The sequence below is a fragment of the Mobula birostris genome, chromosome 13 (genome assembly GCF_030028105.1).
Source record: "Mobula birostris isolate sMobBir1 chromosome 13, sMobBir1.hap1, whole genome shotgun sequence".
Classification (NCBI taxonomy): Eukaryota; Metazoa; Chordata; class Chondrichthyes; order Myliobatiformes; family Myliobatidae; genus Mobula; species Mobula birostris.
Window position 1 is genome coordinate 108,228,995 of NC_092382.1, and position 143,082 is coordinate 108,372,076.

Sequence of the window (143,082 nt, forward strand, 5' to 3'; positions counted from 1 at the left end):
AGGTGGAGATGACGGAGATGAGAAGTGCGTAGAAGAGGGAGTGCGTCACGGACACGGGGTAGCTTGTAAGGGAACGGGGTGACGGAGACGGGAGTGGTGAAGTGGAGAGAGAAGGCGGATTGCAGGAGAGTGACGGGTTGGCGGAAACGGGGACGTGTTTTAGAGTGGGGGTAAGTTATGGAGACAAGGAGGAGCGTGTCCGTATTAAAGAGCAAGGCGTGTCGTTATGTCGGTATCGTTGAGGTGCGAGTCCGTGTTACTGTGCAGGCCGTACCGGTATGTTGTTATTGTTGAGCTGTGTGGTTTTGTTACAGTGCAGCTCCTGTCGGTGTACAGACGCCACGATGAACACGGCGTCTTGTCACGGCGGACGATGTGTCGGGGTCACGGTGAGATGCCTGTCGGTGTCACGGTACTTGGTTGATCAGTGTCCGTTCGACAGTTACGTCGTGTAATGGTGAGGGTTGTATCAGTGTCATGGTGACAATGCGTCGGTGTCATGGTGAGGGGTGTGTCGTTGTCACGGTGAGGGTTGTGTCGGTGTCACGGTGAGGGGTGTGTCGTTGTCACGGTGAGAGTTGTGTCGGTGTCATGGTGAGTGGTGTGTCGGTGTCACGGTGAGGGGTGTGTCGTTGTCACGGTGAGGGGTGTGTCGTTTTCACGGTGAGGGTTGTGTCGGTGTCATGGTGAGTGGTGTGTCGGTGTCACGGTGAGTGGTGTGTCGGTGTCACGGTGAGGGCTGTGTGGATCGCTCACTGCCTGTGCAGTCTGCAGTGTCGTTCCCTGTGCTTCACAAAACGTCGTTACATTCCTTCATCTACTCAATCCCTACTCTTCCCACCTGATGAGTTGAAATCTGTTTTTGAACCTACTGCAGAGTAGTGAACGTAAATCACCAAATCGAACAGACCCTTCGGTCCACAATGTTGTGATATACCAATTGAGCTAAATCGCTTCTGACTGTGCAGCAATCATCTCCCTGTATTCCGTGCACATTAACATCTCTGGCAAAGAGCCACTTGCATCTCTCTCTCCATGAGTCTGTCAATGAATCGAAAGTGACTAACAGAGCCGCTTCTCAACTTTGAATTCTTCCCGCTGCATCACGACGAATAAACCCAAAACCGGGAATGTTGAGCTGACGGTCATGCTCGCCCTGTGCCGACGTCTCACTGATATCTACAATATCATAATTCCAGCCTTGATCCCTGCTCTGAGCTCATCTGTCTTTCGTACAATACTTCCTGCATTGAAATGTAGGCATCTCAGAACACAAGTCCCAGCAGGCTCAAACTTTTGCTTCCTGACTTTGTCTCTGGTCTTCCCAACATCTGTCCCAACAACCGCTCCACTATCTGTTTGGCATTCTGTTTTTCATCCCCCTCCATCTCTAGTTCAAACCCCACCCCTCCTCCTTTTTTTAATGCCAAAACCACCCGCTGGGATGTTAGTTCCAGTCCAGTTCAGGTGGAAACTCTGAGATTTGCTCGGTGACGGAGTAAATGAAAGGGCGGCGCAATGTGGGTCGGTGTGGCGCGGCCTCCAGGCCTCCTCCCAATATGTCCTCTCTATCACCCCTCAGTTTACCGAATGATCCAATTCCAGCTCCAACTCCCGAACGCCCGGTGTTAGACGCTACAGCCGGATGACATACTTACAGGTGAAGTTGTCAGACACCCTGGAGGACTCCCTCCCGTCCAAGTCCTGCAAGAGGAGCACTCAACTCTCCTGCCAGGCATGTCTACTGCTCTAACTATCAGAAGCCCTCAATCCTACCTCGAACACTTAACCACCTCTTAATGGGTGCTGCCTATCTATTTCTGGCCACACCAGCACGTGTCACACTTTGCCTGCTGACACTCCCACTTAAGATTGCTGAGGACCCGATCCGAGTGGTAGCGTCCCTGACACCCGGGAGGCAAACTACCGTCCTGGAATCTCTCGCTCACAGAACCTCTTTTCTGTTCCCCGAATAAATAATCGTCTGTCATCACAGCTCGCCTCAGCTGGCCCTCCGCTCCCCTTCTGAAACCACAGAGCAGAAATCATGCCAGAGACCTGACCTGGGAGACTTTCCTCCACTTGGTCATTAGACCCCTCCCCCACCTCAAGGGGGATCGTACATCGACTCGCTGGCCTACATCAGTCAGGACACTGAGCACGGGAGCCGGCAGGTCACGTTGCAGTTGTACGAGACGTCGGTGCGGCCACACTTTGGAGTACGGTGTTCAGTTTTGGTCGCCCTGCTGTGTGAAAGAGGCCACTGAGCTGGAAAGAGTGCAGAGGGAGATTTACGAGGATGTTGCCGGGTCTCCGGGGACTGAGGTATAAAGAGAGGGAAGGAAGTTTGGGACTGAACCCCCTGTGATGGAATGAAGGGATAAGTAAATAGGGGGAAAAACAGAGGACAACTATTAACTTATAATCGATCAACTTGTAAGCGTCTTAGCTTACTGCTTTGGACAAGTTTGGACAAGTCAGAAAGAAGCTTCACTCTGCAACGGGTGACGTACCAGTCATTATTGTCAAAAGCTCGGCAAGGGCTCAAATAAGGAACTATCCTCTCTTCAGAAGCAGCTCACGGTGTAGCTAAATATGGGAAGTATACTGTAAGGGCTGGAATGTTCTGGAGAAAAGGGGAAGGGTCCGAATGAGGAACTGATGAGCTAGCTTTGGCTTAGAATAATTATAACTAACTGACCAATGATTATTTTACATCTAGTTGTATCTTAGCATGTGATTGAAATGATTCTAATATTGTCTAATCTTGCAATCGTAAGATTTTCTTCTACCTGATCAGTGTTATAAATTGTGGGGAATTGTGTAATTCGGGGGATTGTCTGGACTGGTTCTTTTGGGAGATCAGTCTGTAACTTGCCCTATGGCATGTTATAAGTAGAGAATGAAGGTTTGAAAAGAATTAGGTGTGTCAGTGTATTTGTGGTACAATTGCTATTGCATCGCTCCGATCGAGAACGACACCTGGAGCATATCTGTAACCTCACAGATTTGCGTAAAGATAGGGAATTCAGGGAGACGGAGGGGTGAGGGAAAACGGAGAGCGGAGTAAGAGAGTGGGGTAGAGAGTGGGGAGAAAGGGGGAGAGAGGGGAAAGGCTAGACAGAGGGAACGGAGAAAGACAGCGGGATTAAATAGGGCGAGGAAACAGTGGGAGAGGTGTGGAGAGAGAGGTAGAGGGAGAGGAGAGGAGCGGGACCGGGGCGGTGGAATGACGAGAAAGAATGGGATAGCTGGGGAGAGCTCTGCAGGTGTGTAGTGGGGAGTATTGGGGTGAACAGGAGGAGAGGTATGGAGTAGGGGGAGGGTCAGAGTGGGTGAGGATGGAATTTGAGAGGATGGAGGAGTGAGAGTGGACGAAGGGAGAATGGGGAGAAAGAGGGGTGGTCTCTTGTTTCAAATCGGCCCCACTGTCTGCTGACAGAGACCCTGGATCTTTCCAGGAACATTCGTGAACAAAGATACCGACTTCTCGCAGATGAAACCGTGATATCGATTGCAAATGTCATTCTCTGCGTGCGAGCCGCAGTCACTGCAGGCGTACATTCGATCATACACCACGTCCGGGAGACCAGAGGCCACTTTCCTGTCAAAGAGCGTTAACTAATTTCAACAGAGACAAAACAGCTCTAGCAGTCAAACCGCAAAAATAATCCCATTAAACAGCACTCTCCCCACAGCCTGTGTCATCAGTAAAATAATCCCTGGGCACTGATCCTGCCAGTCCGCAAGATATCCAGTATGCAGGGATATGCGTGACATGAGCGTGGTAAACAAAATTCTGTGAAATTAAATTCCTTTGTTAAATGCCTAAAATGGAAAACAATCTACGGAGCCTCTCTTGGACTATTACAACAGGAATGTGTGAAGGCAGAGTGCGGAGAGAGCTTCACTCTCTGTCTGTCTACCAAATTCTGTGATAGGACGGTCTGGAGAGGACTTCATTCTGTGTCTGACCGCGGGACTGTGTGTTGAGACGGGGTGGAGGAAGCTTCACTCTGTGTCTGACTCCGGTCGTGTTTGATGGGAAGGTGCGGAGGCCGCTTCACTCGATGTCTGACCCCGGGAGTGTGTGCTAGGACGTTGTGGGCGGAGATTCACTCTGTGTCTGACCCTGGGATTGTGTGATGGGACGCTGTGGAGGGAGGTTGACACTGTTTCTCACCCCGGGACTGTGTGGCCAATCCGTGTTGTGGAAAATTCGCTCTGTCTCTGACTCCGGGAGTGTGTGATGGGACGGTGTGGAGGAGCTTCACTCTGTGTCTGACCACAGGAATGTGTGGTGGATCGGTGTTGTTCCGAACTCGCAGGTTTCGTTTACTGTGGACTGTCGCTTTAAGAGCGCCAGAGGGAGGCGGGGCAATGATGTCAGTCACTGGCTGCCGTGGTTTGTGAAGATTAAACACAGTGAGAGAGAGAGAGAGAGAGAGAGAGAGAGAGAGAGAGAGAGAGAGAGAGAGACGGAAACACTGGAAGCCGATAGCTCAGCTTGTCGCAGCTAAGACTTCGAACTTTCCTCTGCCCACAAGAGGGGGTTAAACATCGGAACACGGTGCACAACGAATGTGTGACCGTCACTTTGTCGGATCCATAGGAGTGGATTTTAGGTTGCCTGGGTATGCTGTGTGGTAACCTCTGGAAGACGATATTCCCGTGACAGGTCACTTTCGGTGATAATTCGTATGTGCATTTGGAACGTCATGTCAGACAAGACCTACGGCGACTGTCATCTCGTTTTACCAGCGTGAAGCCTGTGGAATATTTTGTACTCTCTCCCATAATTTATTTCGTAGATTACTGAACATTCCTACTTTAACACCTCAAGACATTAAGACTTCCCACGCCCCACGCTCCTTCCAAGCTGAATAGTTATATTTACACACACACCTACACATAACATCGTTAACTTTTGTTCATTCTGTTAAAGTTACTATATTATAGGTAGCCACTAATAAAGATAGTGGTTTTAACATCAAAACCGGACTCGCACATTTCTAGGGATGTACGGTGTCAGCATTTTGTCTTGTCGCATGGTCGCCTGGTGTGGAGGCTGCAACGCAGAGGGTCGCCATGGACCATAGAAGGTTCTAGACTCAGCCACCTCCATCACGGACGCAACCCTCTCCTCCATCGTGGACATGTTGAAGAAGGAATGACTTGGGAAGACCGCATCCATCAGCCAGGACCATCTCCCGCCGGGAAATGCCCTGTGCTGATCGGTACCACCGGGGAGGGGTACAGGAGCCGGGAAACTCAACAATTTACAAGCAGTTGCTTCCCCTCCGACATCAGATTGCGAACGCTCCCTGAACACTTAAACACTCCCTCGGTATTCACCTTTTTTGCAGTATTTATTAATTTTCCCAATTGTCGTGAATTTTATATCTTTGCACCGCGCTGAAGCCACGTTGTGGTTGTACAAAAGGTCGGTGAGGCCGCGCTGGGAGTTTGGTGTTCAGTTCTGGTCGCGCTGCTGTAGGAAAGATGTCACTGAGCTGGAAAGAGTGCAGAGGGAGATTTACGAGGATGGTGCCGGGACTCGAGGGTCTGAGTTATGGAGAGAGAGCAAGAAGGATGGGACGTCGTTCCTTGAAGCGTAGGTATGAAGCCAGGAGAGGCACATACAGGGTGAATGTGCACAGTCTTTTTCCCCCGGGTTGGTGAACTGAGGGCCAGTGCGCACAGAATTGAGGCGAGAGCGGGTGGAGGGAACCGAGAGAGGAGAGGCGGAGAATGGGGTCCGAGGAGGAGAGGAAGAGGGAGAAAGGGAATGAGTTAGAGAGAAGAAGGGGAAGAAGAGAAGAGGAGTAGAAAGGGGGTGTAACTGGGCGGGAGCGGGGGAGAGCGGCACAGGGAGGGGAGAAGTGTGGAGTAGATGGGGAGAGTGTGAGTAGTGGGGGAGAATGGCGATGCGAGTTGAGGAGGAGAATAGGATAGGAGGGAAGGCAGAGAGGGAGGGGATGGATGAAATTATGGGGGAGTGAGAATGGGGTAGATTGAATGCGGAGACGTGGAGTGTCGTCACATGATTGAGGTCGGCCAGTCAGGTTCTGGACAGAGACGTTGGATCTCTTCAGGAATATCAGGGTATAAAAGTGCAGACTTCTCGCAGATGAATCTGTGTTTCCTTTCGAAAATGATACTCTGTTGGTCCGAGTGGGACTTACTGCAGTTGGGCGATCCATGGGACATCTCGTAGAGAAGATAAGAGGTCACATTCCTATCAAAGAGAGTTAGACAGTTTCAACAGAGACAAAACAGATCTAGCAGACAACCGGAGACCGTCGCCAAACTAATCCCACTAATTTGCGCTACCCCACTGCCCCATGTCAGTCTCTAAACTAATTCCATAACACCGCGCTCTCCCCACAGCCCCGACTACATCGCCGTGCGAATCCCACTGCATCACTCTCTCCGACAGCACCGAGTCAGTTTCCAAACTAATCCAACTCTACCATCCTCTCCCGCCCACCTTGCATCAGTCAACAGACTAATCCCACTGTCGCACTCTCCCTAAAACCCTGCATCAGTCTCCAAACTTCTCTCACTGACCCACTCTCTCCCCACAGATCTGTGTCAGTACTCAAACTAATATCAGTGCCCGACTCTCTCCCCACGGACCTGTGTCAGTCTCGAAACTTATCCCACTGACCCACTCTCTCCCCACGGCCTCGTGTCAGTCTGAAAACTAACCCCACCGTCCGACTCTTTCCCTACGGCCTCGAGTCACTCCCACAGTAACGACCCGTAACAGTCCAAACCTCACCCGTCTGCGCATTTTCCAATCCAGTAGGTTCCGTGTTCATCGTCGATAAAATTGGAAACAAAATCCTGTGAAATAAAATCCCTTCGATTACTGTGCATGTAACGCCCTGGGAAATGTTACTGCTGATGTAATGGTTTCTCTGCAGCAGCAGTGTGTGAAGGTTTTTATTGTTGTTTAGTGCGATCGTGAACAATAGCCAGATCAGAAATGCTGCTCAAGTCAACTAGTTCCCAGAGAGAACTCGGAAAGGCCAAACAGGTGGTTCACTGCTGCTCAGCGATAAAACATAAAAATATCATATATACTCTTGAGAAGCATTAAGAAGTAGTAGAAATACTGGAGCCATGATGATTATGATGGCCTCCGCTGGACAGAGGGAATTATGTTGTTCTCCTGTTAAGGATCCGGCCTGGACACTGGGTTGAAGGGCCTCTGCTGGTAGCTCTGGATCACGCCAGTCTTTAACTTCTGTTATCTTTCACCTGGCCATGTGGGTTCTGGCCCAGCCCCTTTCCTTTTTGGAATTTCTCCAATTACCTGCTCGTCTCCTCATTTGCGCCCACCTGTTTCTAATTTTCACTCATTACCCCGCCCATTTCAACCCCGCCTTGACTAGCATTCTCTGCCAGTTCGTCCCAGTTCTGACCTGTGTCGTTCCAGCCCGTCATCACGGCCTCTGCCAACCGATTTTGCCTGATTCTGAGTCTTGGATTTTGCCCGTTCTTGGACCTGATTTTTGCCTGTGCGCTCTGGATTTGTCTGCTCTCGCCTGACTACCTTTTCTGGTTAAGACCTCTGCCTGCCATTTCGGATTCGTGTCTGCATTCTGTTTTTGAAAGACTGTTGCCTTTGTGGTCGCTAATAAATCCTGGTGAAAAAGTATTCATTGGTCTACACTTGAGTCCCACCGAAACCCGACACGTCCATAATTCAAAGAAATTGAAGGATAAGTTTTTAGGGCGACAAAACGTGACGGGAGCACTTGGAACTAACAACTAATCCCTATCGGGAGAAAACAGCACCTGTTTTTTTGTTTTTTTTTCCCCGCACTTTTTTCCGGCAGTTTAAGGATTAAGTCCAGCCGGAACATAACTCACAAGCGCTCTTGAAAGTCAGGTATTAACCCTACCTGCGAAAAACCAAGCATTGCCATCCGGGTCCCCTTCATGATCGCTTATGAAGAAGCATGTGACTTCCCTCCCAGAGAGGATAGGAGTTTGTGCACCCGGCTCTTGAAGGCTTGGACCATCGTCGCAGTTGTTTCCAACCACAGCATCTGGAAGGCTGTTCCACATTCAGATCGCACAGTGAAGGAAGCTTCTATCCAGTGTCTCGCATCAGGCACAGAAAGAGCATGAACATGCACAGATAAACTAGATCGTGCGGTGCGCCGTCTCTCAGAAGCTGAAGACAGCATGACGCGAGGTTCTGCAGGGCTGTGGCTGGTCTGCATTTCGTATAACACAGCAGCTGCAGCAGGCTGTCGTCTGTGCTGGAAGCTGCTGACAGATAGATTCTCTCGAGCTGTTCTGACTAGAGATAATCGGCCCTTAGGACTGTGTGGCCTCCCACGATGGGGATGGTTTAATTTCTTGTGTGTCCGGGAGCCTGGGTTCGATGGCTTTTGTTCGAGAAAAGATGCCGAGAGACGATGCCAGAACGGGGAAGGCGGAAACTGCAGGCTTGAGCGGACTTGGAATGGCGTCGAGAGGTGACGACGCCCGTGGGAAATCGATGGAGAACGAACAGACGGGAAAAGAGTGAGCTACAGCGAGCGCTTTAGACTGTTTCGTTAAAATGTGCGCTTTTTCTCTTTGTTTTCGATGTTAACCCTACAGTTAAATTAAGAACCCTGAAGCTCTATCGTTTAATTGCATACGGTGCACTGCTCGCTATTTCGTGGGATTGATTTGTAACCGGGCAACACACGTCAAAATACCCTCGTCAAAATCAGAGCAAAACCCTCTCCCTCCCCGGCTCTCCGCTTCCACCAATCCTCAGCATGATTTTTGTCTCAATATTTTGTGTGCGTGGACTGGATGTGATGACTCAGCACACACATGCTGTCAGTCCTAATCACCAACTCCAAATCCTGGGATATCACATCTTTCAACACATTTCTAGCTATTTATTATTTTTAGTAAAGCACCTTAATTTTACATATTTGCGCCATACTGATGCTGTAAAAGAACGCATTTCAGGCCATATAAATCAAAGCTAATAAAGCGGATCGTGATTCCGGTAGAAAACATGCGACAAGGGGGATCGTACATCGACTCGCTGGCCTACATCAGGAGGACACTGAGCACGGGAGTCGGGAGGTCACGTTGCAGTTGTACGAGACGTCGGTGCGGCCACACTTTGGAGTACGGTGTTCAGTTTTGGTCGCCCTGCTGTGTGAAAGAGGCCACTGAGCTGGAAAGAGTGCAGAGGGAGATTTACGAGGATGTTGCCGGGACTCCGGGGACTGAGGTATAAAGAGAGAGAAGGAAGTTTGGGACTGAACCCCCTGTGATGGAATGAAGGGATAAGTAAATAGGGGGGAAAAACAGAGGACAACGATTAACTTATAATCGATCAACTTGTAAGCGTCTTAGCTTACTGCTTTGGACAAGTTTGGACAAGTCAGAACGATGTTTCACTCTGCAACGGGTGACGTACCAGTCATTATTGTCTAAAGCTCGGCAAGGGCTCAAATAAGGAACTATCCTCTCTTCAGAAGCAGCTCACGGTGTAGCTAAATATGGGAAGTATACTGTAAGGGCTGGAATGTTCTGGAGAACAGGGGAAGGGTCCGAATGAAGAACTGATGAGCTAGCTTTGGCTTAGAATAATTATAACTAACTGACCAATGATTATTTTACATATAGTTGTATCTTAGCATATGATTGAAATGATTCTAATATTGTCTAATCTTGCAATCGTAAGATTTTCTTCTACCTGATCAGTGTTATAAATTGTGGGGAATTGTGTAATTCGGGGGCAGTGTCTGGACTGGTTCTTTTGGGAGATCAGTCTGTAACTTCCCCTATGACATGTTATGAGTAGAGAATGAAGGTTTGAAAAGAATTACGTGTGTCAGTGTATTTGTGGTAAAATTGCTATTGCATCGCTCCGATCAAGAACGACACCTGGAGCGTATCTGTAACCTCACAGATTTGCGTAAAGATAGGGAATTCAGGGAGACGGAGGGGTGAGGGAAAACGGAGAGCGGAGTAAGAGAGTGGGGTAGAGAGTGGGGAGAAAGGGGGAGAGAGGGGAAAGGGCTAGACAGAGGGAACGGAGAAAGACAGCTGGATTAAAAAGGGCGAGGAAACAGTGGGAGAGGTGTGGAGAGAGAGGTAGAGGGAGAGGAGAGGAGCGGGACCGGGGCGGTGGAATGACGAGAAAGAATGGGATAGCTGGGGAGAGCTCTGTAGGTGTGTAGTGGGGAGAATTGGGGTGAAGAGGAGGAGAGGTATGGAGTAGGAGGAGGGTCAGAGAGGGTGAGGATGGAATTTGAGAGGATGGAGGAGTGAGAGTGGACGAAGGGAGAATGGGGAGAAAGAGGGGTGGTCTCCTGTTTCAAATCGGCCCCACTGTCTGTTGACAGAGACCCTGGATCTTTCCAGGAACATTCGGGAACAAAGATACCGACTTTTCGCAGATGAAACCGTGATATCGATTGCAAATGTCATTCTCTACGTGCGAGCCGCAGTCACTGCAGGCGTACATTCGATCATACACCACGTCCGGGAGACCAGAGGTCACTTTCCTGTCAAAGAGCGTTAACTAATTTCAACAGAGACAAAACAGCTCTAGCAGTCAATCCGCAAAAATAATCCCATTAAACAGCTCTCTCCCCACAGCCTGTGTCATCAGTAAAATAATCCCTGGGCACTGATCCTGCCAGTCCGCAAGATATCCAGTATGCAGAGATATGCGTGACATGAGCGTGGGAAACAAAATTCGGTGAAATTAAATTCCTTTGTTAAATGCCTAAAATGGAAAACAATCTACGGAGCCTCCCTTGGACTATTACAACAGGAATGTGTGAAGGCAGAGTGCGGAGAGAGCTGCACTCTGTCTGACCACCAAATTCTGTGATAGGACGGTCTGGAGAGGGCTTCATTCTGTGTCTAACCGCGGGACTGTGTGTTCAGACGGGGTGGAGGAAGCTTCACTCTGTGTCTGACTCCGGTAGTGTTTGATGGGAAGGTGCGGAGGCAGCTTCACTCGATATCTGACCCCGGGAGTGTGTGCTGGGACGTTGTGGGCGGAGATTCACTCTGTGTCTGACCCTGGGATTGTGTGATGGGACGCTGTGGAGGGAGGTTGACACTGTTTCTCACCCCGGGACTGTGTAGCCAATCTGTGTTGTGGAAAATTCGCTCTGTGTCTGACTCCGGGAGTGTGTGATGGGACGGTGTGGAGGGAGCTTCACTCTGTGTCTGACCACGGGAGTGTGTGGTGGGTCGGTGTTGTTCCGAACACGCAGGTTTCGTTTACTGTGGATTGTCGCTTTAAGAGCGCCAGAGGGAGGCGGGGCAATGATGTCAGTCACTGGCTGCCGTGGTTTGTGAAGATTAAACACAGTGAGAGAGAGAGGGAGAGAGAGAGCGAGAGAGAGAGAGAGAGAGAGACGGAAACACTGGAAGCCGATACCTCAGCTTGTCGCAGCTAAGACTTCCAAATTTCCTCTGCCCACAGAGGGGGTTAAACATCGGAACACGGTGCACAACGAATGTGTGACCGTCACTTTGTCGGATCCATAGGAGTGGATTTTAGGTTGCCTGGGTATGCCGTGTGGTAACCTCTGGAAGACGATATTCCCGTGACAGGTCACTTTCGGTGATAATTCGTATGTGCATTTGGAACGTCATGTCAGACAAGACCTACGGCGACTGTCATCTCGTTTTACCAGCGTGAACCCTGTGGAATATTTTGTACTTAACTTTTCTATACGTTTTACCTTGGATTACAAATGTCTCTCTCCCATAATTTATTTCGTAGATTACTGAACATTCCTATTTTACCACCTGAAGACATTAAGACTTCCCACGCCCCACGCCCCTTCCAGGCTCAATAGTTATATTTACACACACACCTACACATAATACCGTTAACTTTTGTTCATGTTGTTAAAGTTACTATATTACAGGTAGCTGCTAATAAAGATAGTGATTTTAATATCAAAACCGGACTCGCACATTTCTAGGGATGTACTGTGTCGAGCATTTTGTCTTGTCGCATGGCCGCCTGGTGTGGAGGCTGCAACGCAGAGGGTCGCCATGGACCATAGAAGGTTCTAGACTCAGCCAGCTCCATCATGGACGCAACCCTCTCCTCCATCGTGGACATGTTGAAGAAGGAATGACTTGGGAAGACCGCATCCATCAGCGAGGACCATCTTCCGCCGGGAAATGCCCTGTGCTGATCGGTACCACCGGGGAGGGGTAAAGGAGCCGGGAAACTCAACAATTTACAAGCAGTTGCTTCCTCTCCGACATCAGATTGCGAACGCTCCCTGAACACTTAAACACTCCCTCGGTATTCACCTTTTTGCAGTATTTATTAATTTTCCCAATTGTCGTGAATTTTATATCTTTGTACCGCGCTGAAGCCACGTTGTGGTTGTACAAAACGTCGGTGAGGCCGCGCTGGGAGTTTGGTGTTCAGTTCTGGTCGCGCTGCTGTAGGAAAGATGTCACTGAGCTGGAAAGAGTGCAGAGGGAGATTTACGAGGATGGTGCCGGGACTCGAGGGTCTGAGTTATGGAGAGAGAGCAAGAAGGATGGGACTTCGTTCCTTGAAGCGTAGGTATGAAGCCAGGAGAGGCACAGACAGTGTGAATGTGCACAGTCTTTTTCCTTTGTGTTGGTGAACTGAGGGCCAGTGCACACAGAATTGAGGCGAGAGCGGGTGGAGGGAACCGAGAGAGGAGAGGCGGAGAATGGGTCCGAGGAGGAGAGGAAGAGGGAGAAAGGGAATGAGTTAGAGAGAAGAAGGGGAAGAAGAGAAGAGGAGTAGAAAGGGGGTGTAACTGGGCGGGAGCGGGGGAGAGCGGCACAGGGAGGGTAGAAGTGTGGAGTAGTGGGGGAGAATGGCGATGCGAGTAGAGGAGGAAAATAGGATAGGAGGGAGGGTAGAGAGGGAGGGAATGGATGAAATTATGGGGGAGTGAGAATGGGGTAGATTGAATGCGGAGACGTGGAGTGTCGTCACATGATTGAAGTCGGCCAGTCAGGTTCTGGACAGAGACGTTGGATCTCTTCAGGAATATCCGGGTATAAAAGTGCAGACTTCTCGCAGATGAATCTGTGTTTCCTTTCGAAAATGATATTCTGTTGGTACGAGTGGGACTTACTGCAGTTGGGCGATCCATGGGACATCTCGTAGAGAAGATAAGAGGTCACATTCCTATCAAAGAGGGTTAGACAGTTTCAACAGAGACAAAACAGATCTAGCAGACGACCGGAGACCGTTGCCAAACTAATCCCATTAATTTGCGCTATCCCCACTGCCCCATGTCAGTCTCTAACTAATCCCATAACACCGCGCTCTCCCCACAGCCCCGACTACATCGCCGTGCGAATCCCACTGCATCACTCTCTCCGACAGCACCGAGTCAGTTTCCAAACTAATCCAACTCTACCATCCTCTCCCGCCCACCTTGCATCAGTCAACAGACTAATCCCACTGTCGCACTCTCCCTAAAACCCTGCATCAGTCTCCAAACTTCTCTCACTGACCCACTCTCTCCCCACAGATCTGTGTCAGTACTCAAACTAATATCAGTGCCCGACTCTCTCCCCACGGACCTGTGTCAGTCTCGAAACTTATCCCACTGACCCACTCTCTCCCCACGGCCTCGTGTCAGTCTGAAAACTAACCCCACCGTCCGACTCTTTCCCTACGGCCTCGAGTCACTCCCACACTAACGACCCGTAACAGTCCAAACCTCACCCGTCTGCGCATTTTCCAATCCAGTAGGTTCCGTGTTCATCGTCGATAAAATTGGAAACAAAATCCTGTGAAATAAAATCCCTTCGATTACTGTGCATGTAACGCCCTGGGAAATGTTACTGCTGATGTAATGGTTTCTCTGCAGCAGCAGTGTGTGAAGGTTTTTATTGTTGTTTAGTGCGATCGTGAACAATAGCCAGATCAGAAATGCTGCTCAAGTCAACTAGTTCCCAGAGAGAACTCGGAAAGGCCAAACAGGTGGTTCACTGCTGCTCAGCGATAAAACATAAAAATATCATATATACTCTTGAGAAGCATTAAGAAGTAGTAGAAATACTGGAGCCATGATGATTATGATGGCCTCCGCTGGACAGAGGGAATTATGTTGTTCTCCTGTTAAGGATCCGGCCTGGACACTGGGTTGAAGGGCCTCTGCTGGTAGCTCTGGATCACGCCAGTCTTTAACTTCTGTTATCTTTCACCTGGCCATGTGGGTTCTGGCCCAGCCCCTTTCCTTTTTGGAATTTCTCCAATTACCTGCTCGTCTCCTCATTTGCGCCCACCTGTTTCTAATTTTCACTCATTACCCCGCCCATTTCAACCCCGCCTTGACTAGCATTCTCTGCCAGTTCGTCCCAGTTCTGACCTGTGTCGTTCCAGCCCGTCATCACGGCCTCTGCCAACCGATTTTGCCTGATTCTGAGTCTTGGATTTTGCCCGTTCTTGGACCTGATTTTTGCCTGTGCGCTCTGGATTTGTCTGCTCTCGCCTGACTACCTTTTCTGGTTAAGACCTCTGCCTGCCATTTCGGATTCGTGTCTGCATTCTGTTTTTGAAAGACTGTTGCCTTTGTGGTCGCTAATAAATCCTGGTGAAAAAGTATTCATTGGTCTACACTTGAGTCCCACCGAAACCCGACACGTCCATAATTCAAAGAAATTGAAGGATAAGTTTTTAGGGCGACAAAACGTGACGGGAGCACTTGGAACTAACAACTAATCCCTATCGGGAGAAAACAGCACCTGTTTTTTTGTTTTTTTTTCCCCGCACTTTTTTCCGGCAGTTTAAGGATTAAGTCCAGCCGGAACATAACTCACAAGCGCTCTTGAAAGTCAGGTATTAACCCTACCTGCGAAAAACCAAGCATTGCCATCCGGGTCTCCTTCATGATCGCTTATGAAGAAGCATGTGACTTCCCTCCCAGAGAGGATAGGAGTTTGTGCACCCGGCTCTTGAAGGCTTGGACCATCGTCGCAGTTGTTTCCAACCACAGCATCTGGAAGGCTGTTCCACATTCAGATCGCACAGTGAAGGAAGCTTCTATCCAGTGTCTCGCATCAGGCACAGAAAGAGCATGAACATGCACAGATAAACTAGATCGTGCGGTGCGCCGTCTCTCAGAAGCTGAAGACAGCATGACGCGAGGTTCTGCAGGGCTGTGGCTGGTCTGCATTTCGTATAACACAGCAGCTGCAGCAGGCTGTCGTCTGTGCTGGAAGCTGCTGACAGATAGATTCTCTCGAGCTGTTCTGACTAGAGATAATCGGCCCTTAGGACTGTGTGGCCTCCCACGATGGGGATGGTTTAATTTCTTGTGTGTCCGGGAGCCTGGGTTCGATGGCTTTTGTTCGAGAAAAGATGCCGAGAGACGATGCCAGAACGGGGAAGGCGGAAACTGCAGGCTTGAGCGGACTTGGAATGGCGTCGAGAGGTGACGACGCCCGTGGGAAATCGATGGAGAACGAACAGAGGGGAAAAGAGTGAGCTACAGCGAGCGCTTTAGACTGTTTCGTTAAAATGTGCGCTTTTTCTCTTTGTTTTCGATGTTAACCCTACAGTTAAATTAAGAACCCTGAAGCTCTATCGTTTAATTGCATACGGTGCACTGCTCGCTATTTCGTGGGATTGATTTGTAACCGGGCAACACACGTCAAAATACCCTCGTCAAAATCAGAGCAAAACCCTCTCCCTCCCCGGCTCTCCGCTTCCACCAATCCTCAGCATGATTTTTGTCTCAATATTTTGTGTGCGTGGACTGGATGTGATGACTCAGCACACACATGCTGTCAGTCCTAATCACCAACTCCAAATCCTGGGATATCACATCTTTCAACACATTTCTAGCTATTTATTATTTTTAGTAAAGCACCTTAATTTTACATATTTGCGCCATACTGATGCTGTAAAAGAACGCATTTCAGGCCATATAAATCAAAGCTAATAAAGCGGATCGTGATTCCGGTAGAAAACATGCGACAAGGGGGATCGTACATCGACTCGCTGGCCTACATCAGGAGGACACTGAGCACGGGAGCCGGGAGGTCACGTTGCAGTTGTACGAGACGTCGGTGCGGCCACACTTTGGAGTACGTTCAGTTTTGGTCGCCCTGCTGTGTGAAAGAGGCCACTGAGCTGGAAAGAGTGCAGAGGGAGATTTACGAGGATGTTGCCGGGACTCCGGGGACTGAGGTATAAAGAGAGGGAAGGAAGTTTGGGACTGAACCCCCTGTGATGGAATGAAGGGATAAGTAAATAGGGGGGAAAAACAGAGGACAACGATTAACTTATAATCGATCAACTTGTAAGCGTCTTAGCTTACTGCTTTGGACAAGTTTGGACAAGTCAGAAAGAAGCTTCACTCTGCAACGGGTGACGTACCAGTCATTATTGTCTAAAGCTCGGCAAGGGCTCAAATAAGGAACTATCCTCTCTTCAGAAGCAGCTCACGGTGTAGCTAAATATGGGAAGTATACTGTAAGGGCTGGAATGTTCTGGAGAAAAGGGGAAGGGTCCGAATGAGGAACTGATGAGCTAGCTTTGGCTTAGAATAATTATAACTAACTGACCAATGATTATTTTACATATAGTTGTATCTTAGCATATGATTGAAATGATTCTAATATTGTCTAATCTTGCAATCGTAAGATTTTCTTCTACCTGATCAGTGTTATAAATTGTGGGGAATTGTGTAATTCGGGGGCAGTGTCTGGACTGGTTCTTTTGGGAGATCAGTCTGTAACTTCCCCTATGACATGTTATGAGTAGAGAATGAAGGTTTGAAAAGAATTACGTGTGTCAGTGTATTTGTGGTAAAATTGCTATTGCATCGCTCCGATCAAGAACGACACCTGGAGCGTATCTGTAACCTCACAGATTTGCGTAAAGATAGGGAATTCAGGGAGACGGAGGGGTGAGGGAAAACGGAGAGCGGAGTAAGAGAGTGGGGTAGAGAGTGGGGAGAAAGGGGGAGAGAGGGGAAAGGGCTAGACAGAGGGAACGGAGAAAGACAGCTGGATTAAAAAGGGCGAGGAAACAGTGGGAGAGGTGTGGAGAGAGAGGTAGAGGGAGAGGAGAGGAGCGGGACCGGGGCGGTGGAATGACGAGAAAGAATGGGATAGCTGGGGAGAGCTCTGTAGGTGTGTAGTGGGGAGAATTGGGGTGAAGAGGAGGAGAGGTATGGAGTAGGAGGAGGGTCAGAGAGGGTGAGGATGGAATTTGAGAGGATGGAGGAGTGAGAGTGGACGAAGGGAGAATGGGGAGAAAGAGGGGTGGTCTCCTGTTTCAAATCGGCCCCACTGTCTGTTGACAGAGACCCTGGATCTTTCCAGGAACATTCGGGAACAAAGATACCGACTTTTCGCAGATGAAACCGTGATATCGATTGCAAATGTCATTCTCTACGTGCGAGCCGCAGTCACTGCAGGCGTACATTCGATCATACACCACGTCCGGGAGACCAGAGGTCACTTTCCTGTCAAAGAGCGTTAACTAATTTCAACAGAGACAAAACAGCTCTAGCAGTCAATCCGCAAAAATAATCCCATTAAACAGCTCTCTCCCCACAGCCTTTGTCATCAGTAAAATAATCCCTGGGCACTGATCCTGCCAGTCCGCAAGATATCCAGTATGCAGAGATATGCGTGACATGAGCGTGGGAAACAAAATTCGGTGAAATTAAATTCCTTTGTTAAATGCCTAAAATGGAAAACAATCTACGGAGCCTCCCTTGGACTATTACAACAGGAATGTGTGAAGGCAGAGTGCGGAGAGAGCTGCACTCTGTCTGACCACCAAATTCTGTGATAGGACGGTCTGGAGAGGGCTTCATTCTGTGTCTAACCGCGGGACTGTGTGTTCAGACGGGGTGGAGGAAGCTTCACTCTGTGTCTGACTCCGGTAGTGTTTGATGGGAAGGTGCGGAGGCAGCTTCACTCGATATCTGACCCCGGGAGTGTGTGCTGGGACGTTGTGGGCGGAGATTCACTCTGTGTCTGACCCTGGGATTGTGTGATGGGACGCTGTGGAGGGAGGTTGACACTGTTTCTCACCCCGGGACTGTGTAGCCAATCTGTGTTGTGGAAAATTCGCTCTGTGTCTGACTCCGGGAGTGTGTGATGGGACGGTGTGGAGGGAGCTTCACTCTGTGTCTGACCACGGGAGTGTGTGGTGGGTCGGTGTTGTTCCGAACACGCAGGTTTCGTTTACTGTGGATTGTCGCTTTAAGAGCGCCAGAGGGAGGCGGGGCAATGATGTCAGTCACTGGCTGCCGTGGTTTGTGAAGATTAAACACAGTGAGAGAGAGAGGGAGAGAGAGAGCGAGAGAGAGAGAGAGAGAGAGACGGAAACACTGGAAGCCGATACCTCAGCTTGTCGCAGCTAAGACTTCCAAATTTCCTCTGCCCACAGAGGGGGTTAAACATCGGAACACGGTGCACAACGAATGTGTGACCGTCACTTTGTCGGATCCATAGGAGTGGATTTTAGGTTGCCTGGGTATGCCGTGTGGTAACCTCTGGAAGACGATATTCCCGTGACAGGTCACTTTCGGTGATAATTCGTATGTGCATTTGGAACGTCATGTCAGACAAGACCTACGGCGACTGTCATCTCGTTTTACCAGCGTGAACCCTGTGGAATATTTTGTACTTAACTTTTCTATACGTTTTACCTTGGATTACAAATGTCTCTCTCCCATAATTTATTTCGTAGATTACTGAACATTCCTATTTTACCACCTGAAGACATTAAGACTTCCCACGCCCCACGCCCCTTCCAGGCTCAATAGTTATATTTACACACACACCTACACATAATACCGTTAACTTTTGTTCATGTTGTTAAAGTTACTATATTACAGGTAGCTGCTAATAAAGATAGTGATTTTAATATCAAAACCGGACTCGCACATTTCTAGGGATGTACTGTGTCGAGCATTTTGTCTTGTCGCATGGCCGCCTGGTGTGGAGGCTGCAACGCAGAGGGTCGCCATGGACCATAGAAGGTTCTAGACTCAGCCAGCTCCATCATGGACGCAACCCTCTCCTCCATCGTGGACATGTTGAAGAAGGAATGACTTGGGAAGACCGCATCCATCAGCGAGGACCATCTTCCGCCGGGAAATGCCCTGTGCTGATCGGTACCACCGGGGAGGGGTAAAGGAGCCGGGAAACTCAACAATTTACAAGCAGTTGCTTCCTCTCCGACATCAGATTGCGAACGCTCCCTGAACACTTAAACACTCCCTCGGTATTCACCTTTTTGCAGTATTTATTAATTTTCCCAATTGTCGTGAATTTTATATCTTTGTACCGCGCTGAAGCCACGTTGTGGTTGTACAAAACGTCGGTGAGGCCGCGCTGGGAGTTTGGTGTTCAGTTCTGGTCGCGCTGCTGTAGGAAAGATGTCACTGAGCTGGAAAGAGTGCAGAGGGAGATTTACGAGGATGGTGCCGGGACTCGAGGGTCTGAGTTATGGAGAGAGAGCAAGAAGGATGGGACTTCGTTCCTTGAAGCGTAGGTATGAAGCCAGGAGAGGCACAGACAGTGTGAATGTGCACAGTCTTTTTCCTTTGTGTTGGTGAACTGAGGGCCAGTGCACACAGAATTGAGGCGAGAGCGGGTGGAGGGAACCGAGAGAGGAGAGGCGGAGAATGGGGTCCGAGGAGGAGAGGAAGAGGGAGAAAGGGAATGAGTTAGAGAGAAGAAGGGGAAGAAGAGAAGAGGAGTAGAAAGGGGGTGTAACTGGGCGGGAGCGGGGGAGAGCGGCACAGGGAGGGGAGAAGTGTGGAGTAGTGGGGGAGAATGGCGATGCGAGTAGAGGAGGAAAATAGGATAGGAGGGAGGGTAGAGAGGGAGGGAATGGATGAAATTATGGGGGAGTGAGAATGGGGTAGATTGAATGCGGAGACGTGGAGTGTCGTCACATGATTGAAGTCGGCCAGTCAGGTTCTGGACAGAGACGTTGGATCTCTTCAGGAATATCCGGGTATAAAAGTGCAGACTTCTCGCAGATGAATCTGTGTTTCCTTTCGAAAATGATATTCTGTTGGTACGAGTGGGACTTACTGCAGTTGGGCGATCCATGGGACATCTCGTAGAGAAGATAAGAGGTCACATTCCTATCAAAGAGGGTTAGACAGTTTCAACAGAGACAAAACAGATCTAGCAGACGACCGGAGACCGTTGCCAAACTAATCCCATTAATTTGCGCTATCCCCACTGCCCCATGTCAGTCTCTAACTAATCCCATAACACCGCGCTCTCCCCACAGCCCCGACTACATCGCCGTGCGAATCCCACTGGATCACTCTCTCCGACAGTACCGAGTCAGTTTCCAAACTAATCCCACTCTACCACCCTCTCCCGCCAACCTTGCATCAGTCAACAGACTAATCCCACTGTCGCACTCTCCCTAAAACCCTGTATGAGTGTCCAACCTTCTCCCACTGACCCACTCTCTCCCCACAGATCTGTGTCAGTACTCAAACTAATATCAGTGCCCGCCTCTCTCCCCACGGACCTGTGTCAGTACTCAAACTAATATCAGTGCCCGACTCTCTCCCCACGGACCTGTGTCAGTCTCGAAATTTATCCCACTGACCCACTCTCTCCCCACGGCCTCGTGTCAGTCTGAAAACTAACCCCACCGTCCGACTCTTTCCCTACGGCCTCGAGTCACTCCCACACCAACAGTCCAAACCTCACCCGTCTGCGCATTTTCCAATCCAGTAGGAGCCGTGTTCATCGTCGATAAAATTGGAAACAAAATCCTGTGAAATAAAATCCCTTCAATTACTGTGCATGTAACGCCCTGGGAAATGTTACTGCTGATGTAATGGTTTCTCTGCAGCAGCAGTGTTTTGGGGTTTTATTGTTGTTTAGTGCGATCGTGAACAATAGCCAGATCAGAAATGCTGCTCAAGTCAACTAGTTCCCAGAGAGAACTCGGAAAGGCCAAACAGGTGGCTCACTGCTCAGCGATAAAACATAAAAATATCATATATACTCTTAAGAAGCATTAAAAAGTAGTAGAAATACTGGAGCCATGATGATTATGATCGCCTCCGCTGGACAGAGGGAATTATGTTGTTCTCCTGTTAAGGATCCGGCCTGGACACTGGGTTGAAGGGCCTCTGCTGGTAGCTCTGGATCACGACAGTCTTTAACTTCTGTTATCTTTCACCTGGCCATGTGGGTTCTGGCCCAGCCCCTTTCCTTTTTTTGGAATTCCTCCAATTACCTGCTCGTCTCCTCATTTGCGCCCACCTGTTTCTAATTTTCACTCATTACCCCGCCCATTTCAACCCCGCCTTGACTAGCATTCTCTGCCAGTTTGTCCCAGTTCTGACCTGTGTCTTTCCCCATGTCATTGCGATTTCTGCCAACTGATTTCGCCTGATTCAGTGTTTTGGGTGTTGCCCGTTCCTGTACCTGATTTTTCCCTGTGCGCTCTGGATTTGTCTGCTGTCGTCTGACTGCCTTTTCTGGTTAAGACCTCTGCCTGCGTTTCGGATTCGTGCCTGCCTTCTGTTTTTGAAAGACTTTTGCCTTTTTGCTCCCTAATAAATCCTGGTGAAAAAGTATTCCTTGTTCTGCACTTGAGTCCCACCGAAATCCGACACCTCCATAATACAAAGAAATTGAAGGATAAGTTTTTAGGGCGACAAAACGTGACGGGAGCACTTGGAACTTACAACTAATCCCCATCGGGAGAAAATAGCACCTGCTTTTTTTCCCGCACTTTTCTCCAGCAGTTCAAGGATTAAGTCCAGCCGGAACATAACTCAGAAGCTCTCTTGAAAGTCAGGTATTAACCCTACCTGCGAAAAACCAAGCATTGCCATCCGGGTCCCCTTCATGATCGCTTATGAAGAAGCATGTGACTTCCCTCCCAGAGAGGATAGGAGTTTGTGCACCCGGCTCTTGAAGGCTTGGAACCCATCGTCGCAGTTGTTTCCAACCACAGCATCTGGAAGGCTGTTCCACATTCTGATCGCACAGTGAAGGAAGCTTCTATCCAGTGTCTCGCATCAGGCATAGAAAGAGCATGAGCATGCACAGATAAACTAGATCCTGCGGTGCGCCGTCTCTCAGAAGCTGAAGGCAGCAGGGCGCGAGATTCTGCAGGGCTGTGGCTGGTCTGCATTTCGTATAACAGAGTAGCTGCAGCAGGCTGTCGTCTGTGCTGGAAGCTGCTGACAGATAGATTCTCTCGAGCTGTTCTGACTAGTGATAACGGGCCCTTGGGACTGTGTGGCCTCCCACGATGGGGATGGTTTAATTTCTTGTGTGTCCGGGAGCCTGGGTTCGATGGCTTTTGTTCGAGAAAAGATGCCGAGAGACGATGCCAGAACGGGGAAGGCGGAGACTGCAGGCTTGAGCGGACTTGGAATGGCGTCGAGAGGTGACGACGCCTGTGGCAAATCGATGGAGAACGAACGGACGGGAAAAGAGTGAGCTACAGCGAGCGCTTTAGACTGTTTCTTTAAAATGGGCCCTTTTTCTCTTTGTTTTCGATGCTAACCCTACAGCTAAATTAAGAACCCTGAAGCTCTATCGTTTAATTGCATACGGTGCACTGCTCGCTATTTCGTGGGATTGATTTGTAACCGAGCAACACATCACGGTATATCCACACAAACGAGATTTCTCAGTTTGACCGGGCCGGAGGCAGTGTTCCCCCCGACCCCCAGACAAACGCATGCTGGTCGAACCTGAGGGTAACAATTACCCTCTCTCCATGCCTGACGGCAGGAAAAAGTGAAGAGATGGGACAGAGATGGAATGACCCAGCGTCTGATCCTTGGACTGCGTGATGGGACTTTGTGGAGGGAGCTTCACTCTGTGTCTGATCTCGGTACTGTGTGATGGGGCGGTGTGGAGGGACTTAATTCTGTCAGACTCAAAAAGCTCTATATTTGTACCGTGGAGAGCATTCTGACAGGCTGTATCACTGTCTGGTATGGAGGGGCTACTGCACAGGACCAAGAGGAGCTACAGAAGTCCATAATTCTAGTCAGATCCATCTTGGGAATTAACCTGCAAAGTACCCAGGACATCTTCAGGGAGCACTGTCTCAGAAAGGCAGCGTCCATTATTAAGGACGTCTACCACCCTGGGCATGGCATTTTCTCACTGTTACCATCAGGTAGGAGGTACAAAGGCCTGAAGGCACACACTCAATAATTCAGGAGCAACTTCTTCCCCTCCACGATCCGATTCCTGAATGGACTTTGAGGATTTGGACATTACTTCACTTTTTACAACATTTTTTCTACACAGTTTAAATAATTAATATACGTGATTGATTTGTTGTTGTTTTTTTCATTATGTTTTATATTTCTATTATTCTCTCTCTCTCTCTCTCTCTGCTGGATTATGTATTGCATTGAACTGCTGCTGCTAAGTTAAGTTTCACGTCACATGCCGGTGACAATAAACCTGATTCTGATTCTGATTCTGGAGGGAGTTCCACTCCGTGTCTATCCCCGGGATGTGTGAGTGACGGTGTGCAATGATTGAATCTTTGTTAAACCCCGGGAGTGTATGATTGTTCTCCATATCGCTTCTCACGGTGTGACACATACCTTTTCCTTGTTTGAATTGATTTCGAGGAGACTTGCATCAACGTTTGAACAATGATTCCTCGCTGCATCATAAGATTTCTCCAAGGCGGATATGAAATAACACCGATCTGCGTTTTCGGTCCAGTTCCCAGGACACCTTTCCTCTGCAAATCAGGAAAGAAGAACAGTGAATCTCCCTCCATTGCTCCCATCGCACACTCCCGGAGTCAGAGGTGGAGTGAAGCACCTTCCACAGCATCATTTCACAGCCCACAGAGGTTAGACGCAGATTGACACTCCCTCCGTACAGTCCCATCACACTCCCAGGTGTTGAATACAGTGTGAGCATCGCATTGCACTGTCCCATCAGACACTCCCGGTATAATGCAGAATGACTTCCCTCCGCACTCTCCCAAGACAAATTACTGGGGTCAGAAACAGAGTGATGCTCCCTACATAGCATCCCATCGTAAACTCACTATATCATTCACAGAGTAAAGTTCACTCCACACTGTCCCGTCTTGCATACCCAAGTTTAGACACAGAGTGAAGCTCCATCCACACAGTCCCATCACACACTCCCGGAGTCAGAGGTGGAGTGAAGCTTCCTCCACACCGTCCATTACAGACTCCCAGGATCACACACAGATTGAGGCTCCCTGTGAACTGCCCCAGTACACGTCCCCGGGGTCTGATACAAACTCCCCCCACAGCCTCCCATCACGCATTCCCGTGGTCGGACTGAAATTGAAGCTCATGCGCAATGTCCCATTACACTCTCCTGGTGTCAGACTCAAATTAAATCTCCCTACACGACACCCAATTGCACACTCTCGGAACCCGTCACAGGGTGTCGGTCCCTCAACTGCGTCCCATCACAAACTTCAGGAGTCAGTTACGTGCTCCTTCCCGCCATGCTGTCACAGATTTCCTGAGGGATAGACACAAATCGAATTTGAATCCACAGCGTCCGGTCACACACTCCCGGAGTGAGAGCAGACTTTAGCTCCCTCCGCAACTTCCAATCATGCAACTCGTTGCCAGACACCGAAGGAGTCTCCTTCAGCACTGTCCCATCACAGAATCCAGTGGACAAACACAGAGTAGAACTCCCTTACACTGTTACATCATACCCAACTAGGGTCAGGCGCAGACTGAAGCTCCCTCCACTCCGTCCCATCACTCACCACCGTGGTCAGACATAGATTAAGATCCCTCCACACCTTTCCATCACACACTTACGGGATCAGACATGGAGAGAAGCTCCCTCCACACCGTCCCATCACACACTCCCGGTGTCAGGCACAGAATGAATCTCCCTCCACACCGTCCCATCACATAATCCCGGGGTCAGACACAGAGTGAAGCTTCATTCAGTCCATCGCATCACGCACTCCCGGGAGTGAATCTCCATCCACACCGTCCTGTCACACAGTCAAGTGTCGACACGGAGTGAATCTCCCTCCACACTGTCCCATCATAAATCCAGGTAACAAACTCAGAGTGAAACTCTCTTACACTGTTACATTATACCACACCGCCCCCCCCCCCCACTCGGGGTCAGACACAGAATAAATCTCCCCCCATACCGTCACATCACACACTCCTGGAGTCAGACACAGAGTGAAGCTCCTTCCACACCGTCCCATCACACACTCCCGGGGTCAGACACAGAGTGAAGCACCCGTTCGCATTGTCCCATCACACACTCCCGGGGTCTGACACAGAGTGATGTTCCCTCTGCACCGTCCCATCACACACTCCCGTGCTCAGACACAGAGTGAATCTCCCTCTGCACCGTCCCATCACACACTCCTGGGGTCAGACACAGAGTGAAGCCCCCTCTGCACCGTCCCGTCGCACACTCCCGGATTCAGAGTAAAACACTCTCTCCACGGTGTCACAACACCATTCATTGATCAGACATGGGGTGAAGCTCTCTGGATCCTGTCATATCATACAACCCGCCTGTCAGAAACAGAGTGAAGCTGGATCCATACCGTCACATCAGTGATTCCCGGAGTCAGACATAGCGTGAAGCAGTAATGTTACGTCTCACAATCCCGTGGGGAGACACAGAGTGACACCACCTCCACAAAGTCCAAGCACACTCTCCTGGGTTCAGTAATAAAGTGAAGCTTCCTCCACGCAACACCATCACACACTCACCGGTCAAACACAGAGTGAATCCCCTTCCATTACATCTCTTCACACACTCCCGATGTCAAGCACAGAGTGACGCTTCCTCTCTCTATGCCTGGTCTGTGGTGAAGAGCGGGTTAATGAGGGGGATGACGCCTCACCTCTTCTGCTGATCAAGAATTCACAGATTTGAGCCATGCTGTTCTTGACGGATCTGAGCTTCGTTTTTATCTCAGTGATCTGGTGCCGGAGATCGTTGTGCATTCGTACAAGAACGGACAGATTGGTTTTGAGCGCAGTAAGATTCTTGAGACAGGTTTTCTCGGAGTGATTCAGGTGGGATATCTCAGAGACCTTGGTTTGAAGGGTTGAGTTTAACTCATGGCAGTTTTGGTCGAAGGTGGTCTGAGACTGACGAATCTGTGATACTGAGAGAGATGGTGAAGGATGTTTATCGTTTACAGTGACACGTGAGTCAGCATCATGCTACCGAGCGGGTCACAGAGAGTGTTATGCCAGTGTCACGGTGAATGGTGTCACACTGAGAGGCGTCGGCGTGTCGTGTCACGCTGAGGGGTTTATCAATGTCCCAGTGAAGGTTTTGTTGTTATATTGGGTGTCTGCGGCAGTATCGTGAGGTGCATATTCGAGTTGCAGTGAGGGACGTGTCGGTGTCACTGTGATAGGTGTTTCTGAGCCCCGGCGAGAGTTGTGCCGGGTCACAATGAAGTGAATCCCGATGGCACGGCGAGGGAAATGTCAGAGTGAGGGACCTTGTGACGTCACGGTGAGTGCAGTATCTGTGTCATGGTGTGGGGTGTGCTAGTCTCACAGAGAGGGGTGTGTCTGTGTCACGGTGAGAGGCATGTCATGGCCACGGTGCGTGTGACCGTGTCAGAATGAGGTGTGGGAACTGTGTCCAGTTCTGGTCGCCTCACTATAGGAAGGATGTGGAAACATTGGAAAGGGTACAGAGGACATTTACCAGGATGCTGCCTGGTTTAGAAAGTATGCATTATGATAAGAGATTAAGGGAGCTAGTGCTTTACTCTCTGGAGAGGAGGAGGATGAGAGGAGACATGATAGAGGTGTACAAGATAATAAGAGGAATTGATAGAGTGGATAGCCAGCGCCTCTTCCCCAGGGCACCACTGCTCAATACAAGAGGACATGGCTTTAAGGTAAGGGGTGGGAAGTTCAAGGGGGATATTAGAGGAAGGTTTTTTACTCAGAGAGTGGTTGGTGCGTGGAATGCACTGCCTGAGTCAGTGGTGGAAGCAGATACACTAGTAAAGTTTAAGAGACTACTAGACAGGTATCTGGAGGAAATTTAAAGTGGGGGCTTATATGGGAGGCAGGGTTTGAGGTTCGGCACAACATTGTGGGCCGAAGAGCCTGTACTGTGCTGTACTAGTTTGTGTTCTATGTTCTATGTTCTGTGTAATTGCCTCTGTGAGCGGTGCATCGGTGTTATGTTGAGCGGTGATACTGTCTCGGTAAGGGGCGTTACAGTGACGTGTGGGCCTTTGTCATGAGGCGGTGCTGAGAGGATCACGTTGAGGAATGTGAAGGTGTCACGGTGTACATTACCTCAGTGTCAGAGTGAAGAACGTTTCGGTGTCATTGTGAGGTGTGTTTCGGTGTCGCCTTGAGGAGTTTATCAGTGATACGGTCAGGGGCATGTCGATGTTACAGTGAGTGTTACGTTGCGGTCAGTGTGACTGCCACGTGTTGTCACGGCGATGTTCCGCATCCGTGCTGCGGTCAGCAGTGTATCTGTGTCTCGTGGATGGTCGTGACAGTGCTACGGTGACAACATTGTTCATGTTATGGTGAATGGCGTGTCGGTGTCAGGATGTTTCTTCATTGTGTTCAGGTGAAGACCGTGTCTTTATCACGGTTAGGGATGTGTCCGTGATATGGTGGTCGGTTTTAATCGGTGTTACAGTAAGGGACGTGTCGGTGTCGCTGTGGTGTTTTACAATAACAATTTATTCCACTCTCTTTATTTATGGTCTGACTCCACACGGAGACCGTTCCACTCACCATGGATCGAGAGTCCGATCACTATCACGATGAGGGCGGACGTGACTAGGCAGAGTAGGCAGATCAGACGGAACGGTCTATTTCCGATCTTCAGTTTCGACTCCTGTTCATGCGCACCTGTGGAGAGACCATACGGCCATAGGACATATGATATGGGAGCAGACGTAGGACATTCGGACCTTCGAGACTTCTCGGTTGTTGAATCATGGGCTGATCTAATTCTACCAGTCTTTCCCAAACGCCTGCCTCCTCCGCTTACCCTTTGAAACGTTAGCTAATCAAGAACGTATCTATCTCTACCTTAAATGCACCCAATGACTTGGTTTCCACAGCTGCTTGTGGTAAAGAAAATCCACAGATTTACCACCCTCTGACGAAACGAATTTCACCGCATCTAAGTTCTAAAAGGATGCCCTTCAATCCTGAAGTCGAGCCCTCTTGTCCTAGACCCCGCTACCATGGGAAATAACATTTCCATATCAAATTTGTTCAGGCCTTTCAACATTCTAAAAGTTTCAATGAGGTCCCCCCTCATTCTACTGAGCTTCAGGGAAGGTAGCCCAAGAGCTGCCAGATGTTCCTCATCGAGCAAGCCTTACACTTCAGGAATCATTCTCGTGAATCTTCTCTGAACCAGGTCTTATATCAATGTATATCAGGAGCCCAAAACTCAACACAATACTTTAATTATAGTCTCGGGGGTGCTTTTTGATGCCTGAACATCACATTGCAGTTCTTACATTCTGGACCTTTAGAAATGAATGTCAACATTTCTTTCGCTTTTTTCACCACCCAGTGAACCTGGAGATTACCCTTTAGGGTACCTTGCACCAGTACTTCCAAGTCCCTTTGCATTTCGGCATTTTGAATTCTCTTATCATTCAAATAGTAATCTGCGTGCTTATTTCATCCACAATAGTGCATGATCATACAGTTTCCGGCATTGCATTTCATTTGGCACGTCTTTTTTCCATTCCCCTAAACTGTCTAAGTCTCTCTGTTTCCTCAACACCACCTGCCCATCCACATATCTTTTTATCATCGGAAATTTATACAAGAAATCCATGAATCCTATCGTCCAAATCATTGACAAACATCGTAAAGATCAGCCGTCCCAACACCGACCCCTGTGGAACTCCTGATGCCTCGGCAATCTCTCCGCCCAATTCCTTCAGAGCCCGAGGGTGTATTCCATCAGGTCCAGGAGACCACAAGATTATGATACATGCGATCTACGGACTATTGGCCGTCTGGATTCAGAGATTATTATTTGTTCACAGTTTTATTACTGTTTGCCCGCTTTGTTCTTTTTTTCACACTTTGGATACATGACGGACTTAACTCTGTCATTTCTCCAACCGTATCTGTGACTGATTTATGTCCCATTGAATATTTTTGCCAGTTTTCAACACGATCCACAATGACACCCATAGAACATAGAATAATACAGCACAGTACAGGCCCTTCGGCCCACAATGTTGTGCGACTCTCAAACCCTGCCTTCCACATAACGCTAAACATTAAATTCCGCCATATACATGTCCACTAGTCTCTTAAATTTCACTAGTGTCTGCCTCCACCATTGACTCAGGCAGTGTATTCCACGCACCAACCACTCTCTGAGTAAAAATACTTCCTCTAATATCCCCCTTGAACTTCCCACCCCTTACATTAAATCCATGTCCTCTACAATTGAGCAGTGAGGCCCTGGGGAAGAGGCACTCCATCTATTCTTCTTGATATCTTGTATACGTCTTTCATATCTCCTCTAATATTCCTTCTCTCCAAAGAGTAAAGCCTTAGCTCCCTTCATATCTGATCATAATCCATACTCTCTGAACCAGGCAGCATCCTGGTAAATCTTGCCCGTACCCTTTCCAATGCTTCCACATCCTTGCAATAGTGAGACGACCAGAACTGGATACAGTACTCCAAGTGTGGCCTAGCCAAAGTTTTATAGAACGGCATGGTTACCTCACGACTCTTAAAACTCTATTCCTCGACTGATGAAAGCTAACACCTCATAAGCTTTCTTAACTACCCTATCTACCTGTGAGGCAACTTTCAGGGATGTGTGGACATGCACCCCCAGATCCCTCTGCTCCTCCACACTATCAAGTTTCCTGCCATTTACGTTGCACTCTGCCTTGCTGTTTGTCCTTTCAAAGTGTATCACCTCACACTTCTCCGGGCTGAACTCCATCTGCCTCTTCTCAGCCGATTTCTGCATCCCATCAATGTCTCTCTGCAAACTTCGACAATCATCTACACTATCTACAGCACCTCCAACCTTTGTCTCGTTTGCAAACTTGCCAACACACCCTTCTACCCCAACATCCATATCGTTATCACGAAAAGTAGAGATCCCAGAACCGATCCTTGTGGGACACCACTAGTCACAACCCTCCAATCCGAATGTATTCCTTCCATTATGACACTGTGCCTTCTGCAGGCAAACCAATTCTGAATCCACCTGGTAAAACGTCCTTGGATCCCATGCCTTCTGACTTTCTCAATAAGCCTACCGTGTGGATCCTTGTTAAGTGCCTTACTAAAATCCATATAGATCACGTCCACTGCACTACCCTCATCTATATGCCTGGTCACCTCTTCAAAGGACTCTATCAGGATTGTTAGACACGATCTGTCCTTCACAAAGCCATGCTGACTGTTCCATGATTCTCTAAATGCCCATAGATCCTTTCTCTAAGATTCCTTTCCAATAGTTTTCCCACCACCAACGTAAGGCTCACTGGTCTACAATTACACGGACTATCCATACAACCTTTTTTTGTTCAAGGGGACAAACCTCATTGCCTCCAATCCTCCGGTGCCATTCCCTTAGACAACGAGGACATAATGTTCCTCGCTAAAGGCTCAGCAATCCCTTCCCTCGCCTCGTTAAGCAGCCTGGGGAATATTCTATCAGGCCCCAGGGACTTATCCGTCCTAATGGATTTTAACAACTCCAACACCTCCTCTGCCTTGATATCAACATACTCCAGAGCATCAACCTCCCTCATGTTGTCCGCACCGTCATCAAGTTCCCTCTCATTGGCGAATGCCGTCGAGAAACATTCATTGAGGACCTCGCTCACTTCCACAGACTCCAGGAACATCTTCCCAACTTTATCTCTAATCGGTCCTGTCATCCTGTTGTTCTTTATATCACTGAATCTTCGCATCGTGCAACATATGAAACTCAGCAACGCACCCATCTACAAATTCATCCCGATGATTTATAAACAGCACAGTCTGGAGGTGCAATGAGCTCCCAGGAAAGTGGTGGAGGCAGATGAATTATTCCAGTCAAAGGGAAAAGAATAGAACAGAATAGAATAGAAAACCTACAGCACAATACAGGCCCTTCGGCCTACAAGTTGTGACGTACATGTCCTCCCTTAGAAATTTCTGGGCTTACCTATACCCCTCTATGTTACTGAGCTCCATGTCGCAATCCAAAGGTCTCTTAAAAGACTCTATCTTATCCGCCTCCACCACTGTTGCCGGCAGCCCATTCCACGCACTCACCACTCTCTGAGTGAATAACATAGCCCTGACATCTCCCCCGTACTTACTCCCCAGCACCTTAAAACTGTGTCCTCTTGTGGCGACCATTTCAGCCCTGGGGGAAAAGCCACTGGCTCTCCACACCATCAATGCCTCTCGTCATCTTATATACAAGATAATAAAGGGAAAGCTTACAAAAGGTTCAGAGAGCTCGGTAATGTTAGAGCTCGAGAAGATTATAAGTCTGATAGGAAGAATCTTAAGAAGGAAATTAGGAGACCCAGAAGGGGGCATGAGAAGGCGCTGGCGGGCAGGATCAAGGAAACGCCAAAGGCTTTGTCCAAGCATGTGAAGAGCAAGGGGTAAGACGCGAAAGAAAAGGACCTATAAAACGTGACAGTGGGAAAGTGAATATGGAACCGGAGGAAATAGCAAAGGAAGTTACTGAAAACTTTATTTCAATATTCACTACGGAAAATGACCTCGGTGATTGTAGTGATGACTTGCAACAGGCTGAAAGGCTTGAGAATGTAGGCATTAAGAAAGAGGATGTGTTGGAGCTTTTGGAAAACACTAAGTTGGATAAATCGCCGGGACCAGATGAGATGTATCCCAGGCTACTGTGAGGCGGGGGAGAAGATTGCTGAGCCTCTGCCGATGATCTTTGCATCATCAATGGTGAGGGAGAGATTCCAGAGGACTGGAGCGTTGCGTATATTGCTCATTTATTCAAGAAATTGAGTTGAGATAGCTCAAAAAATTATAGACCACAGAGTTTGACCTCAGTAGTTGGTAAGTTGATGGATAAGATCTTGAGAGTCAGGAATTATGAACATTTGGAAACGTACAACATGATTAGGTGTAGTCAGCATGGATTTGTCATAGGCAGTTCATACCTTACGAGCCTGATTGAAATTTTTGAGGATGAGACTAAACACATTGATGAAGGAACAGCAGTAGGTGCAGTGGAAATGGATTTCAGCAAGGCCTTTGATAAGGTACCGCATGCAAGGGTTATTGAGATAGTATGGAGGCATTGTATCCAAGGGGGCATTGTTTTGTGGATCCAGAACTGGCTTGCCCACAGAAGGAGAAGTCAGGTTGTAGACGGGTCACATTTTGCATGCAGGTCGGTCACCAGCGGTGTGCCTCAGGGATCTGTGTTGGGTCCCCTGCTATTGGTGAATTATATAAATGACCTGGATCAGGAAATGGAGGGAAGGGTTAGAAAGTTTGCTGATGTCACAAAGGTTGGAGGTGTTGTGGATAGTGTGGACGGCTGTCAGAAGTTACTGCGAAGCATTGATATGCTGCAAAACTGGGCTTAGAAGTGGCAGATTGAGTTCAACCCAGGTAAGTGTGATGTGGTTCATTGTGGTAGGTCAAATATGATGGCAGAATATGATATTAATGTTATGACGCTTGGCAGTGTGGAGGATCGGAGGGATTTTGGGGTCCGGGTCCATAACAAACTCCAATGAGCTGCGCGGGTTGACCCTGTCGTTAAGAAGGCGTATGGTGGATCGGCCTTCATCAATAGTGAAATTTAATTTAGTAGCTGCGAGGAGTTGTTGAAGCATGTATTGGACCCCGGTCAAACTTGGAGTACTGTGCTCAGTTCTGGTCGCCTCAATACAGGAAGGATGTGGAAGCCCTAGAAAGGGTGCAGAGGAAATTTACAAGGATGTGGCCGGGATTGGGAAGCATGCCGTATGAGAATAGGTTGAGTGAACACGACCTTTTCTCCTTGGAGTGACGGAGGATGAGCGGTGATCTGAGAGAGGTGTATAGGATGATGAGAGGCATTGATCGTGTGGATAGTCAGAGGCTTTTTCCCAGGGCTGAAATCGTTGCCACAAGAGGACACATGTTCAAGGTGTTGGGGAGTAGGTACAGAGGAGATGCCAGGGGTAACTTCTTTACTCAGAGAGTGGTGAGTGCGTGGATTGGGCTGCCGGCAACGGTGATGGAGGAGTATACGACAGGGTATTTTTAGAGACTTTTGGATAGGTACATGGAGTTTAGTCAATTAGAGGGGTATAGGTAAGCGTAGTAATTTCTAAGGTAGAGACATGTTCGGCACAACTCTGTAGGCCGAAGGCTCTGCATTGCGCTGTAGGTGTTCTATGTATCTATGTTTCTAATTAGAAATTTGAATATCTTGAGCGAATGACATCACTACTGTGAACTCTGACCTGTTTGTGCAGTGGTTGGCATCCCTCCGGATCCCGAGGCAATGGGAGGATCCTCGCGCTCATCGATGTCTTTCCCAATGTTCAACTCTGGGCTGGTGGCGGTCAGGCCGTCTGGGAGAGAAAGTCAGACAGGCAGATTAGGGAGAGATTGAGAAAGGGGTAGAAAATGGGGGAGAGAGTCGCGGAGAGAGAGAAGAGACAGCAGAAGAGAGAGGGGGTAAGCGAGGAGGATGGGGGCTGAAAGAGAGGGTGATTGAGAAGGGAGAGTGTGCGGAGAACTGTGGGAGAAGGATGGAGAAGAGAGAGAAGATAGTATTAGAGAGGGGAAAGAGCGAGAGGAGAAACCATCGGGGAGAGGGAGACAGAGCTGGATAGGGAGGAGCGGAAAGCGTGGAGGGGAGATGAGCGGAATACAGGCACACAGAGAAGTGGGAAGAACGAGTGTGGTTCAGGAAGGGATGACAGTGAGCGGAGAGGGTGAAGATAAGGGAACAGTGTGAGACAGTAGGGGAAAGAGTTTGAGAGAGGGACGGGGTGATAAAGGAGGGGGGAAAGGGAGAGAGGGAGAGAGGGTAGGGAGAGAGAGGTAAAGAGTGAGAGAAAGGGACAGTGGCAAGTGAAGGAGAGAAAGAGAATGAGGTTAGAAAAGGGAGAGAGTGTTTTAATTTATACTGTGCTCCCTCCTCACCGTTTCTCCCACTGTCCTCACTCCTCACCACCCCGGCATATACATCACAGACAGAAGAGGTCCCAGCGGAATGCCACAGATATAGATCCCTTCATTGGAGTAGAACAGGGTAAAAGAGTAACAGAATGCAGAGTAAAGTGTCACAGTTACAGAGGAAGTTCAGTTCATGCAGTCAATAAGGTGCAAGGGCGACGGCGAGGTAAACTTTGAAGTCAAGAATACAACTTATCAGAATAGTGGTCTATTAAATTGTCTGATGAAGCAGGTTAGAAACTGTCTGAGGCTGGTGAAACGTGCTTTACTATCTTCCACCGATAGGTGGTGATATAGGGTAATACAATTATCCAGGGTGGATGGGAATCTTTATTCGGCTGTCTGCTGTAGCGACGCAGCGGGAAGTGCCGAGAGAGTCCGTGGAGCTGAAACTGGTGCCCCTGATCTGCTGAGCTGTTTCCTGGACTCTCTGCAGTTTCGTTGCGGTCACGGACGGAGTAGTTTCCCTCAAGTCGAGCTGCATTGTGATTGGATGCTTTCGGTGGTGCCTCGAGAAAGATGGGCGAGGTCCTACAGGAACATACCAAGCTGACTGAGGAGCCAAGAAGGCTGACGAGGGCAGGGCAGTGGAGATAAAGTATAGGGACTCTAGTAAGTCTAACTAATTCCTCCTCTTGATAGGCTATTCTGTATAATGGTGTGGAGCCCAGGGAGATTTGACTGACTAATTTGTTTTCATATTCCAGGAAGACAAACAAAGGTAAAGGTTCACACTGAACTGGAGGGTCCCTGGAGAGAGTTGAGGAGCAAAGAGACACGGGTCTGCAGGTACATGGATCTCTGAAAGTGGAGTCACAGGTACACAGGGCGGTGAATAGGGCGTCTGACACGCCGATCTTCATCAGTAAGGACACCGAGTAGAGGAATGGGGAGGCCCCGTTGCAGATGAACATGGTGTCGGCGAGGCTGCACTTCGAGGACGGGGTCCAGTTTTGCTCGCCCTGCTGTCGGAAGGATATTATTTGCTGGCCAGAAAGAAATGCAGTTGAAGAATGGTGATATCAAAATGAATCAGGGACAATAGATGCAGATGGCTTTGCTCCTGCCGCGATGGAGGAGAGGGAGGCTGCCATTTCAAGAAGAGATTGTGTTCTCCATTTTGTGTGTTAGTCGCTTGGTTGATGCGAAATTTAAAGTAGACACAGTGATGTCACAGGCAATCTCCTGAACTAAGGGATCATTTCCAAATAAGACGTCATTTGTGAGGCGTTATTTGATTGGGTAGAACACGCGGAATTGTGAATGTTGTTCTGCGAGCCATAAATTACAGATTGTGACTTGCTGCTAAATGGAGATTAAATGGAGTAGGGCCAATGGAAATGTGTTAAAGTCAGACACGTGACCACTAGCCAATGACACTGGAATGCAATTCATGATTTCGGAAAAAAAAGACGTTTCAAGTCTGCTGCCAGAGGTCACTGAGAAACAGAACAACTAAATCTTGGACATGTGGAAAGTCAAAACGCCTACGAAGAACATGTGGCCAGCAGCAAAAACTCCTTTGTACCTAGTAATAACTTTTCTGTACTTTGACCGAGCATGAAAGGTCAGGATAACTTCGCTGGTACGGCGGCCGGCTAGTGACGCAATAGCATCAGCGCCGGATCCGGAGCGAAAGTTCCCGAGTTCGAAGCCAAGACGGGCCACATCCACCAACACCCCACCCCCCGGACACGCTTTCCATCCGTGCCGGGTTGAGGGTGAAAAAAAAAGGCTCGAGGCCTGGTTAATCTGAAAGGAGACCAATCCTGACACCACGCCAAACAAGAATGGCTGACTGCCAAACAAGAATGGCTGGCTGAAAAATAAGCTGGTGCGGAGGCAATATTTCGTACTTTATCTATTTGTCAGATTAGACAATACGGGTACTTGACGGCAAATACAGATCGCCCTGTGCCTCCCTGATCATTATTAGCTGAGTCTTGCAACACTTTGAGCTGGAAAGAGTTGCAGATATTGACTGGACGCCAGGGACTGAATTACTGAGAGAAGTCGGGCAGGTTGGGTCTTTATGTTGAGCTCAAGGATGACCTTACTGAGGTGTACAAAGCACGAGGGGCACAGATCGAGTAAATGAGCACAATCACATTCTCCAGGCCTGGAGAATCGAGGACCACAGCGTCCAGGGCGAAGATGAGAGGGGAAACAGATTTACTTGGGCAGCCGAGTGACAACCTTTTGTTACCCAGATGGTGGTCCGTCTATGGAACGAGTGCTCTGTTCAGAAGCATTAGGTATTGGAGACTTGGGTGCATGACTCGTGAAACGCTCCAGAATGACGACATTACTGCGACCTCTGACCTGTCTGTGCAGTGATTGACAGTTCGCCGGGCCCCGGGGCGGTGGGAGGATCCTCGAAACCGGGGAATTATAGACCGGTTCGCCTAACATTGATGGTGGGGAAAATGCTAGAGTCAGTTATCAAGGATGTGATAACAACACAGTTGGAAAGCGGTGAAATCATCGGACAAAGTCAGCATTGATTTGTGAAAGGAAAATCGTGTCTGACGAATTTATAGAATTTTTTTGAGGATGTAACTAGTAGAGTGGATAGAGCAGAAGCAGTGGATGTGGTATATTTGGATTTTCAAAAGGCTTTTGACAAGGTCCCACACAGGAGGTTAGTGTGCAAACTTAAAACACACGGTATTGGGGGTAGGGTATTGATGTGGATAGAGAATTGTTTGGCAGACATGAAGCGAAGAGTGGGAACAAAAGGGACCTTTTCAGAATGGCAGGCAGCGACTAGTGGGGTACCGCAAGGCTCAGTGCTGGGATCCCAGTTGTTTACAATATATATTAATTTCTCAGATGAGGGAATTAAATGCAGCATCTCCAAGTTTGCGGATGACACGAAGCTCGGCGGCAGTGTTAGCTGTGAGGAGGATGCTAAGTGGATGCAGAGTGACTTGGATAGGTTGGGTGAGTGGGCAAATTTATGGCAGATGCAATTTAATGTGGATAAATGTGAGGTTATCCACTTTGGTGGCAAAAACAGGAAAACAGTTTATTATTTGAATGGTGGCCGATTAGGAAAAGGGGAGGTGCAACGAGACCAGGGTGTCATTATACACCAGTCATTGAAAGTGGGCATGCAGGTACAGCAGGCGGTGAAAAAGGCGTATGGTATGCTGGCATTTATAGCAAGAGGATTCGAGTACAGGAGCAGGGAGGTACTACTGCAGTTGTACAAGGCCTTGGTGAGACCACACTTGGAGTATTGTGTGCAGATTTGGTCCCCTAATCTGAGGAAAGACATCCTTGCCATAGAGGGAGGACAAAGAAGGTTCAGCAGATTGATTCCTGGGATGTTAGGACTTTCATATGATGAAAGACCGGATCGACTAGGCTTATATTCGTTGGAATATAGAAGATTGAGGAGGGATCTTATCGAAACGTATAAAATCCAAGAGGGATTGGATAGGCTAGATGCAAGAAGATTGTTCCCGCTGTTGGAAGTGTCCAGATCGAGGGGTCACAGTTTGAGGATAAAGGGGAAGCCTTTTAGGGCTGAGATGAGGAAAAAACTTCTTCACACAGAGAGTGGTGAATCTGTGGAATTCTCTGCCACAGGAAACAGTTGAGGCCAGTTCATTGGCTATATTTAAGAGGGAGTTAGATATGGCCCTTGTGGCTAAAGGGATCAGGGGGTATGGAGGGAAGGCTGGTACATGGTTCTGAGTTGGATGATCAGCCATGATCATACTGAATGCCGATGAGGCTCGAAGGGCCGAGTGACCTACTTCTGCACCTATTCTCTATGTTTCTGTGTTTCTATGAATACAGAATGGATCTATCCCCCCCGCCTCCGTTTTGCTGCCCCACTCACCGTTTGAAGGAGACTGCGGGCCCATTTCGGCGAGCTCCACATTCACGTCCATCTTGTTCAGGACTCTCTGTGTCTCTGAGCTCACGAAGGGGAAGGAGCCGTTATTAGAGGAAGTCCGTGTCGATAAGGCGGTCCGACTCCAGCAAACACCAGATGGACAGCTGACACAGAGATGAAGGCAGAGCAGGGAGAGGAAGTGCGGGGAGCACAGAGAAAGAGGATGTTGGAGAGGGAGGCCGAGCGATATTAGACTGGAGGGGAGTGGGGAGTGTTGAAAGTGTGGAGTAAGGGGAGGGAAGGGAGGAGACCGATTGGGAATCTGCAGAGACAGAGAGAAGTGGGCGGCAGTGTACAGATGCTACAGGAGCTGAGAGGAGGGAGACTGTGGAGTGAGAGATGGGAAAGAAGGGAAAGTAAGTGTGTAGAAGATGGTAAACGGGAGGAGGACGGAGTGAGGTAGAGAAATAGAGAGTGAGGAGATTTGGAGAGATTGTGAGAGAGAGAGAGAAAAGATGGCGGTGAACTGGAGAACAAGAGGGAGAGAGAGAAACGGAATGAGAGGGAGCGGGGAGGAGCAGAGGGAGGGGCAAATGGAGCACTACAGAGAGGGCAGAGAGATGCGTGGGGAGGGTTGAAGGAGAGAAATGTAGACGAAGGACGTTGAGAGGAAAAAAAATGGGGAGGGAAGGAGAAAAGAAATGGAAAGGAGGGATAAGATAATAAGGGCAGTAGGAAATGAAGGAGAGACTTGTGTCACTCATATCGAACCTGTATTTTCGGGGAGATATGCATCCACCGTTGGTTCCTGGTTTACGCGTCCGACGCAGCCACTGCTCCTGCTAATCGCCGGACCTTCAGATCTGCAGTCTGCGAGAAAGCAAGGCCCCAGGACAAACCCCCACCGTGGTGAATAAGCCCTCCTCCCCCGAGTGGGATAACATCTCCTCTCGAAATTAATTCCCTCCACAGACTTTCTCCGCCTCCTTGTCCAATGGCGCACTCTCTCTTTCCTACTTTATACCATGGCCTTCTCTCTCTCCCCTCTATCTCTCTCTCTCTCTCTCTCTCTCTCTCTCTCTCTCTCACTCTCTCTCACTCCCTCTCTCTCTCTCTCTTCTTTTTCTGTCCTCTCTCTCCTTCTCCTGTATCTCACTCTTGTTCTTCTCCAACATCTCCTCACTCTCCGCTTTCCTTCCCAGCATTCCTCCCTCTCTCTTTCCCTCCTACCTCTCTCCCCTCCTCAAACATTCTCCCTCCCTCAGTACGCACTCTCTACATTTATTTTCCTTCAAACTTCTCCTCCTCCCCATTGTATTATTTCACTCACTCTCCATCAGACCTACTTTCTTCCTCCGTCCCACCACCAACAGCCCTGGCGCCCTGAGCAGGAGATATCCTCACCCACCCACACTTGCAACCAGACCACGGAGTTCCCTGCATTCTCCCTGCACATTAAACCTGTCGAGGGTTGGGTTTCTGGATGAGGTGCCATTTGGCCTGGGATGTCCAGCCGTCTCTCACTTTTCCTCTCTCCTTCCCCTTCCTCACATCCATTGCCCCTTTACGCCAGCCCCAACTACTTCGGCCCATCTCCCTCCGTCCCTTCACCTCTTCCTCCCATCCACACTCCGTCACTTCCCGTTTTCTCCCACCACACATTCCTTCTTTCCATCGCTTCTCTTCCACTTCCTTTTATCTCCTTATTTACTAAGGTAGTCTCCACTGCTTCACTGGGCAGAGAATTCCGTAGGTTCACCACACTCTGGGGAAATCAGTGCCTCCTCATCTCCGTCCTAAATCAACTAGCCCGAAACTGGAGGCAACGAACCTCAGGTCTAGTTTCACCTCCCAGTGGAAACATTTTTCCTGCCTCTATCTTATATATTCATTTCATTTTTTTTTAATGTTTCTCTAAGATCTCCTCTAATTCTTCTGAATTCCAGTGAATACAGTCCCAGGTGACTCAGTCTCCCCTTATTGTCTTATCCCCTCATCTCTGGAATTAACCTGGTGAGCTTCATCTGCACCGCCTCCATATCCGCTACATTGTTCCCCAAGTACGGCGACTGGTACTGCACGCATACTACAGGTGTGTCCTCAGTAGTACCGTGAACAGTTGCGGCATAACGTCCCTGCTCTTAAATTCAGCCCCTCTCGCTATGAATGCCAGCATTCCATATAACCATATAACTATATATGGTTATCTGCCTTCCTGACAGCCTGCTGCACCTGCAAACCAGCCCTTTGTGATTCATGCACAGGAGCTTGTGAGTCCCTCTGCACAGTAGCAAGCTGCAATTTTTACCATTTAAATAATAAACTGCTCTCCCATTTTTCCTTCCAAAGTGGGTGACATCCCTTTTACCAACGTTGTACTCCATCTGCCAGACCCTCACTCACGCAGCTTAGCGATTAATGGGTCCCTTTCGGAATGGCAGGCGGTTACCAGCGGGGTACTGCAGGGTTCAGTGCTGGGCATGCAGCTGTTTACAATATATATTAATGATTTAGATGAAGGGATTAAAAGTAACATTAGCAAAATTGCTGATGACACAAGCTGGGTGGCAGTGTGAAATATGAGGAGGATGTTCTGAGAATGCAGGGTAGTTGGACAGGCTGGGTGAGTGGGCAGGTGCGTGGCAGATGCAATTTAATGTGGATAAATGTGTAGTTATCCACTTTGGTGGTAAGAACAAGAAGGCAGATTATTATCTAAATTGAGTCAAGTTAGGAAAAGGGGAAGTACAACGAGATGTACGTGTTCTTGTACATCAGTCACTGAAAGCAAGCATGTAAGTACAGCAGGCAGTGAAGAAAGCTAATGGCATGCTGGCCTTCATAGCAAGGGGAATTGAGTACAAGAGCAAAGAGGTCCTTCTGCAGCTGTACAGGGCCCTGGTGAGACCACACTTGGAGTACTGTGTGCAGTTTTGGTCTCCAAATTTGAGGAAGGACATTCTTGCTATTGAGGGAGTGCAGCGTAGGTTCACAATGTTAATTCCCGGCATGGCGGGACTGTCATATGCCGAAAGATTGGAGCTACTGGGCTTGTATACTCTGGAATTCAGAAGGCTGAGAGGGGATCTTATTGAAACATATAAGCTCATTAAGGGATGGGACACGCTGGAGGCAGGAAGCATGTTCCCGCTGATGGGTGAGTCCAGAACCAGAGGCCACAGTTTAAGAATTAGGGATAGGCCATTTAGAACGGAGTTGAGGAAAAAACTTTTTCACCCAGAGAGTGGTGGATGTATGGAATGCTCTGCCCCAGAAGGCTGTGGAGGCCAAGTCTCTGGATGCTTTTAAGAAAGAGATGGATAGAGCTCTTAAAGATAGCGGAGGCGAAGTATATGGGGATAGGGCAGGAACTGGATACTGATTGTGATTGATCAGCCATGATCACAGTGAATGGCGGTGTTGGCTCGAAGGGCCGAATGGCCTACTCCTGCACCTATTGTCTATTGTCTATTGTCAACCTATCTATATCTCTCTGCAGACTCTCAGTATCTTCTACACACGTTGCTTTTCCAATCAATTTAGTATCATCAGAAAACCCAGATTCACGACACTGGATCCCCTCTTCCAGACTATTGATGTATATCGTGAACAGTCGCGTACCCAGCACCGACCCTCGCGCACACTGCTCATCACTGATTGCGAAACAGAGTGACGCCCATGTATCCCATTCTCTGTTTTCTATTGGTTAAGCAATCCGATACCCATGGGAATCGCTCCTGCAGCTATCATTCAGTAATGCATGCAACATCATATTTCCCAGTCTGCAACTGCGCTAAATTCATCTTCTTATTCCGTGTACCGTGTGCATTCAAATATAACACCTTCAGTCCTGAAATCATCCGCGATTGTGTCCACCTTCTACATTGCAACTCATCTTATTGACTGCAAATTTGCCGTCAATAGCCTCTCCTCACGACACAAAGCCTCTGTTTGTAAACAGTTGCCTCATCTTCAAACCAATTATCCGCCTCTCCTGCCGCCTTCATTTATTGAAATATATGCAGCTCGGCACACTATTGAGAACATGTTTAACCGTTCTATTGCTAACTGTGTATTAGTTCTGACCACCATGATTCTGTAAGCCTCTCTAATAAAGTCTCTTACATTTCCCGGGTGATAGCATCTCTGAGGATTTATACTGGGCAACACATTGACCCGCTGCGCTCTGTCTCTCTCCACAATAGGACTACAGAGACTGCAAACTCACTCGCTCTCCACCAGGCCTTGGACCAACTGGGAAATAGCAATACCTACGTCACGCTGCGGTTTATTGACAGCAGCTCAGCGCTCAGCACAGTCACGACCTCAGTTCTATCCAACAGGCTGCAAAGTCTGGGACAGGCTATCTCCCTCTGCAACAGAACGTTTGACTTCCTCATCGGGAAACCGCAGTCAGTGCAGGTCGCTCGTAGCATTTCCAATCTGCAGGTGGTGTTGAAGACAGATTAGGGAACTGAGCAAAGCAGTAGCAGATGGAGTGCAGTGTGGGGAAGTATATTGTCACGTACCTTCTTAGAAAAGAAAAAAAAAATATATAAACGTTTTTTTCTAAACGGAGAGAAAAAAAATAGCTGAGGCGCAAAGGAACTTGTGGATCCTGTTGCACGATTCTCTGTTGGTTCACTTACAGGAGTCGGTGGTGAGAAAAGCAAATCAAATGCTCGCATTCCTTTCCAGAGGGCGAGATTGTAAATGCAAAGGTTTGATTGTAAGGTTTTAAAAGACACTGGTGAGGCCTAAGTTGGGGTATATTGTGAGTCAATTTGTGCTCCTTTGACGAAAAGGATGTGCTAACTTTCGACGCTGTTCCATAGAGGTGAACGAAAATGATTGGAAACGTAGAAACATTGAAAACCTACAGCACAATACAGTCCCTTCGCCCACAGTGTTGTGACGAACATATCCCTGCCTCAGAAATTACTAGGCTTACCAATAGCCCTCTATATTTCTATGCTCCATGTATCGATCCAAAAGTCTCTTAAAATACTCTATCCTATCGGCCTCCACCACTGTTGCCGGCAGCCGATTCCACGCACTCACCACTCTGAGTGAAAAACTTACTACTGACATCTCCTCTTTACCTGCTCCCTAGCACCTTAAACCCCTGTCCCCTTGTGTCCCTTTGTCCGCTTTCAGCCCTGGGAAAAAGCCTCTGACTATCCACGTGATCAATGCCTCTCATCATCTTATACACCTCTATCAGGTCACTTCTCATCTCCGTCGCTCCAAGGAGAAAAGTCCGAATACACTCAACCTATTCTCATTATGGATGCTCTCCAATCCAGGCAACATCCTTGTAAATCCCTTCTGCACCCTTTTGTTCCGGCATTGAAACACTTTTCACAGGAGGAGCATTTGATCTGGATCTGTACTCAATGGAATTCTGGAAAATGAGTGGAGACCTCACTGAAACCTATCAAATGTTCAAGATCTCCGATAGATTAGCTGTGGAGATAAGGCTTCCTACGTTGTGAGCGGAGGCGATAATAAAACTAGTCAACACGGCCTCAGGATGGAGGAATGTCCGTTTAAAAAGGAGATTGGCTCTCTTGGTCTAGTCCGTGAAGTCCAGATTCCGCTTCACAGTCCGGTTCATCGTTCCTTATTCCAGGTTTTCTGGTTTTCCCTTTTTCTGTTTGCTGCTCTGATTGAAGAAGCTTATTCTAATTTTGGACTGGCTACATGAATAGCTCCTGGGTTCAGCTTCATTTAGACATAGACATAGAAGAGTACAGCAGAGTACAGGCCCTTCGGCCCACTATGTTGTGCCGACCATCAAACGCTGCCTCCCGTATAAACCCCGACTTAAATTTCATCATGCACCTGTCTAGCAGTCTCTTAAAGTTCAGGTGCGTATCTGCCTCCACCACTGACAGTGGCAGCGCATTCCACGGACGAACCAATCTCTGAGTATAAAATAAAAACTTCCTCTAATATCCCCCTTGAACTTCCCACCCCTTACCTTAAAGCCATGTCCTCTGGATTGAGCAGTTGTGCCCTGGGTGAAAGGCGTTGGCTATCCACTCTATAAATTCCTATTATTATCTTGTACACGTCGATCATGTCACATCTCATTCTCCCTCTCTCCAAAGAGTAAAGCCCTAGCTCCCTTAATCTCTGATCATAATGGATACTCTCTAAACCAGGTAGTATTTTGGTAAATTACATCTGTACCCTTTCCCATGCTTCCCCATCCTTCCAACAGTGAGGCGACCAGAACTGGACACAGTACTCCAAATGTGGCCTAACCAGAGTTTTATAGAGCTACATCATTACATCGCGAATCTGAAACTCTATCCCTCGACTTATGAAACATAACACTTCTTAAGCTTTCTTAACTGCCCTATCTACCTGTGAGGCAACTTTCAGTGATCTGCTGTCATGTAGCTCCAGATCCCTCTATTCCTCCACACTACCAAGAATCCTGGCATTTTCTTTGTACTCTGCCTTGGAGTTTGTCCTTCCAAAGTACACCACCTCACACTTCTCCTGGTTGAACTCCGTTTGCCACTTATCAGCCGATTTCTGCATCCTATCAATGTATCTCTGCAATCTTCGACAACCCTCTACACTATCTATAGCACCACCGACATTTGGGTCGTATGAAAACTTGCCAACCCACCCCTCTACCCCCACATACAGGTCGTTAATAAAATGACGAAAAGTACAGGTCCCAGAACAGATCCTTGTGGGGCACCACTAGTCACAATCCTCCAATCTGAATCTACTCCCTGTACCACGACCCTCTTTCTTCTGCAGACAAGCCAATTCTGATTCCATCTGGCCAAACTTCCCCGGATCCCATGCCTTCTAACTTTCTGAATAAGCCTACCGTGTGGAACCTTGTCACATGCCTTACTAAAATCCATATAGATCACATCCACTACACTACCCTCATCTATATACCTCGCCACCTCCTCAGAGAACTCTATACGGCTTGCTAGACACGATCAGTCCTTAACAAAGCCATGCTGCCTATCCCTGATCAGACCATGTTTCTCTAAACGCTCACAGAAACTATCTCTAAGAATCTTTTCGAACCGCTTTCCCACCGCAGTCGTAAGGCTCACTCTTCTATAATTACCCAGACTATCGCTACTACTTTTTTTGAACAAGGGGACAATATTCGCCTTCCTCCAATCCTCCGGCACAATTTCCGTGGACAACAACGACATAAAGGTCCTAGTCAGAGACTCAGCAATCTCGTCCGTCACCTCATGGAGTAGCCTGGGGAATATTCCGTCAGGCCCTGGGGACTTATCCGTCCTAATATATTTTAACAACTCCAACACCTCCTCCCCCTTAATATTAACATGCTCCAGAACATCAACCTCACTCATATTGTCCTTACCATCATCAAGTTCCCTCTCATTGGTGAATACCGGATAGAAGTATTCATTGAGGACCTCGCTCACTTCCACAGCCTCCAGGCACATCTTCCTACCTTTATCTCTAATCGGTCCTACCTTCACTCCTGTCATCCTTTTTTTCTTCACGTAATTGAAAAATGTTTTGGGGTTTTCCTTTACCCTACTCGCCAAGGCCTTCTCATGCCCCCTTCTTGCTCTTCTCAGTCCCTTCTTAAGCTCCTTTCATGCTTCCCTATATTCCTCAATAGACCCATCTGATCCTTTCTTCCTGAACATCATGTATGCTTCCTTCTCCCACCTGACTAGATTTCCACCTCACTTGTCACCCATGGCTCCTTCACCCTACCATTCTTTATCTTCCTCACCGGGACAAATTTATCCCTAACATCCTGCAAGAGATCTCTAGACATCGACCACATGTCCATAGTACATTCCCCTGCACAAACATCATCCCAATTCATACTCACAAGTTCTAGCGTTATAACCTCATAACTTGCCTTTCCCCAATTAAACTTTTCCCTGTCCTATCTGATTCTATTCTTTTCCATGATTATGCTAAAAGCTAAGGTGCGGTGGTCCCTGTCCCCCCGATGCTCACCCACTGAGAGATCTGTGACCTGACCCGGTTCATTACCTAATACTAGAACTAGTATGGCATTCCCCCTAGTCGGCCTGTCCACATACTATGACAGGAATCCGTCCTGGACACACTTAACAATCTCTGCCCCCATCCAAATCCCTGGAACTAATCAGGTGCCAATCAATATAAGGGAAGTTAAAGCCACCCATGGTAACAACCCTGTTATCTTTGAACTTTTCCAAAATCTGTCTCCCAATCTGCTCCTCTGACTCTCTGCTGCTTCCAGGGGGCGTAGTGAATACCTCGAATAGAGTAACTGCTCCATTCCTGTTCCTGACTTCCACCCAGACTGACGCAGAAGAGGATGAGGTTACATTACGCACTCTTTCTGTAGCTGTAATAGTATCCCTGAATAGTAATGTCACCCCTCCTCCCCTTTTCCCACATCTCTATCCCTTTTAAAGAACTGAAATCCAGGAATATTGCGAATCCACTGCTGCCCTGGTGCCAGCCAAGTCTCTGTAATAGCCACTACATCATAATCTCATGTATGTATCCAAGCAGTCAGCTCATCACCTTTGTTCCTGATGCTTCTTGCATCGAGGTACACACATTTCAGCCCTTCTGCCTCACTACCTTTACACCGTTTATTCTGCTTCTCTTTCCTCAACGCCTCTCTGTATGTTAGATCTGGCTTTACTCCATGCACTTCTTTCACTGCTCTACCGCTGCGGGTCTCATCCCCCTCGCTAATTAGTTTGAACCATCCGAAGCCATGCTGGCAAACCTACCTGCAAGGATATTGCTCCGCCTCGGGTTCATGTGCAACTCATCCCATCTGCACAGGACCCACCTTCCCCAGAAGAGATCCCAATGATCCAAAATCTAAAACCCTGCTCCCTCCACCAACTTCTCAGGCATGCATTCAACTGCCATCTCCTCCAATTCTTACCATCACTGTCACGTAGCACTGGCAGCAATCCTGAGAACGCCACCCTTGAGGTCCTGTTCTTCAGCCTTCTGTCTAATTCCCGAAACTCACACTTCAGGACCTCATCCCTCTTCCTGACTATGTCGTTGGTCCCAACATGTATCACGACTTCTGGTTGCTTTCCCTCTCGTACCAGGATGCCTAGCACCCGGTCAGAGACATCCCGGGCCCTGGCACCCGGGAGGCAACAAACCATTCGGGTATCCTTCTCACGTCCACAAATTCTCCTGTCTTCTCCCCTGACTATAGAGTCTCCAATGACGACAGCTCTCCTCTTCTCCGTCCCACCGTTCTGCACCACAGGGTCAGACTCAGTGCCGGAGGCCCTGCCACCGTGGCTCACACCTGGTCGGTCGTTCCCGCCAACAGTATCCAGGACGGTAAACTTATTATTCAGGGGAATGTCTACAGGGGTGCTCTGCACTACCTGTCTGCTCACCTTTGCTTTAACCCTCTGACTGGCACCCAACTACGTGCTTCCGACAGCCTAGGTGTGACTACCTCCCTGTAGCTCTCATCTATGACTGCCTCATTCTCCCTTATGAGTAGAAGGTCAACCAGTTGCTGCTCCAGATTCCTTACACGGTCTTCCAGATCGCCCAGCCGTATGCACTTGTGGCAGATGTGACTCTGCGGGAGGGGAGCTTTCCCCCAAGACTGCCACATCTCACATGAGAGGCACATCACCGTCTCAGGAGACATTGTAAAAACTAACTGCGAGCAAGCTTGTCCTCCGCCTCTTCTCGTCGAAGCCTCTCGAGTCAAAACGTTACAGCTCCACTCCTTCACTGGCCCACTCACTTACTGGCCGCATCGCATGAGCTGTCCCTCTATTTATCTTTTGAGCTTTTCAAAATGTTTGTTCCGTGACCTCGACTGCCCAATCAGCTGCTTTCTGCTGAGCCTGAGCTATCCAAATCTCGATTGTCTAATCAAAGGCTTTCTGCTGATCTATTCAAATCTTGATTGACTTGATTGCACAGACCAACTGCCAAAACTGCCAGAATCTCTCGACTCAAAGCCTCAAAGCTCCACTTCTTCACTGGCCCACTCACGCACTGGCTACAAAGAGGAGAGGGTGATGATTTGGAGAAAGGGGGGAGGTAAAACGAGAGGACGGGGAGAGGGAGATGCAGAGCAGCTGGAAGGTGGGTAGAGAACTGGAGAAGAAGGACGAAAGGGCTCCATTCTTGTCCTCACCTTTCCCTGCGCTGGGATATTCTTGTCCCGGCTTTTAGAGTCTTCACGGAGAGGCAGAAACACACAGGCAGAGACGGCAAGAGAAGGGTAGGGAATGAGCGTCAGGCAACATTTCCCCAATCCTGAACCACCTCGTCACCCCCCCCCCAATTCCTGTGACCCCCTCCTCACCACTCTACCTTGTCTATCCGTCTTTTTCTCGGAACATCCTCCTCCTTCACAGAGAGGGGAGACATTCACTCTGAGGGTGAGGGAAAGACTTTCTAGCCTGTGTTGTATAGCCCCCACCCCGCCCTCTACCCCACTCCTCATTTTCAACAGAGGTTCCACCCCCCCGCCCGGGATAACCCCATAACTTTCCCGTCCATACCCGTTAAAACTTGCCTTCCCCCTCTCCAACACATCCTGCACCACATTATATTCACAATTTTCTACTCCCTCCCAAATCCTTCCTCTCCTGCACGCCCTGTTCTCATATCCACAACCTCCACGCCTCCCTCACTTTACCCTCCAACATTCTTCTATGACTATACCGCCCTGACCCTACCCCTTTTCATTTCTGTCCTCTCCCCTCCCTCCTACCCCCGAACCTGTCTCCTATCACAGGCGCCGGAGGGTCTCTCAGTCAGTCTGTGCAGCGCCGGTGGGAGCTCAACACACCGAACGGGGCGCGGGAGATTGGGCACCTCAACCTCCTCCGCCTCCGCATCCTCCCCTAACGCCCTCGACCGCCACCTTTGGGAAGATGATGGGGAAGGAGAGCCGTTGACCTCACTCAGAGGTAGGGGACTCACTCACATCGGTGGGTTCTGGGTGTTCGACCCGGGGCCGTGGTTTCTCATGGACAGAGCGCTGAAGACCCGGCGATAAGGCGGAGCAAAGGGAGCGTCCGACTCGCAAACCGGGAACCAACCGGGACGGTGCAAAACTCCAGGACAATGGAGGCTGTGTGCTAGCGACACAAATCCCTCCGACATTTCCGCCCTCCGTACGCCTGCCATCCTTCCCTACTCATCTGTCCACTCCTTTCCTCTATCTCCCTCAATCGATTACTCTCTCCCTCCATCGTCCACCTTTCTAATCCCTCATTCCTTCCTTCCCGGTGCCCCTTCCACCATTTTCTTCCGCTTTCTCTCACAAGCGCTCACCGTCTCCTCACACTCTATGTCTCCACCTCTTCCTCCCACTCATAATTCCCCATGTCCATCTGTCTTACTTCACCAGCTCTCTCCTCGCCCTACCTCTTCCCTCACCCCTCTCTTGCCACTCCTCCCTCGCTATCGGCTTCTCTCTCTCCGCCAACCCCGTTCTTGCCTTTTTTAACTCCCCACTCTCACCATTCTTTGTCCCGCCATCTCGTCTCACTGGATCACTCTCTCCAACACCCTCCATCTCTCTCCACCCCCCGGTTCCTTTATCAGCTGTTCATCCGGTGTTTGTGGCGGTCACACCCCCTTGTCAACACGGGCTTCCTCTGACAACGGATCCTTCCCCTCGCTGAGCTCAGAGACGCAGAGAATCCTCGACAGGAGGACAGAGCGAGATTTACGTGAATGCGACGTTCGCCAAAATGGACTCACGCTCTCCTTCCAGAGGTAAGCGGGGCGGAAAGACGGAGGGGGAGAGCTCCATGGTGAGTCTGATCCCGCGTGTCTGTGATCGGAAGGTGTGGAGGGAGATTCACTCGGTGCCTGACCCCGGGAATATGTGATGGGACGGTGTGGAGGGAGATTCACTCTGTGTCTGACCCCAGGGGTGAGTGACGGGACGGTGCGGAGGGAGATTCACTCTGTGTCTGACCCCGGGAGTGTGTGATGGGACGGTGCGGAGGGAGATTCACTCGGTGCCTGACCCCGGGAATATGTGATGGGACGGTGTGGAGGGAGATTCACTCTGTGTCTGACCCCAGGGGTGAGTGACGGGACGGTGCGGAGGGAGATTCACTCTGTGTCTGACCCCGGGAGTGTGTGATGGGACGGTGTGGAGGGAGATTCACTCGGTGCCTGACCCCGGGAATATGTGATGGGACGGTGTGGAGGGAGATTCACTCTGTGTCTGACCCCAGGGGTGAGTGACGGGACGGTGCGGAGGGAGATTCACTCTGTGTCTGACCCCGGGAGTCTGTGATGGGACGGTGCGGAGGGAGATTCACTCGGTGCCTGACCCCGGGAATATGTGATGGGACGGTGTGGAGGGAGATTCACTCTGTGTCTGACCCCAGGGGTGAGTGACGGGACGGTGCGGAGGGAGATTCACTCTGTGTCTGACCCCGGGAGTCTGTGATGGGATGGTGTGCAGGGAGATTCACTCTGTGTCTGACCCCGGGAGTGTGTGATGGGACGGTGCGGAGGGAGATTCACTCTGTGCCTGACCCCGGGTGTGTGTGATAGGACGTTGCGGACGGAACTTCACTCTGTGTCTGACTCCAGGAGTGTGTGATCGGACAGTGTGGAGGGACCCCGGGAATATGTGATGGGACGGTGTGGAGGGAGATTCACTCTGTGTCTGACCCCAGGGGTGAGTGACGGGACGGTGCGGAGGGAGATTCACTCTGTCTCTGACCCCGGGAGTATGTGATGAGACGGTGTGGAGGGAGATTCACTCTGTGTCTGACCCCAGGGGTGAGTGACGGGATGGTGCGGAGGGAGATTCACTCTGTGTCTGACCCCGGGTGTGTGTGATAGGACGTTGCGGGCGGAACTTCACTCTGTGTCTGACTCCAGGAGTGTGTGATCGGACGGTGTGGAGGGAGATTCACTCGGTGCCTGACCCCGGGAATATGTGATGGGACGGTGTGGAGGGAGATTCACTCTGTGTCTGACCCCAGGGGTGAGTGACGGGACGGTGCGGAGGGAGATTCACTCTGTCTCTGACTCCAGGAGTGTGTGATGGGACGGTGTGGACGGAGATTTGCTCTGCTTCAGACCCTCAATGCTCTGTCCCCAGCTGAAACTGGTGTATCGTATGTGGGCCCGCTCTAAGCCTCGGATCTGGACAGATAGGCCCAGTTTTATCCTTATTGCTCTGACTGTATTTAGGAGACGTTTCTAATGCTGTTCAGGGCAAGTGTCGGGTTGACTCTAGTGATTCCCTGATTGAGAGGGAATTCATGGGAGCGGCGTCGTGGAGGGAGCATTGTGAACGGTTGGGGACATGTGTGAGCTTTGGTAAGGGCCGGGTGTCGGAAGCGCTGTCGAAGGGACTCTATGGAGGGAACGTGATGAAACTTGTGAGGAGGGAGTGGCGTGGGAGAAGAACATTCTTTGTGAAGGGCGCCGTAGTGTGAATGTCGTGGGAGAGGCGGTGCGGAGGAAGGGGCATTGAGGAGTGTGCGCTGGGTGATGGCATGGCATTTTGGAGGGCCGTTGAAGGACTGTTGTGTAGCGACGGGACTGGGAAAGGCGGGGAAGTGACAGAGAGGTCATTAAAATTTTAAAATCCACTCTCTCTCGTTTCTAACCGAACTATCTTTGCCTTTCTGCTTCCTGACTACCCATTCTCACTTTATCTCTCCCCTCATCTTCTCTGATCCTTTCTTTCTGACCTACTCTTTCCATTATCACACCCCCCACTTCCCTTCCCACCCCTCCCCATTTTCCACTCTGTCATCCCCTTCTCCTCTTTCTCCCCCTCCTTCTCCCTTTAGTCCCTCGACTGTACCCTCCCTCTCCCTTTTTCCCTCATTCTCCCCTCTCCACCTCTTTCAAACAATATCGTCCCTCCTCGTCCTCTCCATCCTCTCTTCCTGTCTCTCAGCCTCTGCCACTCTTAACCCCATCTGTCTCCCTGTCTCTCTCCCTTCTGTCTCACTCTCTCCCACTCGTTTCCCTCTCTTCTCCAGCTTCCTCACCACCCCATCTACCCGTGATTTCACTTTCAGGGAATCGTGTCCCTACATCCCTGGATCCGTCTGTTCTGCAACACTCCTCAGGGTCCCTGTCTACCCGTGACTGCACCTTCAGTGAGCCATGTTCCTCTGTCTTGGCTCCCTCTGTTCTACAACACTATCCAGTAATTCTCCCCACCCCACCGATGTGAAGGACACAGCCTGGGTTGTCATACTGAAATACGAGAACCGTCTCTTCACTGATCTAGATCGTATTTGCCCACTAAACCACTGCACCAGCCAATCGAGGTCCCACTATGGAGATAACTGGATTTACTGTTTACCACGCCGCCAACGTTAGGGCCGTCTCCAAGCTTCCCAACCGCAAGTTGTAAAATCTGCTACAAATGGTGAATATAGTTGCCAAAGATCTTTGGACCCACCTGCGACTCCCTGGTGAACACCATCAGTGAAGGATTTCTAGCCTCACCCCACTCGAACACATCCTCCACCACATTCTCTCCACCATTTTCTACTCGCTCCCAAATCCTCCTTCTCCTGCACTCCCTCTTCTCACATCCTCACCCTGCACGCCTTCCTCACTTTACCTTCCACATCCCTCCCATGACTATACTGCCCCTGACCCTACCCGTTTTCACTTCTGTCCCCTCCACTCACTCCTACCCCCCAACCTGTCCCCTATCGCAGGGGCCGGAGTCTCTCTCAGCCGGTCTGTGCAGCGCCAGAGGGAGCCCGACACAACGAACGGGGCGCGAGAGAGTTTTCACCACAACCGCCTCCGCCTCCTCATCCACCACTAACTCCCTCGACCGCCACCTTGGAGAAGATGATGGGTAAGGAGAGCCGTTCACCTCAGTCTGAGGGAGTGCACTCACTCACTTCGGTGGGTCTGGGTGTTTTAACCGGGGCCGTGGTTTCTCATGGACACAGGGTCTGAAGCCCCGGCGATGAGCCGGAGCTGAGGGAGCGTCCGACGCGCAAACCAGGAAACAACTGGGACGGTGCAAATCTCGAGGAAAATGGAGGCTTTTTATTAGTGACACGAATCCCTCCGACATTTCCTTCCTTCTGAGGCGGCCATCATTCTCTACTCCTCTGTCCATAGCTTTCCTCAATCGTCTCCTTCGATTCTTCTCTCCCCCATCGTCTACCTTCTTAATCGCTCATCCCTCCCTCCCGGTTCCTCTCTTCCCTCTTTCTTCCGCTGTCTCTCCCAATCCCTCTCCGACTCCTCACACTCTATGGCTCCACCTCTCTCTCCCCCACCCCCTGTTTCGCCATGTCCACTTGTCTTACTTTCCCAGCTTTTTCCTCACACTACCCCATCTCTCACCCCTCTCTACCCACTCTGCCCCCGCTATATGCTTCTCTCTCTCCGCCAACCCCGATCTTGCCTTTTCTCTCCCTCCGCCTAACTCCCCACTCTCACCATTCTTTGCCCCGCCACTCTCGTCTCACTGGATCACGTTCTCCAACACCCTCAGTCTCTCTCCTCCCCCTGGTCCCTTTATCAGCTGTTTATCCGGTGTTTGTTTGTGACTGCCACATCCCCTTGTCAACATGGGCTTCCTCTGACAACCGTTCCTTCCCCTCGCTGAGCTCAGAGACTCAGAGAATCTTCCACAGGAGGACAGTGCGAGACTTACATGAATGCGAAGATCGTCAAAATGGACTCACGGTCTCCTTCCAGAGGTTAGTGGGGCAGAAAGACGGAGGGAGAGAGCCCCATTATGTGTCTGATCACGGGAGTGTGTGATGGGCCGTTGTGGAGGGAGATTCTCTGTGTCTGACCAGGGGAGTGTGTGATATTACGCTGCAGAGAGAGCTTCACTCTGTTTCTGACCACGGGAGTGTATGATAGGACGGGGTGAAGGGAGCTTCACTCTTTTTATTACCGAGGGATTGTGTGATGTGACGGTGCGGAGGAAGCTTCACTTTGTGCCTTCCCACGGGAGTGTGTTATGGGACGGTGCGGAGGGAGCTGCACTCTGTTTCTGACCGGCACTGCTCTGTCCCCAGCTGAAACAGATGTTTCGTACTGGGCCCTATCTGAGCTGCGTGTCCCGACACATGGGCATCACATTAATCCTCATTGCTCTGACTGTGTTTAGGAGACGTTTCTAATGCTGTTCAGAGCAAGTGTCGTGTTGACTCCGGTGATTCCCTGATTGAGAGGGAATTCATTGGAGCGGCGTCGTAGAGGAGGCATTGTTAACTGATGGGGGCGTGTGAGAGGACAGTGATTTTTGGGAAGGGCCGGGTGTAGGGTGCGCCGTGGCAGGGTCTCTATGGAGGGAGCGTTATGAAAGAGGTGAGAAGAGAGTGGCGTGGGAGAAGAACATTCTGTGGGAAGGGCGCCGTGGTGTGAATGTCGTGGGAGAGGCGGTGCGGAGAAAGAAGCGAGCGCTGGGTGATGGCATGGGATTTCGGAGGGTCGTTGAAGGTCTGTTGAGTAGCGACGGGAATGGTAGAGCCGGTGATGAAGGCGAGAGGTCGATAACATTTTAAAATCCACTCTCTCTCCTTTCTAACCCCACTATCTCACCCCTCTCTCCCCTTCTGCTTCCAGCCTCCACACTCTCCCTGTATCTCTTTCCCTCTCCTCAACCTCTTCTGAGGTTGAACAGGTTGGGTCTTTATTATTTAAAAGGTAGACTGTTGAGGGGGGACTTGATAGAGGTATTTAAAATGATGAGAGCGATATATAGAGTTGGCACGGATAGGCTTATTTTTTTCCACTGAGAGTGGGGGACATTCAAACAAGGGGACACGAGTTGAGATTTAAAGGGCAAAAGTTTAGGGGTAACATGAAGGGGAACTTCTTTACTCAGAGAGTGGTAGCTGTGTGGAACGAGAAGTGGTTGAGGCAGGTTCGATGTTGTCGTTTAAAGTCAAACTGGACAGCTATATGGACAGGAAAGAAATGAAGGTTATCGGCTGTGTGCAGGTCGGTGGGACTAGGTGAGAGTAAGCGTTCGGCACGGACTAGAAGGGCCGAGATGGCCTGTCTCCGTACTGTAATTGTTATATGGTTGTGTGGTTATATGGTTTTCCTTTCCTTTCTTTCTCACTCACTCTCTGCATTCTCTTCTCCCTCTCCTCCCTTCCCACCCCTCCCACTTTCCCCCCGCTGTCATCCCCTCTCTCTTCTCTCACCCCTCTCTCTCCCCTTCTCCCCGCTATCATCCACTCCCCCTCTCCCCTTTCCCCCTTTCACCCCTCCCCTTCTTTCAAACTCTCTCTGCCTCTCCGTCCTCTCCTTCCTCTCTTCCTGTCTCTCATCCTCTGTCACTCTTCACCCCATCTGTCTCCCCCTCACTCACCCCTCTCTCTCTCTCACCCTCTCCTACTCTTTCCCTTCTGTTCCCTCCCGACATCACCGCCACATCTACCTGTGAGTTCCTTTTCAGGAAATCGTGTCCCTGCACCCCTGGGTGCCTCCGTTCTACAACAATCCCCAGGGTCCCTGTCTACCTGTGACTCCACTTTCAAGGAACCGTGTACATGTACCCCCTGGGTCCCTCTGTTGTACATCACACCCCAGAGTCGCTGTCTACCTGGACTCCGCTTTCTGGGAACCGTGTCCCTGCAGCCCTGTGTCCCTCTGTTCTGCAACACTCCCCAGGGACCCTGTCTACCTGTGGCTCCACTTTCAGGGAACGTGTCCCTGTACACCTGGGTCCCTTTGTTCTATAACAGTCCCCGGTGTCCCTGTCTACCTGTGACTCCACTTTCGGGGAACCATGTTTCTGTACCCCTGGATCCCTCTGTTCTGCAACGCTTACCAGGAACACCTACACCGCCCCCCGCCCCCCCAGTGTGAAGTCTTACCCTGGGTTGCCATACTGAAATAGGATAGCTTGCATTTCTCTGATCTAAATTGCATTTGCCCACTCGGCCACTTCCCCAGCAAATCGAGATCCCACTACAGAGATAACTGTATTCACTGTTTACCTCCCCACTATAGGAAGGATGTGGAAGCATTGGAAAGGGTACAGAGGAGATTTACCAGGATGCTGCCTGGTTTAGAGAGTATGCATTATGATCGGAGATTAAGGGAGGTAGGGCTTTACTCTTTGAAGAGAAGGAGGATGAGAGGAGACATGATAGAGGTGTAGAAGATATTAAGAGGAATAGATAGAGTGGATAGCCAGCGCCTCTTCCCCAGGGCACCTCTGCTCAATACAAGAGGACATGGCTTTCAGGTAAGGGGGTGGGAAGTTCATGGGGAATATTCGAGGAAGGTTTTTTACTCGGAGTGTGGTTGGTGCGTGGAATGCACTGCCTGAGTCAGTGACGGAGGCAAATTCACTCGTGAAATTTAAGAGACTACTAGGCAGGTATATGGAGCAATTTAAGATGGGGGGTTCTGTGGGAGGCAGGGTATGAGGGTCGGCACAACAATGTGGGCCGAAGGGCCTGTACTATGCAGTACCATTCTATGATCTTTGTTAAGAAGGCGATAAGTATGGTTGCCTTTATTAGTCGGGCATTATGTTAACAAGTTAGGACGCTGTGTTGCAACATTATAATGCTCAAATTAGGCTGTATCAGGCGGATTGTACAACGTTCCGGTCACCACATTACAGGAAGGATGTCAAGGCTTTGGAGTGTCTCCAAGGAGTTTGAACAGGACGCTGCCTAGATTAGATGACATGTGTAACAACGAGAGGTTGGACACTTGGTTTATTTTCTCTGGAACGGCGGAAGTTGAGACAGAGGATTCTTTTTTTAGAATATGAGAAGCACAGAGAGATTAGACTGTTAGTATCTTTTCACCAAAGTTGAAATGTCTAATACCAAAGGGAATGTACTCAGAATAACACTGTGAGTCTGTTATGTGGTGAAAAGCTTGGTCTGCCTTCTCTGTGTGACAATAATAAACCAATTTACGAAATCTACAAGGCGGGATGTCCTAAACATACAATGGCTAGATTATTATCCATGTTCTCATCTGAGCTTTTGCCACAGACGGCAGATTTCCCATTGCGGATCAGTAGTTAACACCACTAGTCACTGACGACCAACCAACGGCCTCCGGCCTCTGTGTTCTGTAGACAAGCCAATTCGGATTCCAAATGGCCAATTCACTGTAGATCCAATGCATCACAAAATTATGAATGACTCTTCCATGACAGAGACGTTGCCAAAGGCCAGTCTAAAGTTAACTCTTTAACACCCTACTGCCCTGCACGATAATCCCAAGATTCCTCTGTATGTCGCCATTTAAGTTCTGCCGTTAACTGTTTCCTGTCCCTTCACATTTACTTGGTAAAGCGCAAAGCCTCACATTGACCCGGGTTAAACTTCATCTGCCTTTTCTCCACCCACATTAACAACTGATCGATATTCCACTGAATCCATGGACGATTTTCTACACTGGCCACAATGCCACCAAACTTTGGCTCGTTTGCAAATTTACCAACCCACACAACTCCACTTTCATCGATGTCAGTCCGATCCATCAACAATACCAGAGGTCCCCGCGCTGGTCACTGCGGAACGCCACTAATCACAGACCACAAGCGAGAATAAGTCCCATGCGTCAGCACTCTGTGCCCTGTGTAAGCAGGCCAACTCAAAGTTAAAATCTCAGTATTCAAAATACATTTATTATCAAATCTTCTTTCTTTATTTCTTTATATTTAACCCTGAACCACCCCGCCATTCAGGACAAAGCAATTCTTCAATGTAATCCTAAACTAATTTCCGAACAATTTACAACTTTGAAAAATAACAAACTCCGAATGCTAACGGACAATTCCCCATGATCTGTTGGATAAGGCTCTCCTGAGGGACTGACTCAAACGCCCAACTCAGGTCCATGTGGACAACATCCAGGACTCTAACTTCATCGATCACACTGAAGACAGTAAAACACCCCTCGAATCAGTGAGACAACAGTCAGAGTTTTCCAGAGTCATGGAATTTGAACTCTCAGCGATGCCGACTGGAAAGTTGATGAGATTGAGGGGGGGGGGGGGGGGCGGGGGCGGGGGGTGATCGTGGTAGACGGAGAGAGCGCCGATGTTGGGTGGGAGCGAAACCCTGTGGGTGTCACGGCTGAATTCACACATACTGAATGGTCTCTCTACAGGTGCGCATAAACAAGAGCCGAAAGAGAACATCGGAAATAGATCCTGCCTGAAGATCTGCCTGCTCTGCTTAGTTACGTCCGTCCTCGTCGCGATAGTGGCCGGGCTCTTGATCTATGGTGAGTCCAACGGGAACCGGATGGTGTCCGACCATTAGGAAGCGGAAAGGATTGAAGTGCCCGCGTAAAACCTCACAGTGACGCCGACACGGTTCTCAATGTCATAACGACATGACCCTCTTCGTAACACTAAGAGGACCGTTACCGTGACGCGGTCACGCCGTAACCGGCCCGCCCCTCAGCGTGACAACATCGCTACCCGTACAGCGACACGGGCAGGAACCCGCACCTCCTCGTGACACGCTTATTTGGAAACTGCCCTGACCGTGACACACCCGTCTCCGTGACCTGGAAATGCCCGGTTCCGAATAAGGGACCCGCTCTGAAAGTCATACCGGCACATTTCTCACAGTAACACCGACACAGTTTCGCCATGAGTATAGGACCATAAGACATTCAGACACAGGAGCAGGCTTAGGCCGCTTGGCTCTTCCAGTCTGCTCCGCCATTTCATCATGGAAGATCAATTTCCCTCTGAACCCCAATCTGCTGCCTCCTCCCCGTATCCCTTCATACACTGACTAATCAAGAATCTATTAACCTCTGCACTAAATAAACCCAATATCGCCCTCTACAGTCCCTTTGCAATTCTCCCTACGTTTAGAAAATAATCTACGCTTTTACTTCTTGCTTAAAAGTGCCTGAACAGACATTGTATTCCACCTGACACTTCTTGGCCAATTCTCCTCACCTATGTAGGTTTTCTATGTCCTCTCCTCTTCCTCTGCAACACCAGCCGCTCTACTTATCTTTGCACTTTCCGCAAACATGGCCAAAACCCTATTATTTCCTTCATCTACATTGCTGATATTTTATGTAAAAGGTAGCGGTCTCATCTCAGACCTTCTGGAACACCACCAGTCGTCGGTAGCCAACCAGAGGTTTCTCCCGTCATTTCATTCCCACTCTTTGTGTCCTGCAAATCAGTCACTGCTCTATCAATTTTTTTTCCTGTAACAACATAGGGTTTTAACCTGTTATTCAGCCTCATGTGTGGTACATTGTCAATGGACTTCTGAAAATCCAAGTACACAAAATGCACCGATTCCCCTTTGTTTAACCTGAGCCATGTTCCTACAAAGAATTTCAAGGACTGATCATGCAAGATTTTGATAAACCTGAATCTGTGTAGAAGATGATGAGAGGCATTGAACGTTTGGATAATCGGAGGCTTTTCCCGGGGCTGAAATGACTAACACGAGAGGGCACAGCTTTGTGGTGCCGGAAAGTAGGTACAGAGGAGATGTCAGGGTTTTTTTTTTTTCACCCAGACAGTGGTGGGTGTGTATAATAGGCTTCCGGCGAGGTTGGTGGAAGCAGATACGATAGGGTATTTTAAAAGACTACTGGACAGGTACATTGAGCTTAGAAAAGTAGAGGGCTATGTGTTACCCGAGATAATTTCTAAAGTAATTTCATTTTCGGCACAACATTGTGGGCCGAGGGCCATATTGTGCTGCAGACTTTCTCTGTTTCTAAGATTTTCCTTGATCGAAACTATGCTGACTTCGGCCTATTTTATCATGGGCCTCCAAGTACGCCGAAAGCACACACTTAATAATCGACTGCAATATCTTGCCAACTACAGGGGTCGGAGTGACAGGCCAGTGATTTCCTTCCTTCTGCCTATCTCCCTTGTTGAAGAGTGGAGTGTCATCTGCAATTTCCGAGTCTCCGGAACCATGGCAGAATCCAATGATCATTGAAGAAGCAATTGTAATGCTCCACAATCTCTTCAGCCACCTCCTTCAGAACCCTGGGTTGTAGACCATCTATTCAAAATGTCTTGTCTACCTCATACTTCTCAGTTTCACAAGCACCCTCTCTGTACCAGTGCCACCTTCAGTCACTTCAGCCCCCCGACAATCTCAAATCTCACGCATAATGCTAGTGTTTTTCACATAAATCCTGTTGCGTAATCCTTCTTCAATGCCTTCACCATTTCCCTTTCCCCGTTACTATGTCCCCAGTATCCTTTTCCAGTGATCCAATATCTACTCTCGGCTCTGCTTTACACTCTATATACCTGAAGAAACGTTTGATATCCTTGGCTTTTTACCTTTGCAGTTTTGTAACTCGAGCCACAATGATTCTACAACTTACGATCCTATGCCACATCTTTCCAATCATTTTATTCCAGTTTTTACCAACAGAGTCACGCCGCTCCCTGTGCACACCTGCCTGTCTTTTCAATACAATGTCTGTCCTTGGGCGTTAAGCTCCCAGCTGTAATCTTCCTTCTGCCACGACTGAACGATATCCACGACGTCATATATGCAGTTTTATCTCACCGCTGAGTTTATTTAACCCCTCCCGAACAGCTCCAGAAAATCTGTTACTAAGGATTTTGTTTCACCTCGGGTTCAGTTACAGACAGTCCCATTTGTACAGTTCGTAGATCCTCCAGATGGGATCTCAATGATCCGGAATTAGAAATCCTTGCCCCCGACAGCAATTAGTCAGGCACCGACATAACACTCACCCTGACACCTTCACGCATCTCACCATGACACCGACACGCCCATCACCATAACTCAGAAATGCACCTCACAGTGACACCGACTCACCTCTCACCGTGACAACCGACACGCTCTTCACAGGAACACATAAACAGCCTTTACCGTAACACTGATACGCGCCTCTCCACAACACGGAAACGGTTCTCGCCTTGACGCCGTCACAAATCCCACCGCGACAGTGACAGGCTTTTGACCGGAACATGGACACACTCATCGTCGTGATGTCGACACATCCCTCAATACAACACCGACACGCCACTCACCGTGACACCAACACACCATTCACCTTCTCTCTCTCTCAGTGTTACAGATCCGTCAGTCTCTGATCGCCTCCGATCAAAAGTACCAGAGACTTTGGGAACAACATCAGGAGATGAACAGGACCCAGTGCCAATGTCCACTGCAAATTCACCAGCCGAACTCAACCCTTGAACCAATGACATCAGAGGATTCCCGCGAGGACATCCCCCAGGATAAATGTCTCAATAATGTTTCCGTCCCCAGCAACAACGTCTCCATCCTCGAACACAAATTGTTTAACCTCCAAAGCAACTACTCCATCCTAGTAAACAAATCGTTCGTCCTGGAAAGCAACCTCTCCGTCCTGAGCACCGATCTCTCTGTTCAGCATCAAAAGCAAACCGATCTCCGCCGAATTTTCAATTACCTCGAAATGCAGTGTAGAGCTCTGAACGAAACCAAGGCTCAAATCTGCCATCTGCTGACGAGGAGGAAAGGTGAGATAACAGCCGCCATTCACCAGTTCCTAATCACGGGATAGAAAGAGGAATCTATACCTTGTGGCTGGTCTCGGGAATGTTCATTATGAGGATGCGATTGGACCGACACCCGTAGGGTTACACCGAGTGTGTGTTATGGGACGGTGGGGTGGAGCGCCACCTAGTGTCCTACATGGAGAATGTGTGATGGGGAGGTGTGGAGGGAGAGACACCTAGTGTCTGTACCCGGGAGTGCGTGATGCGGTGCTCCGGAGACAGATTAGCTCAGGGTCTGACGCCGGCAGTGCGTCATTCCGCGGTTAAACCCGTGTGTTTCTGATAGACCGTGCGGGGGAGCTTCTCACTGTCTGACCCTGGGTATGTGTGATATGACAGTGTGGATGGATATTCAGCCTGTCACTGATGCCGAGTGTCTGTGATGGGACGGCGCGGAGTGAGCTTCACTCCGTGTCTGACACCGGGTGTGTGTGTTGGAAGGGTCAGGGGGAGTTTCATTCTGTGTTTGAACGCCGGAATGGGTCATGGGACCGGTGTGGAGGGAGTTTCATTCTGTATTTGACACTGCGTGAGTGTGATGGGACGGTGTGAAGGGATTTTTTCCCCCAGCGGAAGTAATGAAGGAGGATTCACTGTTCCGTGTTCATGATTTCCAGATCAAGCGTGTTCCCGGAATTGGATCAGAAATGAAGACCTTTGTTACTTCATATCCACATTTGAAATATCTTACGACGGAGCGAAACAGAATTGTTCAAACTCTGACTCAAAGCTTCTTGAAATAAATTCAAATGAGGAAGAGGTATGTGTCAGAAGACATATCCACATCAGAGTGGAGCTTCTTCCACACCGTCCCATCACATATTCCGGGGTCAGACACAGAGTGAAGCTCCCTCCACATTATCCCATCACATACTCCCGGGGTCAGACACAGAGCGTCTCTTCCTCCACACTGTCCTTTCGCACACTCCCGGGGGCAAACGCAGAGTGAAGCTCCCTCCACACCGTCCCATCGTATATTCCCGGGGCCGACACAGAGTAAATCTCCCTCCACACCGTCCCATAGCACACTCCTGGGGCAGACACTCATTGAAGATCCCTCCATACCGTCCCATCGCACACTCCTGGGGCAGACACTGAGTGAAGATCCCTCCACTCCGTCTCATCACACTCGCCGGCGGTCAGAAAGTGAGTGACGCTCCTTAAATTGTGCTCATTTTGAATCATTAATGACAGCCATTTAATTTCACAGAATTTTATTAACAAAGCTGTCGGCGACCAAAATAATTCATACTGGATTGGAAAATGCAAAGCCGGGTGAGATTTGGGTTCATGTAGGTTTTTGAAGAGAGAATGGGTCGTGAGTTTTATTTGGGGACTGATACGGGCTGTGAGAAGGGAGTGAACGTTGGGATTATATTGGGTAATGTCATGGGGCTGTGGGGTGAGAAAGGGGAGTGCGAGTATTTCGGGGAAAAAGACGCGGCCTTCAGATAGAAAGTGGATCAGGGGAAGTATTTTGGGGAATCAGACCGGCCTGTGGGGAGAGTGGAGCTGTGGGATTAGTTTGCAGATTGACACGGTTCCGTGGGAAGACGTTCAGAGTGTGGGAGTATCCTAGGGACTAACACGGGACCGTGGGGAGAGGCGGGCTTTGAGAGTAATGGGGAAGTAACAGGACTGTAGGGGGAAAATGGATCGTGGGGTTATTTTGAGGACTCCCGGAGCTCTGTGGGGAGAGAGTTGAGCAAGGGATCAATCTGGGGCTGACACAGGGCTGCAGAGAATGAGTCAGTGAGTGTTTTGGGAACTCGTACAGGTATGTGGGGAGAGAGGAGGTTAGTGAGAGTGTTTTGAGAATTGGTAGAGTTATGTGGGGAAAGATTGAGTCAGTGGGAGTATTGTGTGGACTGACACCGCTCGGTGAGGAAAGATTGAGTCAGTGGGAGTAGTTTCGGAACTGACACCGGTCGGTGAGGACAGATTGAGTCAGTGGGAGTAGTTTGGGGACTGACACAGGACTGTCTGCTGGAATTGTGTTGCTCCTTTTGAAATTGTTTACCCCTCCTTGACAGGAAAGTGGCCTCTAATGTCGTGTACAAGGTGAACTCTGGAAAGTTCGAATGCAGTGAGTGTAAATCCAGTTGGCTTCACAATTGCAAAAATGATCAGCACCGTTTCATCTGTGAGAAGACGGCACCCGTGTGCCTGGATATTCCTGAAAAGATCCGGAGACTTTGTCAAAAGCCTGTCGGCCCTACTTGAATCAAATGACTACACTTTCTTTCTCCCCCCGACTGTCACAAACCCCATCCTCTGCCCTTCGCTCCTACCCTATTCTGCTCCCTCTCTGCATCACAATCTTACTCGCCATCTCGCCTTCTCTTTACCCTCGTCCCTCTAAACTCCTTCTCTCCCTCATATCTCCTCCCCTCCCATTTCCCCATTTCATCCGAATTTCTTTCCACTCACGTTCTTGTCTCACTCTCCCCGTCCTCTTACCTCCCAATCCTTCGATTCTCTACTCCGTCTCTCTCCCACTCCCTCTCTCCTTTTTTACAAAATCCAATCGCTCTCCCTCTTCTCTCTTCAGCTACTCTCACCTCAATCATGTGTCCTAATGTTCTCTCTACCCCAGCCCTGAGGAGAAAGAGAACACGCATTCGCCCTATCCGTACCCCTTTCAGAATAAAGCTTCAACGTTTCCGACCTCTCTGCATAATTCTGTCCCTCGACCCCAGGCAAAATCCCCGTAAATGTCCCCCTGCATTCTTTCCAGATCAGTGGCATCTTTCCCACAACAGGGCGTCCAAAACTCAACATCGTACTCCAAGTGCGTCCTCACAGATATCTTGTCGAACTGGAACGTGTCCTTCCGACTCCTGTACTCATGCCCTGACTGATGAAGGCCAGCGTGCCCACTCTCCCAGCATAGAGAGAATGTATCGCATGTTTCCCAGGTGATTTATTATCAGTGACCTATACCACCTGAGATTTAATCTTTTGCTGGATAGTAAGGCGCAAAAATGTGAAATTAATGTTAAGTACAAAGCGACAATCAATACCGCAAAAAAATGTGGAGTTGGTGCTCATGTGTTCAAAATAAAGTGGACGAGGGAAAGAAGCAGTTCCTGAATGGCTGAGATCTCAGGTCCCTGTGCCTCTTCCCCGATGGTAGTAAAGAGCAGGGAGATTGTCCCGGGTGGTGAGGAGCTTCAGTAATGAACGCCGCCTTTTCAAAGCATCGCATCGTGAGGATGTCCTCGATGCCGCAGAGCGTTGTGCCCCTGATGGAGCTGGTTCAGTCTACATCCCGACACAAAATAATCTGCAGATGCTGGGATCAAAGCAACACTCACAACACGCTGAAGGAACTCAGCAGGTCGGGCAGCATCCGTGGAAAAGATCGGTCGACGTTTCGGGTTGGAGCCGTTCGTCAGGACTGTAAGGGAAGTGGCAGAGGCCCTATAAAGAACCTGGGGCGAGGGTGGTAGGAAGAAGTCTGGTAGGTTCAAGGTGAAAAGCCAATAAGGGGAAAGATAAAGCGTGGGTGAGGGGAGGCAGGGAGCTGATATCAGGAAAGGTGAAGAAAGAGTAGGGGAAAACACAGTGGGTAGTAGAAGGAGGCGGGACCATGAGGGAGGTGATAGGGAGGTGGGGGAGGGGCAGAGTGACATGGGGATAGAGGAAGGGAGGGGGAGGGAATTACCGGAAGTTGGAGAATTCTATGTTCATACCAAGGGGCTGGAGACTACCTGGACGGTATATCAGGTGTTGCTCCTCCAACCTGAGTTTAGCCTCATCATGACAGGATGAATGGGAGTGGGAAGCAGAGTTCAAGTGGGTGTCTACTGTGAGATCCAGCAGAGTTGAGGTGTTCCCAACCTTCTCCTTCCCACCTTCCCCCCACCTTCTTTATAGGGCCCCTTCCCTCTACAGTCCGACCAGATGTTGCCCGACCTGCTGAGTTCCTCCAGCGTGTTGGGAGTGTCAGTCTACATCTCTCCGCAGCCTCTTGCGACCATGTGCGTTGCAGCCTCCACATCAGGCGGCGATGCGACATGTCAGACGGTCATCTGTAGAATGTTGCGAGTCTTCAGTGAAAGACGTGGCAAACTCTTCTGCAAGGAGAGAGCTTCGGGTGGTGGTGAAAACAAGTGCACAGTGTGGTCTGGAAAACACTCCGACACAGACTCGAAATACTAATGATATCCAAAACCGAAACCACAAGCAGTCGTACCAGCAACGCGTCTCCCACGGTTAACAAGTGGCCTTTAACGACAGACTTTCCATGAAGATATGCTGACGGACAATAATTGGCAGCCTGAGTCTTAAAGGGTCAGCTCACCACATTTGGAGAATGGGCGTCCCGACATTGTTCAGGCGGGAACATGACACCTTCTTCGTGTTTGCATGAATGTGTTTGGCCCAGAATAGATCCACTGAGATGGTGACATCCAGCAACACAGCAACTTCAAAAAAAAGAAAGTCGATAAGATATGGGAGCAGTGTTATGCCATTTGGCCCATCCAGTCTGCTCGGCATTCCATCATGTCTCATCCATTTCCCTCACAGCCCCAATTTCCTGCATTTTAACCGTATTCCTTCATGCCCTGACAAATCAAGAAACTGGCAAACTCTCACTTCAATATACCCAATGTCAGACTTCACAGCCGCCCGTATAACACATTCCACAGATTTACCAAGCTATGGCGAAATAAATTCCTCCCTAATCCGTTCGTAAAGGTCAGAACTCCATTCCGTTGTGTCTCCACTGATCTTAGACTTTCACACCACGGGGAACTTTGTCTCCACATATTCATTGTTGAGGCCTTTAAACATGAGATTGGTTTCAGCGTCACCTCATTAGTCTGAGTTCCAGCCATTAAACGCTTCTGATTTGATAAGCATTTCAATTCCGGAGTTATTCCCGTGAACCTCCTTTCAACCCTTCCCAATGCAAGCGCATCTGGCCGAATTTGGAAACGGACCCAGAACTGCTCACAATACACGGTGAGGCCTCACCAATGCTTTATAGAGCCTCAATGTCACATCCTTGTGTAATCCTCAGCCTCGGCTCGCACGGGATCTTCAAGGGGAAAACAACTTCCGGCGCCGCCTGACTGAGAAATCTCCTTCGTGTGGATGCTGCGTGATCTGTTGCCCGGTTACAAATCCGCACCGCAAAATATCAAACACTACACAATATGCGATTAAACGATTGATCTTTATAATTCTTAGTTTGAACTACATGGTTAGTAAAACAAAAAAACAATAAAAAAGAAGAGGGCCCACTCTCATGAAGCAGTCCATTGCCCATCGTTGGTGCTCACTTTCTTTAATTTGGTCCCGTCAGCTTCCAAGTGTAGCCGGCCCTTGGACCGTCGCTCCTCAGTCCACTCCGCCCCGTGGTCTTCTGACCCTCTCCATTCGTGTCCTCTCTCTCCATCGCTCTCCGACGAACGAACGCGAACAACCCGGCTCCCAGACACACAGGAAAGAACAACATTTCCCCCATTGAATATCCCCTGCATTCCAAAGTCCTGTTATCTCCAGTCATCACCCAAACGTTGCTCTGCAGAGAAACCATTACCCTAACAGTGCAACTTTTTCGACCAGCCATTACATCAGCTTTAGTAGTGAAACCTTGCTGCGTCTTTCACTTGTTTTTATATTTAAACCTCTTGACATGACCCCAGTGCGAACATGATATTTTGTTTCCTGTCCACCAAATCGACTGTAAAGTAACCTTTCGGGAATCCTGCACGAGGTCTCCCAATTCCCGTTGCACTGCAGATTTTTGGATTTTCTCTCCATTTAGAAAATTGCTTACGGCTTCATTTCTTGTACCAAAGTGCATGACCATACACATCCCGACACTTCATCCATCTGCCTCTTCCTTGCCCATTCGTCCAATCTCGCTGAAACTTTCTGTAGCCTCTCTGCTTCCTCAGCGCTATCTGCAGATCGGTGATGTCACTGCCGATCTGCACTGACTGAGGTTTCCCGGTGGGGATGTCCCGCATCCAGTTACTGAGGGAGGTACACGGGCCCAGTATTCGGAGAACGGAGAACGTGACCGATCTCGACTGCGATGATAAAAATGGTGACGGGGATGTCTGGTCATTTCACGACCTGTCCAGCGGGTGGCGCCTTTCCTGGGAACAGAACAGCCGGCCGGCTAGTTATCAGACAACCATCAGGTGTGAGTTCAGTGCGGGTGGAGAGACTGGGAAGAAAGAAAGGGTGAGCTTTCGGGTGGTGGAGCAAGGGAGAGGGAAGAGAGAAACAGAGAGCTGATGCAGAGGGACAATGAGATAGAGAGGCATAGGGAGAGAGGTAATAGAGATCGGGTGGGAGCTGAAGAGAGGAGCAGGTTAGGGTCATTCATGAAGGATAGTGAGGGGGAGGCACTGAGCAATACCGAAAGAAAAAAAAACAGTGTAAACCGAGGGAAAAGGACTCGGATTGAGAAGGAAGGCAGAGAGATAGAAAGAGAGAGGGACAGAGTTGGAGAAGGAGAGAGGGGAAAGGAAGGGCAGAGAAAGAGGAGGAGGGTGGAGAGTGGGAGAGTGAGGGGCAGTTCAAGAGGGTGAGAAAGGTAGGATAAAGAAGATAAAGAGAGTAGAGAGTAGGGGAGAGAAGGGAAGGTGGGGAGAGAAAAGATTGAGGGTGGTCGAAGTGAGAGAAAGGAGTTGGTACAGAATGATGGCGACAGAAGAAGAATGGATGGAGTGAGGTAAGAGAAATTTGGAGATGGTTGAAGAGAGAGAAAGAGGGAGAGGGAGAGGTACAGGTGTCACAGTGGGGGTGGGTTGACGGAGAGAGAAGATATGGAAATAGAGGAAGGGAAATTGACAGAGATGGCGTGGCTGGTGGGCAGCGAACCTGAGTAAGACACAGGGAGGAAGGAGCATGAGGATGGAGGGGGAGTAAGAGGGAGGTTGAAGGGATCGGGGAGGGAGAGGGAGGCTGAGTGAGAAGAGAGCCTGATGAGTTAAAGCGAGAGGAAAAGGCGACAAGGAGGGTGCAGAAAGAGCTAGAAGAAACGGGGTGGTGTAGTGAAAATGAGAGGGACGTGGAGGGGAATCCACGCTGGCTCTCACCTCGCCGTGCGCCGTCCCTTCCTGGGATATTCCTGACCGGATTTTTCAAACCTTCACAGAGAGGCAGAGACTGCAAGAGTGTAGGATAGGGTGACCTGGCAGAATTACCCCAATTCAAAGCCCCCTTAACACCCTTCCAATCTCCTCTGTCCTCTTCCTCACCTCTCTACCCCGTCTACCTCTCCCTCTTTTTCAGATCCCCATTCTCCTTCTGATCGAGGCACCATCAGGGCTGGGGAAAAGATGACCTCGCCTGTGTTATCAAGCCTCAAATCCACCCTCTACTCCACAGCTAATCTTGAACCAAAGCTCCACAACGCCCCCGGGATAACTCCACAATCATCTCTCATCCAACCTCCGTGATCTTATCTCCTTCTGTCCTGATGCCCTTTGTCTCCCTCTCGAAACGTTCACTCCCTCCGACCCATCTCCACCCTCCGCTTCCCTCCCATTGACCTACCGCCCTCTCATACAACTTGCGTGTCCCTCCCTCCCACTTTCCATTCCCATAACCTGACCCTCTACCACCCTCACTCCTCCCTCCCATGCAAAACCCTCCTCTCTTTCCCTTCCTCTCCTCGCCTCTCCACAAAGCCCATCAGAGAATAATATGAAACCCATCCTTCCACCAATTTACAAAGGATGGAAGGGGCGCGGGGGAGTTGTGGGGAGGGTGGAGAGTGGACACAGAGTTTTCTGTCGCAGAAGGAGGGAGGGATGCAGCGGGCGGGATGTATCGGTAGGGAGAGAAGGGAGGGTGAGGGAAGAAGTCGATGGCGGGCTAAAGAGTGAGGGATAGATGAGGGTAGGGAGCGGGCAAGAGGAATGAAAAGAGAAGGCGAAGGGTTGCGATATGGACAGTGGGAAGTAGAGGAAGGGAGATGTGGGAAAGAGGTGAAAAAAAGTAGGGAAGGAGAAAGGTGGGAGGGTGAGGGAGCGAGAGAGGATGATGGAGAAAGAGAAGAGGGATGGAGGATGATGGAGAAATAGAAGAGGGATGGAGGATGGTGGTGAGTGGAGAGGCCCATAATGAGAAGGAGCAGAGGAGGTACGTTCCCAATATTGGGAGGGTGGAGAGGCGGAAAGTGGAGCGAAGCGGAGAAGCAGGGGGAGTAGGATATGGGAGGAACGGACGGGAGTGATGGAGGAGAAAACAAGGCGACAGAGAGAGGCAGAGAGATCAGGAAAGGGATTGTCAAGTAGAGGGATGGGAGGTGGGGGGCGCTGAAGTTGGGAGGTGAAAAGGAGACGGAGCACAAAGGTGGGAGGAAACTCCTCCTCGGAATCCCGGCTCCTGAGACAGAGGAATGAGTGGTCTGGAGGGAGGTAAGAAGAATGAGAAGGGAGGATGAGGGAGTTGAATGAAGAAAGAGGAGGGAAGAGATGAATGAAGGGGATACTGGTATGGGGAGGGGAATATAGGTCTGGGAGAGGGAGTTGGGGTGAGCGCATTGGACGGGTTGGGAGGTGGTGGGGACGGAAAGAAGGGAAGCAGGGCAGAAGGAGCAGTTGCAGGCTGGGAGCTGCGGGGAGAGAAGGACGGTGAGTGGGAGACGAAAGCAGGAGCGAGCGGGCAAGCGGGAAACAGGAATGAAGTGCTGCAAGAGAAAGAGGAAGGTTGAGTGGAGGAGTGAGGAAGGGTGGGGGGGATATGGAGCAAAGGAGGGGCGGGTAATGGGGAGGAAAAAAGGAATCTGAGACATGGCTGGTTGAATCGGTGAAAATAGTATCAAGTTCCCAAACTCAACCACCACACGCCCGCCTCCACTAGAAAGGCGGAAGAGTCGGGGAATGGTTGGGCAGGGCGATATCTCTGAATCGGGGTGACAAGTGAGTTGGTGGTGCAGGGGAGAAAGAGAGAGGGGCAGGCAGATGTGGGAGAGGGGTAAGGTAATGGGGAAGAGGTGAGATTGGGGGAAGGTGGGAGAGAAGAGGAGAGATGAATGGTGGAGGCAAAGTGGTGAGAGAGAAGGGACAGAGAGAGAGAAAGACATGGGATAAGGAGGGAAGATAGACTGCGTCACTGGAAGTGGAAGACGAGGAATAGCTGTGGAGGGAATGTTTGGTGGGGAGCTGTTGACTCTACTCGGAGTGAGAGGGGTCACTCACCTCCGTGGGGTTTGGGTGTTTGCCCTGGGGCCGTGGTTTCTCGGAGACACGTGGTCTGAATTCCCGGCGATGGGCAGGAGCAGTGGGCCGTCGAAGGCGGAAAAGGGAATCCAACCAGGGGATGCAAATCTCTGGGAAAATATAGGCTCTGTGTGAGTGACACAAATCCCTCTGACATTCCGTATACTCTTACATTCCATTATTGTCACTCCCCTTCCACTACTCTCCCTCAATCGTCCGTATTCCTTCTCGTTCATCCGTCCCTTCCTTCGCTCTTCTCTCTCATCTGTACCACCCTCTCTCTCCTCCATATCCTCCTCTTCGTTCCTTCTCACTCCATCTCTCTCCCTCTCTCTGCTCCCTACCCTCCTCTCCACTCTCTCTTATTCCATCTCTCCCTCTCTCCCGTCCTTATCCACGCACCCACTACCACTCTATTTCTCTATCCATCTCCCTCGTCCCCTCCCGTTTCTCCATCTCCATCACCCCCTTCACACCCACCGTCCAATCTCACAACACTCCCTCTTCTCTCATGCCCTCTATCTACTCAGTCCACCGTTACCCACTTAAATCGCCCTGTCGACCCCCAATCACCCCCTCTCTCTCTCTTCCCCTCTTTCACCCCACTCTCACTACTGCTCCCCCCGCCACTCTGATCTTTCTCGACAACCCTCTCGCACGAACTCCACCCACACTTCCCGCAACAACCTGCTCTCGGTTCCTCTTTCCATCGGCGATTCATCTGCTGTTTGCAGGTTTCGGTCTGACTCCCTTATCATCACGGGTTTCTTCAGACCAAGGTTGCTTCCCCTTTCTGAGTTCAGAGACACAGAGAATCGCCGACAGGAAGGACGACAGCAGAATTACCTGCATATGAAGTTCACAAAACGGACTCACTGTCTCCTTCCCGAGGTGAGTGGGACAGAAGGATGGAGGGAGAGAGTTTCAAACTTTGTCTGACCCCAAGGGCTTGTTAATGAGACAGTGTGGACGCAGCGTCACTTTTCGTCTGACCCTAGGGCTTGTGATTTTTCAGTGCGGAGGGAGCTTGACTTTGGCTCTCACTCCGGCATTCTGTGAAGAGACGGTCTTCAGGGAGTTGCAATCAATTCTGAACCCGAGGGTGTGTGATGTGACAGTGTGGAAGGAGCCTCAACACATGTCTGACCCCGGGAGTGTGTAATGGGACGGTGTAGAGGGTGCTTCACTCTCTGTCTAACCCCGGGAGTGTGTGGAGGGAGATTCAATGTGTGTCTGAACCCGGAGTGTGTGATGGGACGGTGTGAAGGGAGATTCACTCTGTGTCTGACCCGAGAGTGTGTGATGGGACGGTGTGGGGAGAGATTCACTCTGTGTCTGACCCCGGGAGTGTGTGATGGGACGGTGTAGACGGTGCTTCATTCTCTGTCTAACCCCGGGAGTGTGTGGAGGGAGATTCACTCTGTGTCTGACCCGGGAGTGTGTGATGGGACGGTGTGGGGGGAGCTTCTCTCTGTGTCTGACCCCGGGATTGTGTGATGCGGCGGTGTGGAGGGACCTTCACTCTGTGTCTAACACGGGAGTGTGTGATGGGACGGTGTGGAGGGAGCTTCATTCTGTGTCTGACTACGGGAGTATCTAATGCGACAGTGTGGGTTGAATTCACTCTGTGTCTGACCCCGGAAGTGTGTGATGAGATGATGAGACGGTTTGAAGGGAGCTTCACTCTGTGTCTCACCCGGGAGTTTGTGGCCTCCACTCTCCTCCACTCCCTCCCTTTTCCCACAGCACACAATTCCTTCTCTATGATTCTTAACTCAGGTAGTGAGTTGCCAGTGGTCCTGACCCATATAGGTACCAATAACATCGGTGTGTATAGGGAAGTGTTCAGACAAAGTGACGTCAGTGATTCAGTTTTTAAATTAAAGGATAGGACCACTGCAACAGTGAGATCAGACATAGGAAGACCTTACAGTTTAGCGCGTGGTCAAGAAAAAAGTGTAGGTGGGAGGGTTTCAAAATTTTGGATCACTGTGACCTTTCCAAGGAAGGTGGGATCTTTATGGAAGAGATGGAGAAGGTTTACACCTAAGCTGGAGAGGAACGAATATCCCAGCGAGAAGTTTTGCCAGAACTGTGCATGAGGGTTTTGGGGACAGTTGTTAAACTCGAGTTGCAGGGACGTGGGCCTCAGATTGCAGCATGTTTGTTACTGGTGTCCTAATCTGCGTAACTTTCAATGCTGGACGATTTAAGTAAAGGCGGATGTGCTCAGGGCATGAATCAACACATTGAATTATAATACTGTTGCCATTATTGAGACTTGGTTGCAGGCGGAGCAAGCCGGACAGCACGAGATTTCGGGTTCCCCTATTTTTAGTGGTCAAAAAGCGGAAGGAATCAATGGAGGAGGGGTGACATTACCAGGCTGAGAAAATGTCTCCGGAGAGCCCTGTCAGCACAGGCAAGAGAACTCGTCTAAGTGAGGCATTATGGGTGAGAATGAGGAATAAGAAATATATGACCATTTCATGGTGCTGCATTATGGACCAGACAACAGTCCGCTCGATTAAGGGAAACAAATTTGTCGAGAGATCGTAGACTGTTGTGAACCATAGAAACCGTAGAAAAATTACAGCGCAGAAACAGGCCTTCTGGCCCTTCTTGGGTGTGCCGAACCATTTTCTGCCTAGTCCCACTGACCTGCACACAGACCATATCACCCCATACACCTCCCATCCATGTATCTGTCCAATTTAATCTCAATTGTTAAAAAAGAACCCGCATTTACCACCTCGTCTGGCAGCTCATTCCATACTCCCACCACTCTCTGTGTGAAGAAGCCCTCCCCTTAACACATGTCCTTTTTTTTATCTCCCCTTGCCTCAGTGGAAAAATCCTTTTTGCATTCATTCTATCTATACCCACCGTAATTTTATATAACTCTATCAAATAGAAACATAGAAACACAGAAAATAGGTGCAGGAGTAGGCCATTCGGCCCTTCGAGCCTGCACCGCCATTCTGTATGATCATGGCTGATCATCCAACTCAGAACCCTGTACCAGCCTTTTCTCCATACCCCCTGATCCCTTTAGCCACAATGGCCACATCTAACTCCCCCTTAAATATAGCCAATGAACTGGCCTCAACTGTTTCCTGTGGTAGAGAATTCCACAGATTTAACAGTCTCTGTGTGAAGTTCTTCCTAATCTCCGTCCTAAAAGGCTTCCACTCTATCCTCAAACTGTGACCCCTCGTTCTGAACTTCCCCAACATCGGGAACAATCTCCTTGCATCCAGCCTGTCCAGCCCTTTAGCATTTTGTACTTTTCAATATGATCCCCCACGCTCAATCTTCTAAATTCCAACGAGTATGAGCCTAGTTGATCCAATCTTCCATCATATGAAAGCCCTGCCATCCCAGGAATCAATCTGGTGAACATTCTTTGGACACCCTCGGTGGCAAGAATATCTTTCCTCAGGCTAGGGGACCAAAACTGCACGCAATACTCCAAGTGTGCTCTCACCAAGGCCTTGTATAACTGCAGTAGTACCTCCCTGCTCCTGTACTCGAATCCTCTCGCTATAAATGCCAGCATACCATTCGCCTTTTTTCACCGCCTGCTGTACCTGCATGCCCACTTTCAATGACTGGTGTATAATGACACCCAGATCTCGTTGCACCTCCCCTTTTCCTAATCGGCCATCATTCAGATAATAATCTGTTTTCCTGTTCTTTCCACCAAAGTGGATAACCTCACATTTATCCACATTAAATTGCATCTGCCATGAATTTGCCCACTCAACTAATCCATCCAAGTCTCCCTGCCTGCTCTTAGCATCCTCCTCACAGCTAAAACTGCCGCCTAGCTTCGCGTCATCCGCAAACTTGGAGATGCTGCATTTAATTCCCTCATCTAAGTCATTAATATATATTATCAACAACTGGGGTCCCAGCACTGAGCCTTGCTGTACCTCACTAGTCACTGCCTGCCATTCTGAAAAGGTCCCGTTTATTCCCAGTCTTTGCTTCCTGTCTGCCAACCAATTCTCTATCCACATCACTACCTTACCCCCAATACTGTGTGCTTTAAGCTTGCAGAATAATCCCCTGTGTGGGACCTTGTCAAAAGCCTTTTGAAAATCGAAATATACCACATCCACTGGTTCTCTCCTATCCACTCTACTAGTTACATCCTAAAAATTTCTTTCAGATTTGTCAGACATGATTTTACTTTCACAAATCCATGCTGACTTTGTCCGATGATTTCACCGCTTTCCAAATGTGCTGTTATCACATCGTTGATAACTGACTCTAACATTTATCCCAGCACCGATGTTAGGCTAACCGGTCTATAATTCACCGGTTTTTTCTCGCTCCCTTTTTTTAAGAGGCGGGGTTACATAAGCCACCCTCCAATCCTCAGGAACTAGTCCAGAATCTAAAGAGTTTTGAAAAATTATCACTAATGCATCCACTATTTCTTGAGCTACTTCCTTAAGCACTCTGGGATTCAGACTATCTGGCCCGTGGGATTTATCTGCCTTTAATCCCTTCAATTTACCTAACGCCACCTCCCTACTAACATTTATTTCCCTCAGTTCCTCCATCTCACTAGACCCTCAGTCCCGTACTATTTCCGAAAGATTATTTATGTCCTCCTTAGTGAAGACGGGCCCAAAGTAGTTATTTGATTGGTCTGCCATGTCCTTGCTCCCCATAATCAATTCACCTGTTTCTGTCTGTAGGGGACCTACATTTGTCTTTACCAGTCTTTTTATTTTTTCCTTTTTACATATCTATAAAAGCTTTTACAGTGAGTTTTTATGTTCCCTGCCAGTTTTCTCTCACAATCTTGTTTTCCCTTCCTAATTAAGCTCGTTGTCCTCCTCTGCTGGACTCTGAATTTCTCCCAGTCCTCAGGTGAGCCGCTTTTTCTGGCTAATTTGTATGCTTCTTCTTTGGAATTGATACTATCCCTAATTTCCCTTGTCAGCCACGGGTGGACTACCTTACCTGATTTATTCTTTTGACAAACTGGGATGAACAATTGTTGTTCCTCATTCTTCTACGATCCAGGGAATAAAGTCCTAACCTATTCAACCTTTCTCTGTAACTGAGCTTGTTAAGTTCCGGCAACATCATTGTAAACCTTCTCTGTACTCTTTCAAACTTATTAATACCCTTCCTGTAATTTGGTGATCATAATTGAACACAATAGTCGAGATCTGGCCTCGCCAATACCTTATACAACCTCATGATAACACTCCAGCTCTTATACTCAATACTTTGATTAATAAATACCAATGTACCAAAAGCTCGCTTTACGACCCTACCTACCTGTGACTCCACTTTAAGGAATTTTGTCTCTGCATTCCCAGATCCCTCTGTTCTACTGCACTCCTCACAGCCTTACCATTAACCCTGTATGTTCTACCTTGGTTTGTCTTTCCAAAGTGCAATACCTCACACTTCTATGCATTAAACTCCATCTGCCGTTTTTCAGATATTTTTCCAGCTGGCCCAAGTCCCTCTGCCAACTTTGAAAACCTTCCTCACTGTCCACTACTCCTCCAATCTTTGTATCATCGGCAAATTGGACAACATCGGTGTCGTGGAGAGGAGAGACTTGCAGCATGGGCAACTGCCGGTCTTCCATTCAACCATGCCCAGGCCTGCGCCCTGGATAGTGAAGACTTTCCAGGCACAGATCCATGGTCTCGAAAGACTAACAGATGCCTTAATAATATAGCTGGTAATTTGAAGCCCAAGCGCTATTTAACCACAGTGCCCTAGGGGAAGTCCTAGACCGGCACTAGTGGTAAATCTTGAAGGAGAGGGTGACTTCTGTGTACACGGATGGGTTTCACACACTGAGAATGCAGAGGAGAACAAAGGAAACGAGCGACAGGGCAGATAGGAATTGGGAAAGAATTTGACATTTCTGAATTCACTAATTGATTTCTGGTTGCCCGGTTACGGGAAGAGTGTGGGGGTGCCTGGAATAGAGAGTATAATCTATAAGCAGATGGCCCAGACAGACTGTGTGTTTACCTGGTTCGGTGGAGTCTGTAGGGTGAACTGATACAGTTCTGTATCATTACGATATACACTGGTACACCGTATATCCGGTGTATTTCTCTGCAGCAGCGGAGTCTGGGGGTGTGGGGGGTCGGGGAGGAGACGCAGGTTTATATCATTATGAGAGGTACAGGGAGTTCTGACAGCCGGTGTATTTCGTTCGAGCGGTGACAAGGACTGGAGGGAGATGGACATTGCGTCGGCAGAAAGGATTCATGGCATAGCACAAAATTGTGGCCGAAGGCCCTGTACATTTATGTGATTTACGTGCACTGCTCTTCAGGAGGGGAGAGACGGATTTGAACTCAGAGAGTGGGAAGTGCAGGGTTGGATTAGATCAGGGAAGGTGACGAATAACAATGTCGAGGAACGATTTTTCGACAGACGACATGGGCAGTGAACGATCCACATGGAGAGACCGATCAGACTCAAGCATATGGCTAATCGGCGTTTTAACAGCGACTCTCATTATCACGGGTATCTGCTGGAGGATTCATGGTGAGTTCAACACCGTTCGTACCGACCAAACCACAGAGAATAAAAATGACCACTCTAACAGCGACACTCCCCTACATTACCCCGAAACACCCGGAACAGTGATAACAACACACCCCTCACTGCGGTACTGACGGGCCCCGTACCATGACCACCACACACCAATCACTGTGACCCCGACACGACCGCCATCAACACATCCCTCAACATGATGCGACAAAACCCTCAAACTGATACCGACACACTCCATACTGTAATAAAGACTCACAGTAACACCGACACGCCCTTCACCGTGGTGCCGACACGTCCCGCACTGTGACGTGGACACATCCTTCACTGTGACATAGTCACGTTCCTCATTTTGAATCGGACTCCTCCCTTATCGTGGCACCAACACTCACCCCACTGCATCGCTGACATAATGGTCGCCGTAAAAACAACACATCCCCCACCGTGACACCGACAAACCCCTCACAGCTCGCCTATTCACCCCCCATTGTGATAACAGCACATCACTCACTTTGACACGAGCCCAGCACTGTGACGACACGTTCTTCGCTGTGACAGAGACACGCCCCTCACCATCAGACCGACACAAACTCACCGTGACACTTACACGCTCCGCATCTTATTGAACATATGAAGATGTTACCAGGAAAGATGACGAGGGTAAAGCGGTGGGTGTTGTCTATATGGACATCAGTAAGGTCTTTGACAAGGTTCCACGCAGAAGGTTAGTTAGGAAGGTTCAATTGTTAGGCATTACTATCGAAGTAGTAAAATGGATTCAGCAGTGGCTGGATGGGAGACGCCAGAGAGTGGTGGTGGATAACTGTGTGTCAGATTTGAGGACAGTGTCTAGTGGTGTGCCTCAGGGAACTGTACTGGATCCAAAGTTGTTTCTGTTATATATTCATGATATGCATCATGGGGTGGTAAATTGGATTAGTAAGTATGCAGATGATACTAAGATAGGTGGAGATGTGGATAATGAAGTAGGTTTTCAAAGTTTGCAGAGAGATTTGGACCATTTAGAAGAGTGGGCTGATAGATGGCAGATGGAGTTTAATGCCGATAAATGTGAGGTGCTACATTTTGGTAGGACTAATAAATAGGACATACATGGTAAATGGTAGGGCAGTGAAGAATACAGTAGAACAGAGGGATCTAGGAATAATGGTGCAATGTTCCCTGACCGAGGATCTCATGTGGAGAGGCTGGTGAAGAAAGCTTTTGGTATGCTGGTCCTTATAAATCAGAACATTGAGGATAGAAGATGGGTTGTAATGTTGAAATTATATAAGGCATTGGTAAGGACAAATTTGCAGTATTGAGTAAAGTTCTTTTCACCGAATAATAGGAAAGATGTCAATAAAATTGAGAGAGTAGAGAGGAAACTTACTCGGATGTTGCCTGGGTTTCATCTCCTAAGTTACAGAGAAAGGTTGAACAAGTTGGGTCTTTATTCTTTGGAGCGTAGAAGGTTGAAGGGGGACTAGATAGAGGTATTTAAAATTATAAGTGGGATAGATAGAGATGATGTGGATAGGCTTTTTCCATTGAGAGTGGGGGAGATTCAAACAAGAGCACATGAGTTGAGAGTTAAAGGGCAAAAGTTTAGGGGTAACATGAGCGGGAATTTCTTTACTCAGAGAGTGGCAGCTGCGTGTAACAAGCATCCTGCAGAAGTGGTTGAAGCATGTTTGATGTTGTCATTTAAAGTTAAATTAGATCGATATATGGGCAGGAAAATAATGGAGGGTTATGGGCTAAGTGCAAGTCGGTGGGAGTAAGAGTTGGGCACGGACTAGAAGGACAGAGAAGGCCTGTTTCCGTGCTGTAATTGTTTTATAGTTATCTCATTAAAAACTCGTGCGTACGAATTCGCCAAGAGGAGTGTGTTTGGGGAAATATTTAAAAAAAAACAAAGCTGCTATTGAGTGAGCAATAAAGGAAGTGAAGCTAGATTATGAAAATGAACCAGCATAAAATATAAAAAACGAATAGTCGAAGGTTTGATAACTTTATAAAGAGGAAAGGTTGGCAAAAGTGAATGAAGGTCCCGTGGAAGACGAGAAGGGGCATTGATATTTGATAGTGCGTAAATGCCAGATGCTCTGAATGACTATTTTGTGTCGGTCCTCACAATGGAGGCCACGACTAATATGCCAAAGTGCGATGTTATGGATGGGATGGGAGGTGAGGACTTCGATACAATAGCTATCACTAAGGAGGTAGCGCTGAGGAAACTTGTGGGCCTATAGATAGACCACTCCCCTAGTCCTGATCGAATGCACTCCAGGGTACTGAAAAGTATGGCAGGGGTTATGGCAGAATCTTTGGCAAAATTTTACCAAAATTCTCTGGAAGCTGGGCAGATCCCAATGGATTGGAAGAAGGCAAATGTCAGGCCAGTGTAGGCAAAAAATGTAGGCGAAAGGCATGTAACTACAGGCCACACATGGAAAAGTTGCTGGTGAACGCCGCAGGCCAGGCTGCATCTCTAGGAAGAGATAGAGTCGACGTTTCGGGCCGAGATCCTTCGTCAGGCAGAAGTGAAAGAAGAGCTAGTAAGAGATTTGAAAGTGGGAGTGGAAGGGGGAGATGCAATACGATAGGAGAAGACAGGAGAGGGAGGGATGGAGCCAAGAGCTGGACAGTTAATTGACAAAAGGGGTATGAGAGGATCATGGGACAGGAGGCCTACGTAGAAAGAAAAGGGGGAGTGAGGGAAAAGTCCAGAGTATGGACAAGGAGTGTAGGGAGAGGGACAGAGGGAGAAAAAGGAGAGACAGAAAAAGAATGGGTGATATAAATAAATAACAGATGGGGTACGAGGTGGAGGTGGGGCATTAGCGGAAGTTTGAAAAGTCAGTATTCCTGCTATCAGGTTGGAGGGTACCGAAACGGAATATAAGGTGTTATTCCTACAACCTGAGTGTAGCTTCATCTTTACAGTAAAGGAGACCGTGGATCGATATATCAGAATGGGAATGGGACCTTGAACTAAAATATGTGGTCGCAGGGAGATCCTGCGTTCTCTGGCGGACAGAGCGTAGGTCTTCAGCGAACCGATCTCCCAGTCTGCGTCGGGTCTCGCCAATATATAGAAAGCCGCATCGGGAGCACCGGACGCAGTATATCACCCCAGCCGACTCACAGGTGAAGCGTCGCCTCACTTGGAAGAACTGTCTGGGGCCCTGAATGGTAGTGAGGGCGGAAGTGTAAGGGCATATGTAGCACATGTTCCGCTTACAAGGATAAGTGCCAGGAGGGAGATCGGTGGGGAGGGATGGGGTGGAGGAATGGACAAGGGAGTCTCGTAGGGAGCGATCCCTGCAGAAAACAGAGAGACGGGAGGAGGGAAAGCTGTGCTTAGTGGTGGGATACCGTTGGAGGTGCCGGAAGTTAAGGACATCTCCTTCTTCCTGGAATGTAAAGCCTCATCCTGAGAGCAAATGCGGCGAAGTCCGAGGAATGTGTGTGTATTATATACACGCAGTCTTTCTCTCTCTCTCCTTTTTCTCCCTCTGTCTCTCTCTCTCTACCCCTTACCTATCCTCCGGGCTTTCACACCCATCCCACTTTCCTTTCTCCCTAAGACTCCTGTCCCAAGATCTCCTCATATTCCTTTAGCCAATCAACTCTCCATCTCTTGGCTCCATCCCTCCCCCTCCTGTCTTCTCCTATCATTTCGGCTATGCCCCTCCCCCTCCCATTTTCAAATCTCTTACTAGCTCTTCTTTCAGGTAGGCCTGACGAAGGGTTTCGGCCCGAAACGTCGACTGTACCTCTTCCTAGAGATGCTGCCTGGCCTGCTGCTTTCACCAGCAACTTATATATGTGTTGCTTGAAATTCCAGCATCTGCAGATATCCTCGTGTTTGCGTAACTCTTGGCCAGTTAGTTTAACATCTGGTCTTGGGAAAATACTGAGTTACCATTAAATAAGAAATAGGGAGACATGTGGAAGGAAATGAATCCATCAAGCAGGCGCAGCATCGATTCAGCAAAGGCAGATCCTTTTCGACTACCTCTGTGAGGATATAACTATTTATATGAATAAAACATTGCAAATGAAATATTGACTTTCGTTGCTGGAGGGATTGAATTCAGGAGCAGGGATTTAAGCTGCAACTTCACAGGGTACTGTGCACCTGTGCAACTGCACATCGTGAGTACTATGTGCAGTTCTGGTCTCCTCAAGTGAGGAACGGTATACCGGCCTTGGAGGCGGTGCAGAAGAGGTTCATCAGGTGAATTCCATAAAATAGGGTGGATAGACAAGGAGGAAAGATTGAATCGTCTGGCACTGTTTTCGCAGGGATTAAGAGGACATCTTATGATACATATAAAATTTTTAAAGGGATAGATCCGTCAGACACCGATTACCCCTCACCGTTGCACCGACATATTCCGCATCGTGACAGCGACATGCACCACACTGTGACCCGAGAAGCCCCTCAGCGCAGCACCGACAGGACCCTTAATGTGACCCCAACAAGCCCCTCAGCGCAGCACCGACAGGACCCTTAATGTGACCCCGAAACATCGCTCTCCATGATAAGGACAAGTCCCTCAGCGTGACTCCAACAGGACACTCAACGTGATACTGACACACCGCTCACCGTGTTGCCGATAAGCCCCACAGTGTGACACCTACACGTCCCTTAGCGTGACACCGACACAGCCTAACCATCATTCTCAGTATCACAGTTTCGTCACTCTCTGATCACCTCCGACCGAGGGCACCAGAAACTTTGTGAACAATACCAGGAGATGAACAGTACCAAGCGCCAGTGTGGACAGCAGGTAAATGAATTGAACTCAACCCTTGAATACAATATTTTGGTTGTCTCCCGAAGCACCTGTCTCAGGAATATTTCCGTCCTCAGCTGAAACCTCTCCATCCTCGAAAGCGAATTTTTCGTGAACGAAAATACAAACTCCGCCCTGAACTCCAAACTGACATTAACTGATCTCCATCAACAGATCTCAGACCTCGAAATGAAGTACCATACTCTCAGCGAAGTCAAGGCTCAAATCTGTCAACTGCTGTTCAGCAGAAAAAGTGAGTTAACACACCAGCCCGCACACGTTCTCCCGCTACTCATCGCTGAGCAGAGTGAGAGGAAGCTATATTCTGAGTCTGATCCCGGAAGTGTGTGGTGGGATGGGGCGGCGAGCCCGACCCCTAGTGTCTGAGCTCGGTAGTGCGTGATAGGATGGTACGCCGGGTGCTTCACTCGGTAAACACAAAATACTCTGCAGGTGATGGGAGCAAAGCAACACACGCAGCACCCTGCAGGAACTCAGTAGGTCGGGCACCATCCGTGAAAAGGAACAGTCAACGTTTCGGGCCGAGACTCTTCGTCAGGACTGAAGAGGGAGGGGACAGGGGCCCTATGAAGAAGATGTGGGGAGAGGGTGGAAAGGAGAAGGCAGGTAGAAGCCAGGTGAAAAACCAGTACGGGGAAAGATCAAGGGATGGGGGAGGGGAAGAAGGGACAGGATAGGCAGGAAAGGTGTAGAAAGAATAGGTAAAAGCACAAAGGGTAGTAGAAAGAGGCAGAATCATGAGGGAGGTGACAGACAGCAGAAGGAGGGGGCAGAAGGAAAATGGGATGGGGGAAGGGAGGGGATGGGAATTACCGGAAGTTAGAGAATTCAGGCCAAGGGTCTGGAGACTACCCAGACGGTATACGAGGTGTTGCTCCTCCAACCTGAGTTTAGTCTCATCATGACAGTAGAGGAGGCCATGTCCGGACATATCGGAATGGGAGTGGGAAGCAGAATTGAAGTGAGTGGCAACCGCGAGATCCTGTCTTTTGTGGCAGACGGAGTGGAGGTGCTCGACGAAGCGGTCCCCCAATCTGTGTCGGCTTTCACCGATGTAGAGGAGGCCGCATCGGGAGCACCGAATGCAAAAAATAGCCCCAAAAAACTCACAAGTGAGGTGTTGCCTCACCTGGCCGGACTGTTTGGGGCCCGGAGAAATAGTGAAAGAGGAGATGTAGGGACAGGTGTAACACCTACGGTTACAAGGGAAGGTGCCGGGTGGGAGATCCGTGGGGAGGGACGTGTACACTAGGGAGTCGCGGAGGGAACGATCCCTGCGGAAAGGGGAGAGGGTTATAGAGGGAAAGATGTGCTTCGTGGTGGAATCCTGTTGAAGGTGGCTGAAGTTACGAAGGATAATGTGCTGCATCCGGAGGCTGGTGGGGTGGTAGGTGAGGTCAAAGGGATCTCTGTCCCTGTTGTGGTGGCGGGAGGATGGGGTGAGGGCTGAAGTGCGGGAAATGGAGGAGGTGCGTGTGAGGGCATCATTAATGACGGTAGAAGGGTCTGATCCCGTGTGGTGTTGGATGGGACGGAATGGAGGGAGATTCACTCTATCTCTCACCCCGATGTGCGTGATGGGACGGTAGGGAATGATATTCACTGCTACTTATTCCTAATTTCCAGAGCATACGTGTTCCGAGGAGTGGATCCAAAATAAAGACCGATGTTATTACGTATCCATGTTTGATACATCTTACAACACAGCGGTGCAGGAATGTTCAAACCGCAATGCAAGTCTGCTTGAAATCAAATCAAGGGATGAAGCGGTATGTGCCACAGCACAAGAAGTTCCCACAAGAATCATCACCCACTCCCGGGGTCAGACACAGAATGACACCCACAATATACTCCCAGCACACAGTCCCGGGTGAGACACAGAGTGACACCCATACTACACTCCCAAGACGCATACTCGGGTCAGACACAGAGTGCAGCTCCCTCCACAACGTACCATCACACACCTCCGGGGTCAGACACAGAGTGAATCTCCCTCCTCACCGTCCCATCACAGACTCCGGGGTCAGACACAGAGTGAATCTCCCTCCGCACCGTCCCGTCACACACTCCCGGGGTCAGACACAGAGTGAATCTCCCTCCACACCGTCCCATCACACACTCCCGGGGTCAGACACAGAGTGAATCTCCCTCCGCACCGTCCCGTCACACACTCCCGGGGTCAGACACAGAGTGCAGCTCCCTCCATACCGTCCCATCACAGACTCCGGGATCAGACACAGAGTGAATCTTCCTCCACAACGTCCCATCACACACTCCCGGGGTCAGACACAGAGTGAATCTCCCTCCACAACGTACCATCACACACTCCCGGGGTCAGACAGAGAGTGACACCCACAATATACTCCCAGCACACAGTGCCGGGTGAGACACTGAGTGACACCCATACTACACTCCCAAGACACATACTCGGAGTCAGACACAGAGTGCAGTTCCATCCACAACGTACCATCAAACACCTCCGGGTTCAGACACAGAGTGAATCTCCCTGCATTCCGTCCCATCACACACTCCGGGGTCACACACAGAGTGAATCTCCCTCCACACCGTCCCATCACACACTCCGGGGTCAGGCACAGAGTGAATCTCCCTCCACACCGTCCCATCACACAATCCCGGGGTGAGACACAGAGTGAATCCCCCTCCACACCGTCCCATCACACACACCCGGGGTCAGACACAGAGTGAACCTCCCTCCGCACCGTCCCATCACAGATTCCTGGTGTAGTCAACCGAGAGAAGCTCTCTAAATAGTTTTCGTTTCTTGGAATTAATCAGATAAATTTAATTTCCCAGAGTTTTCTATCCCAGAAACTTGTGTACCGATACCGTGCATACTGGATTGGAAAATGCGAAGACGGGTGAGATTTGGACTGGTCTGTGGGGTGAGAGTTGGGCATTGAAATAGTCCTGACGGGGGGAAAAGGGAGTATGAGGATGTCGGGAAAGTTTGGGACAATGGGAACATTTTGAACCCGACATGTGTCTGCCGGGGAAGGACGGAGCATTGTGAATATTTCGGAAACCTCCAGGGGGCAGTGGGGAGAGCTCAGAACACAGGGATTACGTCATTTGGGTACTGACGATTGTCGGTGAGGAGGGCGCGGTGGAGTGGGATCATTTTGGAGATAGTCACCGGGCTGTGAGGAGGGGGAGCAACAGCAGGATTAGTTTGGTGAATGTCAGAGATCTGAAGGCCGGGAGTAGGACAACTGGATCAGTTTGGAGACCGACACAGGCGATGGACACACAGTGGGTTAATGGGATTAGTTTGCGAACTGACGCACGGATGTGGGAGGGAGTGTAAGTCTCCAGACTTACACCAGTGGTGTAAGTCTGGAGACGGACCCGAGGCTATGAGGAGAGTGCGGTGCAGTGGGATATGTTAGCAGACTGGCGCGAAGCTCTGGGTAGAGGGAAGAGCAACGGGATTAATCTGGGACCGACTAGGGCTGAGGGAAGTTTGTGGACAAGTGGGATTCATCTCGGGACAGAGATAAGTCTGTGCGGAGACGGTGGGACAGTGGGGTTTGTTCGGGGAGTTAAACAGATCTGAGGGGAGAGGGTGGGCCTGTTTGATTCGTATGGGGAGTGACAGGGGACTGTGGTGAAAAAGTGGTTCGGTGAGTTAGTTTGGAGAGACACAGGGCTGTGGGGCGACATTGGATCAGTACGATTAATTTAGGGACAGCCACAGTATTCTGGGGAGACATTGGGACCGTGGTATCTGTCTGGGTACTGGCGTGACAGTGGATGAGTGGGATGAGTTTGCGGACTGACTCAGGCTGTTAGGAGAGAGCGATTTCATGGGTTAGCTTGTGGACGATCTCGGATCGGGTTCTCTGCTGGAGCTGTTTTGTCTCTGCTTAAATTGTTTATCCCTGTTGGACAGGAATGTGGGCCCGAGTCTCCTGTACAGCGTGTTCTCTCGATCTTCCGTCTGTTTAGATTGCAACTCGCATCTAGGGAACGACCGTTGCAATCGTGATTGGCGTTTCATCTGCGAAAAGTCGGCACCTTTGTTTCCGGATGTTCCTGAAAAGATTAAGGATCTCTGTCGACAGCCACTGGAGGCGAAGTGAATCAAGTCATTTACCCCAATTTCTCCTCCTTGTTTGCCCTTCACTCTCACTCCCCGATCCTTTCAAATTCCCTCCTCACATTCTCTGCCCCTTCCCTCCTACTCTCACACCTCCTCTTGTCGCCATCATATTCTCCCTGCGAAACATCGTCAAACCTCTCTCGCCATCTATCCCCACATTTCTCACTATTCCCCCAGTTCCGTTCTTCCCCGCTCCCTCCACCTTTCTCTCTACCCCCTCACCTCCCCTCATTTCCTCGAGCTTTCTCCGCCCGCTCTTTCCCTGCTCCCTCTGCACACCTCTTTCACTTCTTTCACGCTCCCCCACGGCACTCTCTCTCTCCCCCCTCCCTGTTCTCTCTAAACAATCTGTCTCCCTTATCCCTCTCTCTTTCGCCTTTTCACCCACTCTCAGCTCAATCCTGTGCCGTCCGGTGCTCGATAACCCAACCCTGGGTAAGACACTATGCCTATTCCCTTTGTCTGTGCCCCTCTGGCGTTTATGGAACTGTGTAAATTTACAACTACGCTCCAGGCAATAACGTCCCAACCTACCCTTCCTCTCTCGATAACTCAGTCCTCCGAGTTTAGTAATATCCCCGTAGAACTCCCTGTACATTCTATCCAGTTCAATGGCATTTTCCCCTAAAACTGTGTGCGGCCACACCGACTGCAATGTGAGCTCCTCACTCCTGTACGCCGGTGCCCTCAGTGGTGAAGACCAGCGGGCCAAGTGCCCTGCCCACTGGTATCGGTTGTTTCCTACCGGAATGGCAATTTCATGTATTATCTGTATGAAGGGGTCCTGATTTACCCCTATGTACTGTGCTTTTAAAAAAGACAGACAGAGAGAGAGAGGTGTCCAGCACAAAAACCTTGTTAAAAAGACAGAATTATTTAACACCGACATTTGTTTTCAAGAGAGAGAGAGAGTCGAGGACTGCTCACAGCATGCTGACATCTGTACAAGGGCACTGCTTTCAGCTTCTGCATTCTTACAGACAGAGAAGGGAGGAACTGTTTAGGTAACAGTTGGCATTTAACACGGGTAATAAATAAAAGTTCAGGCAGTAGACCTCAGACATGGTTTTGGGAACTGAGTGAGGTTTATAGTTTTGGAGGATCAATCAGGCGAATAGATCAATGACTCTCGCAGGGTGAAAAGGGGGTGACTGGTGGGGAGGTGTTTATGTCTCCAAACATCGCCTGGGTTGATAATTCCACCACAGAAGAACGGTACCCTTTGTTTTGTTCACAGTTGGTGATCTAAAGATAACTGGAAGATCGACGGCGTCAGCTCACCTGAAGACTCAAACCTCTCCCCGTCTCTCTCTCCATCAATATATATTCATTGATAACCTGTGTGAGATATCTGCATTTATATTACTCTATTGCGTAGTTACTAATAAATACCATCAGTTAATAGCAACACTGGACTCCAAAGTGCTTTCAATTTATGCTTCTTCTTTTACCCGTCACGAGGTACGTGACGAGTGCCGAGAAAGATACTTTTGAAATTTTCGTTATTTTTTTTTCTCTAACGGCGTTCTGAGAAGCGGGACTGCGCAGGCGTGTGACGTCGGGCAGTGCAGCGCGGCAGATTTAAAAGGGGCAGAGCCTCATAGAGCGGCAGCGTAGTTTGTGGGCGGCGGAGTGAGCCGGGAGCAGAGTGAAGACTTAAGGGCTTCGGCTCAACGGGCTTAGGCGGAAACGAGCGAGGCGAGGAAGGTTTGGCATTCATTTTCAGTTGTTATTTGAGGAGAGGGGCAGTATGAGTGTGAGGGCAGTTTGCTGTTCTCGGTGTCGGATGTGGGAGGCCCTGGAGTCTACAAGCCTCCCGGACGTCTACATCTGCGCCAAGTGCATCGAGATGCAGCTCCTAAGGGACAGCGTTACGGAACTGGAGCTGCAACTCGATGACCTTCGTCTGGTCAGGGAGAGTGAGGAGTTGATAGAGAGGAGTTATAGGCAAGTGGTCACACTGGGGCCACGGGAGGCAGACAAGTGGTTCACGGTTAGGAGAGGGAAGGGGAAGAGTCAAGTAATAGAGAGTACCCCGGTGGCTGTGCCCCTTAACAATAGGTACTCCTGTTTGAGTACTGTTGCGGGGGACAGCTTACCCGGGGGAAGCGACAGTGGCCGTGCCTCCGGCACAGAGTCTGTCCCTGTAGCTCAGAAGGGTAGGGCAAGGAAGAGGAGGGCAGTTGTGATAGGGGACTCGATAGTAAGGGGGTCAGATAGGCGATTCTGTGGACGCAGTCCAGAGATCCGGATCGTAGTTTGCCTCCCTGGTGCCAGGGTCCGGGGTATTTCTGATCGTGTTTAAGATATCCTGAAGGAGCCAGAGGTCGTGGTACATATAGGTACCAATGACATAGGTAGCAAAAGGGATGAGGTCCTGAAAGGAGAATATAGCGAGCTAGGAAGGGAATTGAGAAAAAGGACCTCAAAGGTAGTCATCTCGGGATTACTGCCTGTGCCACGCGACAGTGAGAGTAGGAATGCGATGAGGTGGAGGATAAATGCGTGGCTGAGGGATTGGAGCAGGGGGCAGGAATTCAAGTTTTTGGATCATTGGGACCTCTTTTGGCGCAGGCGTGACCTGTACAAAAAGGACGGGCTACACTTGAATCCCAGGGGGACCAATACCCTGGCAGGAAGATTAGTGAGGGCTACTGAGGTGACTTTAAACTAGAATGGTTGGGGGGTGGGAATCAAATTAAAGAGGCTAGGCGAGAGAAGGTTAGTTCACAACAGGGGGATGGAAACGAGTGCAGAGAGACAGAGGGGTGTAAAGTGAGGGCAGAAACAAAAAGTGGTAAGGGGAAAAGTAAAAGTGGCAGGCCGACAAATCCAGGGCAAGTATTAAAAAGGGACACTTTTCAACATAATTTTATAAGGGCTAAGAGAGTTGTAAAAGAGCGCCTGAAGGCTTTGTGTGTCAAGGCAAGGAGCATTCGTAATAAGGTCGATGAATTGAAAGTGTAGATTGCTATTAATAATTATGATATAGCTGGGATCACAGAGACATGGCTCCAGGGTGACCAGGGATGCGAGCTCAACGTTCAGGGATATTCAATATTCAGGAAGGATAGACATGAAGGAAGGGGAGGTGGGGTGGCGTTGCTGGTTAAAGAAGAGATTAACGCAATAGAAAGGAAGGACATAAGCCGGGAAGACGTGGAATCGATATGGGTAGAGCTGCGTAACACTAAGGGGCAGAAGACGCTGGTGGGAGTTGTGTACAGGCCACCTAACAGTAGTAGTGAGGTCGGAGATGGTATTAAACAGGAAATTAGAAATGTGTGCAATAAAGGAACAGCAGTTATAATGGGTGACATCAATCTACATGTAGATTGGGTGAACCAAATTGGTAAAGGTGCTGAGGAAGAGGATTTCTTGGAATGTATGCGGGATGGTTTTTTGAACCAACATGTCGAGGAACCAACTAGAGAGCAGGCTATTCTGGACTGGGTTTTCAGCAATGAGGAAGGGTTAATTAGCAATGTTGTCGTGAGAGGCCCCTTGGGTAAGAGTGACCATAATATGGTGGAATTCTTCATTAAGATGGAGAGTGACATAGTTAATTCAGAAACAAAGCTATTGAACTTAAAGAGGGGTAACTTTGAAGGTATGAGAAGTGAATTAGCTAAGATAGACTGGCAAATGACACTTAAAGGATTGACGGTGGATATGCAATAGCAAGCATTTAAAGTTTGCATGGATGAACTACAACAATTGTTCATCCCAGTTTGGCAAAAGAATAAATCAAGGAAGGTAGTGCACCCGTGGCTGACAAGAGGAATTAGGGATAGTATCAATTCCAAAGAAGAAGCATACAAATTAGCCAGAAAAAGTGTCTCACCTGAGGACTGGGAGAAATTCAAAGTTCAGCAGAGGAGGACAAAGGGATTACTTAGGAAGGGGGAAAAGGATTATGAGAGAAAACTGGCAGGGAACATAAAAACTGACTGTAAAAGCTTTTATAGATATGTAAAAAGGAAAAGACTGTTAAAGATAAATGTAGGTCCCCTACAGACAGGAACAGGTGAATTGATTTTGAGGACCAAGGACATGGCAGACCAATTGAATAATTACTTTGGTTCTGTCTTCACTAAGGAGGACATAAATAATCTTCCAGAAATAGTAGGGGAAAGAGGGTCCAGTGAGATGGAGGAACAGAGCGAAATACATGTTAGTAGGGAAGTGGTGTTAGGTAAATTGAAGGGATTGAAGGCAGATAAATCCCCAGGGCCAGATGGTCTGCATCCTAGAGTACTTCAGGAAGTAGCCCAAGAAATAGTGGATGCATTAGTGATCATTTTTCAAAACTCGTTAGATTCTGGACTAGTTCCTGAGGATTGGAGGGTGGCTAATGTAACCCCACTTTTTAAAAAATGAAGGAGAGAGAAACCGGGGAATTATAGACCGGTTAGCCTAACGTTGGTGGTGGGGAAATTTCTGGAGTCAGTTATCAAAGATGTGATAACAGCACATTTGGAAAGCGGTGAAATCACCGGACAAAGTCAACATGGATTTGTGAAAGAAAAATCATGTCTGACGAATCTCATAGAATTTTTTGAGGATGCAACTAGTAGAGTGGATAGGGGATAACCAGTGGATCTGGTACATGTGGATTTTCAAAAGGCTTTTGACAAGGTCCCACACAGGAGATTAGTGTGCAAACTTAAAGCACACGGTATTGGGGGTAAGGTATTGATGTGGATGGAGAATTGGTTAGCAGACAGGAAGCAAAGAGTGGGAATAAACGGGACCTTTTCAGAATGGCAGGCGGTGACTAGTGGGGTACCGCAAGGCTCAGTGCTGCGACCCCAGTTGTTTCCAATATATATTAATGACTTGGATGAGGGAATTAAATGCAGCATCTCCAAGTTTGCGGATGACACGAAGCTCGGTGGCAGTGTTAGCTGTGAGGAGGATGCTAAGAGAATGCAGAGTGAGTTGGATAGGTTGGGTGAGTGGGCAAATTCATGGCAGATGCAATTTAATGTGGATAAGTGTGAAGTTATCCACTTTGGTGGCAAAAATAGGAAAACAGATTATTATCTGAATGGTGGCCGATTAGGAAAAGGGGAGGTGCAACGAGACCTGGGTGTCATTATACACCAGTCATTGAAAGTGGGCATGCAGGTACAGCAGGCAGTGAAAAAGGCGAATGGTATGCTGGCATTTATAGCGAGAGGATTCGAGTACAGGAGCAGGGAGGTACTACTGCAGTTATACAAGGCCTTGGTGGGACCACACCTGGAGTATTGTGTGCAGTTTTGGTCCCCCACTCCGAGGAAAGACATCCTTGCCATAGAGGGAGTACAAAGAAGGTTCACCAGATTGATTCCTGGGATGGCAGGACTTTCATATGAAGAAAGACTGGATGAACTGGGCTTGTACTCGTTGGAATTTAGAAGATTGAGGGGGGATCTTTTTGAAACGTATAAAATGCTAAAGGCATTGGACAGGCTAGATGCAGGAAGATTGTTCCCGATGTTGTGGAAGTCCAGAACAAGGGGTCACAGTTTGAGGATAGAGGGGAAGATTTTAGGACCCAGATTAGGAAAAACTTCTTCACACAGAGAGTGGTGAATCTGTGGAATTCTCTGCCACAGGAAACAGTTGAGGTCAGTTCATTGGTTATATTTAAGAGGGAGTTAGATATGGCCCTTGTGGCTACCGGGATCAGGGGGTATGGAGGGAAGGCTGGGACGGGGTTCTGAGTTGGATGATCAGCCATGATCATAATAAATGGCGGTGCAGGCTCGAAGGGCCGAAGGGCCTACTCCTGCACCTATTTTCTATATTTCCATGTTTCTATGAAATACCGACACATCGAATTTCAGCTTCTCATGAACTCAATCATTTTATGATCACTGCCTCCTACCGGTTCCTTCACCTCAATCTCTCTGCACAATATCCAACCAGTACAGCCGATCCCCTAGTGGGCTGAACAACAAGCTGTTCTAAAAAATCCATCTCGCAGTCATTCTACAAATTCTCTCTCTTGAGATCCAGTGCCGACCTAATTTTCCCATCCACTCGCATGTTAAATTCCCCACAATTATCATAACACTGCCCTTCTGACAAGCCTTTCCTATTTCCTGTTGCATTTTGTAATCCACATTACTGCAGCTGTTTGGAGGCCTGCATATAACTGCCATCAGTGTCCTTTTACCCCTGCGATTTCGTAGCTCTACCCATATGATTCTGCACCCTCCGATCCTAGGTGACCTCTTTCTAATGATTTAATATCATTTCTTACCAATAAAGCCACGCCACCCACTCTGCCTACATGCATATCCTTCTGATACACCGTGTATCATTGGACGTCAGCTACCAGAGACGTGCATCCTTTAGCCGCGTCTCAGTGATGACCACAATATTATACCTGCCAATCTGTAACTGTACCAAAAGATCATCCACCTTATTCCTTATGCTGAGTGCATTTAAGTATAACACCTAAGACCAGTACTCGGTACCTTTGCTTTGATTGCACCGCAACTTTATTGCACCGCAATTTATCCCAATGGCTGCAAATTTGCCCAAACGCCTGTCTGTCTTTCCTGACATCTTCACTGCTCACTATGTTAGATATAATTCTGTTTCCCCCTGCTCTGCTCTTTCATTCCGGTTCCATACCCCTGTCAAATTAGTTTAAACCTTCCCTAACAGCTCTATTAAAGTTTCCCACCAGGATATTGATCGCCTTCGGGTTCAGGTGTAACCCGTCCATTTTGAACAGGTCATACTTCCCCCAGTAGAGATCCCAATGATCCACGAATCTGAAGCCCTGCCCCCTGCACCAGTCTCTCAGCCACGCATTCATCTGCCTGATCCTACTATTCTTGCCCTCGCTAGCATGTGGCACATGTAGCAATCCCGAGTTTACTACCCTGGAGGTCCTGCTTCTCAGCTTCCTTCCTAACTCCCGAAAATCTCTCTTCAGGACCACCTCCATTTTCCTATCGATGTCACTGGTACCAACATGTACCAAGAGAGCTGGCTGCTCGCCCTCTCCCTTCAGAATTTTCTGGACCCGATCCGAGACATCCCGTACTCTGGCACCTGGGAGGCAACACAGCATTCCCCATAGTGTTGTTAGCTGCCACCTTCCCTTTAAGGGTCAGACTGCAAATTATTGCCTGTCAACATTGATGCATGGAATGTCTGTGCATGAAGGTCTCGAGCCGAGCACTCAATGCTCAACCGTAGGAGACCCAGTTCGAGTACTACTGTTTGTGATTTTGTCTCTGGATTTCTTCACTGTCCTCTTGTTTATTTCAAGTCTGAGTCGGAGTGTATTCTGGACCTTACTCGGCAATTGCCTTCACCATCATTCATATCTCTCTCGTTACAAAAGGGATTACTGCGTTAGGAGTGTGAGGAGATGAGGGCTCTCATTGAAGCTTCGTATTTTTCCCGGGTTGTACGGTGGACAGCATTTTGACTTGATGCATGGCCGTGTGGTGTGGAGGCTGCAACGCAGAGGGTCGCCACGGACTACAGAATGTTCTAGACTGAATCAACTCCATCACGGGTACAACCCTCCCATCCATCGATGACATGTTCAAGACGGAATGCCTCGGGAAGACAGCATACATTTGAAAGGACCCTCACCAGCTGGGAAATGTCCTGTGCTCATCGGTACCATCAGGATACCGGAGCCGGAAAACTCAACAATTTACAAGCAGTGGCTTCCTCTCCGACATGAGTTTGCGAATCGTAAACACAAAATAAAACAATAAACAGAAAACTCATAATAAAAATGCCATTCCCTTCCGCAATTCCTCCGTCTCCACCGCATCTGCTCTCAGGATGAGGAGTTTCATTCCAGGACGAGGGAGATGTCCTCCTTTTTTAAAGAAAGGAGATTCCCTTCCTCCACTGTCAACTCTGCTCTCAAACGCATCTCTCCCATTTTATGCACATCTGCTCTCACTCCATCTTCCCGCCACCCCACTAGGAATAGGGTTCCCCCTTGTCCTCACCTACCACCCCACCAGCCTCCGGGTCCAACATATTATTATCCGTAACTTCCGCCACCTCCAACGGGATCCCATCACTAAGCACATCTTTCCTTCCCCACCTCTCTCCGCTTTCCGCAGGGATCGCTCCCTACGCGACTCCCTTGTCCATTCGTCCCCCCCCATCCCTCCCCACTGATCTCCCTCCTGGCACTTATCCGTGTAAGCGGAACAAATACTACACATGCCCTTACACTTCCTCCCTCACCACTATTCAGGGCCCCAGGCAGTCCTTCCAGGTGAGGCAACACTTCACCTGTGAGTCGGCTGGGGTGACATGCTGCGTCCGGTGTTCCCGATGTGGCCTTTTATATATTGGCGAGACCCGACGCAGACTGGGAGACCGCTTTGCTGATCACCTACGCTCTGTCCGCCAGAGAAAGCAGGATCTCCCAGTGACCACACATTTTAATTCAACATCCCATTCCCATTCTGATATGTCTGTCCACGGCCTCCTCTACTGTAAAGATGAAGGTACACTCAGGTTGGAGGAACAACACTTTATATTCAGTCTTGGTTGCCTCCAACCTTATGCCATGAACACTGACTTCTCAAACTTCCGCTAATGACCCTCCCCGCCCCCTCGTACCCCATCCGTTACTTATTTATATACACACATTCTTTCTCTCACTCTCTCCTTTTCCTTCCTCTGTCCTTCTGAATATACCCCTTATTCATCCTCTGGGTTTACGCCCCTTCCTCCTTTTACGTCTCACTGGTCCTCCTGTACAATGATCCTCTCATATCCCTTTTGCCAATTAACTGTCCAGTTCTTGGTTCCATCCCTCCCCATCCTGTCTTCCGCTATCATATTGGATCTACCCCAACACTTCCACTTACAAATCTCTTACTAGCTCTTCCTTCAGTTAGTCCTGACGAAGGGTCTCGGCCGAAACGTCGACTGCATCTCTTCCTGGAGATGCTACCTGGCCTGCTGCGTTCACCAGCAACTTTGATGTGTGTTGCTTGAATTCCCACACCCCGTACCGCTTGGTTTTACATCCTCCCCAAGATCCACAAGCCTGGCTGTCTCGGTAGACCCATAGTTTCTACCTGCTCCTATCCCACCAAACTTGTATCTGCCTACCTGGATTCCATTTTATCACCCATAGTTCAGTCCCTCCCCACCTACATCCAGGATACATCCCACGCCCTCCACCTCTTCAATAACTTCCAGTTCTCCGGTCCAACCGCTTCATTTTCCCAATGGATGTCCAATCCCTGTACCCCTGCATTCCCCATCAAGAAGGCGTCATAGCCCTCCGCTACATTCTAGATAATATACCTCACCAGTTCCCCAACACCACTACCCTCCTCCGGTTGGCAGAACTGGTTCTTACACTTAATAACTTCTCTTTTGGCCCTTCCCACTTTCTTCAGACTAACGGTGTAGCTATGGGAACTCGCATGGGCCCCAGCTATGCCTGCCTCTTCGTTGGTTATGTTGAACATCCTGTGCTCCAAACCTATTCTGGTACTGCTCCCCAACTTTTCCTTCCGGACATTGACGACTACATTGGTGCTGCTTCCTGCGCCCATGCTGAGCTCGTCAATTTCATTGACTTTACTTCTAACTTCCACCCAGCCTGCAAATTCACTTGGTTTATCGCGGAAACTTCTCTCCCCTTTCTCGATCTCTCGACCTCCATCTCTGGAGACAGACTGTCCACTGATATCTTCTACAAGCCCACTGACTCTCATAACTACCTCAATCGTACCTCTTCCCACCCCGCCACGTGAAAAATGCAATTCCCTGTTCCCTGTTCCTCCGTCTCGCCGCATCTGCTCCGAGGATGAGATTTTCACTTCTAGGACATCTCAAATGTCCTCTTTGTTTAAGGATCGTGGTTTCCCTTCTGCTGTCATCAATGATGCCCTCACTCACATCTCCTCCATTTCCCGCACTTCAGCCCTCATCCCATTCTCCCGCCACCACGGAAGGGACAGAGTTGCCCTTCTACTCAGCTACGACCCCAGCAGCCTCCGGATCCAGCACATTATCCTCCACAACTTCCGCCACCTTCAACAGGACCCCACCACTAAGCACATGTTGCCCTCTCCACCCTCTCAGCTTTCCACAGGGATCGGTCCCTCCGCGACTCCCTGGTCCACATGTCCCTCCCCACGGATCTCCCACCCGGCACTTATCTCTGTAAGCGCAAGTGCTACACCCGTCCCTACACCTCCTCTCTTGCCACCATTCAGAGCCCCAAACAGTCTTCCCAAGTGAGGCAACACTTCACTTGTGAGTCTGTTGGGGTCATCTATTGCATCCGGTACTCCAGTGTGGCATCCTCTACATCGGTGAAACCCGGCGCAGATTGGGGGACCGCTTCGTCGAGCACCTCCGGACCGTCCGCCAAAACAGATAGGATCTCCCAGTAGCCTCCCACTTCAATTCTCCTTCACACTCCCATTCAGATATGTCCATACATGGCCTCCTCTACTGCCATGATGAGGCTAAACTCAGGTTGGAGGTGCAACACCTCATATACAGTTTAGGTAGTTTCCAGCCCCTTGGTATGAACATGCAATTCTCCAACTTCTGGTAATTCCCTCCCCCTCCCTTCCCCTAGGCCTATGTCACTCTGCCCCCTCCCCCAGCTGCCTATCACCTCCCCCATGGTTCCGCCTCCTTCTACTACCCATTGTGTTTTCCCCTATTCTTTCTTCACCTTTTCGGCCTATCACCTCCCTGCCTCCCTTCCCTCAACTCTTTATCTTTCCCCTTACTGGTTTTTCACCTGGAACCTACCAGCCTTCTCCTTCCCACCCTCCCCCACCTTCTCTATAGGGCATCTGCCCCTTCACTGTCCGGCCCGAAACGTCGACCGATCTTTTCCACGGATGCTGCCCGACCTGCTGCGTTTCTCCAGGGTGTTGTCAGTATCAGTTTGCGAACGTTCCCATGGTGCTCACCTATTTTTCAGTATTTATTAATTTTCCTTACTTGCGTTAATTTTACATCTTTGCACCGCACTGAGGTCACGTTGTAGTTGTACAAAACGTCGGCGAGGAGTACGGTGTTCAGTTCTGGTCGCGCTGCTGTAGGAAAGATGCCACTGAGCTGGAAAGAGTACAGGGGGAGATTTACGAGGATGTTGCCGGGACTCGAGGGTCTGAGTTATGGAGAGAAGGCAAGAAGGATGGGACTTTGTTACTTGGAGCGTTGGTATGAAGCCAGGAGAGGCACAGTTTTGGTGAACGTGAATATTCTCCCCCCCCCACCCCGCCCCACCGCCGTTGTGAACTGAGGGCCAGTGCGCACAGAATTGAGGCGAGAGTGGGTGGAGGGAACAGAGAGAGGAGAGGCAGAGAATGGGGTCCGAGGGGGAGAGGAAGGGGGAGAAGCGGAATGAGTTGGGGATAAGAAGGGCGGAGAGAGAAGAGGGGTGGAAAGGGGGAATAAATGGGGCGAGAGGGGCCGGGAAGTGAGACGAGTGCTCCAGATGGGGAGAGGGAGAGTATTTGGGGAGAATGTGGATGCGAGAAGAGGAGGAGAATGGGGTAGAAGGGAGGGGCAGAGAGGGTGGGAGGGGATTGAAGGGATGGAAGAGTGAAAGTGGGGTAGATTGAATGGGGAGAAGTGGGGTGTAGTCACTTGATTGAAGTCGTCCCGTCAGGCTGTTGACAAATATCCTGGATCGCTTCAGGAATATCCGGGTATAAATATGCAGACTTCTCGCAGATGAATCTATATTTACTTTTGCAATTGGAAATCCATCCGTACGATTCGCACTTAATGCATTTGGTGTATCCATGGGACATCTCGTACACAAGATAAGAGGCCACATTCCTATCAAAGAGGGTTAGACAATTTCAACAGAGACCCAGCAGACCCAGCAGACAACCGGAGAACGTGGCCAAGCTCATTCCACTAACCTGCGCTCTCCCCACAGCCCCTTGTCAGACTCTGAACTAATCCCATGATACCGCGCTCTCCGTACAGAGCCAGGTCCAACGCCGTACGAATCCCACTACAGTGCTGTCCCATACAATCCTGAGTCAGTTCCTAAATTAATCCCACCGCACCAGCCTCTCCCGACAAGCCAGTATCAGTCAACAAACTAATCTCAATTTCAAACTCTCTCCCCACATCCTCGTGTCACTCGCACACCACCGACCTGCAAGAGTCCAAACCTCACCCGTCTCTGCATTTTCCAATCCAGTAAGATCTGTCTGCATAGCCGATAGAGCTGGAAACAAAATCCTGTGAAATTAAATCCCTTCGATTAATGTGCATGTAACGCGCTGGGAAATGTTCCACTGCTAATGTAATGGTTTCTCTGCAGCAGCAGTGTGTTTGGGTTATGACCAGAGATAACGGGGGCCTTGGGAATGTGCGGCGTCCCATGATGGGAGGAGGTTTCTTTCTTGTGTGTCCGACAGCGAGGGTTCCTCGGGCTTTATTTCAAGAAAAGATACAGATAGGAAATGCCACAACGGGGAAGTCGTAGACTGCAGGCCTGAGCGGACTTGGAATGGTGTCGGGAGTCGACGACACCCCGGGGGAAATCGATAGAGAACGAACGGACGGGAAGGCAGTAAGATACAACAAGCGTTTTAGACAGATTAGTTAAAATGGGCCTTTTTTCTCCTTGTTTTCTACACTAACCCTACAGTCAAATGAAGAAATATAAAGCTCACAGGTTAAATTGCATATGGTGTACTTCTCGTTACTTTGTGCGAGCAATTTGTAACCGGGGAACTCATCACGCAGCATCCATACAAATGATATTTCACAGCATGGACGGGCCGTGGACAGTCTCGCCTCGACCCCGCCCAGACAAACGCATGATGGTCGAACCTGAGGGTTACATTTGGCCTCTCTCCATGCCTGAACAGGGGAGCATGTGAAGTGTTGGTACAAAGAGGGAATTGCCCAGTCTCGGACCCCGTGAGTGTGCGATGGGACCGTTGTGGAGGGAGCTTCCCTCTGTGTCTGACCCCGGGAGTGTGTGAAGGGACGGTGTCGAGGAAGTTCCATTCTATGTCTAACCCCGGGAATGAATGATGGGACGGTGTGCAGGGAATTTCACTCTACGTCTGATCTCCGGAGTATGTGATGGGGCAGTGTGGAAGGAGCTTCACTCTCTGTCTGACCCCAGGAATGTGTGATGGGAAATTGTGGTCGGAGCCTCACTCTGTGTCTGCCCCCGGGAGTGTGTGTAGCGACGGTGTCGAGGGCATTGCACTCTACGTCTGACCTCGGGAGTGTGTTGTGGGACGGTTTGGAGAGAGCTTCACTTTGTGACTGACCCTGGGACTGTGTGATGGGACGGTGTGAAGGGAAATTCGCTGAGTGTCTCATCCCGGGAGTGTGTGATGGGACGGTGTGGAGGGAAATTCACTCTGTGTCTGACTCCTGGAATGTGTGATTTGACGGTGTCGAGGTAGCATCACTCTGTGTCTGATCCCAGGAGTCTGTAATGGGACAGTGTCGTGGGAGCTTAACTCTGTGTTGGACTTCGGCTGTGTGTAATGCGACGATGTGGAGGGAGCTTCACATTGTGTCTGACCTCGAGAGTGTGTGATGGGACGGTGTGGAGGGAGCTTCACTCTGTGTCGGACCCTGGGAGTGTGTGATGGGACGATGTGGAGAGAGCTTCACTCTCTGGCTGACCGCGAGTGTGTGTGATGGGACAGTGTGGAAGGACATTCACCGAGTCTTCCACGGGAGTGTGTGATGGTACGCTGTGAACTGATTTACTGCATGTTAGAACCCGGGAGTATGTGATTGTTATTGGTATCTCTTCTCACGATGTGACACATACCTTTTCCTCCTTTGAATCTATTTCGAGGAGTCTTGCATCAAGGTCTAAGCAATATTCCCTCGCTTCATCATAAGATTTCCCCAACGTGGATATGAAATAACACCGGTCTTTATTTCTCTGCCAGTACTGGGGACACGTTTGCCCTGCAAATCAGGAAATAGTGAATAATTTGCCAGAACGCTCATTTCACCAGCAGGGCTCGGAGAAAGGCAACCTCCCTCTACTCCGTCACATCACAGATCCCGGAATCAGACACACAGTGAAGTACCCTCCGCAACGTCTTTTCACACAGTCCCGGTGTCAGTAACAGAGTGAAGCTGCCTCCACACCGTCGCATCACACACTCCCGTGGTCAATTACAGCGGCATGCTTACTCCATACTGTGCCATTGTACAATCCCATGGTTAAAAAAAAAAAGTGCAGATTCCTAGAAACCGTAACATCAAAGGATTTCCGGGTCAGGCAGGGAGAGAATCTCCCTCCAAATGTCGCAGTAAGCACAGCAGGTGACGCTGCTGTCATACGGTCCCATCACACACTCCCGGTATCAGACACAGAGTGAAGCTCCCTCTACACTGTTTCATCACACACTCCGGGCATCGGACATGGTGTGAATTTCCCTCCACACCGTCCGATCCCGCACTCCCAGGGTCAGACATAGAGTGAATCTCCCTCCACGCCGTTCCATCACAAACTTCCTGGGTCAGACATAGTGTCATGTTACTCCACGCCGTCCCATTGCACAATCCCAAGGTAAAACACAGTGTAGATCCTTTGAAACAGTAACATCACTGATTTCCGGGTCAGACACAGAGGGAATCACCCCGCACACCGTCCCATCACACAGCTCTCCGCCTGCTCCCTCCCCGTCTCTCACCGCCGCGGATGAGGAGCAAGGGGAAGCGGGGGACGTTATCTCACCTCTTCTGCTGGTGAAGTATTGGCAAATCTGAGCTTTGTTTTCGGAGATGGTTCTGTACTTCGTTTTGAGCTGCTGGAATTGATGACGGAGATCGATTTGCGTTCGATTCAGCTCTGAGAGATCGGAGTTGAGGACGGTAATGTTGTTTTCGAGTTTGGAGAGGTTGTTGTTGAGGACGGAAATATTCTTCAGACAGTTTCTCTGGGAGAGATCCAGGCGAGAATTCTCAGATGTTCTGGATTTAAGGGTTGAGTTAAACTCACGGACTCGCTGCTGATATTGGCGTTGGGTCCTGTTCATCTCCTGATGTTGTTCCCAAAGTCTCCGGTAGTTTCGGTCGGAGGTGATCAGAGACTGACGAGTCCGTGATACTGAGGGTGATAGTAAGGGGTGTGTCAGTGACACGGTGTGAGGTGTGTCTGTGTCAGAGTGAGGGGTGTGTCAGTCACAGTGATGGGGCTCACTCTGACACGGTGTGAGGAATGTCGGCGTGACGCAGTGGGGGAATCAGTGTCACAGAGAGAGTTGTGTCAGTGTCACAGTGAGTGAAGTGTCCGTGTCACGGTGAAGGGACTGCAAATATTACGGTCTGGAGTGTGTAACAGTCACAGTGAGGAGAGTGTCGGTGTCACGGTGACGGGACTGTCGGTGTTACAGTGAGGGGCGTGACGCTGTCACTCTGAGAGCAGTGTCAGTGACAGTGTGGGGTGTGTAAGTGTCACGGTAAGGGAAGTGCCGGTGTAATAGTGTGAGCTTGACAGTGTCACGGTGCGGGGTATGTGTCGTGTCACGGTGAGGGATATGTGTCGGTTTCACGGTGAGTAATGTATCGGTGTCACTGTGCTCGCAGTCTCAGTGTCAAGTTGTGGGGAGTATCGGTGTCACAGTGAGGGAACAGTCAATGTCACGGTGCGGAGAGCTTCGGGATCACGGTGTTGGAAGTGCCAATGTCACAGTGAGTGGTGTGGTGGTGTCACAGAGAGGGGATTGCCGGTGTCACAGTGATGTGAGTGTCGCTATCACGCAGATTGCTCTGTGACTGTTACAGTGAACGGTTTGTCGGTGTGACAATGAGCGGTTTATCAGTGTTACGGAAAGGGTTGTGTCGGTGTCACAGTGAGTGAAGTGTCGGTGTTACGGTGGAGGGCGTGTCAGTGTTTCTATGTGCAGTGTATAAGTGTCACGGTGAAGAGAGAGGCGGTGTCACAGTGAGGGAAGTGTCCGTGTCACAGTGAGGGGGAGTGTCAGTATTACGGTGTGGGCCGTGAGAATTTCACGGTGTGGGGACGGCCGGTGTCACGGTGAAGGGTGTTACTGTATCCTTGTGAGGGGAGACTCAGTCTTATGATGTGGGGTGTGTCGGTGTCACTGTGGGGGGCGTGTCGGTGTCACGGTGAGGTTATGCGCTAACATTTCATCCCACTCTGTTTGTTTATGGTCTGACTCCTGCCGGAGCTCGTTCGACTCACCATGGATCGAGAGGCCGGCCACTATCGCGACGAGGATGGATGTAACGAGGCAGAGTAGGCAGATCTTATGGTACGCTCTATTTCCGATGTTTTCTTTCGACTTTTGTTTATGCGGACCTGTAGAGAGAACTTCCAGTTTGTGCGTGAATTCAGCCGTGACTCCCACTGGGACTCGCTTCCACCCACGATCCACGCTGTCTCCTTCCATCACGATCACCCTCTCCCTCTCTCAATCTCAGCTATTGTCAGCCGTCGTCGCTGAGAGTCCAAATTCCTTGGCTTGTGTTTGGCTGACAGGAGTCTGACGGATTCCAGAGATCAGTCGGATCTCCCCGGAGCCTCCTCCGCTCTATAGGAAGCAACCCATGTGTCCGACCTCTCGTTGTAACACATGCCATCGAATCCAGGCAGCATCCTGTTACACCTCTCTGGTGGGTACCCAGCGCCTTGACATACTTCCGATAATCTGGTGACCAGAGCTGCATACGAAACGCCTGATTCATACTAACTGGTGATGTTTATAAAGTTGCAACATAACTCCCTGACATTTGTATTCAATGCCTCGACTAATAAAGACAAGAATTCCTTAAGCCTTCTTGAAGAGCAGATGGTATCTAACAAGCCTGATAGAGTTTTTTGAGAAGGTGACCGGGCATATAGATGAGGGTATCGATGTGGATGTGATCTCTATGGATTTTAGTAAGACATTTGACAAGGTTCCACACGGCAGGCTTATTGAGAAGGTCAGAAGGCATGAGATCCAGGGAGGTTTGGCCAGGTGGATTCAGAAAGGGCTTGCATGCAGAAGGCATAAGGTCGTGGTGGAGGGCATACATTCGGATTGGAGGGTTGTGACTCGAGGTGTCGCACAAGGATCCGTTCTGGGATCTCTACGTTTCGTGATTTTTATTAACGACCTGGATGTGGGGGTGGAAGGCTGGGTTGGCAAGCTTGCAGACGAAACACAGATAAATTGATTACGTGGAGCAAGGAAATGGCAGACCAATCGAATACCTACTTTGGTTCTGTCTTCACTAAGGAGGACATAAATAATCTTCCCTAAATAGTAGGAGACGGAGGGACTAGTGAGATGGAAGAACTGAGGGAAATACATGTTAGTAGGGAAGTGGTGTTAGGTAAATTGAAGAGATTAAAGGCAGATAAATCCCCAGGGCCAGATGGTCTGCATCCCAGAGTGTTTAAGGAAGTAGCCCAAGAAATAGTGAATGCATTAGTGATAATTTTTCAAAATTCTTTAGATTCTGGACTAGTTCCTGAGGATTGGAGGGAGGGTAATGCAACCTCGCTTTAAACGAGAGAGAGAGAGAGAGAGAGAGAGAGAGAGAGAGAGAGAGAGAGAGAGAGAGAGAGAGAGAGAGAGAGAGAGAGAGAGAGAGAGAGAGAAAGAGAGAGAGAACGGGGGAATTATAGACCGGTTCGCCTGACTTCGGTGGTAGGGAAAATGCTAGAGTCAAAGATGTGATAACAGCTCATTTGGAAAGCGGTGAAATCATCGGACAAAGTCAGCATGGATTTGTGAAAGGAAAATCATGTCTGACGAATCTCATAGAATTTTTTGAGGATGTAACTAGTAGAGTGGATAGGGGAGAACCAGTGGATGTGGTATATTTGGATTTTCAAAAGGCTTTTGACAAAGTCCCACACAGGAGAGTAGTGTGCAACCTTAAAGCACACGGTATTGGGGGTATGGTATTGCTATGGATAGAGAATTGGTTGGCAGATAGGAAGCAAAATGTGTGAATAAACGGTATCTTTTCAGAATGGCAGGCAGAGACTAGTGGGGTGCCTGAAGGCTCAGTGCCGGGACCCCAGTTGTTTACAATATATATTGATGATTTAGATGAGGGAATTCAATGCAGCATCTCCATGTTTGCGGATGACACGAAGCTGGGTGGCAGTATTAGCTGTGAGGAGGATGCTAAGAGGATGCAGGGTGACTTGGATAGGTTGGGTGAGTGGGCAAATTCATGGCAGATGCAACTTAATGTAGATAAATGTGAGGTTATCCACTTTGGTGCCAAAAACAGGAAAACAAATTATTATCTGAATGGCGGCCGATTAGGAAAAGGGAAGGTGCAACGAGACCTGGGTGTCATTATACAGCAGTCATTGAAACTGGGCATGCAGGTACAGCAGGCGGTGAAAAAGGCGAATGGTATGCTGGCATTCATAGCAAAAGGATTCGAGTACAGGAGCAGGGAGGTACTACTGCAGCTGTACAAGTCCTTGGGAGACCACACCTGGAGTATTGTGTGCAGTTTTGGTACCCTAATGATATCTCAGGATATTTAGCCGTGACTTTGATCCAGAATGCCGGCAGAGATGTTATATCAAACATACTTTTCAGCCCGCCGTCATTTGTAAGCTTGAGGAGTTGATCTCCTTCCCGCGCTGACATGCATGACGCGCGGGTAATGACGTCGTGTGCTTTCAAGCTCCTCAGTGACCGAGACAGTAAATGAGGACAGGCTCGGATGACTCCTGTCGCTAAATTATATCGTTTTCTCCTGGCCCTGTAGCGCATGCTTTGCGGCCCGGTGATTGGGGACCACTGCCTTAATCTGAGGAAAGACATTCTTGCCGGAGTGGGTGCACAAAGAAGGTTCACCAGATTGATTCCTGGGATGGCAGGACTTTCATATGATGAACGACTGGATCGACTAGGCTTATACTCGCCGGAATTTAGAAGATTGAGGGGGAGATCTTATCGAAACGTATAAAATTCTAAAGGGACTGGACAGGCTAGGTGCAGGAAGATTGTTCCCGATGTTGGGGAAGGCCAGAACGAGGGGTCACAGTTTGAGGATAAAGGGGAAGCCTTTTAGGACCGAGATTAGGAAAAACTTCTTCACAAAGAGAGTGGTGAATCTGTGAATTCTCTGCCGCAGGAAACAGTTGAGGTCAGTTCATTGGCTCTATTTAAGAGGGAGTTAGATATGGCCCTTGTGGCTAAAGTGATCAGGGGGTATGGAGAGAAGGCTGGTACAGGGTTCTGAGTTGGATGATCAGCCATGATCATACTGAATGGTGGTACACGCTCGAAGGGCCGAATGGCCTACTCCTGCACCTATTTTCTATGTTTCTATGTTTCACTTCTGTCATCCTTTTTTTATTCACATAATTGAAGAATGCATTGGGGTTTTCCTTTACCCTACTCGCCAAGGCCTTCTCATGCACCCTTCTTGCTCTTCTCAGCCCCTTCTTAAGCTCCTTTCTTGTTTCCCTGTATTCCTCAATTGACCCATCTGATCCTTGCTTCCTCAACCACATGTATACTGCCTTCGTCCACCTGACTAGATTTTCCACCTCACTTGTCACCCATGGTTCCTTCACCCTACCATTCTTTATCTTCCTCACCGGGACAAATTTATCCCTAACATCCTGCAAGAGATCTCTAAACATCGACCACATGTCCATGGTACATTTCCGTCTACTCTTCCCCATTCCACTCTCCCGTGATAAGACAGAAAACGAAACACTTTCAGCCCTATCTCACCGTGGTCAGACACAGTCTGCTGCTCTTCTTCCTCGTCAGATCACACAACACAGAGGTCAGATACGCAAGAAGCTCCGTCCACACCATCCTATCACACACTCCCGGGTGAAAAACAGAGACACGTCTGCTCCATACCCTCCCACCATAAAATCCAGCGGTCAGGCATAGAGTTAAGCGACTCTCACAGTGTCCATTTGCACATTCCAGGGATCAGGCACAGTGTCGCTGCTTCAGCACCGTCTGATTACTGACACCTTTTGAAAGACATGGAGTGAAGCTCTCTTCCACTCTCCCGTGACACACGAGAAGGATCAGAAACAGACCCATCACAGACACCCGGAGTCAGTTATACAGCGTTGGTCTCCGCACGCCATTCAGTCACAGACTTCCTGATGGGTCGGACACACATTGCGTTCCATCCGCAATGACCCGTCACACACTCTCGGGAACAGACGAAGAATGACGCTCTTGTCTCACGGGCCCATCATACTCCCCCCGGTGTCAGGCACAGAGTTATGCTCCTTCCACACTGTCCTGGGTTCTGCCTCAGACTGAAGCTTTCTGTCCACCACACTATCACACACTCCTTGGGTCAGACATGGAGAGAAGCTCCCTGCACACTGTCACATCACACAGTCCTGCGGGCACACACAGAGTCAACCTCCGGCCACACTGCCCCATTACTCCCGCCCGTGATTAGACAGGCAATGAAACGCTGTCGGCACCATCCCACCGCATACTCCTGTGGTCAGACACAGTATGATGCTCCTTCTACCCCGTCACATCACACAACACAGGGTCGGGAAACTGGAGATGCTCCCTCCGCACCGTTCTATCACTCACCCCTGGTAACAGACACAGAGCGGAACACCATCCAGGCACGCTTCACTGTTCCCGATGTCAGACAGACACATGCCCACCCTCCCAAACACACTCACCCACTCCCCACCTCGGCTATTTCTTCCCTCATCACTGTGTCACAAACAGAGTCCAATCATACACACACGGGATGAGACGCAGATTTAAGCTTCCTGCACAAGGTCAGATCACACAATAAAATGGTCACAAGCAGATGGAATCTCTCTCTCCGCGGTCTCATCACACACTACAGGCGTCAGACGTGTAGTGAGGCTCCCTTCCACATTGTCCCATCATACACTCCCGGAGACAGACACCGAGTTTAGCTCCCTCTACAAAGCCACGTCACATACTGCCTGTGTCAGAAACAGAGTGAACCTCTCTCTCCATGGGCTCATTACACATTCCAATGATCAGACGTGGAGTGATGTTTCCTGTGCACCGTCCAATTACACTCTTCCCATGTTAGATTCTGAATGTTACTCCTTCCACACCGTTTCATTACACACTCTAGGGGTCAGACACAGAGTGAATCTACCTCCACACCGCCCCTCATACACTCCCTGAGAAAAAGATCAGAATTTAGATCCTTCCCCAAAGTCCAATCTCACAGAGCCTTGGTGAGACACACTGTGAATCTCTCTCTCCACAAACCCATCACACACTCCAGCGGTTAGACACGGAAAGAAACTCCTTTCGCTCACACGACAAATATCAGAGGGAGACCGATTCTCCTCTTCGTCTTCTCAACACACCACAGAGCAAACTGTGTGACACAGAGGGAACCTGCCTCCTCACCATCCCATCACACACTCCCGAGAATAACACAGTGCGAATCTCTCTCCTCACGTCCCATCACACACTCCCGTGGTCAGACACAGAATGAATCTCCCTCCACACGGCCACATGGCACACCACCGAGTCTAACAAAGTGTAAATCTCCCTCCTTACGTTTGATCACACACTCCCTGGCGACGCACAGAGTGAAGCTCTCTCTGAACCGTCCCATCACACCCCACTGTGTTCACACACAAAGCGAAGTTCCGCCCTTACCCTCCCATGGCACACTCACGGGGTCAGACTACCTTCACAACATCCAGTAACACAATCCGGTGTCACATAGAGTGAACGCCCTCTGCACTGTCCCATTACACACTCCCGGAGTCAGACACAGACGCTCTCTCTCCCTACGATCCCATTACACACTCCGGGAATCAGATACAGTGTGATGCTCCCTCCACACCGTCCCATCACACAGTCGCGGATTCAGTCACAGAGTGAAGCCCCCTCTGCAACGTCCCATCACTCACTCCTGGATTCAGACACAGGATGAAGCCCCCTCTGCACCTTCCCGTCACACACTCCCGGATTCAGAGTGAAACTCTCTCTCCGCCATGTCATAACACCATTCAGGGGTTAGACCTTGGGTGAAGCTCTCTGGGCCCTGTCCGATCACACAAACCGCCTGTCAGACACAGAGTGAAGGTGGATCCATACCGTCCCATCAGAGATTTCCGGATTCAGAAATAGAGTGAAGCTGTAAAAATACGTCTCACAATCCTCTGGGCAGGCGCAGAGTGAATCCACCTCCACAACGTCCCGTCACACTCTCGTTGGTTCAGTGATAAAGTGCAGCTTCCTGCACGCAGCACCATCACACACTCACAGGTCAAACACAGAGAGGGACTCTCCCGCCATACCGTCTCTTCACTACTCCCGATGTCAAACACAGAGTGACGCTTCCTCTCTCTGTGTCTGCCCTGTGATGAGGAGCGGGTTAAAGATGAGAATGATGCCTCACCTCTTCTGCTGGTCAACAATTCACAGATTTGAGCCTTGGTTTCGTTCACAGCTTTGTACTTCGCTTCCATCTCGTTGATCTTGGATTGAAGGGTTGAGTTTAACTCATCGTAATTTCGGTCCACGGTGAACTTGGACTGACGAATCTGTGACACTGAGAGAGATGGTGAAGGATGATTAACGTTTACAGTGACACGTGATTCAGCAACACGCTACCGAGCGGGCCACAGAGAGTGTTGTGTCAGTGTCACGGTGAAGGTCGTCACAGTGAGAGGTGTCGGCCTGTCGTGTCACGCTGAGGGGTATATTAATGTGTCGGTGAAGGTTATGTTGTTGTCACAATGGGGTCTGCGTCAATATCATGCGGGTCACGATCGAGTTGTTTTGAAGGACGTGGCGGTGTCACCGTGATAGGTGATTCTGTGCCCCGGTGAGAGTTGTGCCGGGTCGCATTGAAGTGTACCTCGATGTCACGGCGAGGGAAATGTCAGAGTAAGGAGCCTGGTGCTGTCAAGGTGAGTGGAGTATCTCTGTCATGGTGTGGGGTGTGTTTGTATCATAGAGAGGAATGTTTTTGTGTCACGGTGAGAGACATGTCATTGCCACGGTGGTTGTAACAGTGTCAGGCTGAGGTGTTTTGGTATCACGCTAAGAGGTTTGCCCGTGTCAGAATGAGGCGTGGGTAATTGCCTCTGTGAGCGGTGCATCGGCGTTATGTTGAGCGGTGAAACTGTCTCGGTAAGGGGTGTTACAGTGACTTCTGAGTCTTTGTCACGAGGCGGTGAGGATCACGACGAGGAGCGTGAAGGTGTCACAGTGTACGGTGCCTCAGAGTCACAGTGAAAAAGCGTGTCGGTGTCATTTTGAGGTGTGTTTCGCTGCTGCCTTGAGGAGTTTATCAGTAATACAGTCAGTGGGAATGTCGATGTTACAGTGAGGGGTACGTTGCGGTCAGTGTGACTGCCACGGGTGTGTAACGTCCATGGTCCGTGTCCGTGTTGCGGTTAGGAGTGTATCTGTGTCTCGTTGAAGGTCGTGACCGTGATACGGTGACTGAATTGTTCATGTTCTGGTGAATGGCGTGCCGGTGTCCGGATGAGTCTTGATTGTGTTACGGTGAATGCCGTGTCTTTATCATGGTTATAAGCCATATGACCAGAAGACAAAGGAGCAGAAGTCGGACATTCGACCCGTCGAGTCTGCTCCGCCATGTTATGATGAGCTTATCCATTCCCCCACTTAGTCCCTCTCCCCCGCCTTCTCACCATAACCTTTGATGCCCTGGCTACTCAGATACCTATCAATCTCTGCCTTAAATACACCCAGTGACTTGGCCTCCACTGCCGCCCGTGGCAACAAACCCTGTGGCTAAAAAAAAAAAATCGCATCTCTGTTCTGAATGGTCGCCCTTCAATCCTTCAGTCATGCGCTCTCGTACTAGACTTCCCCAACATGGGACACAACTTTGCCACATCCGCTTTGTCCATGCCTTTCAACATTCAAAATGTTTCTATGAGGTCCCCCCTCATTCTTCTAAACTCCAAGGAATACAGTCCAAGAGCGGACAAGCGTTCCTCATATGTTAACCCTCTCATTCCCAGAGTTATTCTAGTGAATCTTCTCTGCACCTTCTCCAACGCCAGCACATCCTTTCTCAAATAAGGAGCCCACAACTGCCCACTGTACTCAAATTAAGGTCTCACCAGCGCTTTATAGAGCCTCGACATCACATCCCTGCTCCTATACTCTGTTCCTCCAGAAATCAATGCCAACATCGCATTCGCCTTTTACACCACCGACTCAACCTGGAGGTTAACCTTAAGGGTATCCTGTGCGAGGGCTCCCAAGTCCCGTTGCATCGCAGAACTTTGAATTCTTTCCCCATTTAAATAATAGTCTGCTTGCTTATTTCTTCTGCCAAAGTCCATAACCATACACTTTCCAACATTGTATTTCATTCGCCACTTCTTTGCCCATTTTTCCAATCTATCCAAGTCTCTCTGCAGACTCTCCATTTCCTCAGCACTACTGGCCCCTCCACCTATTTTAGTTTCGACAGCAAACTTAGCCACAAAGCCATATATTCCATAATCCAAATCGTCGATGTACAATGTAAAAAGAAGCGGCCCCATCACGGACCCCTGTGAACACCACTCGTAACCGGCAGCCAACCAGAATAGGATCCCTTTACTCCCAGTCTCTGTTTCCTGCCAATCAGCCAACGCTCTATCCACGTATATAACTTTCCCGTCATTCCATGGGCGCTCATCTTGTTAAGTAGCCTCATGTGTGGCACCTTGTCAAAAGCCTTCTGAAAATCCAAATATACAACTTTCTCTGCATCTCCCTTGTCTACACTACCTGTAATTTCCTCAAAATATTTGAAATAGGTTTGTCAGGCAGGATTTTCCTTTAAGGAATCCATGCTGAGTTCTGCCTATCTTGTCATATGCCTCCAGGCACTCTGTAACCTCATCCTTGACAATCGACTCCAACAACTTCCCAAACACCGATGTCAGGCTAACAGGTCTATAATTTCCTTTTTGCTTCCTTGCCTCCTCCTTGAATAGCGGGGTGACATTTGCTATCTTCCATTCCTCCGGAAGCATGGCAGAATCTATCGAGTTTTGAAAGATCATCGCTAGTGCCTCCGCAATCTCCACAGCTGCTTCCTTCAGAACACAAGGGTGCATTCCATCTGCTCCGGGAGATTTATCTACCTTTAGACTATTCAGCTTCCTGAGTATGTTCTCTGTCGTAATTGTGACTGCGCACACTTCTCTTCCCTGCCAGCCTTGAGTGTCCGTTATACTGCTGATGTCTTCCTCAGTGAACACTGATGCAAAATACTCGTTCAGCTCCTCCGCAATCTCCTTATCTCCCATTACAATTTCACCAGCATCATTTTCTATCGGTCCTATGTCTACTCTCATCCGTATTTTGCTCTTTATATACTTGAAAAAGCTTTTAGTATACTCTTTGATATTATTTCATAATTTCCTTTCATAGTTAATCGTTTCCCTCTTAATGACCTACTTAGTTTCCTTTTGGAAGCTTTTAAACATTTTCCAACCCTCTATCTTCCCACTATTTTTTGCTTCCTTGTATGCCCTCTCCTTTGTTTTAACTTTGGCTTTGACTTCTCTTGTCAACCACGGTTGCATTCTTTTTCCATTCAAAAATTTCTTCTTTTTTGGAATATACCTGTCTTACCCCTTCCTCACTTCTCGCATAAACTCCAGCCACTGCTGCTCTGCCGTCTTTTCCGCCAGTGTCTCTTTCCAGTCAACTTTGGCTCGTTCCTCTCTCATGCCGCTGTCATTTCCTTTACTCCACTGAAATACTGACACATCGGATTTCGGCTTCTCTTTCTCAAATCTCACAGTGAACTCAATCATGTTATGATCACTGCCTCCTAAGGGTTCCCTCACCTCAATCTCTCTAATCACCTCCTGTTCATTACACAATACCCAATCCAGTACAGCCGATCCCCGAGTGGCCTCAACAACAATCTGTTCAAAAAGCCATCTCGCAGACATTCTACAAATTCTCTCTCTTGAGATCCAGTGCCGACCTGATTTTCCCAATCCACCAGCATGTTAAAATCCCCCACAATTATCATAACACTGCCGTTCTGACAAGCCTTTTCTATTTCCAGTTGTAATTTGTGGTTCACATCACTACAGTTATTTGGAGGCCTATAAATAACTGCCATCAGGGTCCTTTTACCCCTGAAATTTCTTAGCTCAACCCAAAAAAATTCTACACCTTTCGATCCTATGTCACCTCTTTCTAATGATTTAATATCATGCCTTACCAAGAAAGACACGCCTCCCCTTCTGCCTACCTTCCTAAACTTCCAACACACCGTGTTTCCTTGGACGTTCAGCTCAGATTTTATTTCCTTTCTTATACAAGGCTGCTTCTTCCTTTACGTTCTGTCCTTGCTTTTAGCCAGAATATACTATTGTTGGGGACTCTAATGAGTCTCTTGGAAAATCTTCCACTGTTACTTACCCGTCGCACTATATTATATGTGTTCCCAGTTTAAATTTTCTCACATCCCATTTTTGTGTTACGTTGTGGGGTTTATCGGTGTCACGGGGAGAGGACGATTTGTGTCAAGTTGAGGGCGATGTCGGTGTCACGGTGTGGGGCTGATCGTTACCAGGGTTTTGAGAGCATCGGTGTCAGAGTGCGGGGCGGGCGCGGCGTCACGTGGCGTGTCCCTGTCAGTGTGAGGGGAGTGAAGGTTCTCGGTGAGTGTGTGTCGCTCTGTGTCACGGCGAAGAACGTGTCGTCACAGTGGATGGCTCGTGTCAAATTGAGTGGTGTGCTGTTATCACGATGAGGGGTAAGTAGGCGTGCTGTGAGGGGCGTGTCGGTGTCACGATGGGGGATGTATTGTTTTGACGGCGACCCTTATGTAGGTGATGCAGTGCGGTGAGTGTTGGTGTCACGATAAGGGACGACTCGGCTTGAAAATGAGGAACGTGACTCTGTCATAGTGAGGGATGTGTCTGTGTCACAGTGCGGGACTTGCCAGTGCCACGGCGAGGTGCGTGTCGGTGTTAGAGTGAATCGTTATTACAGTGGGGGGTGTGTCGGTATCAGGTTGAGGGATTTGTGGTATTATGTTGACGGATATGTTGGTAGGGTCGTGTCAGGGTCACGGTGAAGGATGTGTGGTAGTCATGGTAAGGGGCCCGTCAGTACCGCAGTGAGGGGTGTGTTGGTACCGCAGTGAAGGGTGTTTCCCGGTAATGTTCGGAGTATATCGCTGTTATAGTGGCCATTTTCATTTTCTGCGGTTTGGTCGTTACGACCGGTGTTAAACTCACCATGAATCCTCCAGCAGATACCCGTGATAATGAGGGTCGCTGTTAAAACGCAGATTAGCCATATGCTTGAGTCTGATCTGTCTCTCCCTGTGGGTCGTTCACTGACCATGTCGTCTGTGGAAAAATCGTTCCTCGACATTGTTAATTGTCATTTTCCCTGATCTATTCCACCCCTGATCTTCCCACTCTCTGAGTTCAAATCAGTCTCTCCCCTCCTGAAGAGCAGTGGACATAAATCACAGAAAAATACAGGCCCTTCGCTCACAATTCTGTGCTATACTAGTGAAATCCTTTCTGCCTTCGCAATCTCCATATCCCTCCAATCCAATTAGATTCTCCCAGTCTACCTCTTGCCGTGGAGATTGGCCACAAGAATATTCTGTTCTGGCTCCACAACTCTTTTCAGCTTCCTGACTTTCACACTGTTTCCCCTTTCCTACACGATGCATCTAACTTCATCCCAATATGTCCTCCCGATCACCCCTCAGCTTTCCAAATGATCCTGTGTTCATCCAGTTCCAGTTCCAGCTCCTTAACGCCGAGTGTTGGAAGCTGTATCCGGATGCACTTCTCACAGGTGAAGACGTCAGAGACACTTGAGGTCTCCCTGCATTCCCATGCCCTACAAGAGGAACATTCAATTCTGCAGCCAGGCATGCCTACTGTTCTAAAAGAGCAATTATAAAAAAGGAAACAGTAAAATAACGGAAAATACATCTATGTACTTTCTCTCAACCGAGACTCTCCTGGCTGAATCATCGAAGAGCTAAAACCTCAAATCCCCACGATAGCACTGCCCACACCAATTATTGGCTCTCGGCTTGCACCGGTTCTTTCTAATAAATTCCGGACCCTGATTGGTTGCTCTTCAAACGCTGATACTTCCTCTAATCGCTGTTTTTTAATGGCCACTCGCCGACCAGTGTGAGTGACACTTACTTGGCTCCTGATCTCTGCTTGGAGACACTGAAATCAGATATCTGTCTGACTCAGACACAGAGGGAGTCTCTCTCCATACCGTCCCATCTCCCTCACGGAGTCAGACACAGAGTGAGCCCCACTCCCCCCAACCCCCCACAACGATCCAGTGCAAAAGACCGTGGTTAGGCAAGTAATTAAGCTTCATCCACATTGTTCTATCACACACGTCCGGCTATAGACACAAAGAGAATCTCCCTCTTTCCCGTCCCTAATACATTCCCGGGGTCAGACAAAAATACTGCACAACGTCCTAACACACACACCCTGAGTTAGACACTGAGTAATGTTCTCTCCACACAGTCGCAACACGCACTGTCAGGGTTCAGCCACAGAGGGGAGCTGCATCCACCGCGTCTCATAACACGCTATTCGGTTCAGTTATTTTATGAATTCGCCCCCTTCCTCCTGCTCCATCGAGGCCCACGCTACCGGATTCAGAAAAAAAAAAAGAGTCGAAGCTCCCTCCCTCCCCTCTGCTCTGTGTGAGTGTGTGTGTGTGTGTGTGTGTGTGCGAGTGTGTGTGTGTGTGTGTGTGTGTGTGTGTGTGTTTGGGTGTGTGTAGTGTGTGTGTACGTGTGTGTGGGGGGGGCTGCGTGTGTGTGTGTGTGTGTGTGTGTGTGTGTGTGTGTGTTTGTGTGTGTATGTGTGCGTGTGTTTGTGTGTGTCTGTGTCTGTCTGTGTGAACGGATGGGGTGTGGAGAACTATAGTAACGGCGATATCGAGGAGCAGATCGGGAAATAGGTCCTCGAAAGGTGTAATAATAAATTTGTCGTGAAGGAGTTTTAATTTCCCAAATATCGATTGCCATCCCCTCAGAGCAAGCGGTTTAGAAGAGGGGTGGAGCTTGTTAGGTGTTTTAGGAAGTTTTCTTCACACAATACGGAGATAAGCCTACAAGAGGAGAGGCTGTACTTGTTTGGTATTGGGAAACTAACTTGGTCAGGTGTCAGATATCTCAGTGGGAGAGTATTTTGGAGAGAGTCATCATAATTCCATCTCCTTTGCAATAGCATTGGAGAGAGATAGGAACAGACAAGTTAGAAAAGCGTTTAAAAAGTGTACGGGTAATTATGAGGCTATCATGCAGGAAAATGGAGGCTTAAATTGGAAACCGATGTTCTCAGGGAAAAGTCGGAGGCAATGTGGCAAATATCCAGGTGATATTTGTCTAGAGTTCTGCATATCTACGTTGCATTGAAACAGTGAAGTTATGGTAGGGTACAGGAACAGTGGCGTACAAAGGGTGCAATAATTCTCGAAAGAAGAAAAAAAAAAGTTTCTCAAGGTTCACTGAGGTAGGAAATGTTAGAGATCCAGAAGATTACAAGGCTAATCTTGTAATCTTGAAGGCAGCATACATGAGGTTTAGGAAGCAGGGATCAGATGGGTCTATTGAGGAATATAGGGAAGCAAGAAAAGAGCTTATGAAGGGGATGAGAAGAGCAAGAAGGGGGCATGGGAAGGCCTTGGCTCGCAGGGTAAAGGAAAACCCCAAGACATTTTTCAACTATGTGAAGAAAAAAAGAATGACAGGAGTGAAGGTAGGACCAATTAGAGATACAGGTGGGAAAACGTGCCTGGTGGGTGTGGAAGTGAGCGAGGTCCTCAATGAATACTTCTCTTCGGTATTCACCAATGAGAGGGATCTTGTTGATGGTGAGGAGAATATGAGTGAGTTTGATGTTCTGCAGCATGTTGATAATAAAGGAGAGGAGGTGTTGGAGTTGCTAAAATACATTAGGTTGGAAAAGTCCCCGGGGCCTGACGGAATATTCCCCAGGCTGCTGCACGAGACGAGGGAAGAGACTGCTGAGCCTCTGGCTAGGATCATTATGTCCTCGTTGTCCACCGGAATGGTACCGGAAGATTGGAGGCAGGCGAATGTTGTCCTTTTGTTCAAAAAACGGCATAAGGGATAGTCCAGTAATTATACACCAGTGAGTCTTACGTCTGTGGTGGGAAACCTGTGGAAAAGATTCTTAGATACGGGATCTTTGGGCATTTAGAGAATCATGGTCTGATCAGGGACAGTCATCATGGCTTTGTGAAGGGCAGATCGTGTCTAACAAGCCTGATAATGTTCTTTGAGGAGGAGACCAGGCATATAGATAAGGGTAGTGCAGTGGATGTGATCCATATGGATTTTAGTAAGGCATTTGACATGGTTCCACACGGTAGGCTTATTCAGAACATCAGAAGGCATAGGATCCAGGGAGGTTTGGCCAGGAGGATTTAGAATTGCCATGTCTGCAGAAGACAGAGCGTCGGGGTGTAGGGAGTACATTCAGCTTGGAGGATTGTGACCAGTGGTGTCTCACAAGGATCTGTTCTCGGACCTCTACCTTTCATGATGTTTATTAACGACCTGGATGTAGGGGTAGAAGGGTGGGTTGGCAAGTTTGCAGACGGCACAAAAGTTGGTGGTGTTGTAGAGAGTGTAGAGAGTGTAGAGGATTGTCGAAGATTGCAGAGAGACATTGATAGGATGCACAAGTGAGCCGAGAAGTGCCAGATGGTGTTCAAACCGGAGAAGTGTGAGGTGGTACCATTTGGAAGGGCAAACTCCAAGGCAGAGTGCAAAGTAAATGGCAGGATACTTGGTAGTGTGGAGGAGCAGAGGGATCTGGGGGTACATGTCCACAGATTCCTGAAAGTTGCCTCACAGGTGGATAGGATAGTTAAGGAAGCTTATGGAGTGTTAGCTTTCATAAGTCGAGGGATAGAGTTTAAGAGTCGCGATGTAATGATGCAGCTCTATAAAACTCTGATTAGGCCACACTTGGAGCACTGTGTACAGTTCTGGTTACCTCACTAGAGGAAGGATGTGGAAGCATTGGAAAGGGTACAGAAGAGATTTACTAGGATGCTGCCTGGTGTAGAGAGTATGCATTGTGACCAGAGATTAAGGGAGCTAGGGCTTTACTTTTTGGAGAGCAGGATGAGAGGAGACATGATAGAGGTGTACAAGATAATAAAAGGAATAGATAGAGTGGATAGCCAGAGCCTCTACCCCAGGGCACCACTGCTCAATACAAGAGGACATGGTTTTAAGGTAAGGTGTGGGAAGTTCAAGGAGGATATAACACGAACGTTTTTTACTCAATGGTGGTTGGTGCGTGGAATGCACTGCCTGAGTCAGTGGTGGAGGCAGATACACTAGTGAAGTTTAAGAGACTACTCCTCAGGTATATGTAGGAATTTAAGGTGGGGGCTTATACTGGAGGCAGGGTTTGAGGGTCGGCACAACATTGTGTTCCGAAGTGCCTATAATGTGCTGTAGTGTTCCATGTTCTATGTTCTAATAGGAAGCAGCTTAAGAAGGAAATTAGGAGAGCCAGAAGGGGCCATGAGAAGGTCTTGGCCTTCACGACTCAGGAAAACCCCAGGGCAATTCTACAAGTAGGTGAAGAGCAAGAGGGTAAGACGTGGAAGAATGGGGCCTATCAAGTATGACAGTGGGAAAGTGTGTATGAAACCGGAGGAAATAGCATAGGTACTTAATGAATACTGTATTCAGTATTCACTGTGCTTAAGATCTTGGTGATTGTCGTGATAAGTTACAGCAAACCGAAAAGCTTGTGCATTTATATATTAAGAAAGAGCGTGTGCTGGCGCGTTTTGAAAGCATTAAGTTGGATAAGTCGCCGGGACCGGATGGGATGTACCCCAGGCTACTGTGGGAAGCGAGGGGGGAGATTTCTGAGTCTGTGGCGATGATCTTTGCATTAGCAATGGGCACGCGAGAGTTTCCAGAGGATTGGAGGGTTACAGATGTTGTTCCTTTATTCAGAAAGGGAGTATAGACAGTTCAGGAAATTATAGACCAGTGAGTCTTATCTAAGTGGTTGGTAAGTTAATGGAGAAGATCCTGAGAGGCAGGTTTTATGAATATTTGGAGTGGAATAATGTGATTAGGAGTAGTCAGCATGGCTTTATCAAGGGCAGGTCATACCTTACGAGCCTGATTGAATATTATGAAGATGTGACTAAACACATTGATGAAGGAAGAACAGTAGATTTAGTGTATCTGGATTTCGGAAAGGCATTTGATAAGGTACACCATGCAAGGCATATTGAGAATGTAAGGAGGCATGGGATGCAAGGGGTCATTGCTTTGTGTCTACAGAACTGGCTTGCCCACAGAAGGCAAAGAGTGGTTGTACTCGAGTCATATTCTGCATGGAGGTCGGTTACCAGTGGAGTGCGTCAGGGATCTGTTCTGTGACCCTCAGTCTTCGTGATTTTTATAAATGTCGTTGATGAGAAAGTGGAGTAATATATTGGTAGGTTTCCTGATGACACAAATGTTGTTCTCTGGCAGAGGAAATGAAGGAGCTGCACAACGTGAGGGCAGTGTGGCGCGGCCTACAGTCTGTGCTGCCCCCTAGTGTTCACACGGCAGAAGTCAAGATCTGCTGCGGTCGATTGAACATTATGGTAAATTCCATTGTCGCAGGGCCTCAGGTAGGTTGGAGGTGTTGGGGATAGTGTGGAGGGCTGTCAGGAGTTACAGCGGGACACTGATAGGATGCAAAGCCGGACTGAGGTGTGGCAGATGGAGTTCAACCCAGAAAAGTGTGAAGTGGTTAATTTTGGTAGGTCAAATATGTGGCAGAATGTAGTATTAATGGCAAGACTCTTGGAATTGAACGTAGGCCCGAGAAGTAATACTGCAGCTTCATAGGACCCTGATCAGACCACACCTGGATAACTCTGCTCAGTTCTGGTCGCCTCAATACAGGAAGATGTGGAAGCCATATAAAAGAAACAGAGGAGATTTACAAGGATGTTGCCTGGATTGGGAAGCATGCCTTATGAGAATAGGTTGAGTGGACTCGGCTTTTTCCCCTTGGAGCGCCGGACAATGAAAGGTGACCTGATAGAGGCCTATAAGATGATGAGAGACATTGATCGTGTGGATAGTCAAAGGCTTTTTCCCAGGGCTGAAATGGTTGCCACAAGAGGACACAGGTTTAAGCTGCTGGGGAGCAGGTATAGCGGAGATGTCAGGTGTAAATGTTTTACTCAGAGAGTGGTGAGTGCGTGGAATGGCCTGCCCGCTACAGTGGTGTTGGCGGACACGATACACTATTTTAAGAGACCTTTAGATAGGTACATGGAGCTCGGTAAAATAGAAGGCTGTTGGTAAGACTAGTATTTTCTAAGGTAGGGGCGTGTCCGGCACAACTCTGTGGGCCGAAGGTCCTGTATTGTGCTGCAGTTTTTGTATGTTTCTGTGACGGAATGTGTGGAGCGGGCTTTGCGGTGAAGGCGTGCAAGCCACTGGAGTTAGTTGGGGTGAACCCACACAATCGGTTCAACCACACCGAGCATTGGAGAGTTTGAGAACCGAGAGATCGATATTCGGTTGGAAAGAGGGAGGTGTGGCCACAGACGTTAACTCTTCCACTCCCTCATCGCACTTCGCTCTGAACACAAAGAGGGAGGGGTGGAGTGGAGTGGATCACAGAGGCATGTAGGGGTGTAGGGGAGGTGTGGGATTACAGAAACAGGCCGGGGTGCAGGAGAGGTCTGTGTGACGCATGCGTGGAAGGATAAAGGGGTGGAATTCGGCACGCAGATATGGAGGTTTGTTAGCGAGGAGACAGGCGATGGAGACGGGGAGGAGTGTGTCAGCATTACAATGCAGGCGGTGGCGGTGTATCGGTGACGCAATGAAGGACGCGTCGTTGTCACGGTAAGGGGTGTGTCGGTGTCGAGGTGACGCGTGTGTCAGTCCCTTGGCACACCTCACTATTCACAGTGTTTATACCCCGGACTTGTACACCTCTGTCCCTCCCTCCTTCAACACTTCCCACTATTCACAGTATAGGTCATTGCATTCCACACTGAGATTAGACTGCGATTTGGATCCCAGTTACCAGGTACACCTTTGCAAGAAAACAACTTGTCCAAATTCACTTTATCCAAATTCATTTTGATCCAAGGTAAAATTGGACGTGCTCCAATTTAGAATCCAAACCCGAGGGCCGGATCTCTCCTCTTTCATAACTACCTTGAAACTGATGGTATTTTGATCACCAGATTAAAGGTGTTCCCCTGCACAAACCTCTGACACTTGGCTTCCCTCATTTTGCAGTAGGAGATCAAGTATTGTCTTCCCTCTCGCTGGGATTTCTCCGTACCGTGTAAGTAATCTTCCCTGAATATTTTTGACAAAATCTCTCGCACTGGTGCTCTTGCAGAATGGGACTCAGTTGAAAAGCTAAAATTGCCTGCTATATCAGTCTTGTATTTCAGCAACAGTCGGTGATCTCATGCAGTTTTGTTTCTCCTAATCGAGTGGACTGTTGTCTGGTGTATAATGTAGCCCCATGAACATGGTCATACAACCCGTATTCCTCGTTTGCACCCATAATGCCTCACTTAGACGAGTTCTCTTGTCTGTTCTGACTGTGCATTGCGGCGACATGTTCTCTGCTCAGTAATGTCACACCTCCTCCTGTAAGTCCTTGGCTTTCTCACGTCTGAAAATAGGGAAACCCAAAATATTCTGCTGTCCTGCTTGCTCCCCCTACAACCAATTCTCAATAATTGCTGCAAAATCATAATTCACTGTGTCTATTCATGCCCTGATCTCACTGCCTTTTTTTTAAAGCTTCCTGCATTAAAATATACGGAGCCCAGTGCAGCAGACAGATCATGCACGACCTTTTGATTCCTGCTTTTTTTTTTTTTGAGGTCTTAACAACATCTGTATCCATATCGACTTCGCTATCTGCTCCAGAACCCTGAATCCCATCCCCCTGCAACTCGAGTTCAACAACTCTCTCAAAAACTCCCATGCACGGTACCGGAAAAACACATCCCTCTGGGATGTCAGTTTCCCTCCAGTTGAGGTGTAAGCCGTCGTCTATCTCTTCTGTATAGATCCCACCTTCCTTGGAAAAAAAAACACAATTTTCCCAAATTCTGAAGCCCTCCCACCGACACCACACTTGAGTCACGTGGTAAACTGTATGGTCTGCCTGTGTCTGACACGCCGGGACGGGTAATGGTCCTGTCCTTTAATTTAGTAGCTAAATCCCTGACCTCACTTTGCAGAACCACTTCCCGATTCATACCGATTTCATTGGTACCTATATGGACCAGGACCTCCGGCGGCTCACTCACACACTTCAGAATCATAAGGAAGGACTGGTGTGCTGAGAGAAGAGGAGGAAGGGGAGGAGAGTGGAGGCCACAGAAAGGGTGTTCTGATCGCAGCCTTTGGAGCAGAACTTGCGAGTCACCATTTTCTTGCTCTCTGTCTCTGATTGGAGACTGTTTAATGGCCGAAATGCACTGGCCAATGAGTAGGAGTCACAAACAAGCGAGAATCCTTCCATATAATCCAATCACACACTTCTGGAAACAGATACTGAGTGACGCTCCCTCACAACGGTCCATCACACACACCCTCGATCCGGTACAGCGGGCAACTCCCTCAACCCTGTCCCGACAGACACTCCAGGGTCATACAGAGAGTGGAACTCCATCCACACCGTCCCATCACACACTTCCAGGATCAGACAAACAGCGCAGCTGCCTATATATTATCCTATCACATTCCCGGGTCAGATATGTGAAGTACCTCCCGCCCCACTGCAGCAAACTCCACTGGAGTCAGAAAAAACTGCGCAACGCTCCCCCTCCTCCAGTCTCCCCACTCACCAATATCCAGTCCTTCCGCTTTCCAGTAATCTCAAATTGAGTGTGTGTCTCTCGGAGATGGTTTGTGTGTGTGTGTGTGTGTGTGTGAGAGAGAGCGAATGGTGTGCTGCTGGAAGAGGAAGGAAGGGGAGGAGAGAGGAGGCCAGGGAAAGGGTGCTGAGACTGCAGACACTGATGCAAGTGGTGTGGAACTACCGTGCATTCAGAGCTGTGGACAGTCTCAGAACCTGGTGATAGATGTCCGGTGGAATGGGGGAGGTGCAACACCAGATGTCATCTCCCCCTCATACTTCCCACAATTGCCTGTGACACAGAGGGAGGAGAGTGGAGGGACACGTAGATGGGGAGAGTTTAGCGGGTTCAGTGTATCACGGAGACGGGGAGGGGTGCATGGGTACGTACGGGATGATAGAACCGGCGAAGTGTGCAGGGGGGAGTGTGTCACAGAGACGGGGTTGCTTATCGGTGAGGGATGGGTGACGGAGACGCGACTGGTGTAGTGGAGACTGTGACGGTGACGGCGAGTACTGTCGGAGAGGGAGAGTTTGTCGGAGTGGGGGAAGGGTTTTGGAGAGGGTGGGTGTTATCCATACGGGTAAGGGTGTTTCACAGGTACAGTGCAGGGCGCGAGTCTGTGTTGGTATCGCTGAGTGGTGAGTTTCTGCTACGGTGCAGAGCCTGTCAGTGTGTCACTGTCACGATAAGGGCGTGTTCGTGTCATCTGTGGTTCGTGTCGGTGACGCCGAAACTCTTTCAGTGTCCCTTTGAAGAACATCTCTGTGTGACAGTGAGGGTAGTGTGTCTCGTTCACAGCTGATGCAAACTGTACGGTACAAACTGCAATAAAGTCTCACGATAAATTCCTTGGCCCCCACCCCTTTATTTTCACCATGGATGTCCAGTCCCTGTATACTTCCATCCCCCACCAGGAAGGTCTCAAAGCTCTCCGCTTCTTTTTGGATTCTAGACCTAACCAGTTCCCCTCTACTAACACTCTGCTCTGTCTAGCGTCCTTACTCTTCAGAATATCTCCTTTGGCTCCTCCCACTACCTCCAATCTAAAGGTGCAGTCATGGGCACACGTATGGATCGCAGATATGCCTGCCTTTTTGTTGTGTTTCTGGACAGAGTGCAGAGGGAGATTTACGAGGATGTTTCCAGGGCTCGCGGTATGAACAGACGTTATTCCTTGGAGCGTAGGGGTGGGTGCATAAAACCACAAGGTGCACAGATAGGTTGGGTACGCACAGTCCCCAGGTTCGGGGAATCGAGAATAAGAGGGCACAGGTTTCTGCTGATACGTGAGAGAGAGAGCAGAGAGATTGATTAGATGAGATTGGGGAGTGAGACGTTGGAGGGACGCGGGAAGAGTGGGCAAGATTGGGAGAAAGAGAGTGATAGAGCGAGAGGCGTTTAAAGCAGGGGAGAGGGGCAGGTGGGGGCTGACAGTGAATTTGAAAGACTAAGGAGAAAGAGGAGGTTGTCACGTGATTCATATCTCCTGTACTGGCTGTTTCAAGAGATCGTGGATCACCTCAGGAATATCCAGGCACACAGATGCAGCCGTCTCGCAAATGAAATGGTGCTTATCATTATTGCAATGGGAACGCTTACTGGACGATTTGCATTCAGTGCATTGGAACTGTCCAGAGTTCCACGTCTGTCCCCAAACTGTCCAAACTACACCGCTCTCTCTCCACAGCCTGGTGACAGTCTCCATACTAATCACAATGTCCAACTCTCTCCTTGGCCATGTGTCAGTGTTTAAACTAGTCCCACTGACCCACTCTGTTTCACTCTTTGTCTCACCCCGGGAATGTGTGATGGGATGGCGGAGAGGTACATTTCCTTCGTGTCCGACTCCGTGAGTGTGTCATGGGAAGGCGTGGAGGGAGTTTTAGTCGATGTCTGACACCGAGAGTGTGTGATGCGACGGTCTGGAACGTGCTGTTCTCTGTGTCTGACTCGGGGAGTGTTTGTTCTGAGGATGCCGAGGCTCGCTCGCTCTCTCTCTCTCTCTCACGCACACACACAGACAGACACACACATGCACACAGACACACAGCCGCTCCAGCACATCGCCGCGCTACCACCACCCTCTTCACCAACTGCCCCCCTCGTTTCCAAACCCCACTTCTCTTGTCGCCTCCGCCCTTACTGACTGTGGAGAATGTAACCGATCCCAGCTGTTCAGCAGGCGGCAACTTTCCTGGAAACGACCCAGTTAAATTTCCGTGAGTGGAAGCTCAGTGTGCGCGGGAGGGAATGGGCAGAGTGAAGGTGGTGTTTTGAAGGTGTCGGGATAGAAAGATAGGCTTAGTGAGGAGGGAAGTGAGACGGAAAGGCACACGGCGAGTGGGTGTCCAGAGAGAGAGAGAGGGAGCGGGAAAGAGTTGCGAACCTGAAGCGGGATAGGTACATTCGTGGGGATAGATAGGGGGACAGTGACTTATGCAGAGAGCGAAAGGGATAGACAAGAAGTAATGGAGGGTGTTTGAAAGAGCTCCTGAACTCCCTCTGTTGGGCTGACTTCCCAGCTTTTTTTTTTGCTGCTTCGATGAAGAACCAGTCAGTGTCGCCGCCCGCTTTCTGGACTTCTCTGAAATACTGATAACACCCAACTTATGCTCTAATTGGAGATGAGAGTCAAACCGTAGATGCCGATCAGCGCGCGTTGGTTTCCTGTAAACATCAATGTCCACATATCCATTAGTAGAGAGAGAATGAGAGAGAGAGAGAGAGAGAGAGAGAGAGAGAGAGAGAGAGAGAGAGAGAGAGAGAGAGAGAGAGAAGAGAGAGAGAGAGCGAGAGACTGTGGGGAGTTCTTCATTTCCCTCGGATGGTGGGGGCTCGCTTGTTCTCCATGTGTGTTTGTACCTTGGGATAAAATTCTCCCAGACAATAGGTGATCTGCATGAGAGACACATAGAAACATAGAAACATAGAAAATAGGTGCAGGAGTAGATCATTCGGCCCTTCGAACCTGCACCACCATTCAGAATGTTCATAGCTGATCATCCAACTCAGAATCCCGTACCTGCCTTCTCTCCATACCCCCTGATCCTTTTAGCCACAAAGCATATATCTAACTCGCTCTTAAATATCAGCAATGAACTGGCCTGAACTGCTTCTTGTGGCAGAGAATTCCACAGATTGACCACTCTCTGTGTGAAGCAGTTTTTCCACATCTCGGTCCTAAAAGGCTTCCCCGTTATCCTAAAACTATTATCCCTCGTTCTGGACTTCCCCAACCGCGGGAACAATCTTCCTGCATCTAGCCTGTCCAGTCCCTTTAGGATTTTACACATTTCAATAAGATTCCACCTCAATCTTCTAAATTCCAACGAGTGTAAGCCTCGTCGATCCAGTCTTTCATCACTTGAAAGTCTTTCAGTCTTTCTTCATTCATTACATCTCACTCCAGTCCTCTTCTTCCACTCTTTTCTCCCTCCCTTCTCTCTCTATCCTCCTCCAACGTCCCTCTCATTTATCCCTCCGCCCTCTCTGCAGCACTCTCTCTGCTCCCTCTCATAATTATCGCTCCCTCCATGTCCCTCTCTCTCTCTCTCTCTTTCTTTTCCCCGTCAGGTCGCCCTCTGCTTTACTCCTTTCTCCCCTAATTTCTCTTCAAATATCCCCAACTATTTCCCCCCTCTCTATACCGATTCTCTCCTGCACCTGACCCTCAGCCCGCCCCCCCCCCACCACTTCCTCTCGGCTCCCCCCTTTCTGTTCGCAGTCACCCATTTTTTTCTCTCCGAACCCCCTTCCCAACCTCACAATCACAGCTCCTTCCACCGCCACTCTCCCCTCTGGAGAACACAAGCTCTCACACCCTCAATCTCCGCCCCCCTGCTCTCGGCCTGTCTCTTTATCAGCCCTTCCTCCGCTGTTTGCTGGCGCCGGTCAGACCCGGTGTCGACACGGCTTCCTCTGAAAACATTTTGTTCCCCTTTCTGAGCTGAGAGCGCAGAGAATCCTCGACAAGATGGACGACAGAGAGACTTACATGAACGTGAAGTTCACAAAAACGGAGTCACGGTCTCCTTCACGAGGTGAGTGTGTGATGGGACGGTGTGGAGGGAGATTCACTCTGTGCCTGACCCCGGGAGTGTGTGATGTGACGGTGTGGAGGGAGATTCACTCTGTGTCTGACCCCGGGAGTGTGTGATGGGACGGTGCGGAGGGAGATTCACTCTGTGTCTGACCCCGGGAGTGTGTGATGGGACGGTGCGGAGGGACATTCATTCTCTGTCTGACACTGGGAGTGTGTGATACAACCGTGCGGAGGGAGATTCACTCTTTGTCTAACTCCGGGAGTATGTGATGGGACTGTGCGGAGGGAGATTCACTCTCTGTCTGGACCCCGGGAGGGTGTGATACGACGGTGCGGAGGGAGCTTCACTCTGTGTGTGACCCCGGGAGTTTACGATGGGACTGTGTGGAGGGAGATTCACTCTGTGTCTGACCCCGGGAGTGTGTGACGGGACGGTGTGGAGGGTGCCTCACTTTGTGTCTGACGCCGGGAGTGTGTGACGGGACGGTGTGGAGGGAGATTCACTCTGTGTCTGACCCCGGGAGTGTGTGACGAGACGGTGTGGAGGGTGCCTCACTTTGTGTCTGACCCCGGGAGTGTGTGACGGGACGGTGTGGAGGGTGCCTCACTTTGTGTCTGACGCCGGGAGTGTGTGACGGGACGGTGTGGAGGGTGCCTCACTTTGTGTCTGACCCCGGGAGTGTGTGACGGGACGGTGTGGAGGGTGTCTCACTTTGTGTCTGACCCCGGGAGTGTGTGATCGGACTGTGTGGAGGGACTTCACTCTGTGTCTGACCCTAGATGTTCTGGTCCTAGCTGAACCTGATGTATCGTGCGTTGAAATTAATTTCAAGACCGTTTCTGAGCTCCTGGTCCGGACAGATGGAGGTCAGTTTTTTCTTGGTTGGTTTGACTGTTTAGCTGATTTGTCCAATGCTGCCGAGAGATCTCAGGGCAGCGCATAGTTGACCCGAAAAAAAAAAGACGGGGGGAACGCGCGCGAAATGCGAGGAGGAGGGATCTCTCTTTGATGGCCGGTGAGGAGTGTTGCGCCCTGGGAGGGGCGGGATAGAGGGAGCGTCGTGGGATGCTTTGAGGAGCGATTGCTGTGGGAAGGGTCGGTGGGGAGAGATAGCATGGGAGGTGCCGTGTGGAGGAAGGGGCAATGAGGAGCGAGCGCTGTGTGGCAGGGGTGGTGGAGATGAGATAGTGCCGCGTAGGGGTGTTGAGTGGGGACACAGTGGGAGCGCCGGTGAGAAAGGAGTGGTATAAAAACCTTAACCACTCTAACCTCCGTCTTCTAACCCCACTCTCTTTTCCTTCTTTCCCCTTATCTCACCTCCCTCACCCTCTCTCACCTCATCTCCTCTCTGCCTTTTTCCCCTGCCCTTCTCTCACACAATTTCCCCTATTGTCTCCCACTGTCCTGTTCTCTTCGTATTCTCCCATTACCCCATCTCTTTTCCGTCTTTCCTTTATCACAGTCATCGTCTCCACCACTCTCGAACCCCCCCCCCCGCAATCTATCCCTCTCTCTCTGCTCACTCTCAACCCTCCCCCGTCCACCCCTCCTGTTCTTCCCACCCCTCTCTATCCCTAGGTTTACCTCTGATCTCCCCTCCACGCCTTGTCCTCCTCTATATCCACCTCTCTCTCGCGCTCCACGACGCTCTTCCCACTGCTCTGTCCCCGCTCTCTGAAAATGTCCTCTTCTCTCTTCTCCATCCCTCTCCCTTCTCCTACCCCTTGCTTTCATCTCTCACACGTCTCACTCCGCTCTAACCCAACACACTCTCCCCCTGTACCCCTCTCCTTTCTCTTTCCCCATTCTTTCTCTCGTATTTCCTCCCCAATGCCCACATCGCGGTCTCCTCTCTGTCCATTGTTTTTGCCTTTTCTCTATATCCACGTCTCTGTCCTGTCATTCCCCTTCTCCCTCACCATCTCTCTCACTTTCTAACTCCTTCTCCCCCTCACTTAACCCTCTCTCTCTCTTGCCTCGCACCCGCTCTCTTCTGTCTCTCCCCAACTCCTTCCCCCATTCTCTACCGCTCTCACTCTGTCCCTTATCTGACTGTCTGACTCTCTCTCCCAGCCGGTCTGAACTCGACCTACTCAGAGCTGAACTTTCGGAAAGAGGAACCCCGCATCGATGAGGACGAAGATCCTCCCATTGCCTCGGAACCCGGCGGGCTGTCACCCACTGCAAGTACAGGTCAGGGTTCGTAGAAATGACGTCATTTAACGGGGTCACGTGTCATGCACCAGAGTGACCAAGTTTCTGATGCATCTGTTTCGACCGCTTCCTCTATCAGCTAGTTCTACATACTGACCACCATCTGGGTAACAAAACGTTGTCACTCGGCTCCCCAATTAAATCCTTTTCTCCACTCACGTTAGACCTGTGCGGTCCGATCCTCGATTCTCCAAGTGTATGGTACATAACTGTACACAGTTGTCATCTTTGCATCATCAATGGGGACGGGAGAGGTCCTAGAGGATCGGAGGGTTGAGGATGTTGTTCCTTTATTCAATAAGGGGAGCCGACATAGCCCAGGAAATTATAGACTACTGCGTCTTACCTCAGTGGTTTGTAAGCTGATGGAGAAGATCCTGAGGCAGGATTTATTAATATTTGAGGAGGTATAATATGATTAGGAATAGTCAGCATGGCTCGGTCAAGGCCAGGTCTTGCCTTACGAGTCTGATTAAATTTTTTGAGGATGTGACTAAACACACTGTTGAAGGAAGAGCAGCCGATGTAGTCTATATGGATTTCAGCAAGGCATTTGATAAAGTACCCCATGCAAGGCTTATTTAGAAAGTAAAGAGGCATGGGATCCTACGGGACATCGCTTTGTGGATCCAGAACTGTATTGCCCGAAGAAGGCAAAGAGTGGAACTGAATTTAGGAGCCGAGAGATAATGTTCTAGCTATATAGGACTCTGGTCAGACCCCACTTGGAGTACTGGGCTCATTTCTGGTCACCTCACTACAGGAAGGATATGGACGCCACAGCAGGGGTGCAGAGGAGATTTACGAGAATGTTGCCTGGATTGGGGAGCATGCCTTATGAGAATAGGTTGAGTGAACTCGGTCTTTTCTCCTTGAAGCGACGGAGGATGACAGGTGACCGGACAGAGATGTACAAGGTGATTAGAGGCATTGATCGTGTGGATAGTCAGAGGCTTTTCTCCAGGGCTGAAATAGTTGCTACAAGAGGACACAGGTTTAGGGTGCTGTGGAGTAAGTGCAGAGGAGATGTCAGGGGCATGTTTTTTTTACTCAGAGAGTGGTGAGTGCGTGGAATGGGCTGCCGAGTGTGGGAAGCCTAGTAATTTCTATGGAAAGGACATGATCGGCAAAACTCTGGGGGCCTGTGTTGTGCTGTAGGTTTTCTGTTTCTATGCTCCTATCTCATCCGGTCCCGGCGATTTATCAAACTTGATGCTTTCCAAAAGCTCCAGCACATCCTCTTTCTTAATATCTCCCTGCTCAAGCTTTTCAGTCTGCTGCAAGTCATGACTACAATAACCAAGATACTTTTCCATAGTGAATACTGAGGTAAAGTATTCATTAAGTACCTCTGCTATTTCCTCCGGTTCCATACATACTTTCCGACTGTCACAATTGACAGGCCCTATTCTTTCACTTCTTATCCTCTAGCTCTTCACATATTTGTAGAATGTCTTGGGGCTTTTCTTACTCCTGCCCGCCAAGGCCTTCGCATGGCCCTTTCTGGCTCTCCTAATTTCCTTCTTAAGCTCCTTCCTATTAGCCTTATAATCATCTTGATCTCTAACATTACCTAGCTCTAGAAGCATAGAAACATAGAAAATAGGTGCATGAGTAGGCCATTCGTCCCTTAGAGCCTGCACCGCCATTCAGTATAATCATGGCTGATCATCCAACTCAGAACCCTGTACCTGCCTTCTTTCCATACCCGCTGATCCCTTTACCCACATGAACCATAGCTAACTCCCTCTTAAATATGGACAATCAACTGGCCTCAAATGTTTCCTGTGACAGAGAATTCCACAGATTCACCACTCTCTCTGTGAAGAAATTTTCCCTCATATCGGTCCTAAAAGGATTCTCCTTTATCCTTAAACTGCAACGCCTCGTCCTGGACTTGCTCAACATCGGGAACAATCTTCCTGCGTCTAGCCTGTCCAAACCCTTTAGAATTTTATACGTTTCAATAAGATCCCCCCTCAATCTTCTAAATTCCAAGAGTATTAGACCAGTCGATCCAGTCTTTCATCATATGAAAGTTCTGCCCTCCCAGGAATCAATCTGGTGAACTTTCTTTGTACTCCCTCTATGGCAAGAATGTCTTTCCTCAGATTAGGGGACCAAAACTTCACACAATACTCCAGGTGTGGTCTCACCAAGGCCCTGTACAGCTGCAGTAGTACCTCTCTGCTCCTGTACTCGAATTGTCTTGCTATGAATGTCAGCATACAATTCGCCTTTTTCACCGCCTGCTGTACCTGCATGCCCACTTTCAATGACTGGTGTATAATGACACCAGGTCTCGTTGCACCTCCCCTTTTCCTAATCGGTCACCATTCATTTAATAAACGGCTTTCCTGTTTTTGCCACCAAATTGGAAAACCTCACATTTATCCACATTAAATCACAGCTGCCATGCATTTTTCCACTCATGTAACCTGTCCAAATCACCCTGCATCCTCTTAGCATCCTCCTCACAGCTAACACTGCCGCCCAGCTTCGTGTCATCCGCAAACTTGGAGATGTTGCATTTAATTCCCTCGTTTATGTCATTAATATATATTGTAAACAACTGGGGTCACAGCACTGAGCCTTGCCGTACCCCACTAGTCACTGCCTGCCATTCTGAAAAGGTCCCGCTTATTCCCACTCTTTGCTTCCTGTCTGCCAAACAATTCTCTATCTACATCAATACCATACCTCCAATACCGTGTGCTTCAAGTTTGTCCACTAATCTCCTGTGTGGGACCGTGTCAAAAAAATTTACAAATCCAAATACACCACAACCACTGGTTCTCCCCTATCTACTCTACTAGTTACATCCTCAAAAAATTCTATCAAATTCTTCAGACATGATTTTCCTTTTACAAATCCATGCTGACTTTGTCCGATGATTTCTCCACTTTCCAAATGTGCTGTTATCACATCTTTGACAACTGACTCTAGCATTTTCCCCACCACCGATGTTAGGTTAACCGGTCTATAATTCCCCGGTTTCTCTCTCCCCCCTTTTTTTTAAAAAGCGGGGTGACATTAGCCACCCTCCAATCGTCAGGAACTAGTCCAGAATCTAAAGAGTCTTCTGATAGTGTGCCGCACATGAGGCCGCTTAACAAGACAGGGACCCATGGTGTTACTGGTAAGAGAGCAGATTGGCTGACTGGCCGGAGGAAAAGAGTGGGAATAAAGGGAGGGGTTTCCTGGTCAGCGGCCGGCGACTAGTGGTGTTCCACAAAGGTTCTGTGTTGGGACCGCTTCTTTAATCCTGCCCGCCAAGGCCTTCTCACTAATTTTCTCTGTCTCTCCTAACTTCATTCTTAAGCTTCCTCCTTTTAGAACCATAGAACCATAGAAACTACGACACAGAAACAGGCCTTTTGGCCCTTCTTGGATGTGCCGTTCCATTTTCGGTCTAGTCCCACTGACCTGCACACGGACCATATCCCTCCATACACCTCCCATCCTTGTATCTGTCCAATTTATTCTTAAATGTTATTAAAGAACCCGCATTTACCACCTCACCTGGCAGCTCATTCCATACTCCCACCACTCTCTGTGTGAAGAAGTCCCCGCTAATGTTCCCTTTAAACTTTTCCCCCCTCACCCTTAACCCATGTCCTCTGTTTTTTTTTTCTCCCCTTGCCTCAGTGAAAAAATCCTGCTTGCATTCACTCTATCAATACCCATCATAATTTTATATACCTCTATCAACTCTCCCCTCTTTCTTCTACGCTCCAGGGAATAAAGTCCTTACCTATTCAACCTTTCTCTCTAACTGAGTTTCTCAAGTCCCGGCAGCATCCTTGCAAACCTTCTCTGCACTCTTTCAACTTTATTTATACTCTTCCGGTAATTTGGTGACCAAAACTGAACACAATACTCCAGAGAACACACATCAAAGTTGCTGGTGAACGCAGCAGCCTAGGCAGCATCTCTAGGAAGAGGTGCAGTCGATGTTTCAGACCGAGACCCTTCGACCTGACGAAGGGTCTCGGCATGAAACGTCGACTGCACCTCTTCCTAGAGATGCTGCCTGGCCTGCTGCGTTCACTAGCAACTTTGATGTGTATTGCTTGAATTTCCAGCATCTGCAGAATTCCTGTTGTTTACAATACTCCAGATTTGGCCTCACCAGTGCCTTATACAGCCTCATCATAACATTCCTGCTCTGATACTCAATACTTTGACTAATAACGGCCAATGTACCAACAGCTCTCTTTACGACCCTATCTGCCTGTGACGCCAGTTTTAGGGAATTTTGTATCTGTATTCCCAGGTCCCTCTGTTCCACCGCACTCCTCAGTGCCTTATCATTAACTCTGTATGTTCTACCTTGGTTTGTCCTTCCAACATGTAATACCTCACACTTCTCTGTATTCAACTCCATCTGCCATTTTCAGCCCATTTTTACAGCCTGTCCAAGTCCCTTTGCAGGCTCTGAAAACCTTCCTCACTGTCTACTACACCTCCAATCTTTGTATCATCAGCAAACTTGCTGATCCAATTTACCACATTATCATCCAGATCATTGATAAAGATGACAAATAACAATGGACCCAGCACTGATCCCTGTGGCACACCACTAGTCACAGGCCTCCACTCAGAGAAGCAATTCTCTACCACCACTCTGTGGCTTCTTCCATTGAGCCAACATCTAATCCAATTTACCACTTCTCTATGTATACCGAGCGACTGAATTTTCCTAACTAACCTCCCATGCGAGACCTTGTCAAAGGCCTTACTGAAGTCCATGTAGACAATATCCACTGCCTTCCCTTCATCCAGTTTCCTGGTAACCTCCTCGAAAAACTCCAATAGATTGGTCAGGCATGACCTACCACGCACAAAGCCATGTTGACTCTCCCTAATAAGCCCCTGTCTATCCAAATGCTTGTAGATTCTGTCTCTTAATACTCCCTCCAATAACCTACCTACTACAGACGTTAAACTGACCGGCCTATAATTTCCCGGATTACTTTTTCATCCTTTTTTAAACAACGGAACAACATGAGCCACTCTCCAATCCTCCGGCACCTCACCTGTCGACAGCGACGTTTTAAATATTACTGCCACGGCCCCTGCAATTTCAACACTAGTTTCCTTCAAGGTCCGAGGGAATACCCTGTCAGGTCCCGGGGATTGATTCACTTTAATTTTCCTCAAGACAGCAAGCACCTCCTCCTTTTCAATCTGTACAGTTTCCATGATCTCACTACTTGTTTCTCTTAATTCCATAGACTTCATGCCAGTTTCCTTAGTAAATACAGACGCAAAAAAAAATAAATACATAAATAAAATAAATAAAACTGTTTAAGATCTCCCCCATTTCCTTTGGTTCCGCACATAGCCGACCACTCTGATCTTCAAGAGGACCAATTTTATCCCTTACAATCCTTTTGCTCTTAATATACCTGTAAAAGCTCTTTGGATTATCCTTCAGTTTTTAATGCCAAGGCAACCTCATGTCTTCTTTTAGCCCTCCTGATTTCTTTCTTAAGTATTTTTTTGCACTTCTTATACTCCTCAAGCACCTTGTTTACTCCCTGCTTCCTATACATGTCATACAACTCCTTCTTCTTCTTTATCAGAGCTGCAATATCCCTTGAGAACCAAGTTTCCTTATTCCTATTCATTTTGTCTTTAATCCTGAAAGGAACATACAAATTCTGCACTCTCAAAATTTCTCCTTTGAAGGCTTCCCACCTGCCGATCACATCCTTGCCAGAGAACAATCTGTCCCAATCCATGCTTTTTAGATCCATTCTCATTTCTTCAAATTTGGCCTTCTTCCAGTTAAGAAAGTCAACCCTAGGACCAGATCTATCCTTCGTTTCCGTCTCCACTACTGCCGCCGGGAGACCATTCCACGCACACACCACACTCTGCATTAAAAACAAGCTTACCTCTGACATCTCCTCTGTACCTGTTTCCAAACACCTCTAAACTGTGTCCTGTCGTGCTGTCCATTTCATCCCTGTGGAAAAGCTTCTGACTATCCGCACGATATCAGGTCAACCCTCGTCCTCCGTCGCTCCAAGGAGAAAAGACCAACTTCACTCTACCTATTCTCATAAGGCATGCTCCCCAGTCCAGACAACAGCCTTGTAAATCTCTGCATCCTTCCGATGGTTTCCACATCCTTCCTGTAGTGAGGCAACGAGAACTGAGCACAGTACTCCAAGTACGGTAGACCGAGGCCCTACATAGCTGCAACATTACCTCTCGGCTCCTAAACCCAATGCCACTAATGATGAAGGCCAATGCACCGTATGGTAGGTCTTACCCACAGAGTCAACCTGCCAGGCAATTTTGAGTGTCCTATAGACTCGGACCTCAAGATCCCTCTGATCCTCCGCACTGCCAAGAGTCTTGCCATTAATGATACAGTCTGCCATCATATTTGACCTACCAAAATGAGCCAGCTCACACTTATCTGGTTTGAACTCCATCTGCCATTTCTCAGTCCAGATTTGCATTCGATCAATATCCCTCAGTAACCTCTGACAGACCTTTACGCTATCCATAACACCCCTAACCATTGTGTCATCAGCAAATTTGCTAACTCATCCCTCCACTTCCTCAAAGAGATTATTTAAATAAAAAAAAAAAACAATTGGAAAGGTTTTTGAACCTTTCATAAGCTCCTCTTTTCTTCTTGAGTAGATTTACAGCAGTCTTTGTTCACCACGGAACTTGTACCTTACTAGTCAATCCATGTCTCATTGGAACTTACCCATTCAGAACTACAAACAATTATCCCCTGAACATTTGCCTCATTTCTTCCGTACGTATCCCCGAGAACACCTGTTTCCAATTTGTCTTCCAAATTCCTGCCTAAAAGCCTCATATTTCACATTACTCTATTTAAACGTTTCCCAAATGTGTCTGTTCCTATCCCTCTACAATGTTGTGATAAAGGAGATAGAATTGTAATCACTATCTCAGAAATGCTCTCCCACTTGGAGACCTGACACATGGCCAGGTTCATTTCCCAATATCAGATAAAGTACAGCCTCTGCTATTGTGGGCCTACGTACATATTATGTCAACAAACCCTCCTGAACACATCTAACAAACTCTACCTCATCTAAACCCTTCACTCCAGGGATATGCCAATCATTATTTTGGGTTATTAAAAACTCCTACCACAACAACCCTGTTATTATTACTCTCTTCCAGAATCTGTATCCGTATCTGCTCCTCGATGTCCCTGTTAATATTGGGTGGTATATAAAAACACCCACTAGAGTTATTGGTCCCTTCCTAGTCCTAACTTCCAGTCACAGAGATTCCGCAGACAACCCTTCAATGACTTCCTCCTTTTCTGCAGCCGTTACACTATCTCTGATCAACAGTGCCACCACCCACCCCTTTTGCCTCGTTCCCTGTTCTTCCTCAAACATCTACAGCCTGGCACCTGAAGTAGCCGTTCCTGCCCCTGCACCATCCAAGTCTCTGTCATTGCCACAATATCGTAGTTCCAAGTGCTGATCCGTGCTTTATGCTCCTGCGCCCCTCGCGTTAATTTAGATACATCTCAAGCCATCGACCAGAGCGAGTCCTTTCTCTATCATCTGCCTATCCTCCCTTTCGCACTGTCTCTAAGCTTTCTCTGTTTGTGAGCCAATCTCTCTTTCCTCCGTCACTTCAGTTTGGTTCTCAACCTCCCGCAATTCTAGTTTAAACTCTCCCCAATACCTTAGCAAACCTTTCCGACAGGAGATTGGTCCTCTCGGATTCAAGTGCAACCCCTCGATTTTGTATATGTCCAACCTGTTGCACAAGAGCTTCCAGTGATCCAGAAGTCTAAATCCCTGCCCCCTGCTCCAATCCCTCAGCCACTCATTTATCCACCACGTCATTCTATTCCTATGCTGATTGTCAGGTGGCACAGACAGTAATCCCCAGATTACTACCTTTGAGGTCCTGCTTCTCAACTTCTTTGTGAAGTTAAGAAATGGCAAGTGTAAAAAGACACTAATAGCAGTTATACACAGGCCTTCAAAAAACAGCAGGGCTGTGGACTACCAGTTACAGCTGGAAATACAAAAAGCGTGTCAGAAGGAAATTGTCAAGAGAATTATAGGGGTTTTTATTATGAAAGTGGATTGAAAAAGTCAGGAAGGTACTGGATCTCAGGATAGGGAGCTTATAGAATGCCCAAGGGATGGATATTTGTTGCAACTATTCCATAAGCCCACCGGGATCAGCTGTTTTGGATTGGGTGCTGTGTAATGAACCTGAGGCGATTGAGTTCAGTTTCAAATTTGAAAAGGAGAAGCTACTGCCAGGTGTATGAATATTTCAGTAGAACAAAGGAAATTACAGTGGTATGAGAGAGGAACTGGCCCAAGTTGAATGGAAAAGTAATCTAGATAGAGGGACGGTAGAGCAGAATTGGATGAAATTCCTACAACATGTATACCGAGTTGAATACTGTTGAGGGGGATGACTTACCTGGGACAAGCTGTGGCAGCCGGATCTCTGGCACCGAATCTGGTTCTGCAGTGCAGAAGGGAGGGTGGAAAAAGAGGGGAGCGGTAGTGATAGAGCACACGATAGATATAGGTACCATCAGGAGGTTCTGCAGTCGTGACAGAAACTCCCGGATGGTTTGCTGCCTCCCGGGTGCCAGGGTCAGGGATGTCTCTGATCGCTTGCAGAGTATTCTAAAGTAGGAGGGTGAACAGTTAGATGTCATGGTACACAATGACGTAGGAAGAAAGAGAGAGAAGGTCCTGAAGAGTGAGTATAGAGAGCTTGGTAGGAAGTTAAAATGCGGGACCTGAAGGGTGTTAATCTCAGGATTGCTACATGTGCCACGTGACAGTGAAGGAAAGAATAGGATGCTGTGGCGGATTAACACGTGGCTGAGGTACTAGCGTAGGGGGCGGAGTTTCAGAGTTCAGTATCATTGGGACCTCTTCTGGGGCAGGTGGGACCTGTACAAGAAGACGGGTTACACCGAAACTACAATGGGACCCAATATCCTTGCAGGGTGGTTTGTTACTGCTATTGGGGATGGTTTAAACTAGATTTGCAGGGGGATGGAAAACAGAGTGCCAGACCAGATAGTGGAGCGGGGAATTAAATGATGTTAAAAGTTCATGTAATGTCATGTTGTGTAAGGGAGCAGGGGGGAATCAAACAAGAGAACATCAGTTGAGAGTCATGGGGAAAACGTTTAGGGCTAACACGAGGGTAAAGTTCCTTATTCAGTGGGTGGTGGCTGTGTCGATAGAGCTTCCAGTACAAGTGGTAGAAGCAGGTTCGATATTGTCATTTAAAGAAGAAAAATGGATAGGTATATGGACAGGAAAGGTATGGAGGGTTATGGGCTGAGTGCATGTTGGTGGGACTAGGTGAGAATAAGCGTTCGATACGGACTACAAGGGCCGATATGGCCTCTTTCCGTGCTGTATTTGATATATGGTTATATAGCTATATGTGTGTGGTGGTAATAATTTTCGCAGGTGTCCCTATTTTACGGATGACACCGAGATAGGTGGAGGAGCAGGAAGTGTTGAAGAAACGGAAAAGGTACAGAGGGAGATGGTCAGTTCTGGAGAGGGGGCAAAGAAAAGGCAGATCAGATACTGTTGAGAAATTGTCGCGGAAGAGGAATACTCGGACCTGGAGGGAGAGTTCCGTGGAAATTTCTTTATTTGTCACATGAGCCTCGAACCTTAAAGCGGGATCCTGGAGTTCCCTCAAGCAAGATAACTCAATCATATTTATACATCACTGGTTGGTGACAAGAGACACTTAGTTGGATTTTTGTTTACTGAAGTAAAGGTCACGTGCCTCAGGACATTGTACGACCAGATAATTCCTTATTTGAACATTTGTCGAGCATTTTCAGAGAATGCTACAGAATAGGGAAGTAGCAAAAATATGATCTTGAGAAGCAACACATTTGACTTAAGTGTTACCTCTCAAAAATATATCAGGCCAGCTGGCTCAACCGCAGACATATGAAAATTCTCAGAAAAAAGAAGTACAGATGCAGTTATTTTTTATAACTCGGTTGCGAGGAACATTTCAGTCACACAGAGTACATTAGTTACAGATAAATGATTGTGGACTTCGAATGCACATTTTAAAACAAATCAAGCCCCCAATTCCCATTACAATGCAAGGCCTTGATATTTTCTTCCACTGTTCCCTCCTTGTTAATCTTCTAGATTAACACTCCTTACTGGAGTACTGTATCCTCCTCCTCATAAGGGGGTTCATAAGGAGAAGGGTCCCTCCTTCCCTGGGTACAGCCCTGCACCCCACCAATGTTCCTTGCTGGCCTTTCATCCTTTGGGGTACTACAGGGACACCTTGAGGGTCAGACAAGGCTCTTTTCATTAAATGATAACAGCAGAATTGCAATGCTGCACATGCACAACACCCTAAACACATATCATCGCCACTGCAACTATTCCATGCGTTACCCAGCCTCGCCAGCCAGAAAACCAACCCTTTATTATCTCCCACCACTTTTTCCCCGGACCAAAATTCTTGAACAGCTTCCCTTTATTTCTAATCTCCTCTATCTTCACGTTTATGTGCTGATCAGTTACATTTTCAGAGTCATCGGGGATACAGGTACAACAATCTTTCCCTACTAACGCACAGACCCCTCCTTCTTAGGCTAATATTTCTTCTCCACTTTCCTGTTTCTTTGTATTTGCCCTCCGACGCTGTTAGGTAATCAATTAATCCCACCCCCAATATGACTATCACCACTACTTCCTTCATGTGAGTCCTCTATTGAGCGTATATTTTGTTAATAATCAGTCACCATGTATATAACATGAGGTGCAGGTTAAAATAAATTTATGTCCCGGTCTCTCAGTAACACTTTGCTCTTGGTTCTCAGAGCCGTTCCTCTCTCTCGGGGAAGAGGTGACCTGTTCGGTATTTTATTTCGTCCTTGTCGGTATGCAACCTACGCCTGCTGGCATGTGTTCAGTTAGGTTTCTGCGTCACCTTAACGGCTGTATGGGTCTTCATCCGCCTGGGAGAGAAAGAGTCTTTATTTACCGATCTCTCATTTATTCTGTCTACCGGCTTAATGGGTGCATGTTACCTTCAGTTAAAGGTGCCTGGGTTAACTGGACCCTCTCATACAATTTCCCTGCCCCCTGACACAATGCTTGTGCGTATTTTAGTGTTTTCTTATCATTGTATATTAGCACTACTTTTTTCTGTTGTCATGGGAGGCTCAGTTCCTGCTGTCATAGGCCGCTTCATCAATATTTAATGAGGGGTAAGTCATGTATTTCTATCCTTCTGATTTCATATCGTGTACATTACTAAGGGCATTGCCTCTGGCCGATGAGACCATGTTGCTGACAAACATTTGTCAAAGTCGCTTTTATTTCCCCGTTTGTTCTTCCCACCATACCTGAGGGCTGAGGCTGGTAGGGGATATGCAATTGCTAATGGAACCCCAAGGCTTCCTTCAGTCCCTGTGCTAATTTATTTGTAAAACGTGTTCCACTGTCGCTATTTATCCCTAGGGGACTTCCAAACCTAGGTATAATGTCTTTCATAAATATGTTCACCACAGTTCTTACATCATTCCTCCCAGTTGGATAGCCCTCCTCCCATCTGAAAAAAACATGTCCACTATTACCAATATATACGTAAACCTCCGTTTAGCAGGCATATGTACAAAGTCAATTTGCAGGGCCGTTTAAATAAGGGTGTACAACCCGATCAGCGATGGATCCAAGGGGACATCGCTTTGTGGATCCAGAACGGGCTTGCCCACAGGAGGCAAAGAGTGGTTGTAGACGGGCCATATTCTTCATGGAGGTCGGTAACCAGTGAAGTGTCTCATGGATTTGTTCTGGGATCCTTACAGATCCTGACAGATCAGCCATGATCAGAGTGAATGTAGGTGCTAGCACGAATGGATGAATGGCGGACTCATGCACCTATTATCTATTGTCTATTGTCCATTGTCTGACTCTTCGTGATTTTTATAGATGACCTGGATGAGGAAGTGGATGGGTGAGTTAGTACGTTTGTTGATGACACAGAGGTTGGAGGTGTTGAGGATAGTGTAGATTGCTGTCAGAGGTTACAACGGGACATTGATTGGATGCCAAACTGTGCTGAAAAGTGGCAGATGGAGTTTACCCCACATAAGTGTGTGATGGTTTATTTTGGCAAATCAAACATCACGGCAGGATATAGCATTGTTGGTAAGAGCCCTGGCAGTGTGGAGGATCAAAGGGATCTTGGGGTCCGAATCCATCGGGCCTTGAAACAAGCTGCTCAGGTTAACTCTGTGGTTAAGGAGGCGTACGGTGTATTGGCCTTCAACAATCGTGGAATTGAATTTAGGAGCCGAGAGATAATGTTCTAGCTATATAGGACTCTGGTCAGACCCCTCTTGGAGGACTGGGCTCATTTCTGGTCATCTCACTACAGGAAGGATATAGAAACCACAGAAGGGGCGCAGAGGAGATTTACAAGGATGTTGCCTGGATTGGGGAGCATGCCTTATGAGAATAGGTTGAATGAACTCGGCCTTTTCTCCTTGGAGCGACGGGGATGACATGTGCCTGGACAAAGATGTATAAGGTGATGAGAAGCATTGATGGTCTGGATAGTCAGAGGCTTTTCCCCAGGACTGAAATGGTTGCCACAAGAGGACACAGGTTTAGGGTGCTGGGGAGTAGCTACAGAGGAAATGTCAGGGGCATGTTTTTTACTCAGAGAGTGGTGAGTGCGTGGAATGGGCTGTCTAGTATGGGTAAGCCTGGTAATTTCTACGGTAGGGACATGTTCGGCAAAACTTTAGGGGCCTGTATTGTGCTGTTGGTTTTCTGTTTCTATGCTCCTATCTCATCCGGTCCCGGCGATTTATCCAACATGATGCTTTCCAAAAGCTCCAGCACATCCTCTTTCTTTATATCTCCATGCTCAAGCTTTTCAGTCTCCTTCAAGTCATGACTACAATAACCAAGATTCTTTTCCATAGTGAATACTGAAGTAAAGTATTCATTAAGTACCACTGCTACTTCATCCGGTTCCATACACACATTCCCACTGTCACACTTGACAGGCCGTGCTCTTTCACGTCGAATCATCTTGCTCTTCACATATTTGAAGAATGTCCTGAGGGTTTCCTTAATCCTGCCCGCCAAGGCCTTCTCATGGCCCCTTCTGGGGCTCCTAATTTCCCTCTTAAGGTACTTCCTATTAGCCTTATAATTATCTGGATCTCTAACATTACCTAAATCTAGAAACATGGAAACATAGAAAATAGGTGCAGGAGTAGACCATTTGTCCCTTCGAGCCTGCACCGCCATTCAGTATAATCATGGCTGATCATCCAACTCAGAACCCTGTACCTGGCTTTTCTCCATACCCCGTGATCTCTTTAGCCAGAATGGCCATATCTAACTCCCTCTTAAATATAGCGAAACAACTGGCCTCAACTGTTTCTTGTGACAGAGAAATCAGCAGATTCACACTCTCTCCGTGAAGAAATTTTCCCTCATATCGGTCAGAAAAGGATTCCCCTTTATTCTTAAACTGCGACGCCTCGTTCTGGACTTGACCAACATCGGGAGCAATTTTCCTGCAGCTAGCCTGACCAATCCCTTTAGAATTTTATACGTTTCAATCAGATCCCACCTCAATCTTCGAAATTCCAGTGAGTATTAGACCAGTCGATACAGTATTTCATCATATGAAAGTCCTGCCATCACAGAAATCAATCTGGTGAACCTTCATTGTACTCTCTCTATGGCAAGGATGTATTTCCTCAGACTAGGGGACCAAATCTTCACACAATACTCCAGGTGTTGCCTCACCAAGGCCTTGCACAACTGCAGTAGTACCTCCCTGCTCCTGTACTCGAATCCTCTCGCTATAAATGCCAGCATACCATTCGCCTTTTTCACTGCCTGCGGTACCTGCATGCCCACTTTCAATGACTGGTGTATAATGACACCCAGGTCTCGTTGCACCTCCCCTTTTCCTAATCGGCCACCATTCAGATAATGAACTGCTTTCCTGTTTTTGTTTCCAAAGTAGATAACCTCACATTTATCCACATTAAATCGCATCTGGCATGAATTTTCCCACTCACCTAACCTATCCAAGTCACTCTGCATTCTCTTAGCATCCTCCTCACAGCTAACACTGCCGCCCAGCTTCGTGTCATCCGCAAACTTGGAGATGCTGCATTTAATTCTCTCGTCTAAATCATTAATACATATTGTAAGCAACTGGGGTCCCAACATTAAGCCTTGCGGTACCCCACTAGTCACTGCCTGCCATTCTGAAAAGTCCCGTTTATTCCCACTCTTTGCTTCCAATCTGCCAACCAATACTCTATCGACATCAATACCATACGCCCAAAACCTTGTGCTTAAGTTTACCCACTGATCTCCTGCGTGGGACCTTGTCAAAAGCATGTGCAATTCCAAATACGCCACAATCACTGGTTCTCCCCTATCTACTCCACTGGTTACATCCTCAAAAAATTATATGAAATTCGTCAGACATGATTTTCCGTTTATAAATCTCTGCTGACTTAATCCGATAATTTCACCGTTTGCAATATGTGCTGTTATCACATCTTTGACAACCGACTCTAGCATTTTCCCCACAACCGATGTTAGGTTAACCGGTCTATAATTCCGCGGTTTCTCTCTCCCTCATGTTTGGAAAAAGCGGGGTTACATTAGCCACCCTTCAATCCT

The 143,082-nt window shown here is 48.8% G+C and overlaps 4 protein-coding genes across 7 annotated transcripts; 2 read left to right on the forward strand and 2 right to left on the reverse strand.

The window, feature by feature from the left end:
• Positions 1-19,356: 19,356 nt before the first annotated feature.
• LOC140207314 (oxidized low-density lipoprotein receptor 1-like) lies at positions 19,357-38,130 on the reverse strand. The gene is made up of 7 exons (XM_072275818.1): positions 38,038-38,130; positions 33,467-33,577; positions 27,762-27,878; positions 25,877-26,143; positions 23,595-23,737; positions 20,713-20,777; positions 19,357-20,126 (listed from the first exon to the last, which is right to left on the reverse strand). Exons 1-7 carry the CDS (start codon positions 38,087-38,089, stop codon positions 19,928-19,930), a joined length of 954 nt encoding a protein of 317 aa, XP_072131919.1. The 5' UTR covers positions 38,090-38,130; the 3' UTR covers positions 19,357-19,927.
• Positions 38,131-49,717: 11,587 nt separating this feature from the next.
• On the forward strand, positions 49,718-64,641 carry LOC140207313 (uncharacterized). 2 transcript variants are annotated; one of them, XM_072275817.1, is made up of 6 exons: positions 49,718-49,791; positions 58,141-58,257; positions 61,079-61,513; positions 62,170-62,312; positions 62,763-62,827; positions 63,586-64,641. In XM_072275817.1, the coding sequence occupies exons 1-6, from the start codon at positions 49,767-49,769 to the stop codon at positions 63,773-63,775; spliced, it is 975 nt and encodes a 324-aa protein (XP_072131918.1). In that variant the 5' UTR covers positions 49,718-49,766; the 3' UTR covers positions 63,776-64,641. The 2 variants fall into 2 exon arrangements, with proteins under 2 accessions (XP_072131918.1, XP_072131917.1); XM_072275816.1 differs by lacking the exon at positions 49,718-49,791 and adding an exon at positions 53,609-53,735.
• Positions 64,642-71,542: 6,901 nt separating this feature from the next.
• On the forward strand, positions 71,543-87,640 carry LOC140207322 (C-type lectin domain family 9 member A-like). 2 transcript variants are annotated; one of them, XR_011888552.1, is made up of 8 exons: positions 71,543-71,637; positions 77,173-77,286; positions 81,991-82,094; positions 82,275-82,353; positions 83,748-83,890; positions 84,936-85,000; positions 86,032-86,676; positions 87,479-87,640. XR_011888552.1 is itself a non-coding variant. In XM_072275832.1 (7 exons), the coding sequence occupies exons 2-7, from the start codon at positions 77,178-77,180 to the stop codon at positions 86,219-86,221; spliced, it is 690 nt and encodes a 229-aa protein (XP_072131933.1). In that variant the 5' UTR covers positions 71,543-71,637; positions 77,173-77,177; the 3' UTR covers positions 86,222-87,640. The 2 variants fall into 2 exon arrangements, 1 of the variants encoding a protein (XP_072131933.1); XM_072275832.1 differs by having other exon boundaries at positions 86,032-87,640.
• A 9,825-nt stretch (positions 87,641-97,465) lies between these two features.
• LOC140207309 (uncharacterized) lies at positions 97,466-134,334 on the reverse strand. 2 transcript variants are annotated; one of them, XM_072275811.1, is made up of 8 exons: positions 134,269-134,334; positions 113,438-113,551; positions 108,598-108,750; positions 102,422-102,538; positions 100,952-101,323; positions 100,031-100,173; positions 98,402-98,466; positions 97,466-98,052 (listed from the first exon to the last, which is right to left on the reverse strand). In XM_072275811.1, exons 1-8 carry the CDS (start codon positions 134,330-134,332, stop codon positions 97,854-97,856), a joined length of 1,227 nt encoding a protein of 408 aa, XP_072131912.1. In that variant the 5' UTR covers positions 134,333-134,334; the 3' UTR covers positions 97,466-97,853. The 2 variants fall into 2 exon arrangements, with proteins under 2 accessions (XP_072131912.1, XP_072131913.1); XM_072275812.1 differs by lacking the exon at positions 134,269-134,334 and adding an exon at positions 122,094-122,157 and having other exon boundaries at positions 97,470-98,052.
• Positions 134,335-143,082: the final 8,748 nt, after the last annotated feature.

Excerpts from the sequence above, each read along its gene's own strand:
- LOC140207314 (XM_072275818.1), bottom strand. The coding sequence starts at position 38,089 with ATGGACGTGAATGTGGAGCTCGCCGAAATGGGCCCGCAGTCTCCTTCA. Across the intron at positions 23,738-25,876 it reads ATTCTTGATCAGCAGAAGAG|AGGAAAGGTGTCCTGGGAAC; the intron begins GTGAGGCGTCAT and ends CCTGATTTGCAG. Across the intron at positions 20,778-23,594 it reads TCAATTCAAACAAGGAAAAG|GATTTTGTTTCCAATTTTAT; the intron begins GTATGTGTCACA and ends TTTATTTCACAG.
- LOC140207313 (XM_072275816.1), top strand. The coding sequence starts at position 53,690 with ATGAATGCGAAGATCGTCAAAATGGACTCACGGTCTCCTTCCAGAG. Across the intron at positions 53,736-58,140 it reads CTCACGGTCTCCTTCCAGAG|GTGCGCATAAACAAGAGCCG; the intron begins GTTAGTGGGGCA and ends GTCTCTCTACAG. Across the intron at positions 61,514-62,169 it reads TCTGCTGACGAGGAGGAAAG|ATCAAGCGTGTTCCCGGAAT; the intron begins GTGAGATAACAG and ends CATGATTTCCAG.
- LOC140207322 (XM_072275832.1), top strand. The coding sequence starts at position 77,178 with ATGGGCAGTGAACGATCCACATGGAGAGACCGATCAGACTCAAGCATA. Across the intron at positions 77,287-81,990 it reads TATCTGCTGGAGGATTCATG|TATCACAGTTTCGTCACTCT; the intron begins GTGAGTTCAACA and ends CATCATTCTCAG. Across the intron at positions 82,354-83,747 it reads ACTGCTGTTCAGCAGAAAAA|AGCATACGTGTTCCGAGGAG; the intron begins GTGAGTTAACAC and ends CCTAATTTCCAG.
- LOC140207309 (XM_072275811.1), bottom strand. The coding sequence starts at position 134,332 with ATGGACAGCACGACAGGACACAGTTTAGAGGTGTTTGGAAACAGGTAC. Across the intron at positions 102,539-108,597 it reads ATTGTTGACCAGCAGAAGAG|GTCCGCATAAACAAAAGTCG; the intron begins GTGAGGCATCAT and ends TTCTCTCTACAG. Across the intron at positions 101,324-102,421 it reads GGCCGGCCTCTCGATCCATG|TATCACGGACTCGTCAGTCT; the intron begins GTGAGTCGAACG and ends TATCACCCTCAG.